The sequence below is a fragment of the Alnus glutinosa genome, chromosome 12 (genome assembly GCF_958979055.1).
Source record: "Alnus glutinosa chromosome 12, dhAlnGlut1.1, whole genome shotgun sequence".
Taxonomy (NCBI): Eukaryota; Viridiplantae; Streptophyta; class Magnoliopsida; order Fagales; family Betulaceae; genus Alnus; species Alnus glutinosa.
The window spans coordinates 25,654,482-25,782,510 of record NC_084897.1 but is presented as its reverse complement, the minus strand read 5'-3'; the positions used below and the strand labels follow the sequence as shown (position 1 = coordinate 25,782,510).

Genomic DNA, 128,029 nt, shown 5'->3' with positions numbered 1-128,029 from the left:
TGAGGGTGAGTATAGAGATGGATGTGGAAGAAGCGGAACATAAAGAAGTGCCAAAATGTGAATCTTAGGTTGTCCGTTTTATTTTATTTTTTCTTCCTTATTTGATGTTATAATTTATATACAAAAAATACAGTTATTTTATATTATAGAGGTATAAAATCACAACCATTTATAAAATTGTTCTCTGTACAAAATTCAAAACTATCTACTGTCCTTTGGAGTTCGTCTTCAAATTTGATCAATCAAAAGGTTCTCGATCTCTCTGTAGATTATATTATAGGAGTATTTTTCCAGTTTCTGTTTATTGTCCGGTTTCATATTTTGTCCTTATTTTCTGTTCTAATTTATATATTATTTTTATTTTTGTTCTAAAAGTAGTTTTTTTTTAATGTTATATATGCAAAGAATTGTCGAGAAACAGAATTTCTATTAGACATAACTTCTTTCTATACCTATGAGGCTTTGAAATTATTGTAATTGGAGAAAATATACAATAAAGGAAAAATAAAATTATTTTTATACTATATGTGTATTTTCATTTTTTTTCGTTTGTCATCTATTTTCATTTTTCGTCCTTATTTTATGTTCTAATTTATATATTATTGCTTATTTTGTGCTAAAAGTATTTTCTTTTATGATATATATGTGAAGGACGGTGGTCGGGAAAATAAAATAAAATAAAATAAAATCTCATTTTGTCGGGACTTCTTTCTATACCTCTTAGTTTCATTGAAACCGAGAAAAATATACAAAAAATACAAATCTTAAGTTCCAATTTTTTGTCCTTATTTTTTGTTATAAATGTAGTTTCTTTTACGTTATACATGCAATACATGTATATATACACTTTTAGAATGTTGTATGAGTTACACTTCATTCCATATTGCCCTCAATTTTAAAGGTAATAAGAAAACAATATTTATAAAAATGACTATATAATATTTGGCAAAAGGTTTCTTTTGTAAATATTGAATACAAGTTATTACAATGATGTGAGTACACTATTTTATTCTTTGTTTTTGTGAATTCCTATATTATGACAGAAGCACATTTAATTTTAAAAAAAGTAATAAATAATTGAAGAATAATAAAATGTGTAGAAAAATAGCATAAGCAAGAGAGAGAAAATAACACAATGAATTACGGGTGGTTAAGTGTTAATTTTATTCATTATTTTTTATTTTTGTTTTACACTATTTTGTGCATTACAATATTATGTAATTGTTCTCTTGAATTAAATTTAGTAAATGTAAATATTCAATACATGTGATTTCTTTTACTTAATTTGAAAATAATTTGCAATAAGAGTGCAATTTCTTAAATAATTTGAGTCGTGTATTTATACTTTTTTTTAGTTTACGTCATTCAATTTTCATACGAAAAATTAAGCATAATATATAATTTTATGGTCAATAATTATAATTTGTAGTTGATTATGTACGCTGATAATTATATAAGCCCTCCATTTTATGTTTTGTGAGTTACAGTTAACTTGATATTGCCCTCCATTTTGAAGGTACCATGTATATGATAATAAGAAAACAATATTTATAATATTTCACTTCATGTTTGGTGATTTATAAATTGTTAATTATTCATTATTTGATTATGGTGAGTGTGCAATTTTCTTTAGTTAAAATATGTTTATTGTTAACAATATTTTCTTTTGGGTTTTTATTTTGGACTGTAGCATGGCAGACAAACATTATAAGAAAGATAAACGAGATCCCAACGGACGCTTACTCAGCCTGATACGCTGGGCGTGTCGCGAGAGATATGAAGTCCTCCGTTTGCGTCATTTCATGGTGAGGACTCCTAGCATCAGTCGTGGGAGGGGACGACGTGTTCAGGTACATCGAGAGGGAATATCAGACAGGGAACTCGCTCATGCGTGCGACTCTAATCCTAAGAGGGCAACATCACTAAGTTACTACAAACACTTGCATCAAACGCCTGAAGTTATTAATTTTCACCACATGGTTGATTTGGAGTATCAGGAAGAGACAAATGCACCACCGCCTGAGTCCTCCGACAATGAGGACGATCACGCTTGACATATTTCAATTTCTCTATTATAAATTTTCAAATTTCATGTTTATAGACTTGATAAATTTTATGTAGCATTTTAATATTGATTATCCGGTTTGTAAATATTGAATACAAGTTATTCCAATTATGTGAGTGTACTATTTTGTTCTTTGCTTTTGTGAATTCTTATATATGTATAAAATGTCTATTGAATTAACATCTATAAAAATTGAATACATGTGATTTATTTTGCTTCCTTACGATAGTATTTTTATTCTTATTCATAAGTTTTTATTTTGTTTTTAAAATTAAATGTAGCATTCTAAAAACTTTTTTTTAAAACTATTTTGTATATTATTTATTACTTTTTAATTTGATTCTTATTCAGTTTTAATTAATAAAAACCCGCGCATGACGCGGGTTACGTGCTAGTTTAGACATAAAAAGGGAATCACGTGAATCACGTGACTAATCATTGACGGGACAACAGTGAAATGAAAAGAACATAAACTGACAGACTCGTACGTAAAGAGTTTTATTGTCAATTTTTTTTTTTCTTTTCTTCAAAATAATAATAAAAAATAATTAATGTGATATAAAAATAAAATAAAATTTAAATTTTTTAGAAAAAAATTTGAAGAAAGTTAGATTCAAAAGTCCTTTTTAATTTCTTGAACTTTTAGGAGAATGACATTTACTTAAATTGGGCCTTAGGCTTTGGCCATTAGCCTATATTTAATCTATATCAGTACGTATAGCCCCATTCCCTTGGCCGACCTGCCTAGCTCGTCGGGCGTAGGGAATCTTGTCTCTAGCCTTGAATGCCAAGGTCAGATGACTTTCTCAAGAATTAAAAGCCTAATGTAGAATGATTTCATAATCAGGCAAAAAATCCTAAATAATCAAAGTTTGTAGAATAATATCCACCTAGTTGAAATCCTACAATGTTAGAAATCAAAGCCTATCATATAGATGTTCTCCAAAGAAAGATACCTCAACGAAATTAGAATATTTTTGGTTTTGAAAGGGATTATATTTAGGTCCCACTTAACCAAATAGTCAAAGCTAAGTGCGTAGGTTAGGTTGTGTCTTTGGAGGCTAGCCTTGGGTTAGGCCGCATCTTTAGGGGTTAGCCTCGGGTTGGCTTGAGACTAGGTGTGCGGGTTAGGCTACGTCTTTAGGGCCTAGCCTTGATTTGGGCCGAGGCTAGGTGTGCAAGTTAGGCCGTGTCTTCAAGGGCTAACCTCAAGTTGAACCAAGGCTAGGTGCGCAGGTTCCGTTGCGGCGTTGCATCTTCAAGGGCTAGCATCGAGTTGAGCCAAGGCTAGGCATGCAAGTTAGGCTAGGTCGTGTCTGAGGGGCTAGCCTCAAGTTGGGTTGAGACTAACGAGTTAGGCTGCGTCTTTAGGGGCTAGCCTTGGGTTGGGTCAAGGATAGGAGCATGGATTGGGCCGCATCTTCAAAGGTTAGCCTCGGGTTTCGCTGAGGTTAGGCACGTAGGTTAGGTTGTGTCTTAGGGGTTAGTCTCGGGTTGGACCCAAACTAGTGTATGGGTTAGGTCGTGTCTTTAGGTTCTAGCACTACAAAAAAAAAAAAAAAAAAAAAAAAAAAAAAAAAAAAAAAAAACAAATTCTGGACGGTTTTAAACCGTCCAGAAATGCAGAAAAACCGTCTGGAATCAATTCCAGACAGTTTTTTCTAGACGGTTTAAAACCGTCTAGGATATAGGGTCGCTAAATAAATTTCTGGACGGTTTGGGCAAAATTGTTTGGAATTCCAGACGGTTTGGACAAAACCGTCCAGACTTCAGTTTTTTCTTCTTTTTTTTTCTTTCCATTGCCAGCATGCTCTGTTTCTACCCTTGCCGGAAACCGATTTATTTCCTTTTGTTTTATATATTAATATCATTAATCAATATCCAAGATTTATCTCGTTGCTTTTTTTTTTTTTTTTTTTTTTTTTTTCTTTCCATCGCCGGCATGCTCTGTTTCTGCCCTTGCCGGAAACTTTTATTTTTTTTCCTCCCTCATCAGAACCTTCTTCAAGGGCCGGCAAATCTTCCCCTTCCTCCCCAAATGAAATCCAACCCAGAATTAAAATCCAGACTCCCTGGCGAGACCTCAACCCTTCATCTCCGTCACCGAAAAAAAGGACCCAAAAATACCAACTCTGGCGACCAACAAAAAGGGCCAAAATGGAGCAAAAATCACCATAAAAAAGGACCAGAAATCACCAAAAAGGATGCCTCCTCCGTCGCCGGATCTCTTCCCTCTCTCGATCTCGATCTCTACTTCTTTGAGTCACCCAATCTCCTTGGGTGGTGGCGATGAGTCGTGCGGCTGGGCAGGTGGGGGTGAGTGGTCGATTGTCCTGTGGAAAAAAGAAAAGAAAAGAAGAAGAAGCACAACAAAAGAAGATCAAAAGATAGTGAGAAGGATCAAAGAGACGAGAGAGAGAAGATCAGTACGTTTTGGGTAGAAGAGAGCTTTGGGGGAAGAAGAAGAACGAGAGAGAGAGAGAGAGAGAGAGAGAGAGAGAGAGGGTTTTAATTATTACAGAGATTGATGGTTTTGATTTTGGCTGGGAAATAAATCGGACAGATGTGGTGAAACAAGGGGGTATCACGCGGATTGATGACATGGCGTAGAAAAAAAAAATTCCAGACGGTTTGGTAAAAACCGTCCACAAAATTCCAGACGGTTTTAACTAAATCTACTGGAAATAACATTTACCGACGGTTTTGAAAAAAACCGTCTATAAATTTATAGACGGTTTTTATAAAACCGTCTGGAAATGAAAATTTTCAGATGGTTTAGTTAAAACCGTCTGGAATTTTATGGACGGTTTAATCAAACCGTCCTTAATAAATTTTTTACAGACAGTTTCAAAAAAACCGTCTGTAAATTTTATTTTCTAGACGGTCTAGAAAAAAACCGTCCATAAATGCCTTTTTTTTAGTAGTGTAGCGTCGGGTTGGACCGAGGCTAGGTGCGCAAGTTAGTCTGTGTGTTAGGGGCTAGCTTGGGGTTGGGCTGAGGCTAAGTGCGAGGGTTAGGTCGCATCTTTAGGGGCTAGCCTCCGGTCCAAGACTAGGCGTATGAGTTAGACTGCGTCTTCAAAAGTTAGCCTCGAGTTGTGTGAATTTTTTTTATTTATTTGTTGACACATTTTATATCCATATAACAATAAGAGGATATCTAAAACTCTTGAATGAAAGGATATTAAATTGAACCTTCTATGAGAATAGAGGAGGGAGGAGATAATTTACAAATGACCAAGAAGTAAAAAGAGAGGGGGTGTTAATAGCTAACACTACCAAGAGAGTATCACTCTCGAGAATGAAACTACTATAACCAGGCAAGTAATGAGAAGAGCAGCAAAAACTTCACGAGTAAGAGCATATATCAGATGAGTGAAGTGTAGACCAAAAAAATAGAAAACATGTCTATTGTTTTTTTGGGTGTTGGGCCGCTGCGGCGGCAGTGGTGAATGGAAGGAAAATAGTTTGAAAAATGTTAGATACGCTTTCATTTTATTCCCATCTCCTATATATACTCCTTAATTTATGTGGCGCATTTTCATGTCATTTTCTTAGAAAGTTTATAAATGTGACACTACCATATTAGCTAAAAAAAAAAAAAATGTCCAACCTTTTTCATGCATCGCTGACCAATCAAATCTCTAAAAATGGTGCAACCACCTCCAACATGTGTGATCAGGCTAGGTGGTCGCGGCTACCAGATTAAATGTCCCATCATACTCTTATAGGTAAGAAAATAGAGAAAAGGTAGGAAATGAAATGGAAGTACCTGTAAATGTAATTACCCAGATAGTTTTATCAATGTGAGAAGGCATATGTGCACCGGACCACCTGAAGGAAAACTCCAGAGAGACCAGGACAAGAACACGGATCGATCAATCTCTTCAAAAAAAATTTGTCTGGCTGGATTTTCTTTCTAATTCTTTAATTTGGGACCATTTTTGGACATGTTTCTTTCACAATTACAGCATGCATCGATCGATATCTTCAAAAAAAAATTGTCTGGCTGGATTTTCTTTCTAATTCTTTAATTTGGGACCATTTTTGGACATGTTTCTTTCACAATTACAGCATGCATGGATATTAATATATATATATATATATATATAAACTGATGAAGAAGAGATCACTGTGGGTTCCATATATGTATAGGTTTTCGATAGCTTATCACCACGTACTCTGCATGGGTCCGCCTGACGCCTGTGTTCTTAGATGAAAGTGATCGAAAGTGAAAGTGACATAGGAAGGAATTAAGGGACAACTCCATGAACAAGTGTGAATCACTTTTAGGATTTTTGGCGTATATATATATATATATAAGCTGTGAAGCCTGTGATTCTTCTCCAATTGTCTTCTAGCTAGCTATCTCCATTTTCTTGGGGTAAAACTACAGTCTAGAGTAGTACTACGAACGACATATTGATTGCCTCCATGTGTCTTTGAAAAATTAATCAAACATCACGTTCTAATATTCGCGTACGTAGCACTGCCTTGAAGGTCTCGATCACGTTGAACCTAACCTGATTCCTGTTGCCTTTGTTGGAAGATTAGACGCACGTTTGGCACGCCCCGGCCAGGAATTAATGAAATAATGATCATACGATTCGCTTGTTCTTATCCACATGATCGAACAATGCATGCGTATGAAGAAATCTAAAAACTCCTTAATTGGGACACACACACTACTTATTTTATGCAATATTTAATTTATTCACTTTTCGATGGATTACAATTTACTTTTTTTTGTTGCGTGACACTTGCAATTAATGCCTTCGGGAGCTTTAGATCATCTAGACAAATAATGAGTTAGATATATATGAAATATTTAATTGAAATAGAAAGTACTATATGAATTATTATATATACGTACAAAGGCCTCTCTACCCTATCCAGGAGTAGACTACCTTAACATATAGGTGGGGGTTCATTTGCAACCCTCAAAAATTTTGGAGTCCTTATAAAAATATGATTTTTTATACCATGGTCCTAACATTGAAAACTTTTTCACATGCATGCACCCCTAAATGAACGTAGCTTTCTAAAGAAATGGCGAAAGATTGATAAATAAATTGCTAACGATTTCACTATGTATAGCGATGATAATGAATCAATTTAATTTATTCCATCAAAGACTATCATCAAGCATAATTCGAAAGAGATGCCATGCAAGTTATTTTTTGGATTTTTTTTTTTTTTTTTTACATGTCTATAAAATCACTTTTAAAAGGAACTTCCCTTTCAAATACCAAAGTTTTATAATTTACTATATAGACATATAACTTTTGTATATAGTTATGACTTAAGTTTAAGACTTGTCTACTTTTATCAACATAAATGTGCGCGCACACACATAAAGAAACTACATACGTATTTACATAGGTTCAAATCCCACGCAAAAAAAATCATAATTCCAACCGTTCTTTGAGCTTATCCTTTTAATCATTATGAACAAATATTTTTGAAAAGTTTAGTGGCCTAATTTAAAGTGATCTACTTTTTGCTGACAGCAATATTCACATGCCCTAAAAGGCTGAAACGAATGTCACATGCAGGAGTTGCTGGAGTCAGAGTCAGGACGTACCCTTTACAAAAAGATTTGGTCGTTTGTCATCCCACAAGGCATACAGGAGAACCAATATCTTAGCAAAAAGTTATTTATGAGTGTCTAGCTTACTGTAATATTGGGCCCTATAATGTTGAACGTTTATCCAAATTCAAGTAAGAAGATAAAGGCTAGCTAGTTGAAGAGAACTAGATATTAGAGGGGGGAAAAAAAAGGGTGAAGAGAACTATTTGTTTTCTTTTGTTATATCCACGTACATTGTGTCACACCATTTAAAATTAGGGCTCATATTTACCGTGAAACAGCATATACATCATTAAATTTGTGAGATCTAATATAGACCACAAAATAAATCATTTTTAGAGTGCGTTTAGGAGTACAATTTTAAATTAAATCACAAAAAATGTATCGTTTAAGAATACGTTTTTTCTTTTAAAATAAAAAATAAAAATCGATTTGAGAACGTATAAAAAAAAAAAAAAAAAAAAAAAAAAAAAAAACAACAATTTCTAATCGTAGGCAAGCTAGAGAGTGCGTTTTCAAAACGTACTGTTTTAAAAACTAAACTGCGATTTTACCAACTGTTTAACTGCATTTTTAAAAATTATGTTTTCGAATCGCTATTTTTTTAATTACATTTTTGAATCCGCAAGCCTAAATGAACTCTTATTTCACTTAAAACGGAGAAATTCATATACATCCTTGATTTATTGAGCACAACTAAGTGCATTCTTCAATTTATACTGCGCGCATGGATCCTTAATCAGTCATGGCAAATAGTGTCGATTTTGCGAACTTGGGCCCTTGTTTGTAAGATTATCAGATGCCGGGCCCATTTTGTAAAGCTTTTTAAGAAGTGAACAAAATACCAGCAACAAATAAATTGGGCCTTGGGTTCAGCATCTAGATTTGGGCCTAAACTTTGAAACCCTTACCCTATTAAAAGCAATTAAAAAAAAAAAAAAAGTGAACCTTTTTTTTTCTTTTCTTTTTTTCTTAAAAAAATAAAAATAAAAATAAAAATTCTTTGACACTAGTTGCTATATGATAATACTCTACTCCCTCCCTCCCCTTTGCTTAATATTAGTGAAGATTTGTATATTTTTTTAGTTCATAAAATAAGAGGAAAAAAGTAAAGGAAAACTACTTTATTGAAGATCAGAGAATGTGAAAAATATATTTTCAAAAATAAGGATGAAAAGAAAAAAGAAAAGAAGAAAATAGAGTGAAACAAATATTTTAGTATTCTCATTCATTTTCCTTATTTTCTAGTATCTTTTATAAAATGATGACAATTGGAAAGTGTACTCTTTATAATAAATTTCTATTCCTAAAAATGTTTAGGTTTAGACAAGACATGATAGAGGGACAAAAGGGCAGGATATTCTGGTCGACAAGGTTAGCAATTAAATTATAAAAAAAGTACATATAACCTCCTTAAATTATTATCTCATTATCAATGATTCGTGCCATCTAGCCATTTGACGAAAAGTGTTAGCTATCACATCACAACCCATCATTGATTGACAAGTAGCGTAATTGATGATTTATCAATACTTCTTGTCATTATAAAATTGTAGTCTTACCATCAAATTATAAATAAATTATTATTTAAAAAGGAAAAAAAAAAGAAGAAGGGTCGCCTTTCACAACTAGATGAGCAACGATGGGTTGTCTCTCTTCTGGTGAGGGCCAGTCCCTCTTTTTATATATATATTTCATTTTTTATTGTATATGAGAGTGTGGGAGAGGGACACCCCTATTTTTTATTTTATCTAAGAGTAAGACGGTAATTTTACAATTATGCTACATGTCAATCGACAATTAATTGTGATGTGACATTTAATGGTTATCGTCAATAAATATAATACATTGCCACTTAAAAACACAACTTTCGACAATCTTTGTTCACGCAGCAATTTTTACTTTTATTTTTTTTATTTTTTAAGAAAAAAAAAAAAAACCTTAAAGCTAGATAGGGGACCACCTTGCCATATGAGTAAAGTAGTCAAAAGTTGTGTCTTGAAGTGACAAAAGATTATATCTCTATCGTCAAATAATTAAAAGACATGAATTATTTTGGACAAATAACTTACTTCAAGAAAAATAATTTTCCTCATTCAAAATGTGGAGGCCCGCCCCACTAAGAACCAGATTCAAGTTGTCATGTACGCATGTAGTTGTCGTTGAAAGTCATTAAAATGGTACTGGCTACCTGCCAGGATTCATGATTTGTGGTGGCAAGAAAACAAAAAAAATGGAGATTAATTAAGATGTGAGAAAAGTAGTCAGAGTAATAGCATTTTCTTCATGTTCAACTTGCAGTGGGTTCTTCATGAATTGTACGAAATGTTTGTCTTCAATTGCTCCTAGTCAAGATTGGTTACACATTTAGTGTTTTTTTCTTCTTTAGCCCCTGTCGATCTCCTAGATGATGACAATTTCTTCACCCTTTAGCGAATTTTAAGGCCAAGAATAATATATGCTTCTAGAAATTTAGACCTTTTTTATAAGGAACATGGATCTCCTATTATTGGGATCCTTCTTCTTAACTTCTTTTTTTTTTCTCCCTTATTTTTGGATAACTTTTATTTAACTTTGCCTATATGGTATTTTTCTTTTCTTTTTTTTAAAAAAAATGATGAAACCACTCTGGAGAAAAATGCTAGGTCATTTTCTTGAAAAAAAAAATGTTACGTAGCTCAGATTGGACAAGAATTGTATCGATCGAGCAAAGTTGTAGAACAATTATTTCTTAATATTTTATTATTATCTTTGCTCCCTCCTATTAAGGATTTGTGTTAGTCATTTTAGTCTTATCATATTTCTTCTAGAAGACTGAAGAGATAAAGCATCTAGAAAGTCTTTTTTTCTAGAGTAAGAAGGAGTCGTCTATATGACGAGAAAAAATTTGCTCCTTGCATTTTTTTATTATTTGTTTTTCAAAAGTCATGCTACTTTATTTTATGCTCCATATAAATTTGAATGGTTCACATGAAGCATTTGGGCCGCCGGCTGACTGGCCCACACGCAATATTAAATATATTGCGGGTAATGATTTTTAATTTAGAGCTTTCATTTTCAATAAACGGCACAAAATAGAATAGCGAATATTCATCCTACGATAGCGGAAGCTTTAGCCGCATGAAAGATAGTGAAATTTAATAGAGATTTGAATTTTTAAAATGTCATAATTTTTTTTTTATATTCAAAAGATCCCTTTCAATATATATATATATATATATAAAAAAAAAAAAAAAAAAAAAAAAGACTAAACAGTCAAATGTATAGGGTTACAAAGATTCCCTAATAAATCAAGTCAGAAGCACTAAGGTGAGAGTTTTTTTCACCGGGTAAAGTCAGACTCAGACTATAAAAGACCACAACTGCTAAAAACAACTTAGACAACAAAATAATGCATCTACGTTATATGAACTATTACTAGATCTAGGAGAGGACACATATTCTGATCTAATAGGAAAAAGAACGATGTTAGAGTCGGTATAGACAATTGATTGATAACATAAAAATGGTGCTTAAAAGCATTCAATCATGGCAAATCAGGGTAAGGGCGTGTTTGAGATTGCGATTTCGTAGACAATAAGTGCGATATAATCTTTTGTCACTTCAAGATTATATGAGAGTGCTTAGCTGTGTTTTTAAAAATCATTTTTTTAAAAAAAAATCGTACATTTTAAAATCATGATTTTAAATTGCATTTTTTGAAATCGCAAACCCAAACAGCCTGTAAATCAAAAGGGAGGCAAACATGACACCTTGTTTTGCAAAGGCCGCTATTAATAATAGTTTGAATATTTACTTCAAAATATATATGTATATACACTAAAAATCGGTTGAGAGTAATCAAATTATTCCTATGGCCCAAAAAAGGGGTTTAACAACACTTGCTTATAGTCATTGTGGCTCGAGTCTTAGGCGACTTAGGTGGTCACCTAAAGCCCTTGATTAATAATTATACAATAAACTTTTATTTAAAATATATATATATATATATATATATATATATATATATATATATATATAAAGGCTAAAAATAAAGCATTTTAAGGCTTTAATATGGTGAAAAATTAATAAAATACTCTTTAATTAAGGTCTGCATTTAATAATTGTACAATAAATGTTATTTCCAAAGCAAAATTTAAGACTCTAATATGGTAAAAAATTAATATATAGTTTCTAACTAAGGTCCTCAATCATGGTAAAAATAATTACAAATTGAAAGTCTCATTATTCACATCCAGAAAAGGAAAAAAAAAAAATCCATAAATTCTTTAAAAATTCCAATTATTCACACTTTTCAAAAGCCATATTTTTACATTCATGAAATTAGTCTAACGTGAATAATTTTTTCTTCAACTTTTATTTGAATTGAATATTTAGAAAAATATGAAGTCTTCAAAGTGCATAGATTATCATTATTTGCGTTATGCATAATAGATAGAATTACACCCTAGGTAGTCTTCAATGTCCAACAATTTTTTTCTGCATTATGCATTACACATCAATCTTTATATAACTTATTTCCATTTTCTCTTTCTTTTTTTTAAAAAAAATAAAAATCTTATTATTTCATATTTTTGAATAAAGTGATAAGTCATTCTATATCTAATAAGTTATTAAAATAAAGTTTTAAAATACATTTTACAAATATAAAAAAGTTTTCTAATTGACATATTAAATAAAAAATATATATTATAAATATTAAATAAATTTAAATATAAAAAAAATTGCCTCACTTAAACTTGTTGCCTTAAACTTCAAAATTTTTCAAGCCAACCCTATCGACGGTGCGAGCCACTATTCTCTGTCAAATATTGGCGGTCCCAATCCACCACTCCTTTGTTTTCCATTGGAGAAGGCCGGGCCCGACCTCCGGGAAGCATGGAATTTTAGGAGTCAAATGAAGAGCACCAAACCTTACACTTTGTCCTCTTTCTGTAAAGGTCGAAGCACATGGCATGCTAAGGTTTTGCGTTGACTAAGTCATCATGTTAATTAGTTAATTAAATGTAATTATCCAAATATATGAAATTTAATATAAAATACAGCAATTCAATATTTAATGGCGACTACTTCTTTGTGAGCAGTACACAAAAATAATTCAAACCCATTGTGTACGTTGCAAGCAAGTAGGGACGGAAGAACATATTTCTCAACGGGCGTGCTCGGAAATATGTTTGGGATCTGTTCATATATTAAATAAATGGAACTTAAACAAATTTTTGGCTGGACTGTTATAGGGTCATATAAATTTATATAAATTTATTTTTTATTATTTTTAACTTTATAACGGGAACATCTTAAATATTTAAAAAGATAAAAATGAATCTTCTTCATAATGTAAATTATATAATTTAAATTATTGTAATTGTGAGTCTTAATATAAATATATATGTGTAATGTGTGTATATGAATGGGTTTGTGTCATTGTGTGTATGTATGTGTACGTGTGTGTAATAAATGTATACACATACTATAAGATAAACATATACACGTACGGAAGATTAAATTGTTTAATATTTGAGTTAATTTATTTAATTAACTCAAATTGTAAAATTCTAACAAAAATTAGTAAGGATTTACAAAAGGAAATAAACAATCACAACATTAAATTTATATATTTAATGAATATGTAAATATTTGAGTAGTGCGTGAACTCGAGTTCGTTTGCGACCCAAAAAAAATATATATGTATCAATACTCAAATTATTTAGCTCGGCTCGATTACAAGCATGTACAATTAGCATGTTATTTATATGCAAGTGTAACATATTATGACAAATTATGGGTTTGTTTGGTTCTGTTCTAATTAAACAATCTTCGGTTTTATTTTTTTTATTTTTTATTTTTAAAAAAAAGGTAATATATATATATATCGCAGTCGGGGGGGACATGCATGCATGTGTTTGAAAACTAGCTAACTTACAAAAATTATAAGTTGTTAATTTGCACAAAATATCAAGATGGTGTTTCCTATTTGTATATATATATATATATTAATTAATTATAATGAAAAAAAGAAACCATTGGTCCAGATTTTCTTATTGTTTTCTTGAAAAGATGTCTACTGGCTTACAGTTTTGCTGATCGTTAGAAGACAACGAACCAAGTCTTGTAAATTGAAATGTCTGAATTCAAAACAATTAATATATGGACGGCCGGTTTGGATTTCGGCATCAAATAATAATATATAAGATGAACAAACCGGTTTGATTTCCTCCAATCCAATTTATTAAATTGATAATAAATTAAAACCACGTGTTTTAAGCACAAATGTCACCTAATCTATTAATTCTATTAAAAGATGTACGTATGTGAAAATTATATTTCTTAAAAATAGATGTCAATTTAATAAATTAATTTAATTTTCTTTTTTCTAATTCAATTAGAAGGAAATTACAAGTCGGCACATGGACCATGGCGGAGGTGGAGTCGAACCTCGATCAACACTGAATAATCAAACTTCATTTTATGGGCTTGGCATGAAAGAGATGCTTGTGACAACGATAAGACGTGCCATGCAGACCACCTATCTTTTATTTCTAGATGATTTGCCTCAGTCCACCCGATTTATTTCTTTATTTTTGCTTTTATTTTAGCGTTGGAAGGTATACGTACGTAAGAAATTTATCAATTAATTTGACCAATATCATAGAATTAATAAACCGTTTACAAATCTTTGATCGATGCACCATTTTTCGGATAACTAGAAAGGACCGAGTAACAAATTCTATTGTTACAGAATAAAAGTTGAAAATGTCTGTCTTTTTCGGCCATGATAATTAGCTAGTCTTTCACGCAAGTTCTCAGTCCAGAAGCCAATCAAATGTATTGAAGCCTATACTTGCCATTCCAAGTCTCACACTTTTTTGTCTATCTTCTTATCCTTACCCTTCTCAACATACATATCTATGGAACTTAATTAAGAGAAACTACTCTATAATATTCAATCATAGAACATACACTAAAAAAAATAGATACCGGCTGGTTTTTACTAGCGTACTTTCTTGCTTTTGTCAGCATTAAAATAAGGGAAGAAAAAAAGAAGCACCGCTCTTTGTCAATTTGTCACCGACAATTGCCCAGAATGTCGCTAGCTATTGACTCTTTCCGAAACCCTCCCGCCCTCCTCCCTCCATTTCCGACCCAAAAAAAAATGAATTTTTTTTTTTTGTTAGACTAATGCTAAAACCCGCTTTCTTTTTTTATTTTGTAGTGATAATTATTTGAAGGCACAAGATTCATCCAAGTTGTCTTGCAAATGGAATATTTTTGTCTTCCCCCATTACTCGCAAGCATTTTTGTCCAATGTTACTCTCTTTCCCATTACTTGTAAATCAATGGGAGGCCAATCATATTGCAGGCACACACTTCACATCATACGTATAGGACATGGGGTAATGTGGGGATTAATATGCCAACCACACATAGTTTTCATTCTTATCTCATTGAATGTACGCGTCATGTAAATATCTCTTATTCCTCCACTATAAGAAGATAAGGTAAAGTTTAGGGTACTAAAGCCTTTACTATAACCTCCTTCGTGGTAATTTATTATTGGTGAAATGATTAAGAGTATATGGTTAATAAATCAATCATCAATTAATTAAATTGACAAATAAAATTTTTTGCTTAATCATTTTACAAATTATAAACCATACCATGTCCACGGATGGAACCATAAGCTCTTATGGGCAGGAGTTAGAGGTCAAAAAAATTTGTTAATACATAAAGGTCGGTCGGCTAATTTTTTTTTTTTTTTTTTTTACCTTAATATTATTTTTTTGAATTGAGAGGGTCCCTCCCCCATAAATCCATCACTGACCATGTCAGTTTGTAAGAGATACTTTGTAATAAAAACTGCTGGTAAGATATATACCTCATAGAGGTCACATATATTTCCTACCAAAAAAGAAATTAGGTCACCGTCCCCTTGTGTTTTACAATTTTTTTACATTAAGACCCCAATTTCTAATTTGATAAATTTGAGATCAATGCTACCAGTATTTGTAAATTAAGACTTTCGTTAACTTTTCCATCTACTAGATAACCGAATATTTAAAAAAAAAAAAAAAAAAAAAAAAAAAGGAAAAGAAAAGAAAAGAAAAGAAAAAGAAAAAAAAAGTCTAATAGATAACCCACTCATCATGATTCATGACCTATAGGGGCTTCCGTGATCTCCGCTCTTTTTTTTTTTCTTTTTTCTTTATTTTTGTCGGAGAGGGTATCAAAATATATAGGGATGGTCGAATTTCTTTCTATTGTAATTATAATCGTTTCGGGTATCTATTGGACGAAAAAGTTAGCAAAGATCTCAATTTACAAATGCGATAACACAAATCTCAAATTTATCAAAAACTACGGTCTCAATGTTAAAATAATAATAATAATAATAAAATATATATATATATATATATATATATATATATATATATATATATATATATATATATATATATATATATATATAAAGGGAAAAATTATGACATAATTTCGCAACAGAAATCATATTTTAATAAAATTTAATTTGTCATAGTAACTGTATTTATGATTTTCTATTTTAGCCTTTTTCGCTGTTTTACGGGGACATCATATATACTATCTAAGATTCTAAATTGTGCATTATATCAATTCAATTTTATCAAATTGAAACATTGCACTTAGCTGGAAAAAAAAAAAGAAAAAAGTACATCATACTTTAATTTAACAAATAAATTTTTTTTTTAGTAGGGAGATATTAAGTAATATTTTAGATCAAGACAAGCTCCTTGGCATATGAATTCTTCTAGAAAACTCCCCTTTTCCCCTTTGATTTTTGATTTTTGATTTTTTTTTTTTTTTTTTAAAGAAACACTAAAAAAAACCCAAAGGTAATTTTTTTTTTTTAAAGGAAAAATGTTTGATCTTCAATCTTTTGTCTATATTCGTGTAGAGTTTATCTTCGTACAAAAAATTTGCTATTAAATTTATTAAACTAAATGTAAACATCACATGTTCAACAATAAATTTACAAGCAAATAATAATAAAAAAAAAAAAGCAACAAAATGATACTAAACACGTCTCTTTTGTAAAACAAAAATGAAAAAGAACAAACTTTGAAGCTCCTTGGATAAACCTTGAAGAGAGCCTTATTTTTCAGAAAGAATAATATTACAAATCACATTAATCACATCACAATGTTGAATAATAATGAAAAAAAAAAAAAAAAAAATTCTAACATTATCCGTTAGAAAATACCGACAATTATCTTCTGGGTGCATTTAATTGGATTACACTTTTATGCCAACAGCGTCGATCATCCATTATTAAAAGAGAAATCAAAAATCGCAAAAATTCACATCGGCAAGGTGATCTACTATTATTACTCCTCAAAAAAATATGTACAATCAACTCAGCCCAATAAGATGTATATATATATATATTGATATTTATTGGTAGGTCTATGTATTTACATATGTATCGTCTGCTCTTCGACTAATCTATTCATTATCTTCACTCAAATCTGGATTAGTGTTCGACTCGGGGAAATCGGACGCGGTGAGTCAACTCGGTCACCAGCACTGGTCCGTCTCCCAATTCCGGCTCCTGTAGCCGGACGCGAACACCGTCGCCTTCAACGGCCGGTACCGGTGAAAGAGCTTGCGATCGTAGTCGGCGCGCTTCTTGGGGTCCGATAACGTGGAGTAGGCGGCGTGGATCCTCATGAACTCACCGGCCGACGAGTCCTTTTGGTTTGCGGCCAGCACGGTGTCGGGGTGGGACGTGCGCGCCAGTCTCCGATACGCGGCCTTGATCTCCTGACACGAGGCTCCCGTGGGGATGCCAAGGATCTCGTAAAACGACCCGCACGCGGCGGCGTTGGTGGCCGTGTGGTGAGGGTGGTACGGCGGCAGATACGACGTTGTAGTGTAGTTCTCGGTCGAAGCGGTGGCGAAGGCTTGCGGTGGTGCGAATTTGACGCGTGGCGAGGTGTTAGTGGCTGGCCTGGGAGAGCTGTTAGTGGCTGGCCTGGGCGAGCTGTTAGTGGCTGGCCTGGGCGAGAGAGTTGGAGCGGAGAGAGTTGGACGGGATGGTAGTACTACAGATAGCATCGTAAAGTATGGTGAGTTGTTATGCGGTTGAGGCGATGAGGGGAAAGAGGAAGGGGGCTTCGGGCTTTTAAATATAGTGCTAGATGAGTGGAGATGGGCCCGGGGTTTAACCATGGTTAACTAAGGGTTAAGTTTTATTGCGTGGGGTTAACTAGGGTAGGGACGAACCATGCTTATCCCTGAGGCTGAGGCTGATGCTAGGGTTGGGAGCTGACTCATCAGCAAAATAGAATATATATCCAATTCTATTGGGATGATGATTTTGGTGGGCAGCCGAGTAGGATAATGTTTTTTTGTTTTAGATTCTCTATAATTCTAAGTTTTTATTTGGTATGCAAAATGTGTATTTTATTAAAAAATGAATAGTTATTATTGAAAATAAAAAAATGGTAGAATGAAATAATTATTCAATTTTTTTAATTTAGTGACAACACATATACTATAATTGAAATTGAAACAAAATTACTAAAAAACTCACATAATTTCTTTTTTTAAAAAAAAAAACTCAAATCCTTTAAAAAAAAAAAAGAAAAAAAAAAAGAAAGAGAAGAAGTTAGATATGCGGCCACCACATATCTAACTTCTTTATTTATTTATTTAAAGTTTAGTTTGAAAAAATTTAAAAAAAAATATATGATTTTTTTTTAAAAAAAAATATGTTGTCTATTCCTATAAATAGGTTTCTAGATTTCTTACCAAATAAAAGAATATTTATTTCAATGAAATTCATTCTATTCCAATTACTTATTTTGCGAATTAAACGAGGCCTAAGGAAATTATATCTTTATGATTTTTTAAATGAAAATAATTAAAATTTTATAACATAAGCATTTATTCCTTTTAACGTGTGATATTTGTCAAAATATTCTTACAAGAAGGAAGACACATATTTATAAATAAAAAGTATTTGATGTTTTATTAATATATTTATTTGGGAAAAAAAAAAAAAAAAACAAGTGAAGTGAGTGTCAATTAATTTAATTGATAAATCTCGTATCGTTGTACAAGAAATCAGAGATCAAAATCTCACTAACATGAAAAGAGTGAGGGGGTTAAAGAAAGTGAGAAGGTTGCCTCCATATTTACTTAGCTTAATTATTAGTTTAATGGGGAGCTTCAGTGGACCTAAATAAATATGATAATCCACGAATTAAGTGGAATCCATACCACCAAGCTCATATTGCCAATACTTTGTCATTTGATAATCGAGCTTAACTTTGATTAAACAAGAGTTTCAACACTATCTTGAAATAAATAAATTCAGATATTTTTATTTCTTCTTCGATCAAGTGTCTGACTCCTTGAGTAACTAATTAAATAGTAGGGCATTAAAACTTTTCCTTAATCATAGGAATAAAAATCAATTCCAATTATGATTCCACGAATAATTCATTATTTAGAACAAAATACATAACACCTTAATATGTGTCTAATTAAACCGTATGTGACATGTGGGCCATACTTTAATAATTACGGAATTTCTAACATTATAATGCTCATCTCATATACAAGATAATTATTTTAATAATTCTTCGAAGATCCACCAAAAGAGTTGTATTCATATCTAGATATGGGAAATTAAACTCCACTCTCATACTTAAAATGTCCTACATATCCTACTTATATCATCATGTTAAAGGCCTAACAATTGATCCCAAAACCCTACGACTGTTTGATATTGATTTGATTAAAAACTTAATTCGTAGAATTGTAATATTTCACTACGCTTTTAAATCTGATAACTATGGCTACCTACTTTATCGATATTAGCTAGTTCGATGGTAGCCATTTATTTTTTTATGGCTCCACTCACCTATTAATATTTAATGACTTAATACTATATTCGTACATAATACTCATACATTTTAATTCAGCCTATAAGTCGTCCCCTCAGTGACTTAAACTCATGACGTGGTGCTTGTTCTGATACCGATTATTAAGGGCATAAAAATTGATTCAAAAACCGTAAGACTATTGAATATTGATTTGATTAAACCCTTAACCTTTAGTATCGTAACATACCGGTACCAACCTTGTATAAATTGTTCATTTTTACAATATTGCCTTGAAAATTGTTGGACCAAGGAATGGAACCGCTTCCATCTTTTATGAATTTCCAAGATTGCAAAATGTGCTTGGCTTTTGAAACAAGTCTTAAGTAGAATTTACTATTAAAAAACGACTTGCCAAGACGTGGTGTCCATAAGTTTAAATACGCATCGTTAAGATATATTTAACCAATATAAAGCACTTAGGATCGTAAAATTTCACCCTGTGTAATTTGCATCGTCCTGTTTGCCTTCATATTTTGGTTATCTTAATCTGATATGGCATCTTAATGGTCTGTTGATCCTTTAAAATAATAACTGGCAATTAGCCAATAAGCAGCAAAATGTAAACTCTTAATGCAATTCCCATTATGACTAGTAGACTTTTCCTCTCCACTTTGAAAGATACTTAGCTTAAAAGACGATATGGAGAAATCATATTGTTCGCATGGCAATTTGTTTACGCAACCAAAGCATTAGCAGACATTGTGGGTTACCACCACAACGCACAAAGATAATATCATAAATATGTCGAAGAAAAGGTTTATTTTAAGGGTTTGTTTAAGATTGCGTTAAGAAGCCTAAAAAATATTTTTAGTACATAAAAAATTATGCAAAGTAAAAAATAGATTTGTTTGATAAAAAATATAAATTAAAAAAAATGAAAATTGGATAGCCTCGTAAAGAAGAAGAGTTACAAGATCTATCTGTTTCTTTAGACAAATGAACCTCACATCAATCTTTAACTATCCAGTTACGGTAAATGGGATCTTATCACTAATTCGAACGGTTAATTGCATGTATGTTTTTCATGGAGAAGATCCTCTCTATTTCAAGTTAGTGTATTCAAGAGGGGTAAAATGGTTAAAAAAAATAAAATAACCATTTTACCCGTCCTAAATGAACTAATCGGCTCCTCTCCATTTCAAATTTGTTTCCGTTTTCATAGCCTTTTGCCTAAGCTCTTTCCAAACAAAATATATTCTCCTCCACTAGATTGCCAACAATTAGTTTAAGTTCATTCAATCAAAAACTATATTTTTTTTTAAACTCGATCAATTAAACTAGACCGGTTGGATCAAAGGTGCAAAAGGCTTCCATTAATTTATGGACCGCATCTTAATTTGATGCATTGCTTAAGCTTCCACATACTTTCATTCCTAATTTGGTCTATAAGTCGCCTCCTCAATGACTTAAACTCGTTACATGGTACCTGCTTTGATACTGATTATTAAGGGCATAACAATTGATTCAAGAACCATTAAAACTATTAGATATTGATTTGATTAAACTCTTAACCCATAGTATCGTAACATATCACCCTTATATAAATTGTTCATTTCTACAATATTGCCTTGAAAATTGTTTGGCCATGGAATGGAACCGCTTCCATCTTCTATGAATTTTTAAGATTGCAAAATGTGTTTGGCTTTTGAAACAAGTCTCAAGTAGAATTACTATTAAAAAACGACCTGTCAAGGCAGGGAGTCTAGGAGTTTAAATACACATCGTTAAGATTATACTTAACTAATGTGAAGCACTTAGAATCGTAACTGTTTCACCGTGTGTAGTTTGCATCGTCCTATTTGCCTTCATGTTTCGGTTATCTTAATCGGATATGGCTTCTTAGCGATATGTAGATCTTTTAAAATAATAATTGACAATTAGCCGATAAATAGCTAAATGTAAACTCCTAATGCAATTCCCATTATGACTAGTAGACTTTTCCTCTCCACTTTAAAAGATACTTTGCTTGAAAGACGATATGGACAAATCTATTTGTTCACATGGCAATTAGTTTAGGCAACTAAATTAAGCATTAGCAGACATTGTGGGTTACCTCCACGAACAAAGCACAAAGATAAGATCATAAATATGTCGATGAAAAAGTTTATTACGTGGGTTTGTTTGAAATTGCTGAACCCTAAAAAGTATTTTTAGTACATAAAAATTTGTGTAGGGTAAAAAATAAGTCTATTTGATTAAAAATAATAAATAAAAAAAAAATTGGATAGCCTCAAGAACGGAACCAAAACTTTTATCGCCCATAAAAAAGAAGGGTTACAAGACTTATTTGTTTCTTTAGACAAATGAACGCAACATATTGAGCTATCCGGTTAGGATAAATGGGATCTTAATGTTAATTCGAACAGTTAATTGCATTTATGTATTTCATAGCCTTTTTCCGAACAAAATATCTTCTCCTTGACTAGGTTGCCAACAATTAGTTTAAGTTCATTCAATCAAAAATTTATATATATTTTTTTAGCCTTGATCAATTAAACTAGCTAGACTGGTTGGATCAAAGGTGCAAAAGGCTTCCATTAATTTATGGACTGCACCTATGCATCAGTCACATCCAGCAAGATAGTTTATGCCCCCACAAAGAAATTCATCATTACTCATGATGCCCAAAGAATCTATGATCCATTAACGATTAAGAATGTCTTTTAATTGAAGTTAGATACATGTAAAAGAAAACCATCACAATCTCTTACTAAAATTATAACTAACAAATTTTCTTTTAAATTGGGTTCAAATATTAAATTGACACTTACTTTTAAAATATGTAATTTTCACATTCAATTTCAATCTTAATAAATTAATACGTGAACGTGAGGATCACATATTTTATTGATAATGACATATATCAATAAAAATAAAAACAAAAACACATTATTGCCTGAAAGTAAACCGCCTTCTCTGACTAAAAGATATTAATAAACAAATAAAAAAGAAAGAGAAAGGACAAGACAGCCGAAGAAATTGCTAAGGTTTGCCGCCTCACCGCTTAGAGCACTGAGGAGTAGTTATCATACTTGTTCTCCTTCCTATATTTAAGAAAAATTTCATGAAAATTATTAAAAAACAAAAAAACAAAATCTCTCATAGTAAATGTTTTATATTTAAATAAAAGGGTTGAAAATAAATAGTAATTTTTTATGTATACATAATACATGTCTATTATTCATTCCTTAAAAATAATTTTATTCTTTAAATATTAAAAAAAATATGATTAAAAATTTACTATTAGTGCTCTTAGTTCTTTGGAATCTTCCTTGTAAAAGGGACATAAAAAGTCGTGTGTAACTTGCTTTTAGGAGTGGCAATTTGGACGATGGATGCAACCTCACTTGGATCATATTTATGAGATTGTCAATCAATGTTAAGAGGATGAATAAATTAATTAAAAACACTCAAAAGAAAAAAAGATGAATAATTTAAAACTAAAAAACAAATCAAACGTGAGGCATGTTTTGACTTTTGAGCTTTGGAGGCAGCCAAGAGTCACTTGGCTGAGGGCAATACATTTTTATTTTTATTTTTATTTTTTTTAAAAAAAAAAAAAAAAAAAAAAAAGGAGAGAAGAGAAGGGGGCTACCCTTCTCTTTATTTTAATGTATTTTTGGGTAAGGAATAAAAAATTTGCAAGAATTTAGAGAAGCAATTTTTTTGAAGAAAGAGGATTATTATATTTTTATTATTATTTTCTGTATTTGAAAAAAAAAATGAATAAAGGTTTCAGCTTTAAAACGATTGCAAACTCAGGTCTTAATTTTGCAAAATTTAAAACTATGATCTAAAAGTAAAAAACGAATAAAGCATAAGAGAGTTCCATAATATTTTTCAAAGGTAAAAATAGAAACTCAAGGAGAAATTTTAGTAACTTTTTTCTTTTTCTTTTGTTTATTTATGTTTTAAAAATCTGCTTTCAATATTACATCCAAATGCTTTTCATTTTTTTTTTTTAACAAGCACTTTTAAAAAATAGTTATCAAAAACAAGTTTTCAGATGTGGTCCTTACAAAATAATTTTTCAAAACTTAAAAAAAATAAAAAAAATAAAAAAATTAAATAAATAAAGAAGTAAAAAAAAGAATAGACTATTCAAAAACTCATCCAAATGCACTCAGAAAATTTTAGAAGTAGTTGTTGTGAGGATCATTTATGTTGTATGGTGATAATGTCGCATTTTGAAATTGGTAACGCCCGAAAAAGATGTGCGTTAGGAAGACCCAAATTAATTAAAGGGGTCCGATGTTATAAATTAATTAAGGCGGCTCTATATCGACTTGACCTTTTAGTAACGTTATTGTAGTACTAATTACTAGTATTGAAAGGTCATTATTTTTTATTTTTTATTTTTTGAATCATTATTTTGTGTTTTATTATCCATTTAAGATGAATTTCAATCCCTGAATAAGGAAAAGGATAAGAAGAATATCCTTGCTTTGTTTGGTCAAGCCTAGCTTGTTTAATGGGGTTGCATAAATATATATATATATATATATATCGCTATCGGATAATCTTTGATAACGTGAAGCTCACAATAGAAGTTGATAATGGCTTCGATCATATACAGTCGGCAAATGGGACAAGGACAACTTGCTTCAATTATTTGGGCAACATATTTCAACTTGATCCCCTATGTCTTAGATTAGGTAATTCTCCATTACACAAGACCATACCATGCATGATGTTATGGTTTATCAATTAACGATATTATCCACTCCTCCCATCCCAACACCTTTCAACATCAGTTAATTTTTAGCTTATAAATTTTATCTTTTCTTTTAACTTATCATGATAACGACCCCTCCATAATTTATCAACTTAATCAATTCTTATCCCCCACATCACCGCCATGAAGACCCCTTCATCTATAGGATAAAATTTTCTTTGAAATTGGGTTATAAATATTTTTTCTGACTTGATCGATCGGTCAATCGGTTAAACGTGTTAATTTAATAGACAGAATTAAAACAAGTTTTTTTTGTCCTAATGAGGGATACGTTTTCGATAGCTAGGAAGCTTTTGTATTGGGGCTTTCAAGGGGATGCAATTTTTTTTATTATTATTTTTTTTTGTTTGCAGATTTAGGATTGAAAATATAGGTCATTTTTCATCCAAAAAAGAAGATAGAGGTCATTTATTTTTCCCTTATGGGTTTAGTGGCAGAATTTGGAAAAATGTCATGGGGCTATGTGGTGTACTTGTTGAATCCACCCACTTGTTGTCATGGGGCTATGTGTTGTACGTGTTGAATCCACCTACTTGTTGGGATGATGTAGTTTCTTTGGGTTTGTATGAGTGGAAGGGGAAAACTATGAAAGCCTATATTTGCAAGTTTGTGTTTGGTTCTTCTATTTACAATATTTGGAGAACTAAGAATGCTATGAGGCATGATAATAATTCCTGGACCGAAGAAAAGCTTTTACGACATATTAAATGAGAAGTGAAAATATGATTTACTACTAAAGGTACATTTATGAAGACAAATAAAAATGTTATACTTTGTAATGCTTTGAGTATAGATGAGATTTTAATTTAGTTTTGCAGAGGGATGTTTCGTTGGTTTTTAAGCTTATAATGTTTTACCATAACTTTTCTTTGTAAAGTGTTCAGTTGTTTGGTTAATGAAAGTTTATCATTCAGAAAAATAAAAAATAAAAAATAAAAAACCAGTTGTTTGAGTCTAATTGGCTTAAAGGTAGAAGTTTTTGGCAAATTCTAGTTCCTAAGAGTTGTTCTTGAAGCTGGAAAAAACCTCTGCATCTTAGAGAAGTTGCCAAGGAGTTGTTCAGTTTCAAAGTGGGAATGGGCCATAACATTTCTCTTTGGTTTGATGCATGGCACCCGGATGATAGACTGATTGACGCTTATGGTTTTCGGGCTGTTTATGATTCTTGCCTTAGTCTGAATGCTTGTGTCTCCATTGTTCTACATGAAGGTTCCTGGAATTGGCCCCCTGCTAGATCAAATGATCTAGTGGCTATTCAGGTTAGACTTTCGGATGTTAAAATTGGAGAAGTGGATGTTGCTGTTTGGAAGTTCAAGAGTGGTGTTTACTTTTGTGGAGAAACTTGGCATTTTCTTAGACCTAAGTTCCCTGTGGTCCCTTGGTGGAAGGTTGTATGGCATCCCATGGTTATTCCTCAGCATGCTTTCATATTGTGGCTGGTTTTCAGACAGGCCACTGCGACTAAGGAGAAAATGTGTGTCTGGGGATTTATGGGGCATACCTTATGTAGGTTCTGTTTTCATGTGCAAGAATCGATTGATCACCTTTTTTTCCAATGTGGTTTCAGCCGTCGTATTTGGTGAAACCTTATGGCGGATTGCTTAAGTCCTAGTCCTATTGTTAGCTGGGATGATATTGTGTTGTGGGCTTGTAGTCTTAAGGGTAAGGGGATGCACACCACTCTTTGTAAGCTTGGTTTGGCTACAGTTGTTTACCACATTTGGAGGTTGCGAAATGAGCTTTGTTTTGGAAATTCCCCCTTTATAGAGGAAGCCTTGGTTGCTCGGATCAAATGGGATGTTAGGACCAAGGTGTTGACCCGAAAATTCAAGAGATCTCCTCTTGATAGGCAACATTCGGCTTTATGGATGTTGTAGCTTTGCTGTAGTTTGACTCAATTGGTGCTTTTTTTTTTGACTGTTTTGATGTAAGGTGTTTTGTGGGACTTCTCCTTTTTCTGGAGGTGTAATTGTTTTGTTTTTGGTTATAGAAGCTTTGATTCATCCCAAAAAAAAAAAAAAAAAAAAAAAAAACCTTTTGACCCCAATTTAGAAGAAATTTTTTTCATGAAAATATATTTGATGGAGTTATCACCCTTAATCTATAATCTCCCGTAAGTAGGGCAAAGGGACAAAAAAGGATCCAAAAATAAAATAAAAAGAATCAATTGAGCAATGTACTATGTACATTATAGAATATTTTTCTTAATTTGATTGTGGGTCATCAGCGTGCCATAAACATTGGTTGCATGTTAATATTTAAGAGGATGTAGTGTCCTATTGGTTGAAAATGTGTTTTTAAAATATTACGATTTGAAAATGTAGAAAATTTGTATTTTCAAATTGCAAACAAAGGGGTGCATGATTTTAAAGGCTAAACTGCAACTCTTAAGATCGAACTACGGTTTTACCAAACACTTAACTGCATTTTTAAAAATTGCATTTTCAAATTACTATTTTTAAATCGTACGTTTTGAAACCGCAAACCCAAACATACTCTTAATATAAAAGAACGACTTAAAATTGTTGTGTTCAAACACACTCTAATTCTCATCAAGCAATATTCATTCCCAGAAAATAGAGCACAAAGAATTCAAAATCATATTATATAAAAAATAAAAAATAAAAACCCAGCTGCAATTATATTTATTCACACTCAAGCAAATGACAAAATCGACCCCGAGGGGTAGCTCAATTTTTTTTTTTTTTTTTTTTGATAACTCAAAGGGTAGCTCAATTAGCTGAAGGCCAAGCTTCATAAAAACATGCCCAAAATATTTTTACAATCGTTTAAAATAAGCCCTAATAGAGATTCTAAGAAGACTCAAAATACTAAAATAGGCCCATTAATACCTAATACGTGGATAACAATTAAAAATCACAACAATCGTGCAAATTACGAGTAGTAATCGCATGATACGAATGTAAATGCGATTATTTAAAAGTAATAATCGCATCCGCATGTACAACCCTAATTAAGATTATATATAGACATCGAAACCTCTTTTGATGTTACAAGTGTGTCCAACAACCAAAGGGAGCCTAAACTTACTGCAAGTGATTGGCAAAGTTAGGACCCAACAACATGGATGGATCACCAACGTCAACAACGGTGCAACGGGTCCTCGTGGGCTCCACGTCCTGCTCGATCGTACGGTCCCTACAGATGGGGCAGTGCAACGATCTGAGCAGCAACCACTGATCAATACAACCCCTGTGGTACATGTGCCTACACCTCGGCAAAAGCCTGACTTCCTCTCCATGAAAAAACTCCGCCAAGCATATCGCACAGTTCGTCTCTAACCCCAGTGATGATGTTGTCGAATCGGAAGAACAAGATGCCGACAACAACTTGCCGTAGATGAAGGTAGGAAGGGTGGCAAGCTCGTCTCTCGTTGACGACGTGATGGTGGCATTGCTGTCTTGAGGCTGTGGAGGAGACTGATTGTTGAACGCGCTGCCGCATAAGCATTTGAACATGGAAATGAGCAAGGTGCTGATGAGCATGGCCATGACGATAATTGTGACGTACACGTCTACGGTTCTCTCTGTGTTTTCAACTTGGGGTTTTGGTGATAAGCCACTCAAAAGGAGTCTCCGACTATGTTGTTCTGTTGGGTTCATGAATTTTAATTGACCGGCCGTTTTACTACAAATTTCTTACAAATCGACTGAAACTGAGAACGAAGATCTGTATAATAGCCTTCACATTAATTTTGTACGTGGAATCATTAGGAAGACAGGTGGTGCAATTTATTTTTCTTTCAAATTTAAGATTTTTTATAGACGTAAATGCCCCTAGCTAGTAGAAATTCTATCTCGAGTTCCACTAATCATGGTACTTGTTGAAGGGTGTGATTGTCTTTCGACTCTGGTAATTTTTAGGTGCTACCATATATAGGAGCTTCGTTGGCCTTAGCTAAAATTTCTCACATTCTTAACTGCAACACTAGGACGCGGCGATTTGATTCATTTTTAGAAGAAAACCCCCGCGTTTCTCTGTTTCTAGAAACTACTCGACCTTTCTTTTATTAGATCATTCTCCATTCAATTAGCTTGATCAAAATCCACATTCCCTTTCTTTTATTAGATCATGAGTGTATTAGCTTTACCTCCTCGGGGCAGTTTTTCTTTAATCTGAGTTTAAGAAATTCAGTCTATTGAATTGATATGTGTTCTAAAAACACGTGATTCTTATATGTAAAAATCACGTGCTCTAAGAATAGATGTCAATTTAATAAACTGAATTGAAAGAATTTCTTCCGGACTTAAATTCGTTTGTTGGGTAAATTTTGTTGTCTGATTTCAACGAAGAACAAAAGATACCCATTGGAGGGTATTATGCGGGAAAAACACGAACTAAGTATCGCACTAGGGCAAATAAGGCATGTGATTCTTGCATTATCTAAGGACAAATGCTAATTTCATAGATTAAAAGAATTGTTTCCAACCAATTTTGTTCAAATATTACATGTTTTGCATCACAGAAGCATATGCCCGGTTCCCGAGAAGAAGTGCAGAGTAAAACTGCATGATCCTTCAATACAGAAAGCTATTAATTACAAAATACATTGTCAGTGCAGGACCATCAGGAGACAAGGATAGGAAGGATATGGACCGCTTGATCCTTCAATCAAAACTTTTAAATCTTTGGCATCATCGTTTGTGCCGAGATTTTGAGCCAGCCCATTTGAAGTAACCGCAATTTGCTTCAGGATTAGATGCAGGTCCCTGTTAGAAGAATGATCTTTCTCACGGTTAAATAAACTTGTGAAAGCATATTATTTTCTTCTCATGTATTTGAATATGATTCAGTGCACATCTGAGAGTGTGATTATATATTTTTAATTCAAGAGCAACCATTTTATGTTTCCTTCAATTCTGCTCGTTTAAACCCCTCTAAACAGAGAGTCTATATAGACTAGGAAGAAATGCTCCAGAGAAGTTAATCGAGTAATAACATAAATGACCCATTTGCGTACCTCAGCTCGTGCACAGACATAAAATCTGCGACCAGAGTTAGGGCCTTGTTTCTTCACTACCCGTGCAACACATTGTTCACTATGGCCCTTGCAAAGAGGAATACTATTCTGCATGACTTGCTGTATCCTTTGCCACTCCAGTAAAGCAGCATTAGTTTTGTCTTTCTCCAAAGAACAGGAATTTGATTCATGTTGATCCTGAGTGTATGCACTTGAATTCAACGCATACTGCTGGGAACTGCTGAAATGAACATCCACCACAGGAGTTTCATTGGAGTGATTACCAGACTCTGGGACATCTGCCTGACTGATTAAAAAATCAGTGTTAGAGTCATCAGCACTACTGCTAATGTTTGGACTTCTCTGGAAAAATGATTTCAGTGAGAGTTGGGACCATTGACTTTTTCTTGCTTTTTTCTTGGTTTCATGGCTGGGCATTGATTTACTACACTCACTTCCTGACTTAATCAAGGTGTTACAAGCAGCACCAGCACCAGCAGCGAAACCTCTGGAATGCTCATCGGTATTAGAAATGAGACCTTCATATTCTTGCTTTGAAGAAGAACAACATTCAACGGGGGACATGCCAGATATACTGCAATTGTCGAATGATTTTTTCACTCCCTCATTGCAAATCTCTATTGTGATATTTTCATTTGAAAGTGAACTTGACATCTCACAGGATTTAATTTGTTCAGCAAGTTGCCTTTTTGTTAAGACTGACACTGCACAAGACAATGGGCTTGTAAGTTGGCAGCCATAATATGGAAAACCATCAGCAGCAAAGATAAACAAGTTGCACCCTTTTCTTTTCATTCGTTGACACTGCACAAGGCTTGGGAAATTTGCAGCAGAATACAGAAAACAACCTCCCGTAGGAAAAAATAATAATAATTCCATTAAAAGCCTAGGATAAGTTAGCAAGAAAGTATTTAACACTCTCAAGTGGTTATACAGAACTACAGCGGATTGGATGTTCCACTAACCCTTATGGCTGGACATCCATTGTATAAACCATGCACAATAAATTCTTTGATCCAGTAGATGAGTGACATTGTAATCTAAAACAGCAGCAAAATACAATGTAACTTAACCAAGAAAGTGACCAATTGCTCCTCAAATCTTAGTGTCCCAAACTAGTTCACAACTTGATGTCGATGAAGACATAGGCAATTGTATAAAATGGACATATCTGACTATAAAAAGAGACTGTAACCCACAAAATGAGAAAATTTCTCGTACCAAGAGTTTGCTGAACGCCATGAATCATGGGAATATATCTAGCAGATAAACTTGGAGTACTATGTTCAGAAATATCAGGAATTTCCAGAAATCTTGTAAAAACAGGAGCATGATCAGAACCTTCCAGTTTGATGCTTCGCCCTCCTTTCCACCTGTAGGTAGGGCGACATGCAGAGATACCCAGACATGAAGTCTATGTATATTAGCATGTATGATAATCTTGTACTATATGACGGAGAATGACAAGTGTTATTACTTGGAACAAAAATTGTAAGATCACTGATGCATATGCAAAATAACTTGTAAGATTTTTTTTTTTTAATTATTATTTTTTTATTTTTTAACAAGATGGGTAGAAAATTTGCAAATACGAGTTTATGAATTATGGCTTGCAGTATAATGAAAATTTCTATATAGTTAGACCGGCTGACAAATTTGGTTTAAACTTATTGAATAAGGAATAAAATGTCCTTAATGTCTTGGATCAAAGCATTTCCATTTGAGACTGTTGCATAACTACATAGTGCAGATGCAACCACAAAGAAAAAAAGTATTTCAAATTGTAGTAGTATCTGCAGCATCATGCAATCACTCTATACAGCTACACGGCCAGATCCTTTACCTAAGTGTATTTCCAGGTTTCCATCGTCTGTACTGTGTCAGTATGTCGCACTCATTAACATGGCAAGTCATAAAGTCATGGCCTTGCAGGTCATGCTGTTGATGTAAGCATGATCCCGCACATAGAATATGGTCAATTCTGGTCCCATAGTTAAATTGTTCAGCGCCTGTATTTTGTGGCCAGCATGTGTATGCTTCTCTTCTGTGTAAAAATTCAAGATGGACAAAGGACAAATCAAGAGAGGTCAAAAAGTTAAATACTAACAATAATGATAACAGCGGATGATGAACCACAAAATATGTCACGAGTGTGGCTAAAAGGGAAAGAAAGGGGGGGGGGGGGGGGGGGGGGGGGCGCGGGGGAGAAAGGGGAAGAAGAAAAAAAATTGAAAATGAGATAAAGACTAGAACTTCAAATGAATCGAAGCTTCTCATTTTACTGACAACACAAATAATTAATCATCAACTACAATGATTCCAAGGTCATGTTAAGTTCTATACCTATCCGGATGCTTTGTTCTAAAAACATCAGTAAAAGAGCCTCCAGATTCCACTAGCATAGATCTAAACCATCTTCTGAATCTACAAAGCAGTTCACATCAAACAATATCAATACCAGCTTTGACTGCTAAAACAGTAAATTATAAAATAGAAATTTAAATGAGCACAGCAGCTAAGACTGCTTGAAACATAGCCATGAGCAAAGCAGACCGCCGTGTATAAAAATAAGCAAGCAGCTTACTCATTCTTTTCGAAATCTGGTCCAGCATCACAACGATCCATTACTGTGGGTGCGATATTGAGATCACCAACAACAATTATCCTCCTTCCTTGAAGCAGGAGAGCCTCCCATCTTTTCTACAAAAAATATTACCAACATCACTTAAGGAGTAACGAATTTGCATATGTTAATTGACCAGAAATGGTTTTAGTTAGTATTCATCCTAATAGCTGAAACTACTGAACTTCGTAAACAGGCAATGTATTGTAGGTAACTTTACCTTGCCATCCAGAGTACCTACTTTATAATGGGCAAATTACAATAGACGAAAAAAGATGGCTTCCCACATCAGACACATTTTCAATTAATTATACTACCACAGTTCCGTATATGAGTTTCTAATGAATTGGACCATATACAAATTTGTGTTCTTCTTGTCTCTGCATAACAAAAAAGATTCCTTTTTTTTTTTTGCTTCTTTTTCCGCTCAGAATAATGAGATAGACGAACTGGTTTGGACTGTGATAAATGCTAAAAATTAATTTTTGGTTTGTACTGCCACCCTTGGTTGATTGGTTCCACATGAGTCAACTGATCAGCATTTTTCATAGTCAACAAATAAGTTCATACACTCTCCCAAAGAGGAAAATCATATAAACATCAGTATTCACCTCTTCAGTAATGGAGCCACAAGAAGTAAAAGTCTAACGCGTGTTTCTTCATGCATGAAAGTAAAAACAAAATCCAGAATCCATTAACCGTGAGTCCAGTACTAAGGGGCACAATTTGGGTTACCTGTAAGATCTTGAAAAATGTAAGCTTGAACCGGATCCTTTCTATATCATCACATTCAGCTCGAGGTCCATACAGGTTAAAAAGAACTGCCAAATTCCCAACATTCATCAAAAAGCAAAGGGATTTTGAACATCAATTCCATTACATACATGATCAATTGCAAATGAAAAAACCAAACCCATTTGAAAGCTAGAGAACATAAATAAATATCATGCTTGGAAACTTACCAAAATGGCCATGATCTGTGATAACACAACGCCCCTCGCTGTCAACCTTAAGCAGCTCATCTTTCTCAAACTCCCCCTCAAGGCCTTCCGCTGCTTCACACGCTTCGCCTTTTCCATTCTGAGAGTTTCCAACAAGTCCTGTGCAGCCCTCCTCCGCCGCAATCGGCAGGGCTACTTCGTTGCTCGAAAACGCCGACTTTACGCGACAGAACGTAGCAACACCTGAAGCAAATCACAGAAAGCAATAAAGCACTTAGTGTGTGAGATATCCCAACAGTCCGGGTTTGGTTGAGACATTTTAACAAACACCTTACCAGAATAGCCCATTCGACCTTTATCAGACGTGCGGGTGCACGAGAAGAAGGATTCGTATCCCTCCGCCACTGCCATGTCCGCCGTTAGCTCCTGCCTTCTCAACTTGGTCTCCTGGTTGGGTCGGAATCGGAAACATTAAATTCTAAACACGAATTTGTACAGAAGCAAAGAGGGAGACACACAGAGAGAGCAAGAGAGGCACCTGAAAGCAGATGATATCGGCGTCGAAGGAATTGAGCAATTTCTGGAGGGATCCGAACTGCGAAATGCGTGATCTCAGCCCGTTCACGTTGTACGTTACTATCTTCATTTTTTGTTGTTTTTCTCATTTCCTTGCTTCGCCGAAGAAGAGTGTTGTAGCGTCAGCCAGCGGGGGGGCCTCGAGTCTGAGCCTCTCAAAGTCCTGCTTTGGAACGCCGTCGTTCTGGAATTAGTTCCTTCTTCCCCCCCTTTTTTTTTTTTTTTAATAATCCTTCTTCTAAGATATCGTATAAATTGCGAAGACGACACGTTCAATTCTATATTGATCAAGTATATGAAAGTTTTTCGTCAAAATTTAATTGAATAATTTTAGTTTTAAATTGATACATGGTCTTAGAACACTATGACCCTTGCTCTTGAAAATCACATGCTCGAAGAATATATATCAATTTGAGAATAATGGAATATATTATACCCACGGACGAAGCCAGCATTTGAGATTTGGGGAGCAAAATTTAAAAAATAAAATAAAATAAAAATAAAAAATGGAGGGGCAAACTAAAAAAATAAGGGTAAATTTTTAAATTTTTTTTTTAGGAAAATAATGGGACTATTAAATTTCTTTTAAAGAAAACATTGGGGGGGGGGGGGGGGCCTTGGGCTCTCATAAGCTTCAAGGTGGTTCCGTCCTTGATTACACCTATGATGTAGCAGTATTCATCAACTTTCAGAAAAAAAATAAATAAATAAAATAAAAATTAAGAGCTAACGAGCGCCGCTACATTCCATAAAAGTAAGATAAAGATGTAGAATATAATATTACTCATTAGTTTAGTAAATTGAGTAGGAATAAATTCCTCCAACTCAATTTAAAGAAAAATTGTCCTCAAAGTATAAGTTATTGCAAAAATTTAGTTGTAATTAATGTTCTTTTAAGATATCGTCTAGATATAATTAATTATAATTTATATATATATTTGCATGGATTCGGCTTCTATGCGGTACTTTTTAGTACCGCATAGATGCTGTAGTTTAAAACTACAGCGTTTTGCCATTTAATCGTAGTGTAAACTTAAAACTACCGCATTACTTAAAAAAGGACGGCACCGTTTACTAACTCCAGAGCACCGTTTACTAACTCCACTAACAGCAGACCCAGAGAAGAAGAAGACCCCAATTTTTGTTGTTCTGGCTTGACAGAGAGAACCCAGAAGCAGAGGAAGATGTTACTATAGGTACTTGCATTTCAAAATTTTTGCTTGAATAAATGTGTTAATATTTTCGGGGGTTTTTCTTCAACTTCAGTTAAGAAAAAAGATCGTTACATTCAGTAGCTAGAAAGCCCAGATCTTCGTCTATGTTGGATCCAACTATCATAATGCCAAACGGTTGCTTTTATAGTTCTGGAATCCCTGATATTATCCCATGGATCTTGACAAAAATCCCTATTTTTGTGTGATTTCGTAGAACATGTTTTGGTTGGTTTTCTGGTTCTCAAATCCATGATATTATCCCAAAGATCTTGACAAAAATCCCTATTTTTGTGTGTGATTTCGTAGAACATGTATTGTGCAATTGATAATTTTTTGTTAACGGAGATAATTTATTTGTGTTGGAGAAATAGATTGTCATTTTCCAAAGCAAATTTTTGTGATGTGGCTAGTCATGAAAATTGATGAACCACAGGAGATCGATTAGTTCAATGGGCATTCAGAGGAGATATTAGTTGTGGGTTCTATTGCAATGGAGTGGAAAGCCGAGATCACTTCCGTACCAGAATTTGAACAGATGTCATGAGCTGGGAATGGATGTTTGGAGGAAAAAATCCTTGCTGGCCAACACTGCAGATTGTCTATGTTAAGCATGGAAGTCATCAAAAGACAGAAGATCAGATTAAAAGGAACGAGGAGTCTTTGTTTATTTGCCATAACTGAAGTATCAAAGAGTTGTTTTTTTGATTAGTGGGATTGAGTTTGTTTTGGATTTTTTTAGGTGGTGTTTGGTTTTTCTGCAGTGTCTTTGGTTTCCGAAGAATTACTGTATACTTGGTCTTTGTTAGTATGTGGTTGCTGGGTTACTGGTTGTTTTGGGATACTGAGTTTTTGCTTCCTTTTGTTCAGCTATTTTTAGCTGTTTGGGTGTATTTTGTTTTCAGTTGTCTATGGAAGCAAAAACCCAAAAGGAAGCAAAAATCAGTATTTGGAAGTAGAGAGTCTAATGCCATCTTGGCTTTGGGCGAGCCGGATGTCAGTGGAGTCGTGGCTTCAAAACTACTCTGGAGGTTCTTCATATTTTTCATTCCCGCTGCAATTGTGCAATTGAAAAGTCATATTTGCAGTGATGTTTACACCACTCAAGTCACAGACATTAGGCTGCTGCTGTTAGTCATGTTAGTAAAGGGTGCTGTTAGTGAAGTTAGTAAACGGTGCCGTCCTTTTTTAAGTCATGCAGTAGTTTTAAGTTTACACTATGAGTAAATCTGTAAATGGCAAAACGCTGTAGTTTTAAACTACAGCATCTATGCGGTACTTTTTAGTACCGCATAGAAGCCGAATCCTATTTGCATAATACAATTGGGCCAGAAATTTCCAACCCAGATGATGACGGGCTTTTACCGTTTTACGGGCTCATTTGACTGTTCTATCAAAAAAAATTGGACGAAGGAACCTCTTTTTTATCTTTTTCTTTTTTCAACAAGGAGTCGTCAGCCAATTTTTCAACCCCAAGAAGCTAATAAGTAATAACAAATGAATGAAACCCAGAAACCGATTTTTTTTTTTTTTTTTTTAATTTTTTTAAATGCGGACAACCTGAGAGCCTGAAATGGACCACAAGGCTCACGTCGGACTACGCATACTTTCTTTCTCGTTTCGGGATTTCCACTAGACAGTTTTTACCGGTAGAATTAAAAACAAGCTTTTTGGCTATGACAGGAGGGAAAAGTAAAGAAAAAATCCAAAACAAAACCCTGTCATCAAAAAGAGTTCCTGTGTGTTTGTTTCGAGACAGTTTTCCATGCTTCTTTACATGAAAATCCAGGTGGTACATAATTATATTATGTGAAAGGCCAAGGCCAGAAGGACTGATAACATAACTAAAAGTGCCAATTAGCCATTTACAAGTGAATTGTGCCAACAGATAGAAGTGTAAGGGACATCCTACATATAATTACAAACACATTCATCTATGCGACAAAGGTTCTCAAAACATGTTAAAAACATTTCTGAGTATGGAGTGGATTGAAATTCCTTGTTATTTGGCTGCTTGAGAGAGGGGGGATTGTGAGGTCCACCTGCCCATGGCAGATTTACCCCGCATCCTAGGTTACTCGGGGTAGGTGGGCCTTGCAGCCTCCCTCTCTTAGGCTGCCTGAATTTCTGTGAAATTTAGACAGCCTAATCACAGAGAATCCTTGACCACATAGAATAATAGAACCTTGTTTCAGATAGCTCAATTAAATGGCAGGGTCCAACCAGTGCCTGTGCCTCCAAGCCCTACTAGGGCCAGCTGTGAGGGAGAACAATGCAGCAAGCCCCCATTAACAAATGGCTCCTAACCAGCAAAAGAAAACCCTGTGCTTTCGAACCAGAGATTCAGTTAGAGGAGATGATCAGAACTTAAGCCATTTCTGAAAGCCCGGGAGGACATTAGTACAAGGTGTCACAGAAGACACACCTTGAAAGGTTAGCAGTTCGATGCTGTCAGCGGATACAGAACCAAAAAATTCTCAGTTTTTGGACTTAGGCATGTCACCCACACTGTTGGAGGGGCTATCTTGAAGACCTTGAGAGGAAGAATACCTGCTTGAAGAGCCATTTTCCGTAACACTTCTGCCCTTCCTCTGTGATTGCTTGCCCTTCCTTCCTACAGAAGATAAATCCTGCATGAACCAATTCGGGCACTCTTCAATCTTTAATTTCCTGATCATTTCTGCAAGAATTGCTTCTAAATCTTTGAAACTGACCTGTTGTGCAGATGATCCAGGCATCTTCAGTTCAAGTTTTGTTGCCACGTCGTTAGAATCGTCACATCTTTCAACATCGCTGGCCTTCTGATGATCTGATGACTTACTTTTGGGATCTTGTTTGCTTGAAATCTGGGAACTGGACGCATATTGGGTCGGTGGCTGCTCCATTGGAGGGTTAGGAGGAGTTGGATAAGGGATGAAAGTTGGACAGGGATTAGCAATGGCTCCAGGATTCTGATTTCCAAAGAAGGGAAAGGGCTGCAGAGATGGGTGCATAGGGATCGGACCTGCAGGGACAGGTACAGGAACTGGGTACGAATAAGGTGGACCCATAACAACAGAAGGATCAATGGCAGACCATGGGAACATAACCCTGAGTCTTTGCTGATACTGAACATTAAGATTTTCAATATCAGATTTTAATGATGACTTCTCTTCTCTGAGCTCGTTCTTCTCCTGCATTAGCTGCATGAAGTAAAACATGATAATTCATATAAGCACACACAATGGCCTTCACAACCTAGAGGTAACATAAAAAGAACATCACCTCATGTGATTCTTCAGTAAGTCCTGTACACTCGGCCTTTAGTCTGTTGACTTCAGCAGTTAAATCCTTCAGCACTTGGATCGTGTCTGCAAGGATTGTTGCCTTGTCATTCTTGGGCCTATCCGGATCTACATTTTGAATGTAACATGTAAACATCCAAATTTGAAGCAACTTATCATCACTAGGGGAAGAAGTTCAGTGAATAACTAAGTTCACAATCAACTAGTTAATTGAGCAAAAAAATAATGCTAGAGTTGGGAGACATTGACAGCCACGCTAACACAGTATCTCTCAAGTCAGAATTAATTCAAAGGCATCTAGTATGAATTGGGAAAACCAAATCACAGCACGTGAACATATGTACATGTATCCTGCCTACAGTGAAAGTTTATTGCGTAAAACCAAGAGAATATCTATTGCTCAAAATCAGTAATCACTTGTTAAAATTACATCTTTACCCAGGGCTAAAAAAAACAATGGAATGATTAGTAAATAGTCGACTGATTGTGATGTTTGTATCTCTGTATATCAATGATACAAAGGCTGCAACAGGCGAGGACATCAAAAAGAAACATCAAAATCCATATTCCAGTAAAAGAGGTTTTGAACTTGCCACATATTCTATTAACCTGTATAAGATTTCTAGAAAAAGGATATGAAATAGCTTCCATTAACTTTTAGTTATTAAACATATAGATCAAACTTATGACTTACTATGTTCTCCACAGTTTATTATTATTATTATTGTTTGCATTACTTTTTTGACTGAAGCCACAGTATACTGTCTGAAATGAGAAGATATAAATTAGATCCCTTTTGAGTTTGTACATGCAATCTACATCTATAAGGTTGTGGTAACACTAAGCTTGCCGGTTGGAATAGACAGTTGGCTCCTACACTATAGATCTCAACGGAAAGGTCTTCTCCTTTGCTTGCTAAAGTGACGCCAGCTTGCTATTCAACTCAACTTCTTTTCAACAATAACTAAATCAACCTTTTATAGGTAAAGTAAGAGAATTGTTTCTCTATCATGAGAAAGTAAACATGCCACTTCACAACCAAGTTCCCAAGTCTAAGCAATCAACTTCAAGAAAAAGGTCCCCTTGAATTTTAGCAGCACCTTAGCATAGATGTTCTGTCAGGAAAAGAATAAGTCAACAATGGTATAGCTTATAAACTGGCACAGCAGTCCAGGAAAAGCTCAAGCCTTGCAATAGCAACTTATTTTGGCATGGCACAACCAACCCACAAAAACATCTTCTTCTTTTGAGAAAAAAAAAAAAGCGCGAGGGGAGGGGTGGGGGGGGGGTGTGTGGGGCACAAAAATTCCATTCATCCAGAATTGCTGCCTTTACTAAACTGACTAAAGCAAACTGGGAACAAGCTTCATAAAGATCATACAATACGATCCTGATAACAGATATTTGGAACTCACCAGACTATGTCTAGCAAAGTTTCATTCACACACAAGCATGCATATCTGAGAATATACAAATAGACAACCTGCAGATACACTCACATGACAACTTATTTGTAATGGTCTAGAAAATAACTGGTGGAAACAATGTAAATCCCTCGGCCATGTACTTCATAAATTTACACAAGTTAATATATTTTGTAGTCTATAATTCATGTACCTGTTCATAGAGCTCAGACTTAATTTTTGAAAAAGTTTAACATTAATATCGTACATCTTGTGAATCCAACGTTTTCCTTACATTTCCAATCAAATTCTTCCAAATTTCTAGTTATTCATGATTTCCTCATCCACTGAATCCTAGTGGGTTTGGGGCGTGACAAATAAAAATGTACTTCTAAGGTGCTATAATAATTTACCTAACGTGTTCCCCAGCTCGAGAAATTGCTCATTCAATCGATCCCTCCTCAACTTCTCACGGTCAGCCTTCTGAACTTTCCTTGCCGCAACTGGGTCCTTTATTTCCGCATCAACCCCTTGTCTGTGATACAATCCGAAAAAATAACTCGTCAAACTCAGAACAAAAAACAAAACAAAACGACAAGTTCAAGCATTTCTTCAGCTCATCCAGGAGGAAAAAAAAAACCCAGCTATAGCACCATGTGTTATGTGTGTGTATATACACATATAGATACACACGCACACATATATACATAGACATATGTATAGATACACATATGCATCAAATCTAGCAATATCTATTATCTCAAAGACTTAACCTTTTGAGTTTCAAATTCCATGTTCTTACTGGGTTTTTCTTTCTCTTTTCCCTTCTGTAAACTGAGTGCTCTTTTTCCCATCAAAATCTTCAAAAGAAACTTACACTTCACTCATTATAACTAATAATTACCAATTATAAATAATTCAAACAGTAATCCTTATAAATTATTTAAAAAAAAAAAAAAAAAAGGAATGAAAGAAAAAGAAACCTGGCATCTGGGTGCGAGTTGTGGGAGCGATTGGGAGGCTGAGAGGTCGACGGCGCTGAGTCCGCTGCTAAATTATTGTCTGTCTTCCGTTGATCCATTTCTCCTTCTCTCTCTCTCTCTCGCATTAACCGCCGAAGCTCAATCTGGGTCCTAGGGTTTTTTCCGCTTCTTCTTCTTCTTCTTCTTTGTTGTTTTTGCTGAAGAATTGCAGCGAAAGAGAAGCGTGATCTGAATCCGAGTCAGGAAACTCGAGTCAGTGAAGGGATTTTGAGAAAAATGACACCCAACAAGGACAAGAATTGGACTTGTGCTCTACACGAGCCACCAGGATATACCTCACCCATCTGGAATTTCAAATTTTTTATTTAATCTAAAATTTGTTAAAGTTGCTTTCTGAAAATACAACTTTGAGTCATCAAATATTTATTATTTTAAATTAAATTACCACTATTTTGAATATTCTTAAACTTTTCTTATATTCTATAAATAGTAAATATTGAAGCGGTAAAATTTAAAAATAATTATTTTTAACAATCTCACTACTGAGTCACTTTAAGAAATTTAGAGAATTTGATTATAATGAAGTATCTATTTGATTCGGCGGTTTGAAAAAATAACAATTTCAAAACAGTCAATAAAAATACGGTTTTTAAAATAAAGTTAGGATTAATAATTATAGGCTTTTTTATATTTTTAAATTGCAAATTTTTTTAAACGCACTTTTGAATTAGATAGTTTTCTCAATTTTTTTTCATAAGCAATCTAAGGGATTTGGGTAAGAGAAATAAACGGCAATACGGCACTACTTTTTTTTTTTTTTTTTTAACTAATAGCATGTGCTATTATAAATTCTAAAAGCTCAAAGGCTTACATCGTGAGAAATGAAGGACAAACTCCCTACACTCTTAAGTCAAAAGTAAAAAACAGCTGCCTATACAGAATTCCAAATTTCACTAAAATTACAATACAGCACTAATGAAACCAACTAAAAGCGAATGAGTCATAAACAGGACCTTCGTCGGCCGAGGAGCAGAAGTATAATAATTTTATGAGCTCCACAAAATCCTCTTTCTGGCAGTAATTTTTTATTTTTATTTATAAATAGCCACATCACAACCTTTCTAACTAAGTGAGTTGATGAGGTCTTCGCTTTCAGATTTGTGGGAAATGATGCAAATGAAAGAGCTATTCATCCACCCCTTCGGTGGTAGCAAAAGGGCTCTTGAGTGCCCAATGATTGGTCTTCACAGCCAAAACAACTCACTAGTAGACCAAGACAAAGCAAAAATAGTATTTTTGGCCTTTTGGGTGTTTCCATCTTAATCTCACTTTCTCGTAAGAATTTGCAAAGCCAAAGTTAATGCAAGCCGCAAAGGGCAATTGGGATTCTTTATAATTGAAAATTTATATAATTTTTCATATTTTTTTGTAATGAGATAAAGAATGTGAGAGAAGAATATGAATCTTACTGTTCTTCTCACGAAAATTATACAATTTTTCCTCCACTTTTTGGAGGGAGATTGCAGAAAATTTCCTTATTTCCATCCCTTCGCTCCCACCACTAAGCAAGAGTGTCAACACGTGGAAGGCCTCTCTTTTCACATCCTCCTCATCGTGCATGCTCCACTTATTTGAAAAATATTGAAGTTTAAAATAGTTTTTCTTTTTTCTTTTTTTAATTGTAGGCACTACAACAAGCACGATTCTTTAAGAATCTTATCTAAATAACTACTTTTCGAAAACGTTTAACAACTTACATAATGAACATAAAAAAAATCCAAACCTTTTTATATTTGTTAAATTTTATATGATATATAACGGATTCTTAATTGAGTAATGTTATTTAGTAGACTACCATGCAAGTGCGAATCTAATGGTTGGATTTTCAGTACTACTTAATCAAATTGTATGACGGTCGTATAACAATCTATTAAATATCATTACTATTATTCATTTGTTGTTTTAATTCAACATCATATATACATATTTTTGTAATACACTATATGTAATTCAAAACTAGTTAAATAATTTGATTGAACCCATACGATGCTGTGATTTGCTAGAGACTGAAAGAAATGGATTAGGATTGGCTGTAGTTCACTTATTGAATTGCAACATGTCCTAGCCCCTAATGAGAGAGAGCCCTGATAAAGCTCATTTTTTTAAACAGCTCGAGGTGCGAGGTTCATTTGTTCAGGCAGATAGATTTCATCAAAGCCGTCTCACTCTCAATTGACTAACCAAATTTGCCGCAATTCGAATAGCTAATTACAAGAAATCCTCATCCTAAAATAAACAAATAATTAATTATTTAAAAAAATAATTTTAAAAAAAAAAAAAAAAAAAAAAAAAAGAAAGAAAAGAAAAGAAGAAGAAGAAAGCATAGGAAAGGGTTTGCCAGTGGAAAAACCTTGAGTAGCACAAATTTGTCCTTATCTGGGCCTCACTAAATTATGAGGCTAGGCTGAGACAGGTGTTTATGCAGATTAAGCCTAGACTTGGGTTCAAAAACCAGGCCCGATGGTCCGGTGAGCTTAGACTTATATTTGTTATTGTCTTAAAAGGTGGCTCAAGCCTGTACTGTTTGAAATTGGCCCCGCCGCTGATCAACTCCAATCTTACATTTTTTGTATCTCACTTTAGTATGTTCGTTAGAAACATTGAGCCCATTATAAGCATTGCAAAAGAGGGCACCTTTTCTTTTTTCTTTTTTCTTTTTTCTTTTTTCTTTTTTCTTTTTTCTTTTTTCTCCGGTTGGGTTAGGATGGTAACTCATTGAAGGCTTAGATTAGACTATTTACTTTCGGCTCAATAAATTTTCTTTCAATTTTAGCTTTTTTTTTAAAAAAAAAATATTATATTTTAGCTACTTTGGCTCGTTTAGTTTAGTGTGAATGCTTTTATATCCCATCCAAATTTGTATGAAATAAAGTTTTCTTCCAAAACTCTCTATTAAATTAATATTTGTCCAACTCACATGCATTTTATCTTACAGATATTAGTTCTGAAACTTTGTCCATTTGCATGACCCAATCCCAACTTGCCCATACCAATGCTACACAATGTCAGATTTGTCACCCATCAAAGGGGAATGGGCAGATGAGTTTTTTAGGTGAAGGATGGTTGACACTTGCAGACTTTGGATGCCAGACTTCACTTCTGCTTTTAAAATAGTATATACTATGTCCTGCCAGCAAGCCAGCTATTGCCATTGCATAACATTATGAATGCATGAAATGAAATTATTATAACTATTACTAGTTTCCCAACAATACACCTTTATGTGCTGAGTCCTTTTTGCTTAATCATAGTGCACAAACAAAAACCAAATTACAGCTAAAATTAAGAGTGGCAATTCGTGTTTGCGTGTCGGGTTCAAATCGTGTTGAGACAAGAAATTCATGAGTGTTGAGTTTTAAATATAATGTTACAACACAAGCAATTCAAGAGACAAAAGAAATTGGAAGAACATATTTTTTTCTTTCTTTTTTGTTGTGATGAATGGAGGAGAGGACTTTTTAAGAACATATTATAAACACAAATGAATTCTTTTTTTTTTTTTTGATAAGAACACAAATGAATTCTAATCCAGTATTTTCCATTCACATAGTCACACATTACAATTTGTAGGGCATGACCAGGATATCACGAATACTCCGAAAGGATGTAAACTAGTATGACCATCATACCTGGAACCATCCTTCATGCTGATCCAAACCAAATCTATATCAAAAACCTCTGGGTTTAACGTATTCACAATCCTATCCACAATCCTACCATTAAAACTCGAGTTTAAGGAGATCCACAGAATGGTGATTTGGAAGTAGACAAGGGCATTTCTTGGATTTGAAGTATAAACTTAAGTAAATGAAACCTGAGGAAAGAAACTCCACCTCTCTTGGCCTCTCTCTCACTTCTCTATATCTTCCGCGAACTCCGACGACAAGGCGGGCTAGTCACATTCCGTGAACTAATGCTTGCAGTTCTTAAAAGTCTACGGAATTCGGATAGACTTATTTTCCCATCTTTGTCAATGTCAGCCTCGTCAAGAAGTGGATCAATAACGGAGCCTCTCAAGCCCGTGTGCTACAATGCAATGAAGTAATTTCAGTACAGGAAAAATCTTTGTAATGCTGAGAAAAATTTAGTTAATGAGTATATAAAACTCAAATAGGGTGGGCTTGCAGTGCAAATATATAACACTGACCAGTCTCAGTTCATCTGGAGTAATAAACCCATCTTTATCTATGTCAAATTTCTCAAAAGCAGCTTGTGACCGCTTCTGCCACTTCTCAGAGTCATGCTCCTCCATTTGATGCACATGTAGAGTGGCTGCTACAAACTCAGTGAAATCAACAAGGCCATCTGTGTTGCTATCAATCTGCAACGACAAAAGATTCCGTTATAGTTTAAAAGTAACTGTATTCACAAGCCAAAGAAAAGTACAGCTATGTATAGATGTTGGATTGCTGAAGGTGGGTTTAGAGTAGCCTGATAGTTTCTTATTTCCCATCTATTGGGGGAAATGCTCACCGCTTCCAGAATCTCTGAGACACCTGATTCTTTCAATTGCCAAGGGAGATCTTTAGCAAGGGCCTGCATGAAAACCATCCTTGTCAGGAACAGAAAAATGATAATAATGGAGAGAGAGGTTGAATGTGAAAGAGAACTTTTACCTGTCTCATTTCTTCTAGACTAATAGAACCATTTTTATCCACGTCAATAGCATCAAATTGATCTTTAAGATCAGAAAGCTCTGCTTCGTCAAGAGTGCTAGCCAATGCCTGCAAGGCAATCAATTATTCAGAAAAGAAATGAATGAAGAAAAAAAACTACTTGCCTTCTGCTATAAAAGAATCTTTTTAAGGGAAATCTCACCCTCAGAGCGAACTGTTTCAAACGACCGTATCTCACAAATTGTCGCATGTTACTCAGAACAGATATATCGATAGGGATCTCTGATGCATTTCCCCCTTCTCTTACCCAGGGATGTGCTGAAAATTTTGAAACCAATCTGAAGAGTTAACCCTCCCTTCCCCCTCAAAAAAAAAAAAAAAAAAAACTGTTTTCTTAAAGTTTCTATGAGAAGAAAATTCTGGAAGAATATAACACAATTTGACTATTGGCCTCAGTGACTAAAACGTAGAAATAAGAATGAAACCAAAGGAAAACTATTCAGAGCCACAAGCTTAAAAATATGTAATTGCATTAGCCAATTTCCAATATACCAAAATATACAGCACTAAAAAATTACTAAAGAGAGAAGAACCGGATACATACACAGGGCCTGAGCAGCAGTTAGTCTTGCCCGAGGATCCTTCACAAGTAACTTCTTCACAAAATCTTTACCACTGTTGCTTATGGTTTGCCACGGTTTGCGGCGAAAATCAGGCTTGTTTTTTAAGACCTGTAAATGTTAGACAGTAGATAAGTACACTCAAGAATACAATGATAAAAACCCTTCTTAGACACTAGGCGATGGCCCTTTAATATATAGACCTTATGAAGTGACATCCCACAAAATGTAACTTTGTTTAGGAAAAAGAAAGGCTGTGAGGTTTTTTTTTTTTTTTTGTTGGTGGTGTCCACTTTTCCATCTGATGAACAAGCTGGAGATTGGAGCATAAAATAGTTGCCAAATACTCGGATAATAAGTACAATACTATGATGACTTGTCCAACTGGTAAAAATAAAAGAAAATAATAATATTTTCCTAACTCTAATGACTTGTCCCACTGGACAGTTTTTCTGTATTTTTTTTTTTTTGGTGGTGTCCAGTTTTCCATCTGATACACAAGCTGGAGATTGGAAAATAAATAGTTAGGAAACTACTCAAAGAAGAAGTAAAATACTATAAAGACTTGTCCCACTGATAAAAAGAAAAAGAACAAGAAAAAAAATAATAGTTTAAATGAAGCTTGTAGTCAACCTCCTTAAATATACCATCTTCAGTCTTATCCCAGAAAGGGCGCCTCCCACAGAGCAAAATGTAGGTAATCACACCAATACTCCAGACATCTGATTCAGGTCCTGACTTGCGTCTCAATACTTCAGGAGCAACATAGTAAGCACTGCCAACAATATCATGAAACTTCTTTCCTGCATTTTTTTGTAATTGTATGGGTTTAGAGGTATCAAATTATAAATGGCCAGGAATACATGTAGAACAACATCTTCAAATTAACAAAAAGGCCTAAGTAGGAAAAATATAACTAGACACTGAAAATGATCGAATCTCATAATTGAAGCTCCACTTGCCTGGATTAATGAAATCTGACAACCCAAAATCTGTGGCCTTCAGAGGTGAATCCTCTCTAGACGACTTAAAAAGAAAATTCTACATGCAGCAAATACAACGGAACCAGTGTCAAAAACCGTGACTAGTTTGATTAGGTGATTAACCTACAATTGTCATTGGATTTGAAAAATAAATGTCCAGCAGCATGAGTCCAGGTAGGAAGCTGAACAAGCCATGCCTGTTATGAAGCTTGTTATACCTCTGGTTTCATGTCTCGGTGTACCAACCCATGTAAATGACACTTAGCTGCAACTTTGAGCATCTGCCGTACAACTACTGCTGCATCCTTCTCAGTATAACGGCTGTCCTTCCTGAGTTCAGAAAACCAAGCAGAAGTGTAAGTGTCTTTAATAATTAATCTAAATACAAAAACATAACGAAATGGAAATATTTCGTCCATCCGTAAATACTGCAACCAATTTTTAACCAGATATACACATTACAGAGCAGCCACTGCTGGTATGACTAATGAATTATACCAATGACTTAAACAGTCTTACTTGGCCAATATCCGGTCCAGCAATTCACCGCCCTCACATAACCTGATAACAGACAAAAAAAAACACACAAACACACAAGTTCAAGATATGGACAGAATCGAGAATTAAATGAAAGAAACGAATATAATAGGAGGTTAAAAGAGCCAAGAAGAAGTGCAAAACTTTCTCTAGCAAACGAAGGTCAATCAAGCAAAAAAAAAAAAGGACATGTTGCAATTAAGTGAACAGAAAAAACACAAAAACAAAACGGAATAGTCTGAAAGGAAGCTCATAAAGCTAAACTTACTCCATTACTATATACACATAAGAATCATCCTCAAACGCATTGTAAAACTGAACCACATTCTCATGGCCTGTAAGGGCTTCCAAAATCTTGACCTCTCGCTTCACATCCTCAACGGCAATAGGAAGAACCATCTGCCACCAGATTCAAGGTTGTTTTTGGAAATTTTATTAAAAATATGTATCAAAAGAGAAGGGGGGAGGACAAAAGTTCTGCAGAATTAAAGATACCAAAAGCTATTTGATCTTATATGCGTTTTATTTTGTTTCCATGACCATCAGTAGTAGTTCTAGGACCACATTTCACAGAATCAAATTAGAATGTACAACAATTATCTCTCACCTAAAAGGCCTTGAGAAGAAAAGAACCAACCTGAGCAAGTTTGCAAAATAATCCCATGAATTTAGTACTTGCAAAACAGATACTGCAAACTGTTATTATCCTTATCATTCTGAGACTAAGCCCATCAAAGCTGTCAAACCGAGTAAAGTCCCTTGACCTATTATGACTAGAAACATTCCTTAGAATGGGTTATCACTCATCAGGCATATTTGAAATGAGTCGACATATCCTCCAGAGGTCCATGGTGATTGCCAAACCTTTATAGATGGGAAAATCGATCTTCTAGGCAACAGAAAACAGAGATGAATGCAAAACAACATGACTCCAAAGATTGATCTCCATGGAAAAGACAAGTCAACGTACAACCTAACTGGGTAAGCCAGGTATCCATAACAAAAGGAAAGGCTCTCCAGAAATATTGGGACCAAAATCATCTCTTCCAATCCGCGATCAAACTACGCAACCCCCAATCACAAAAAGCCTCCAACTTCCTATCGCAAATTTCTCACAAACCCATTGACCAAACACAACCTTAATTGAAATCGTAATACTATGTGCATTCAAAAACCAAAATTTACATAACAAAAAAAAAATCTCATCTACCCAGATTCAGATGTAGTCAAAACCCGAATTTACATAGAAAAAAATAAAGAAAAAGCATCCAATCAGATTCAGATACAGTCAAATGAGGCCACAAAGACCAGCAAATCCCACAAATTGACCCAAAATCAAAACACCCAATACGCTAAAAAAACACAAAAGAAGCAAATACCTTATTCTTCTCGATCCTCTTCACCGCGACTCGATCCCCACTCGCCTTTTCGGTGGCAACGTAGGTGTACCCGAACTGGCCGTGCCCCAACAGCTTCCCAATCGTGTAGCGACTGGTAAAATCCTTGGCGTACCCGAAGTCCGTGCGCTTCCCACAGGGGATCGCCCCGCACTGCCGCCGCGTAGCGGGCTTGTCCTTGGGCCTCAGCTGATGCGACTTCTTATCGTTCGCCTTGCTCTGCTGCTGATCGGTGGAAGCCTCTTGTTTCTTCGCTGCGATTATTTTCGTTTGTGGTTTGGTGGTCTCTTTACGGTTGTGATTGACCGTGTTGTTGTTGTTGTTGTTGTTGGTGCTGTTAGAGCCCCAGACTCTGTTGGTAGAAATGCAAGCACCCATGATTGGAAAACAGATATAGAGAAAGAGAAACAGAGGTTTTTAGAGGTTTTGACCGATCAAAACCATGGCCAAGGACTTGAATATATACTGGCAATCATTTATTAGCACAGAGAGATATAAAGAGTGAATGAGGGGATTACAGATAGGAAAGGTTGGAGCAGATAGGAGGAAGAAGGGAAGAAAGAGAGGGTGGTCAAAAAGAGGGACTTTCGAAGAATGTAAAGGCAGACAGACAGGTGGACAGACAGAGAGAGAGAGAGAGAGAATGTGAACAGAAGCTCTTCAACCAGGTCTAATTTTTTTTTTGGACGGAGAAGATTAAGAATTTGCCAAAAGAATTTGTTTTTTTTTTTATATATATATATATAACATATTTGCATATATTATTATTTAAGTTTTTATTTGCATCTTAATTACTTTCTTTGTCTTTAATAAATGTAATTACTAAAAACTATTGTAGAAAACTGTAAAAACGTTTCAACCATTAACAAAGTTTTTTGGACAGTAAAAATTGTAAACTAATTATTACTATGAAGTAATATAAGAGGAAAGGTACAAAGGAGAAGCAGGTGAATGGAGAGTCATCCTCCTATTTTTTGTGCACAATAATAACACAATACCAAGGTATATTGGATGGGACTCAATATGTAAGTCCTACCCCAATATACCTTGGTGTTATATTATTATTGTGCATTGTGAGTGTTTTAATCATTTTCTTAATAATAGAGCCAAAGAAGGACTAATTAAATGTTGCCCAAGCTCATTATTTACGCAAAGCGTAATTAAGAAATGTTGTTCATTTCATTGTCTCTTAGCTTTTATGATATTTGTTACTCCCATCAAATTTGTTTCTTAATTGCATTATAATCATATTGAGATATAATTATTTCTCAATCTCCTGATTTTAATTTTTTCGAAATTCTTTTTAATGTTTTCTTGGTACGTTTCACTGTCTTGGGACACCTCCACTCCCCCATCATAAAGAAATTGCATATTTATAGCGATTATGATACACTATATAATAGTCAAATTCTTTGTTGTAATTCTTTGAAAGTTCTATCTCTTCTCATCTTTATCTTTTTTATACCTCGAAATTGTGATCGAAACTACGTCGGTCACTAAAAAAATAAATATAATACTTTGCATTCACATGTTAACAAATTTTAAAAGGGTAAAAAAAAAAAAATTATTTTACGCCAAACTATCTTCAATGTTACACTTGCCTGAAATACATATATATATATATATATATATATATATATATATATATATATATATATATATATATATATATATATATATATAATGTTGTTCATCCATATCCATGGTGTGTAGTATTTTATTTCAAAATTGATAGAGAGCGAGTTTACCTGGAGTTGAATGCACTTATTTTTCTTTACATTTACGGCGAATTTTTTATATTTTTATTTAAAATAACTAGCTAAATTTTTTTACTTTTTATATTTTAATTAATATATTTTCAAATATATTATACATTCAATTATCTATTATTTTTTATATTATTTAAATATTTATTTTTTAAACATATACTTAATATTCAATGAAATATAGAGAAATAAGGATAAGTGGGGGAGAGAGAAAATACTTATGCATTTATGCGTCGTTTCTCAGCTCCGGTCTCGTTTTGGTTTTCTGTCTAGGGTGTTGTGTTGTTTTTTATTTTCTTTTCACAGTCAGCCTGTGTGATGCTTGAATGTTACGGGACTATTTGTTGGCTTAGGGGCTAGATCTGCCCTCTTTTATTGAAGTCCTTATAATATTTTTGTATTATTTAGGTTGCTGTTCAAGTCAAGTTTTCACTTAAGGTGTTGAGGTCCTATACCTCTGTATTGGTCCTTACCCTAAGACTTTCTTCAGGAGAAATATATAATGCACGTACTATTTGTTAAAAAAAAAAAAAAAAATTAGATGTACACATTTTTTTTATACTTTTTTATTAGCCATATATATATATATATATATATATATATATATATATATATATGATAATATAAGCAATTAGTTTACAAACATTCTCGACGTGAAGAAGGGAACACGCAATTTTCAAAAGCAAGGAAAAAAGAAAGAGTGTCTTGCGACCGACTCGATTGTAAGATAACTTAAATAATAAAAATCATTGCTAGGTCGGCAAATAATATTATAAGCTTGCAAGGGAAATTGCGTCGATTCTCGGAGCGAAATTGACAGCGGCAACATGCACCGATGTACGCAGCACGAAAGAGTTTAATAGAGACAGGTGCCTAGTGCCTACGACTCCGTCGGGCCAATTGCAAATCTTAAGATTTTTTTTAAAATAAAAAATAAAAAAATTAGTCTATTAAATTAATTAATTTATGCACTTTAAGCATAGAAAATACATTTTTTATAAGGATGGATGTAAATTCTTAATTTTATAGCAACTAATTATAAATTAACAAATCATTAAAAACTAAAAAATACAATAAACATGAATATAACTAATCATTTAAAACAAATTAAAAAAATGACGATTTCTAGACAGTAGACCCCTCATTTTAAGACTCTTCTGGATCTCAAAAGTATCTTAAGCCCTTCGCCTGAGCTGGAGCTCGACTCTTCTTTAGAGTTGCGGGTGCGGGAGTACCGGGAAAAACGCATGAGGCTGTTGGACGCCGAAGAAGTCCAACGGCAGGATGACGTTGCTTTAGAGAGATTGAGGGGTGAACCCTCAAGGAAATGACGCGGGAGTATGTCTCTGTATCAGTGAATTCGTCAACTAGAAGCCTCGTGTGGCTATCTAATTCCCCCACAAATGGAGGGGGGATACTTGCACTTTGCCCAAACTTATTAAATGAAGGCGCGTAGCAGGGCAAAAATCATTATGAAGCAGTCCTATAATTCGAGACTTTCGAGGTTGAGATTCTTGAGAAAATGCTGGAAGTCCAATAAATACCCTTTTACTTACTCATCAGCATGGAAGCCATGGATATTATTATTAATAAATCCCTATTTTAGAACATCATAGAGGGGGCATCATAATTCATTGAATACAAAATCAAGAATATCGAAGTGAATTATGGATCAATGGAATGACTTTGGGTGATGGTCTTTGGCAAATTCTGGCAACAGATTCTGGAGGTTGGATGGTTGTCTTTTCCTCTTGATTTTATATTTCCTCAATTTTCTTGGACAAATCCAGTGGGAGTGGTAGGGTATTTGCAAGGAAAAAAACTCAAAAAGTGATATGGTGTTTTCATGTCTAATGTCTAGTGTGTGTTTGAATGATGTGTCAATATCTTATTAGAGGCTGTAAAAGTTGAGTTTTACAGCCCATCCTTATCAAATAGGCTCTCTTAAGCATATGATTCTCATATATATTTTAAAAAAACTATATTAAAAATCACGTGCTTTAATATAAGTGTCAATTTAATATATTTCATTCAACGCAGTTTGGAGCAAAACTTTATCCATCCTTATGTAACTCGTTGGATTGGGCCTTTAACCATCCCATATGAAAGTCAAATGGTGATTTATAAAGGAAGTCAACTTTTTTATGGCATTTAAAATCACATTCTATGAGTCATTTACATGAGAGCGGCACTGTTATACAGCAACATAACCCTCCACGCTCCAACCCAATTTAAGCCCTATTTATTTTGGCGTAAAATATTTGTTGAAAAAAGTTTTTTCTATTTTTGCGAGTTTGACGTGACACAAAATTATTAGTCAACTTAAAAATATTTTTCAGTTGATCAAGAAAAATAATCTGTAAAATGATTTACGTTTATCGTTTCCGTACATCATTTTTTCGTTGCTCTCATACACCTCCAACTAGCCAATTGAACTATATCTTAATCCCACCCTCTAAGCATTCTATTCTCACACATTTTTCATCCATAAATTCTTTTTGTTGTCTCTCTTTTTCTCGTAGCTCCTTAAATTATACGAAAATATAAGAAATATTTCGTGATTTTCTATAAGAAGCCAAACACCGAAAAATATTTTCCGAATCATTTTCAAGGTTGCAAACAAACGGAAAATAGCTAATTTTTCTGATTTTTTTGGGTCATTAAAAAATAAAAAATAAAAAAATTGTCCCCTCTTCTGTATAAAAGGATCCTGACCATACTATTACTAAAAGAAAATATATAGATAAATGACAGTGATAGTATATAATGTACTAAATCAATTTAGAAGTTAATTAAAGTATTTCTTTGTTTAAGGAAGACAAAGTTCCCTATTACTTCGACATAATTTCACAAATATATACATTGGTATTATAGTATTTAATTATTATTATTATTATTTTTCTGTCTACTAATTAATTAGCAGCTGTGAGTGATGTGTGAATCAGTAATTTGGAAGTACAGTGTTGACTTGGTCGCCGGAGATATTCAAAAGTCTGATGTCAATGGGTTGTCATTGTGCATGTCATGTTTAAATCAAATACTAGCAATTTGGCAACCAGATTGCCCCGGGCCTCCTCTGGTGGACCAGCCAATGCCTAGTGACAAGTACAGTTAAAAATAGGCTTGATGAGAAAGAACCACTTGCAAAACATGACTTTGACTAATATTATACTTCACAATTTCACACCTTTATATTGCTAAAAGTATTAATTAAATATTGTTATTTTTTTATTAGCTTAAGTTTGTTTTTATAAAAGCTAGTTAAATATTATTTAATGTTGTATTAGCGCCGATGTTGTGAATTCGAGCCTTATTTTTCACAATTTACTCTTCATTTCAATTACATATTTTACGTATTAGACCTAAATTATTTATGAGGAACTTAAACCCGCACGTGAATAAAAATGAATGTTAAAATATTAATTAAATGATTAAATTTGTGTTAACCTTCTAGTATAAGTAGTAATTTAACAAATACACATTTCGAATTGTTAATGTTTAGTCTGTGAGTCGAAAGCTCCACCCTTTCGAGAGGCCTTTTGGTCTAGAGCTTTTTGCTAAGCATCTGAACAATCTCCTGTCATTCCGTTTTATGAAGCTCCCTTATTGATTTCCCTGATAGGTATCATTACGAAAGAAAATGGTTGTAACAGTTAATTTACATGTGTTGGGGAATTATCATTCTCAAAGTCTAAATGGGCCCATCACAAAGTTTAGGCTTTGGCAGTTTACCCGACTCGGATAAACCTGATTTTACAGTGCTCGGAATCTAGAATGTCCATAACAAATCATAAGTGGGCTTGAAAGTCCTACTAGAGCCCACCCGTAGTCAATAGAGCCTAATTCAAATAAGGCCTAGCCCATTTATGATCATATATCCGAAGCTATAAGAACTTGAGATACCCGGATGTATCTCGGGCATTCAGCCCACGTTTCGAAGCTGCTTCCAATCCAAACATGGATATGCATGTTCCGGATTATCGGAAGACACATGTTTGATAACGTGCAGTAACCCATGAACCATGATCATAGAGACGTTTCTCCTCATTTCAATAGATAAACTATCTCAATCCTACAGTATAAATACACAGCAACCTCCAAGTATTCTCGGGCTGAAATGATTGTTATTGAGGCATATATTTATATTGATTATCCAAAAAATTGACTTAAGCATCGACAAGGGTGGACCCATTAAGGGGCCAGGCCCCCCTAAGCCCCAATATTTTTTCTAAAAAAAAATTAAAATTAAAATGTTATCCCTAAATTTTTTTATTTTAGTTTTGCCCCCCTTAATTTTTTTCTTTTTAATTTGGCTCTTCCAAATTGTCAAGTCTAGGTCCACCCCTGAGCATCGAAGTGGGATGAGTTAGCACCCCCGGTAAACACCCTCAATGACTTTCTTATTTTGTAGGAGAATATTTCTTCTTGAATTGCCAACCAGTTCCAATTTGTAAATTTTCTCGAAATCCACTGTACAATTCAAGAAATTAGACAAAATTTGTGGGAAACTGTTTAACCATGCACAGCTAAAAAGTACAAACTTTTCAGTCGGATACTTTGAAATGTTGATTAATTAACAGTGGAAAAAGTACAAAAACAAAAGACAGTAACGAAAACAGAGGGTGAAACGTCGTAAAGTCTGTAAATTTTGCAAAGCTAGAAACCTTCACTTGGACACGTTTGATTTTAAAGAAAAATGTAAAATCAGTTCAGTTAAATTAATTTGTAATAAATTTCTCTTGGTATACAAAAATTTGCCAAGAATTTACTGTAGTAAATAATAAAAACAAATAGGTCGATACTTTTAAGTTTCAACTTTTGTCTCAAATCTTGACCGAGTCATTAATGTGTCATGTCAAAATCAATCCTACAATGATACATGTCACCAACAATTAAAAAAAAAATATAAATATATATAATAAAAAATAATTTTAGGGGGTGCCCGAGCTATCATTTTGGACAAATGAAGAGTAGCTGGACCATTCAAGGGCTATGGAAGTAGTTCGGCCACCCTCATTTAATTGACATGGGGTGGCAAAACTACTCTAAAAGTCATTGAGAGTGATTCGAACCAACTCCAAATCCTTGAAACCACCACCCTTTGTAATAAGAAGATGCATGCTCAACAACGATCGCTTACAGATAAGATCGAAGAATAACGGTTGTAATCAAACTTAGTTGTTAAAGTGATTTGTGTAACTTAATTATATTTCATTTGTTTCTGTGTAAAATAATTTTGAAAATGTTTTCAGTATTTTTTAGTGTTTAATGCAACCGAAAATAATAATCAAACCAAAAATGTTTTCGGAGGCTTATTTAGTTTCGGAAAATAGTTTTCGTTTTTAAATTTCGTAAACCATTTTTTGAATTTGAACTTTTCATCCTCAAAACACTATACCTTCGTTGGACCACTACCAGAGGTTGCAAGAAGTCTCCGACCATTTTCCCCGGCACTCATTTTCTATACGAGCCAAACTTCAAAAACTATTTTATGTCGAAACAAATAGAATATTAGTATATAATTATCCGTAAATGACAAGTAACCCAATTATTTTTTATTTTCTTGTTTCTCTTATACATCTAACATTTTGATGGGGGACACTTAGTAATATTTGATTTGTATGATTGCGTCCTTTTAAATTTTAAATAAAGTTGCAAAACTTAGTCAATGGTTATTGTTTAGAAAGAAAGAAAGAAAGAAAAAAAAGTGCATGGTTAGAAAGGATGGTGTTTGTTCTTGGATATTCCCATCTGTCGGAAAATATGCTCCTTGTAAGAACATTTCAAGGCAAAGAACAAAGAAGGTTAAGATGTAGACTTTGACTTTAAGAGAGTATTAATCGTTAAATAGGATCAACTTTCCAAATCTTTTCCGTTATGTTTATTAAAATTTGTTTCTTTTTTTTTTTAAAAAAAAAAATTAAAATTATTAACAAACAACCATAATACAAAGCATTTAAAAAAAATTGTGATTTTAAAAGCCACATTATTTATAGAGGGACACAAGGAAACTTATAGCATTACTTCTAAATACTACACCCCATCTCATTAGGTTGATGACCTTTGCTAATATAATAACAAAAAGGGTAAAGTCCACATACGACAATGTCCCCCCTCAAATTACAAAAAATTGTCCATGTTCCCCAATAACGAAAATACCATTAATAATTTTTGTTTTTTTATTTAAAAAAAATATAAAAATTTTAAAAAAAATGAAAAGAGAAATACATAAAAAAAAAAAGGAGTATGTTGACTTTTTACTAACAAAAACTAAATGGTAGATGGGTACTGTCACATTAGTCTAGTGAGATGAGATATAGTATATAGCATTACTCATCAATTTAAAATTATTTTCATACTTATGTCACATTAGATTACTCTTTAAATAAAATTAAAAAAAAAAAAAAAAAAAAAAAACCTCCAAAACGCATGCTAATAAAATTTCTAAACGGAGAATAAGAAAATCAAACGAAGACCTCGACTTGACTATAGTAATAAATTTAAAAGAAATGCGTGGCTTTGAAAGCCCCACTTTCCTGCCAAATACCATGGCATTTTATGGATGGTTAAGCTAAACCAATTTTTAATCACCAGTAATCAATCAATAATCTCATGCCCTAGCACATGCATGCCGGCTCCAAACGACTATTCAAACTTTTTGTGGGTCTATGATTTATCCCCTTCTAACCCAAAACAGTTTCATAGCACGCCAATGATTGATCAACGGTCCTTAGTTATGGACAAGGTTGTCCTCCAACTAATTTTTTAAATCAAATCAAATCTATTAAATTAATATTTATCCAATCTCATTATACTCATATATATTGAAAATACACGTAAAAATCACATTGTTTAATGACAAGTATCAGTTTAATATCAACTCTTTTTATTATTTTAAAACACAAAACGCTCTTCAAAATGTGAAAAAAGATTTTAACAATCACCTCACGACGGGTCAATTTTTAATGATCTAGACCGTCAATTTGAAATGGACGATCTAGATGAAGTCTATTATATGGTGCAATGCTGTAGGTATTGCACCGAATCTCAATCCTCCGTAACTTGCCTCCCTTTTGGGTTTTGGCGGTTTTCTTAAAAGGCATGTCATTGATTCTCAAAGTGCATGTCTTTATTTCACAAAGATCCACCATTTTGGACATTTTCAGTGACCATTTTAATAAATGATAAATAGCCAACGTTTTGGCATTTTGTTATGCATACGGCGGCCAACTACTTTGGATATTGGTAAATTGGTTTATCATATGTATATAATTCCATGCATAATGTTTATATTATCACTTGTCTTAAAGTTTATATTGACGGGACATAATTAATTTAATTAATATTTAATTATTACAATATTTAATCATTTAAGAATACAAAAGTTATGAAAATAAAGTAAATGATTTTCTCAATCTTTGTGGTTGACACGTTACCTCACAATGTGGTACCAGAAATGAGCATAGAATATAAAATGTTTACCAGTATGAACACATATTCTGTAAAGGGCTTCACCAAGACAAAAAGAAACTATTGTTAACACGTTTAAGTACAAGTGGTCCTCCCCAAAAAAGAGATAAGTACTGGTGGACTGGCAATATCATCCCGTCGGTGTTCTTAATTATATTCACCGCCACAATTACTCGGATAGAGATTTGCAATATTTTTTACATATTATACTGTAATAATAGTACGTGTGTATAGGAAAATGATTATTATATTCACATTACACAATTTTAGATCGCACACTAGACATAAAGAAGTGAAACCCACACATTGGATCAAAGAGTACGATGGTCGTGTAACCACCCCTAAGTGGAATTGGGGTGGCCGTGTGGCCGCTCTTGTGCTGGTCAAGGTGACAGTGTGACTAACCTTTTTTTTTGTTCTTAATTTTTTAATTTATAATGGGATTTATTTATTTTTAAAAAAAATATATCTCTACATTTATTTAGATTTCTCAAAATAAGCAATGTATATTATAAAAAAAAAAATTTCTCAAACGTGGATCCAATTAGAAAATATTTTTTTAAAACAGATTTTACTTTTATATCCCATCAAAAATACTTTTTTTTAATAAAAAAAGAAAAAGAAAAACCCACCTAAAACACATTAACTTTAATAACAAAAAGTTTTAGCATCGTAACTTTCAAGCAATCTCATCTGGATTTTGCTTCATATTTGTACATGGCGTGGCAAGAATCACGAGACTTTTTCTTCAATCTCCCAACAATTCACGTTAGAAACGTGTGCTATCTCTTTTTTAGCATGACGATAATTAATAGATTATATTGTGATTGCACGTGTAAATATTAAGTCATAATATATCAAGTAGAAATAAAGAAAGTTAATAATTTATAACATTAAATTATTAAATTTACCTTCAAATTTTATTTCCCTAATTTTCTTCCAAATTTAATTTAACATTTTACACATTAAGTCTTATTTATTAAGAGAGAATTGGGCCACACATAAATAAGTGTTTTAAAGTATTAATTATGTTAAGGAATATTCCTTCCTATCTTAGAAAACGACCACGTGGAGCCTTGCACTTGACAGGGACAAAACGGACATATAACACATAGAGGTATAAAAAGGGAGTATAAAAATTATTAAAGGGGGATCTATTCTCTCGAGCTCTCGCTTCCTCTTTTTTTTTTTCTCTCCTCTCCATACAAATACTTGACTGACTTGATCGTCGGAGGAGGCTTCGTCGGCCAATCCTTGGTGAGTCTTTCTTGTTTTGCAGGTCAGGGCACAGACGAAGGGACGTCTCTGATGTCGCCACGTCACCAGACCAAAATTGCATCAACAAATTAAATGGTAAAGTAGGAATCGACCAAATTATATAATCAAATCTAAACTAATATATTTAAATTTTTAGAATAAGTTTTTTTTTATATTGAATATTACAACAAAACCGCAATTATTATTATTATTTTTTTTGACAAGAAGCCACAATTAATTTTGTTTTGAAAAAAAGAACTTTTGACAAGGTCCACAAGACAAGACGTCTAGACTTATGTCTAAGTGTCTAACACTCTTAGTTTGGGGACTGGGGATAAATTAATTATTGGACAGAAAGATTGGAATAAATGAAATAAAAAGGAGAAAAATGAACACCTTTGACAAGGTCAACAAGACCAATGTCCAGCTTAAGGTGATGGATTTGACAAATTCAGCATGTGTGTGTATGGAGACCTCTGGGGGACCCAAAGAAAGTTCCACCCTATCACCTTTTGGAGACCTGTTCTGACAAGTGGTAACCATTTCATCAACTTCACTGACTTTCGGTAGCAGAAAAAGGAAAAGTTTTTAATTTTTTAATATATATATTTTTTTTAAAAAAATGCTAGTGTTCCTACATGCATCCTACCCCCATCCCATCATACCCTAAAAGTGAAAAAACTGAAAATAAAATTATTAAATAAAAAAATAAAATCACTTAGAGAGTGGTGAGATGGGGTAAAATGATGGTGGGAACACCAGCATTTCCCTTTCAAAAAAGAGTAGCCATTTTTGAAAGAAGGTTCTCAATGCTTGTCACATATCTGGTTGAAGTCGTATCATTAATATTCCAAGGCTAGTGCATTTATATTCCAAGTAATTGGTGGGTCTGCCTGTAATTTATATCTCCAACAATAAGTTCATTCAACTTGCGAAGTAAGAAATCATCTCCTATACCATAATTGCGTTACACAGATAGTAACTACCGTGCTCACCATATCGTGAGATACGCCCTTAATTTAAAAGATAAACGAAGCTTAATTAAATCAAAGCCAACGTGGGGTTGAGTATACATTGAAGAAGGATCATGGCATAGAAACGGTTGCATAAGAATTATTGTAAAAGGTAAATCACGATCGGGTAAGAGGGACATTTGTTCTTGCTCAAAACTCTGACTCTAAGCAATTTACAATTCTCCTTTTCTTCTTCTTCTTTTTATTTTTATTTTTTTTTGAAACATAATCTTATGTATTATTGCCAAAAATCAGTAGAAAATGACCTCAAGGAAAAGGTCTAGGGAATACAATTCTCCTTTTCTAAATATCTATTTACATTAAGCATCAGAATTATCCTTACCAATACTATAGTAGGCTCCGTTACTTACAATATACCTCCTTTTCAAATTAACGTGAGTTTAATAAACTGAATTCAAACGAAGGAAAAAGAGTGTCGGTTGATTTATAGATGACCGTTGTTTTAAAAATTACTTGGGTCTATTGAGGCAAGTCTTCATTGGATTAGGCTACTCTTTTTTCTCCCCTTCACATTAATTTGTGAGAATAGTCGCCTTGAAATATTGTAGTCCACTTGGGCACACTGGCACATGAATGCTATATTTTCTGATCTGAGTCAAAATTTCAAATTACGCATTCAACAAAGTACTGTTAACCTAACGTAAATACGGTTCAGATTTAATTTAATTTTTTTATGTAAAATTTAAAATTAAATTTGAATTATTTAAAAAAAAATAAAAAAAATCTCTTGTAATTTTTATTTTTTATTTTTTTATTTTTATTTTCAATATAGCATTTAAGCCAAATCCAACGAAATTTAAGAGCTGAGGGTGATTGGGACTTCGATTAGTTGCAGCCTATCCAAATCCGACAAGCCATGTCATGATCAAGCCATTAAAGTGGTCTATTTCTTCTAAACGATATATATATATATATATATATATATATATATATATATATATATATATATATATATATATATATATATATATATATATATATATATTTCTCTAAACTTCCAAACGAATCTAATTACAAGAGTTGCTGGGGTTGTTTGTTTCTTAACGAGTCAAGTTGTGCTGCTACATGCTTGTGATCAGAAAATTATTTGGTACTTAGAAAACAATTTTATTTTATTTATTTAAAAAAAAAAACGAGAGGAGATATCGCCAAACACACCAGATAATTTGAATGTTTATTTCGTGTATTAATTCGTGCCGAATAAATTTTGGATTCATGCAAAGTGTTTTCTCTACATGAATCAAATAACCTTGTCTTTACCGGTGGGTATGACTCTAAAAAATTGTTTGCTCGTAAAGAAATTTGAATCTTAGACTTGATAAATATCTACTTGTAACTTTACAAGCAGCCAGAATAGTTTTCTGTGAGCTTTATGGAAAGTACATATATACCTGCCATATTTTTCACGCTACTTGGGTTGAGTTCAGTTAAAATTACGGTTGTTAGAATTAGGACACGTGTTCCTTAATAAGACAAAAAAAAAATTATTGGAGTAAGTCCAATTCAAACTAGATCCGGTACGAACGCAACTGCGCAAGGGAAGACTACATGTGATAGAAAACCAACATGTAGTGAAGATAAGTTTTGGTCTTTGGTCATTCCAAAGCCTCAAGACAAGCAATAGCCTTTGCCACTCCAGTAGGAGGACTATGTTAACTATTTAAATGGAGTGCGTTGGAGATTGTGTTAGAAGGATAAATAATACTTTTAGTACTTACTTCTTCTTCTTCTTTTTTTTTTTAAAGAGAGTTAACCTTCGTTAAAAAAACTCAAAAGGACCAAATTACAGCCAATAGAAAGACTTCATAAAAAGACTCCCTACAACACTAAGCCAGAAAAATTGACTTGAATGCAGTTACCAAACAAATACAAAGGATTACAGAACAACAATAAAGAACCTCTATTTACAATAAAGCTTACTAAAAAATTAAAAAAGGAGAGATCTAAGCTAAAAAGTTATAAAAAATCAGCAATCCTTGACCATGCAACAGGTAATCTGCGAAATTTAACCTAAAAAAGCAAAAAACAAGACAATAATAAAACCCAACAATCAAAAGTCCGGTCAGGGGAAGGGAGGGGGGCGTCCAAATGAGCCCACTTGTCAGCGTATGGACAAGTGGGCTCATTTGGACGCGACTAGGGTTCCAAGGAGTCCCCGCTGGTGACATTTGGATGCAGTCCAATCGAGCCTCTGAATGAAACTTTTATTTTACTACAATCTTTTTCTCGTTAGGACGAGGTCCGATTGAGATTACCAACTGAGACGTTCTGCCAGTCTTCATTGATTCTTCATATATTCCATAACTCATTCGAACATGAGCTTAAGTTAATCTTCATTCTATTTCATGACTCACTCGAGATTAGACCAAACCTTCCAACTAAGTGCTACAGAAAGACTTCCTTTTGTGTCAAGTAGCTCATCCGAACCACAAATGAACGACCATTCCGACCGAGTGTCTTGGAAATTCAACAGTAGAATTCTCGTAAAAATGGCCGTTCGGGCGCCCAACAGCCGAGACTCTAGCCAAGTCATTATGCGCTTCAATCGAGACCAAGATTTTGACTTCCAGATTAAATTCCAACCTAGCCTAACAAAACATGGAATTAGCCAACATTAGACCCAACAAAATTGATGGAGAAAAGAAAAGAACTTACAGAATTAGTTCAGGGCAGCATCTTCGGGCAGGTTAAGCCCAACCAGACACGTTTTTTTTTTCCTTGGGGCTGACTATGAGAATACTGCCCAATACGTGGTCCTCAGGTTGGCAAGCAATTAAAGATCCGCTTCGGGCCCTCAACCGAGCCAGTCCAATCTGAAGCCCAACGCATTGGGTATTTTCTATTTTGTTTTCTTGACGAACCATTATTTTTTATTCCAATAAAAAAATATATGAGTAAAAAAGAAAAAATCTGACCAAATAAAAGGATGAAGCTTCTCTCAAGTTCTTAATTATCCGAAGAATTGTTAAGAGCCTAACTATTGATTAAAAAAAAAAAAAAAAAAAGGTTGTAGGAATGTTAATACGGATTTTGTTAAATCCTTAGCCCTTGAGATCATAATATTATATCACTATCAGTTTTAACTATCTCGTCAGATATGCTCCCTACCTACCAAGAGCCAAAAAGTAAAAGTTATATAACCTTTTATGCTTATTTTTTAATTCCCTGCTACACTTTCTGTCGTTACTGTATACAACAATTTTGAATATTATAAAATTGAAAAGAGAGCAAAATAAAATCGAAACGCAAATTTATGTGGTTCGACAATGTGCCTACGTTTATAAAAGTGTAGTTATATTTTATTATATAATTTAGAGTTACAACATAATATATTTATAAAAAAATTATTATTGTAATAATGTATTTTGAAAAACCTCAAAATACCCTATACCATACCCAAAAGTGTTGCCCCTACACCCCTACAACTTATTCGTCCACATGCTAACATACACTTACGGCCAATAGGTCAATTGTCGCGGCATAATTTATCTATCATTGTTTTGTTTTTGTTTTTTTATTTATGTTTTAATTAAGGATTGATGAAACATCCCACGTCAATGAAATATGCTGAAAGTATCTTGAGAAAATATAAAATATCATATATATGTATATATATATATATATATGACACTTGGGTCGCTTGTCATGCCACTTGGACACCTTCAATGACACCCATATGTTTTATGGTCAGGGTTCTTACACAAGTCCTGATTTAGAGGTCACTATATGGGAAAGGTAGCTTAGCAATTAATGGATGAAGGGGAGTGATCCATGCACTCTTAGTGCACTTGTTGTGCATTAAAAGTATTTTGATCATTTCTCATGGATGCAAAAGGAAACAGACAACCAAAGTATTCAAGAGCCAAGCCATACTTACCTTCCCCTGCAATCAAACAGAAAATTATGATAGATTTTGACATGGTCCATTTATTCGACCGGATGTTTCGGTTGAAGGTATTTACAATTACTTGCTCTACAATCAAGCAGGCAATTGTGAGAGATTTTCATGGAGTTTACTTGTTCTAGCAAATGCTTGGGCAAATAAGCCATATCGAAAGCCTCTCACAATTTTAGAGGATCCCTGTAATTCAGACGGGTTCTATCAAAAACCTTTTCACAATTGCAAAAGATCCATGCAATCCAGGAAAAATATTGTAGGGATCCCCAAGCCAAACGTCATTTAAGAGAGTTAGCAAATAATTGGAGCACAGATGAAGTCAGACGGGGCTCAACTTATTTTCATGTATGAGGTAATTTGGTATGGAGAGAAACATCATTGGTTGAGAACAGTCTGTCCAACGGACCACTGTCCCAGGATCCAGGACCCCATATTGATCATCAAATTTAACAAACTCTACAGTCCGAAAAGATGCACTGACATAAAGTGGTTGACAGGTAGACAAATATCAAAGGGAAAGAAACATAAAAATAGGAGGACAAGGGCTTGTCTAAGCAAATATGTCTTCAATAGGCTTGGCATCCTTTTTGTCTTTCTCCAAATCCTGCTCCTTGGCCAGCTTCTTCAGCCTGGCAAGCTCAAGGTCCTTACTCATCTTCCTCCTGTACATCTCTGCAAATGTAATGGGCGCTTCTAGCACTGCCTTCTCTCCCTCCCTGATCTTCAAAGGATACACTTTTGCCTCTGGCGCTGGGTTCTGGAATGTGGCTATGGACAATCGGCTGTAGTTCGAGTTCACTACTGCTTGGTGATCCGCGTTCTTGAACCTCCCGTTACTCAGAAACTGCTCACCCACAATACAAGTGAATTCAATCTATTATTAGAATTTGTCATTACTTGCTTTTGCAATAAGACACAACTGCCAAAAATTCATTGCATCATTCAGTTTTCCTAACTAAATATTTCAAGCATCCTAAACTAGTGGTATTGCATGGTTATAAGGATGCTCTCCTTCTTGATGTTTCAGGGGATTGAGATCACTAGAAATTTGGACAGCAATTATGAAAGCTTTCATATGGGATTCACAATTGGTGCCCAAATTACTGGAGATCTCAATCACATTTTAGGAAGGTGTTTTTTGTTTTTAGTTTGAAATAATTTCTGACGCCACGTAAATGTGAAAACAGTTTTTGTGATTTTAGCAACATCTAGTGTCTAGGTTGTTTGATATTGTTTTTACTTTGAGATCAAGTTAAAGTTTTAACAAACGAACCCGATGACCGAGAATATTTAATTAAAATGAAAGATAAACGATGAAGATAATGTTTAAACTCAAAACTTTTACCCTAACACGATGTTAATTAAACCATCATGTACTCGCAATATAAAAAATAGTGAACTTAATAATTTATATGAACTTACATGACCATGATCTCCGAGATTGACCACGAAAGCTCCTTCAACAGGTTGAACGGTGATCCAGGTCTTCCCACCATCCCTGGTGGCCTGGAGGCCACCCACCTGGTCCTGGAGCAAGAGAGTGATGGTGCCGGGGTCTGTGTGGCGCTTGAGTCCGAGCGTGAGGTCAGGCTGTGGACATTTCGGATAGTAATTAACCACAACCTTTTGGTCCATGTCCACACAAGCCTTGGTCAACGCCTCCTTCTCCAATCCCATGGCCTCCGATAGCACCTCCAAGAGCTTGCAGGCGAGTTCCATCAATCTGTCACTGTACTGCTCCGTCACTGCTCTCCACGCCTCCGGCTTGTCCGGCCACCTCGAATAATCTCGGGACCTAATTGGGTATGAAAAATATGTTACAATTTCACGCCAATCTTGCACTGCTTCTCCCTGCAAAAATGATTATCATTGATGAGCATCGATTAGTTTGAAAAGGGCAAAATTGGGAGGATAAAACATATGAATTTTGGAACATATTTAAGTTATAGGTGGACAATTCTCAATCAATCTCTACATGAAAGCTAGCTAGTCAAAGGAAAACAGAGTCTTCTCTCCATGGAAACTATACACCCACATGACTATTAATGCGATTAACATGATAAATTATACTCTACAAGTTCAGTTTCCACAAGAAAATTTTTACTGACTTAAAAGTATCGGAGTGTCTTCATCTTTCCTGCAAAAACTATTTTCTCTGTTTCCGAAGTAACCCGTGGCTAGTCCGGCCGTCTAAAAAGCTTAATTTATCAACACTTTCAATAGGCTTGGAACCAAAAAGTGGAAAAACTATGAAAAGGGTGTTCAAGTTTTGGTTGAACATGACGTTTAAAGGGCAACAGGAATTTCAAACGCTAGTTCCTGCCGGCAAACAAAGGGGTTAATTGGAGGCTTACTTGTAGATGGCTGGAGACAATGAAGCCGCCCTTCTTGCCACCGGACATGTCAAAGCGGAGCTTTTCGTCAGGAGGCAAAGCGAAGAACTCCCGGGCAAGCCGTGTCATGTCGGATATGAGGTTGGCATCGACACCATGGTCGAGGATCTGGAAAATACCCCAGTCCTCGCAGGCATCCACGATTTTCTTGCAAATCTCGGCTCTCCTCCCATCGACTTCATCGATGCCAGCAAGCGAGATGACAGGGATTTCACTGCTGAATTGGTTGTAGGCAACTTTTGGACGCTCATCTTCGTCGCGAACGAAGCTAGTCTGAAGGGTCTTCTCCCCCGCTAGAGCCGTGAGAGTTGTAGGTGCCATTATTGCAGCCGTGAAAGTGTTGACAAATTAAGCTTGTTGCGGTTTTTGGTTTGAATAGGCGTGTCTTGAATGTGTTGCTCTGAAAGTGAAGATTATTGGGAAGAATTGACTGTGATGCGGTATTGGCGGGTTGGTTTGTGGTACTGCAAAAGAGTATGGTATATAAAGGTGAGCCTGTGAGGAGGGTCTTGGCGTTGGCAGTTCCAACTACCTCCCCGATGCTCGTGAGGGGCCGACTTCCTCACAGTCTTAAGCTACCAATCCCATCTGTTTCTCTTCCTTCTAGAAACTTTACTAGTTGGTATGGGTAGCTGCACAAATAAATTTTGCTTTGGAAGAAAGGGAGAGAAAAATCCAACATGTCACATGATTTTAAAAGCCTTGCCTCCTACACGATTAATGCTAGAAATTTTTTTTTTGTCCTCTTTGTTTTTTTAAATGTCATTTGGCTTTTAAAATTATTATTAAATTTTTAAAATACTTATTATTGTGTTTTAATCAAATTATAATTTTAAAAGCAAAAATAAAAAATAAAAAATTAAGTCTTCCTTTTAGCTCTATTATAATTTTCGTTAATAATAAAGTCTCAAGTAGGTACATCTCTACATTTAAAAGGAGATTTGACATTTAACCTATGATTTGGATATGAAGACAGTCGTATCTGCATAGATAATTTTCGTTTTCTTTTTCTTTTTTTAAAAAATAAAAATCTTAATTATATCAATTTTTTTTTGAGGAATTAATTATATCATTTGGTTGGGCTGTTGGGTTGTTTGTTTTTTCTTTGGCTTTATGAGTATTTGCAATATGTTCAGTTTTAATATTCTGATTCGTCCATATTAAAATTCTTATGAGCCCTTCTTCTCTTTTCTTTCATTTTTTTTTTTTTTTTTAATAATTTTTTTTTTATTAAGACAGACACTTGTCACATTCTTATTGGTCTGACGTGGCGTTGACGTGACATTTAACAGAATCTGTCAAAAATTTTAACGAAATTTGACGTTAGGGATCGATTTGTAATTATTGCTTACCACAAGAACCTTCCATAAACTTTTTAAACCATAGAGAGTGAAAAATAATTATGGCATACCACATGAACCAATGGTACAATTATCCCATCTATTAAAGTAAACTCTGCCGGTCTATTCTAAGAGCACGTAATTCTCATATTTATTTTAAAAAATAAACGAGAAAATTACATATTTTTACCAACATTTCATATTAAAAATACATGTAAAAATCATATGCTTTAAAAATAAATTTCAATTCATTGGATTACTTATATTACAGGGAAACTGATTTATTTGCTTGAAAAAACTAGTAATAGACATTACTGCGGCGAAAATATAATTGAAGCTCACGTGGTTTTGTCACCTACCTTGTCTCACCTAGAGGCAGGCACGTGCGGCTTGCGCCGACCCACCTGTTTGTTAGTGTTGCCCATAAGCGCTATGAAGACGAGTCCATGTAGTCAAAAAGTTATTCCATAATTTAATACCATATTTTAGTACTTGTTTGGCTGCAAATAAATTCATAGTTAACAGGGACAAAGCTAGACTTTCTTTTCGTGGCAAATAAATAAATGAAAATTTAATATAGAAAATAAAATTAGTTTCTACTATTTATTCAGTCTATAGAAACAAATGAATTGTGGGTTAAATGGGTATAAGATGGGTTGGATTTTAGGGTTATTCACCAACTGTTTGTTATTTTAATTTTTTTTTTTTTTTTTGCAAGTGTTATTTTAATTTTGGGTTGCTTATATATATATATACACTCTATCTTCCATCATGTTTGTTTCGTTACAACACTAAACTAATTATAAAACTTACTTGAAAGGGGCAGAGTCATGCCAGCATTTAGAAGTTTAGGGTAGGGGTGTAAACCCAGAATCAGTTCCCGGTTATTGGCTAATAACCGGGAATCAACTTCGGGGTCTTCGGTTATAAAAAAATCCTAACCGGCTTCGGAACCAGAGACCCCGGTTAACCGCTCAGTTAGTATCCGGTTATTCAGATACTAAACAACGTGGTCCGCTGCCTCCGTCACCATCAACACCATTAGCTCGCTTGTTCTTAGGCTTACTTGCAGCGGCTGAATTCTTCTTCCATTCTGCCTTGGCTTTCTCCAGATGAGTAGCCCGCTTCCTCAAACTATCAAGTGAAAAAACTCTGATTCCAGCTTGTAGCTAGTCTTCTACACATTTGATGATGGCTCTAATGGAATTCAACTCCAGAGTGCTTGAGTCCTCCTGAAAGGTTGATTTACAATAAGGAATCATGCAAAGAGTAAATAAAAACTATTGGGAAACATAAGTGTGTAGATGTTAGTATGTTACACATACTGTTGAGGCCATGGTATTATTGCCAATATTCTTCAATATGGTGCTAGCATTCTTTTTGGAATTCTTGAGATACAACTTGATCAGAGAAACAGGAGAAAATCTTTCAGTCAAACCAGCCTCAGAAGCAAAATACTCTGCTTCTATCTCTTTACCACTCTTCACCAGTTCATCAATAATATCTGGAAAAATGAAAAATTCCTTTAATGAAGAAGATTCTACAAAATGGATTACAGAAAGTTCGACATCTACGAATCGAGGCATTTTCATTTTGCTCTTATCCTTAGTCAGATTATCTGAAGAGCCATTGAACTCAAGATAGATTCAACTGAAAAGAAACATATGAAAAAGGACGACACATATTTTTGAGAAATAGTTCACAGAACCTATCATAATTAAACAAGTGGAATGCAAGGTCCAATAAAATTTACTCTAATAATATTCTTGATTTTGCTCTTAATATTGACATAAAACAGTATGATTGAAGATTTCCTTTTGAATCTTATATTTGATCTTCTGTAACTGAATTCTTGCAGGCATTCATTGGTCTCTTAAATTTGATCGAGTTTGTAGGTAGTTCCATACAGTGGCGGGGCCACTAAGGGGGACCGGCTCCGCGGTTGGTTACATACCTGCCTTTCTTTACAACAACCATCACTGATATGAAGGAATAGGATAGGCTTTGTTATATTAATTGACTACGTACGAACTACAACTGCCTGAGTTAAGATTTTGGGATCTAGGGTCCACATTACAATTTTATCTCAAACAAACAAACAAAAAAATATAAGTAAGGCTTTTCCGTTTGAGTTATCAGAAATGATTTTTACACATTTATTGTACGTCTTTTGTATATTACTTTTCTAAATCTAACTATTAAATTTGTAAGACCCACAAAGATCCATATATGGATCCTACAAATTCAATAATTGATTTATAAAAGTAGTGTACAAAAGATGTGCATGTAACATGTCTCATGAATTATTAGTTTGGGCTGATATCTAGCCTGTTTGAAAATTTTTCGGGATAAGTCCATTTCAAATCTTTATCTTTTAAGGGTTTTTTTTTTTTTTTTTTTTAACTGATCTTTTAAGGGTTTTATAAATACCACCCTTGGTCCTTAAAGTTTTAATTCAGAGAAAACTATATTTTCCTCTCTCAAATTATTACAAATTTTGTCTTTTTCCTTTTTATTCACATCCGTACATTTTTTTTTAAAATCTCTTAAATTACCCAAAAGCCCCTCTTATTAACAAGATATTACATTTAATATCTCGAATCGATAATTTAATTAATATTTTAGATACAGTACCATCAAATATTTTACCAAAAACCAACCGGGGACAGATTTGAATTTCCTACAATTGAGAACTAGGAAGGCTGATTCTTCGGGCAAAAGGCCCCTTTCTCAACCTCCTATCCCTTACTTCTTGAAGTCAGGGTAATAACATGAATCTCCAAAGATAGGAAATTTTGATCCGCTTCGGACAGCTTCTTAATTAGTTTTTGCTTTTATTTGGTTTCTTTAAAAATTAAAAAATAAAAAAAATTGCCAATTCCTACCAAAACAACGGGCTGCTGATCAGTTGAATCTTTAACCTTTCATTTTTGAAAGGAAGAAAAAAATCATTAGATTAGTTATTGCTTGTTTAGCTTTTCATTTATGCAATACTAATCATCTCAACATAAATAAGATAAAATCAATAAAGGAAAAATTAAGAATCTTCTAAATGTGGTAAACGACTACAGGCTTGAAGAATTTCTCTGATCATGAATGGCATGGGTGGCAACAAGATCAGAAATAGTAGCTAGAAATTAGCAAGTGTGCATCACACGTGGCATGGCATTTTCTATCTAGTTTAACACCAAATGGCAAATGCTAATGGAATAAAGTCGGACAGAGGGAATAAGTGTCACTTTTTAAAATTGGGTAACTTAAATGTAAAGAGTAATGCTGTAAATTACACTATTATTTTATTATACTGATGTGGCATAGCCAATCAATTATTATTAAAAGAAAAAAAAAATCAATGTGGGGGAGGGGGTGGTTGTATAAGGGGAGTTAAGTATGCATTTTTTTTTTTTCCTATTTTATAAAATAATTAGTTAAAATTTTAAAAGCTCTATCTTAAATTGTCCTAAAAAAATCTAGAGGGTTGAACCAAAGCCACCGGGGCAGTCCGTCACCCCAAGTCAAGGCGAGCAGTGATACACAAGAAACGGAAAAGGTGGCAACTACTTTTTTAATATAAAGTGGATGCCGGGAATCGGTCCCACAAATCATTTTCCAGTCAAGGCCCATATATTGCCCTGACTAAAGAACCGTAAAACCCAAAACCGGAGGCAAGAAATAGTATTCAAATAAAACCCTAACGGCTAGTTTTTTTTTTTTTTTTTTTTCAAAATCGTGGGGATCGATGTTGCCGTAGCAGGCTCCAACGGTCATATTAAGTTTTTAACGTTTAAACCACGACGGAAACCTCTTTATAAGCACCCGTTCATTTGCCCTAAAAGTATCTACTTTGTATTTCTTTTTGAATTCAGTTCTCGCATCCTCTATTTCTTGTTCTCTCTCATCTCAATCTCTGATCTTTACAGTCAAATCTCGGCCAAAAAAGTCAGTTTTCGAGCGACCCTTCTTGATTCAAATCCTATGGAGACCCCATCATCAACCAGAAGAGTCACAAGGTCACAGGCTTCGGCTGCTTTAAACAGCGACAACAACAGCATTCCCCTCTCAAGTGAGTGATTTTCTCCTCCTTTTTCATTTAATCTAAACAATGATAGACCTAGAGGAAATGGGTTTATTCCATTTCTTGAATTGGTTGTTTTCCAAAAAAGAACCAAGAATTTGTTTATTTGTTTTCTAAACAATCATAGATTGGTATTTAGGAAAATGGGTTTGTAATCATTGCTTGGTTTGATGGTTTTCCAGGGAAAATTGAAGATTCTGGAAAGGTTCTCTCAAAATCAAGGCAAAGAAATGTGAAACAAGATCGGTCTGTGCTGATCGATATAACGAATGATTCTCCGATAGTTGGGCTTGCGATGGGGAGCTTGGAGACCCCATCATCAGCCATAGCCAAGCAAAGGAGCAATCGAGCCAAGAACAAGACGCCTGGGTCCGGAGAGGCCTTGCTTAGGGGTCAAGTCAAGACCCTCTTGCAGAGAGTGGAGGAAGAGGCCGAGCTTTCGAAGCTCTCGCTGGAAAGCCGTTCCTTTCTTCATCTCCAAGGGTTTGTCAACTCACCGACCGGACTTCTTGCCCCAACCCCCGCGAACACACCCCAGCTCTCGAATCTCTCCGGCAACATCAACAGTGGTTTGGCTTCGGCAGTGCCTTCTCCAGTTGTCGAAGAACAATTGATTTCTCAGGTAAATTTCCCAGGTCTCGATTGCATTTGTAGAGTTAAAATTTCGATTTGTTTCTGAGTACTAGATCTTTGTCTTATGTTTGCATTTGTGTAACAGAAAATTTCACTACTGGTTTTTGTTATATCTTGATGATCTTTTATCTTTACAAATAAATTTGTAGCGTTAAAATTTCGATTTGTTTCTGACTAGATCTTTATCTTATGTTTGTTTGCATTTGTGAAACAGAAAATTTTACCACTGGTTTTGGTTATATCTTGATGATCTTCTTCTTCTTCTTCTTTTTTTTTTTTTTTTTTTTCAAATCTTTATCGAGATGTAGTATAAAATCTCTCAATTCAATGATTTTATTTTGTAACCCTGAAACTTTCTGGACAGGTCAACGTCAATCTTGACGATTTTGAAAATCAAATCTAGAATTTCATTTGGTACTGGGTACATGTGATTACGGTTTTGTTTATGTGATTGTTCTTATAAAATTGCATGGCAGGTGGTGAGTAACATCTTCGATGGAAAGAAGCTGGATTTTTCTGAGAAATCCGAAAGCCCTGATTCATCAGACTCCTCTGTGCTGACTTACGAAGCAGAAGCAGGAGCAGGAGGGAGCTATTGCAAAGAGAAGTCGTCCGCAGAAGATGATGATGCTTCTGTTTGGTCTATCCAGGTTAATGCAAGCACCCGTGATGAAGACGAGGAAGAAGTACTTGAAGAAGAAGACTACTATGATGAAGAAGCCGATGAAATTGAAGAAGAGGAGGAGGAGGAGGAGGATGGAGGATTGGTTGATGAACTGTGCGAGGGCATTAGCAAGATTTTTGTGGATGAGAAGAGAGAGGCTCCCAAGTTTGCTGGAAAGCACACAAGGTTTGTTTACGACAGTGATGATGAGCTTATTATTGGAGAGGAAGAGGGGCGCGCAGAGATTGAAGGTTCTGGCGGCGTTTCACCAAGTGTCTTGCGGTTGAAGGGCTTGCCCACCCCAAAAGGGAAGCACCTGCGTTTTCCTGTCCAGGCCGAAGAGGAAGAATAAGACAACTGAATTTCCTCTAGTTTTCCTGTGTGATATGATGATGTTTGGTTGTCTCTCTTGACGACACCATTATCTTTGGGATATTTCTAGCTTTTTTTCTTCTTTTCGTTTTGGGATTTGGGTGGGTAAAAAAGTTCACTACGAAAGTGACTGACAGAGAAGCTGTTCATGACCACTTTATGGTCGAATTTTCAAATAATACATTGATTTGATGAATGACGAGAAATTTTTACTGCTTGCTGCTTAACTCGACGTTCATGTTTTATGTTATAATTACGCTTTCGCATTGCGCGGTGAACAAAAAGAAAAATGGATCATATCCGCCCAACAAAAACATATACAGTGAATGAATATTTTAAAGCCAGAAATTGATGCTGTTTTTGAGGAAGTTGGAGAGAACACGATGAAGTTTTTGTTTGTAGACCCCGCGATTAGAGCCTTTCTGAACTAGGGATTTTTTATTTTTTTTTGAGCCAATGAAGCAAAAGAGGAAGAGGGGGGAGAAGGGGGATGCGACTCCTCTAGCAACACGAGAGATCTCTCTTCTCCAGAACGGAAAAGGAGAGAGAAGATTTAAGGGATGGTAGACATGGGAACGAAATTGGGAATTTTTTCATACCCACGGGCGCAGAATTAGGATTTTTTTATTTTTTATTTTTTATTTTTTAATGTGGGGGGATGAAGTTAAAAATAAAATAAAGTTTGGAGGTAAAAAATTGATATTAAAGAATTAAAGGGGGGTCTTTAAAAAAAATTTGGGAAATATTTTGAAGCTTGGATGCGACGAATCATCTTCTATATAGGGCTACATCAAAGTTTATTTTAAGGAAGCCCTAAGGCGGAGGAACCCAAAGTTTATTCAAGTGCTCACCGCGTGGATGTTTCTTGGCACTTTGGCATGGAAGAAATATAGAAAACCGACACACGTTCCCAGATGTTTCCAAAAATACGCTTTTCTTGATTTCCTATGACATTTTTGTAGGGATTCCTCCTCAAATATCCTCTCCAATCCGCCAATGTCTATCGGGACCAAAATTCTGATGAATAAACGAAAAGAATGCGTTTCTTCAGTGAGTGCAAACGAATTTTCTTGGGTTTCATGCATGTAGCACGCTAGCTAGTCATAGAGATGATTATGGAATAAAATGCTGACCGTTTAGCATACACCCATTGAGGATCTTCTGGAATCAACTACCATGAATGATTCTTACACGATCGGTGCATTTTCTCTGGAACGGTTCTATGGCGCCCAATCCATACAGCGGGCGTATAAACCCATTGAACAGCACATTCAGGACAAAAGAAGAATTTTACATTTGCATGCACGTGAATTTACTTAAATTAATAATGATTTATACATATGACACCCAAAATACTCATTTTCCAAATCGAGTGCCAAAAAAGCATTATTTACATAATATTTACGATGGAGAATTGCGACCGACCTTCTAACAGAGACTACCATCTGGTCACTGGCCCATGGGTGCTCCAGTACTGAGGTCAAAACCACGGATGCCAAGTTGGATCCATCATGCACAAGTTCCTTGGGGTCAAGGCAGCTTCAACCAACTCAGTAACACCCCTTTGCACCGACTGTGGCGGGTCCATGGCATTCTCCTCCTGCGTGCAGGAAAAAAACAATACAACAATTGATCAGAGGCTCACAAAGAAGTCAGTTATACCGCAGAATGAGATATGAATAAAGCATCTGTTATATTCTAGCTCTATCATGCAGGGTTATGGGTACAATGAAGTGAAAAACATATATATATATATTTGCACCTCCACGAGAGCACGCACACAAACATTCAGCCATTAAAAATTGCTTAATCATTTTAGTATTCCACGAAACTAATGTAGCACACAATGTTCTATCATATGTTCAAACAAATTGACTGTACTATTTTATTGTTGGTAAACGTGATACATGGTAGCAAACTTCCAGTGTGTTTGAATGGGAAAAGGGAGGGAATGTAAAGAAAAAATGGGAAGGTAATCCCTTGTGTTCTGGTGTTTGGATGTATTTTGAAGGGAATGCGTGGACGGAAATCCCACACTCTATTAAAGCCCCACTTTTGTGTTGGGTGGAGCGCAGCATTCCCCTAATAATTAATTAAATCACAGGTTTCTTTGCTTTTCATCCCTTCTTTCAACTTGAACATCCAAACAAAGAAAGGGAAACATCCCCATTCTCCATTCCATTCCCTCGTTTCATCCTTTTTTACCAGAAATTCCCTAGCATAGTGAAATTGGAGGCAGGGGCTTACCTCTTCAGAGAAATACTGTGGGGCTATTCCAGTAATCCGGCCAATTACATGCTCGACATTGGTTGTGACCTTCTGTTTAAATTCAATGGGGTTCGTACTACCCCCTCCAGAAATGGGGGCCAGGGTCATGCCAAGTGGTCTTCTCCAAGACCAAGAAAGTAGCTCATCCCGGAAAAACATGGCTAATTGATGCCATAGGTGCTGATTTTGCTGCAATATGGCAAATGCGTGATCAAGTCAATAAACATGGTTATTAATCAGTTACTTTAACTATCATATTGACACATATTTCTCAGTAAAACTCACTTTAGGGGAAACCACAGCCTGTGCCGCAGCACACATAGCAGACACAATAAGGCCTTCTACTCCAAAATGGGAGAAGAATGCTTGCATATTCCTTGTCAGACGAAAAGGCACGGGTTCATTGAACTCGATCATTCCATTTGCATCGTATGCAGGATGAAAATCTGTTTGGAATATTTTCCCAGTGTTCTTAGCAAATAATATCTTGTTCGGGGACCTTCCTCCAATTTGTAGCATGAATGACATGAAACTTGAGAGGGCCAATTGGATGGCAAATTGCTTTTTAAAAGCCCACATATGGTTTCCACTCAGCAGAGTCTTGTACATGTATTGGGAGAAAATGCTGTCAGTTACAAGAGTTCTTGTTATTTCAGTATAAGCTTGGAGACGGAGATCTAGAACAGCTTCTGGTGATATTTGGCCAGATATGGCTTGGTTCAGTTGCTCCTTGAAATAAGTGATGGGCTGATCTGCCTCTCGGTCATTCCTTGCACAGTGGTTCTCGTACACCTCAAGAAAGGTGCTGTACATCAAATCATCTTCTACCATGCGGACCTATTCATGCAGTGAGCAATTATTAGAATACATTGGCTTTAGCAATCGTCAACTGAATCAAGAAAAGGGACATGATTCTTGGTGGGACCACCAGTTGGCATGTCCCACAGTTTTGAATACGTGAAGCTATTAATAATTCTTTTATCACCTTGTCAAAGTTCATATTAATGGATCAAAAAATTAAAGGCAGCAGCAAAGGAAATCAGACTTCCATACAAGGAAAAGCTTATAACCTGAGACCAAACAGGAATAATAATTGGCGTGTGAATGCATATATGACGGCGTCTTGATTCCTTGTGCTTATCAAACATTTGGTTCATCACCCGGAAAAGCTGCAATATGCGCTCATCACTTCTAGCATTAGGGGTCAAAGATGTCTGGACAATAAAATGACGTTGAGAGCCATCAGAGCCAATTAAAGTCAGACGCCGGAAACTACTTCCGTGTCTTCGCACAATCGGAATATCAGCTCCAATCCTGTCTAACTTCACAGTATGATCGGGTGCAATTTCCTGTATGGTGCAGTGTTTTTCATAAGAATAGCAAAGAAGACACTAAAGAAAAATATGAAACATGAGCCAATTTCAAGCATTAAAAACCTTGTCTTTTTAAGAAAATCAATTTATACTGCTCAAAATTCAAAAATCATATAGTATTCTCCCTCTCATCCACCCCCCCCCCCCCCCCCCTCCTCAACAATAAAAATTTAGAAAAAAAAAAAGGAAAAGAAACAAGAATTGATTACTTCAAACTCCATTGACCCCAATACTACATACAAATAATTAAATCACATAAATAAGACAGGAATCCTGCTTATAGAACCAAAATATGCAAATCATTGGTTTAACTTACCTGATCACTAAAATACTGTCCTGGAACCTCAACATCAACCACATGGAAGTCACGCAGCACCCTGCTTTCCTCTTCCAGCTTCAAGACAGCTGGAAACCTGTCCTCAACATTACTTTGGAGAACATTTTTCCAATGTTTCAATCGTTCAGTCAGATCAGACAGGGTGGCTGGGAAAGTAGCTGTGCTTTCTGGATCAAGATCACGTTCAAAATCCAGCTTGTACTCTCTCACAAAATCAACGTGCTTATTCACCGCATCTGCTGAGAAGCAAGCCCTACAAACACCAGATAGCTCCTTCTTGAGAGATTGGGGAACCTCTGCAGTAGTAGCAGTTGGGTACTTGTAACAGCGGTGGAGCAGTGCATTAACCACTGCCAGAAGTCTCTCCTCTGGCAGAGTTACAAACCTTGAACCAATTTCAGTGAGCAGAACCTGCAAAAAAAATGGAAAGTTTAGTTTATAACATTTAGTTACCATGGTAAAGCAGTATATAGTTCAGAATATAACTCACGGACACAACTGTACTCATAATTTCTTTTTCCAACATTAATCAATAAGCATGCGACGAACTGTGGTAACCAATCAAGATATTTCCTACCCCTTTTCTCAAAATCTATTTCTCTAGATGAGGGTACACTAATCTGTTTGTTTCATTGTAAAATGATTTCCGTCGTAAAATATTTTTGACGAGAAAAAATGATTTCCTCGAAAATATTTTCCGGCGTTTAGCTCATACGAACAAATCACCAACAGCAAAAATCGGAATCCGGCAAAAGTCGCCGGATTCTGGCCAAAATGACCGGAATCCGGCCAGTTTGGCCTGAATCTGGCGACGGCGGCCGAACGTTGCCAGATTCCAGCACCGACATGATTCCGGCGGCCGACATTATTGCTGGAATCCAGTGGCATTTGCCAGATTCCGGCAATCGGATACCATTAAAGAAGCTTTTACGGTCAAACTGAAAATGATTTCCGTTGACCATTATTTTTGTCCCCACCAAACGCCGAAACAAACGGAGCATAAATGAAATTCAATTTTCTAGAGAAACATATCTGAGCAGGTTGGCTTGAAAATTATGAGCCACAAGACACAAGTAAATAACTCCATCAACTTAAAAAAATCTATTGTGGAAATCATAACCTCAAGTTCACTGGCCAAATTAGTGTGCTTGCTTCTGAGAGCCTCCATTATATCCTTTGCCGCATCAAAAGCACTAGCTGCAGAAGCTACCAAACCTAAAGCACCACTACGCCTTAATGCATTCTGACCACCTTCATTGATTGTTGAAGTACTTTGGTGCAAAGCTTGGTCATTTCCTGCATGCACACTGCTCTCCGCACCAGACTGTTCGGGTTCTTGCCCATGAGAGCTTCCACCATCATGAGATCCAATTCCACCACTGGATTGAGCACCTTGGTGAAGTTGATTGGCTGAGGATACACCATGACCCTGTACTCTCGCATTGCCATCAGCCAAGCCAAGAGAACCAGGACCAGTGCCAGAGACACCTTGCTGCATTCTTTGCTGGGCCATTGCCAGTCTACTTAGTTCAGACTTATTTGCAACATCACGTCGTTCAAGCAAATATGTGCGCAGCCAGTAATACAGAGCCTGAGATTTTGTTACAAGAGAATCTCAAGATTACCATCATAATGAAGTATTGTACTGAATCAATTTGCAATACACAAATCAAATGAATTTACCTGTGGATATATAGTGGCAATTTTAAGCAGAACAAGTTTGCAATGAGGAGCCTCTGTCCTCTGCAGGGAAAGCAAGAGTTGTGGAATCCAAGAAAGCCAAACCCAGTGGGGTATTTGTTCCAAGTACTTATCAAATGCCCTGCCCACAGGCTCATTGGGAGTATCAAAGCTGAGAAGATACAGAACACGAGCAAGATGGCTTCTTGAGTTAGATACGCCGAACTTGATACCTTGAAGAAAGCAGCTGACGGCATATTCTAACCAAATCTCATCATTGGTTTCTTTATAAACCTACAAGTATCAGACAGCAGTTCAGTATTGAAAACAAGTCATCAATAACACTAATGGCATCAAAAGCAGAAGAAAATGTGTACCATATCACAATAATTTCCCCAGCTTATCCATCCTTTAGGCAAATTTTTGAAAAGGCTGATTGCATTAGAATATGCAAGATTAGCACTTTCAGTGTCGTTTAGCTTTAACAAAAAATCCCCCTTCAGGCGAAAAATTTCTGCTTTGCTTTTCACGGGAAAATATTCTAAATTAGTGCTATTAATCAGATTAAGACCACTGGTAAGCTCCCCCTTCATTTCCAGAAGAGCCTTTGCTTGTTCGCTTATCTTAACAAAGGCCTCCTGCAAACATGCAACAGTAAACTGATTAGTGACCTACATCTGCCATCCCTCCTCAAGACCAAAGAGATTTGATGTCCAGAAGAGGAGGTAATGTAGGGAAGAAAACTATTAACTGCTTTAGAGTTGACAAACAGAGATGTAAGCTCAGGAGGAAAGAAAACTCCATGCTCTATGCCCATCCAGGAGGTTCAAGATAACCACCAGACATGTCTAGACATAGTTAAAAGTTACCAGAAAATCCACCCAAATGAAGAAAGCAAACAACCGTCTAAAAAATTACATCTGGGTGGCAAAGTAAGATTTCATTATCCCTAGAATAAAATCAATTGGACAGTTTTAACTTAGATGGCCAAAAATTCCACAAAGCGGGACCAACAAATGACAATTACATGCACTCATGGAAAAGATCCGAAATACGGGGAAAAGAGGATACAGTTCTACCTTTCCTGATATTTCAAAAAAACTTGGTATAATTTCTATTACCTGCACCTCCATGGTTGAATGGCCATACATCTTTTCAAGTATTGTCACACAAACATCAAAAAGGCCTTGCTTACGAGCAATGTGAGCAAGCCTATTGACATTCCATGCTTTGTCACGATAACCAAGGTGATGAAGTTGTGTATTCGTGTTGCTAAAATCCTTGAATGCATCAATGACTGCATTATACATTTCATTTCTCCATTGGAGCAAATCACACCAAACAGACATATTATCCCATTCATTTGGAGTTCTCAGTCTCCAAGTCTCAAGGATGTCCTTGAGATCAGCATAAAGATTTCCATGCACACCAACAACAGAACTACCAGAATGTTTGTTACCATTTGCAATGTCCACAAGGACTCTTGCTGATTCTTGAACTTCAACTAGCTGCTGGAATTGCTGCAAAAGAGGAATCCTGGCATGAACAGACATTTCTGGCAACTGCCACCATTGTTCTAAAGCAAGATCAACACCTTTCCCCACTATGTTTTCAGCATCTCCCACACCATTTGTGTTTCTATCATGAAGAGCAAAAAATGCTTGAATCAAACGAAGTTTTGGAGTTTCTTCTACTTGAGCCTTCGGAATTACATGATCCTTCATATATGCCCAATCGGGCAACTTCCAAAGACTGTCAAGTAGTATTTCATAATTCTCAACACTCTTTCCAAAGTCCACCAATGCATCCCACTGACTAAGTTGACTAGCACAATACAGCCACTGCTCTTCCCAAAGACACATCTCAGCCTTTGGTACCGTGTTATTATATGTACCTTGAGTTGCCTTAACCATGGCTTGGTAAAAGAGACTTTGAGCACGCTGCCAGTAACCATGTTGAACTAGAGAAAGCCCAGCCCTGGTTTCTGCAGTGATTGATCTTTTCTTCCACAACCCACACCTCATATCTTCTTCGTTAAGCAAGCGATAAAGCTCAGCCAGAGACTCGGAGCACTTCGTATCATTCATGAACAGCATGACGTGACTTTCCAGCAAAGCCAATGCGATGTGCCATGCATTGTAAGTCTTTCCAATATATTTAATCAGTTCACTAGGCATCCGAGGTTGAGGGTGGCTCAACTGAAGCCCTTCTAGGAGTGCTTGCACAACATTTGGCCTGCTGGCTTGTTGCTTTTTATGATAATCTTTTGATAGGAGAGTAATCATTGGTTTAGCTAGTGTTACCTGCTCTTCCTTGTTTAAGGTCACCCAAACAATGGGAAATACTAACACCCACAAATGGTATGCAACATTAGCGTCTGTATGAGCCAGCTCTCTTAATGGAACAACAAGATCTGCCACCTAAAAGAAGGGAGCCAAACGTCAACTTCAGAGATGATGACAGATCTACGTTAAAAGTATGTTTGGGAACAAGAACAAAATAAGATTTTATCTCACTTTTTCTAATTTTATCTCAGAAAGTCAAAACTGTCCAAACATCTTTTTCTACTTTATTTGCCTTGGAATTCCCGCACTAAATTATAGTTGAATTCAGATTTCAAAAAATCGAACACCCAAACGTGCCATTATCTAAATTCTGACATGCTTGTCAAGACAGCTTAACAACAGCAACTACCACAACATAACAATGGACTTTGAAATACTTAAACCAAGAATCAAGCAAACTGAGTTACAAACATTTATCTGGTATCTTTAAAAAGGCCAAGAAAAAGAATGATTTTGCAATATATAAGAAACTTGAACCTAGAAACAAAGATGGTACCTTTACAGTCAAATGTTGCTATCTTACCTGAGACAGAAAGTGCACCATGCAGACAAAAAGGATGCGACATTCTTAGACTATATGAAACAACCATAGTTCACTTCTAATAACCGAAAAGGGATATCTAATCCTTAAAGCTTGACACAGGGTGTGGTCCTCAACTGTGACAAGGTAAATGGAGTTACCTTAAGTTTGCTCATCTCGTTTAGAAACTGCGCATGCTTATAAACAAGGGCATCAAATGTGAGAGGAGCATCCTCAGGGACTTCTGGAATATCAGGAACCTGATCCTGCATCACAGAACAATCTGGAAGAGGACCTGAAGCCACAAGTGGTGGCACCCTAGCTGAGTTTGGAGCTAGTGTAATAGGTTTATCCTCAACTAAGATTGCTAGAAGAAGGTCCAGGCCTTGTTTGAGCCAGAAGACATCACTCAAAGCTTCCCAGTCCTGAAATTGGATAATGTACTGCAGCCTTGTGAACAATGTTTTCCCAAGAGATTCATGATAAAGTGAGAAGAATTTCATCCTAATTTCGGGATTTCTTGCCCGTAAACCAAGCATGAATTGCCTTTCCACTTTCTGAAACACCTCTTGACGGTGGGGCAGGGGATATCTGGAAGCCAATCAAAATATTCTGTTAAAATCATGGTGAGTATAATACAAGTTGACTAAAAATATATTGCTTACTTGTTTGAATCAGCACAAATTCCATAAAGAAGCTGTAGATATTTCCTATCCCACTCTTCTAGAGCACTAGGGGAGAAGTTTTGCTTATCAACTTGTGAAAGCTTCTGAAGAAAAGAAACTATTTCCTTCGGAGCGAGAAAAGAATTTGACATGACTGATGTGCCTGGCTTGCTGAAGTCATCTTCAATCCACCCTTTTATCACATCAAGAATGCAGAGAAGCACACTAGAATCAGTACCTTTCTCTGAGAGCAAGGCATTCAAGATCTGAGTAATGGATCGTTTGCACTCTAGAACAAGCATGACCCTCTCACTTATAAGTTTCAAAACAGAATTTAGATTAGAGATGACTACTCCAACATCAGCACCTTGTCGAGAAGAAGTGACTGCAGAATCAGGATCGGTTCTCTGGCCCTGGATATGGATGGTAGCTTGCTTAATGTAATTCAACAAATGAGTAAAGTAAAACGTGTCAAGTAAAAATCACAATTGATGTGATAATATCCAATAAACATAAAGATCCTAGTGAATAAGAATTACAAGGCATTCAACTTTGAACTTGCAAATCAGAATTTGAAGACCCCAAGAGCAGAATGTACAACTATGACACAAACATCAAGTGGGATTAATAATATACCAAACTTAATAAAACATAATCACCATGACAAATTGCATCATACATGGATCTGACACATCAAAACTCACCTAGTCTGCACATTTGGCAGAACCTCAGACTGGCAAAATTTTGGCCATGGATCCAAAAATTGACATCTTCACAGTTTCCAAGATAAAACAAATATCTAATAATTAACAATGGTCAGAGTCTGATTTCATTTGAAGATTGAAAAACGAAATGAAGGCTCATAATTGACACCCAATTCCTAAGGAAATTTATCAGTGTAGAATCTGTTCTGAGAAAATATGATCTCTGAAACCCCTTCTATGTACTCCATCTTTTGACCCTCAAAAACAAATCTGAAATACCCTGCACTACCCAAAGTGATGTGCATAAATTAAAATTGACATGATTAAGATTACACTTAAAACAAACAGGCACAAAGAAAAAATGAACAGTAATGACCATATGAACACAATGGACTACACGCAATATGAAAAAAAAAAAATGCAGGAACAGAAGCATGGAGACACCAGGAGGAAAGAAATCCAACATTCTGGCACGATACCAAAATATTTAGGTATTATGCATTGGCAAGGTAGGGGATACATCAAAGAGAAAGCGAATATAAGAGGATATAATACATAATAAAAAAGATTCAACAACTTTCCAATTAGTGGTCATGTAAATGAGTAATCCTTGCAAAACAAGAAAACTCAAGTTATGTTCGACTAAAAACAAGTCAAAACACAAAAGGGAAAGGGTGGGGGGGTTATAAATTTGACCTCTCCATTGAAAACAAAGAAGAAAATAAGGGCATACTTGTCTTAGATGAGAGCCTGCTGATGATCCCATATCTCGTGCCAGGCGCTGAAGAATACGAACCAAGATGTTAGGGTCAATGATGTTCTTCTGTACCTCTGCCAAGGTTTTAATGACAAGCAGCACAAAGCTAATTGAACTAGCAGTGCTATCTTCATTAGATGCTTGAGGAGCTGTGATAGCGTTAATGTGCTTCTGTATCAGCTCGTCAACCTTCTGGTACAATAGTTTAACATCTTGTGGTGTAGTGGCTGCTTCTAGGGGAAAAGCAACAAAGACCATCTTCAACAGGGAGCACAATGACTTTCCAGCATCTAACATTTTGTGCTTGAAACAGGGTTCAAGAATCTACAAAAAGAAAAGAAAAGAAGAAAAGAACACAAATAGCACCAATGATGAATATGAAAATTTTAGTCATTAGACCTATCAGTCAAAATAAAGGGAGCAGGGACATACTTGAGAAATCTGATTGATGTTGTTTCTAATGAACAAATGTGGCTGCTTCTCCAAAACCTTGTTCATTACATCTAAGCCCTGAGCAAGAGCAGTGGAAGGGTCCTTTGACTGAGATGGTTGAATACTGCTCAGCAGCTTTTCTAAATAATTGAATTTAACATTGGTCGTAGGCCACACTTCTAAGGCTTGTGAAAGTAGCTCTAAAGCTTGTTTGTACATTATACTTGCTTCCTTGTCCTTAGGCTCAATCACCAATGCAACCTGTTCTCAAAAAGATAAGTAAATGCAGTAAACCAAACATCAGAATGATTAAAACATCACAACATTTTAACTCTTTCTAGTTAACTGCATTCTCAACTTAGGCATTTCAGGAAACTGCCTTTTAAAACATACATTGTATACAAGTCAGACATGTACTGCATTGTGGGATAGGAGGGGATTGGATGGATTGTTTATCTGTTAGTGGGAGACGAACTTTTTAACCTTTAACCCATCAATTGTAACAGAACACCACACAAAATTTAAATCAATTGGAGTTACATCTGAAGTAATAAATTGACAATATAACAAAGTCAAGAACCAAATGAAAATAGATTACAGTAAAAATTTACAAATTAGACAGCAGTGCAAAGAAAGTTGCAAACAAGCAGAACATCAACAGGTTAGACAGCCTTAAAATCTAAATCTATGAGGTTTTGACACCCAAAAGCAGGAACTTCAACGAAACTGTAAACTGGCATCATCAGTCGATCTAACTCATAGATGAAAACACAAGCTAAAGAAAGCCTCACCCTGATAAGAAAATTGATAACCATTTCTTCCATAGCAGCATTTGGCTTGAATTCTGCATCAGGTTGGCTAGCACATCCAGGGGTTTCAATGTTAGGGATTGATGATGCACCACCGGGTGACATTACACAGAGGGATTGAAGACCAGGCTCAACTTTTACTCGCTTGGTTGAATCTTCAGGGAAATTAGACCCATCCACTGAACGCTTAGGATCAGCACCAGCAGAACCAGGATTAAATGCATCACTGCTCTGGCCAGGTACATCGCTATCAGTTACTACTTTCATTTCATTTTGCCTTTGCCTTTCCCAAGCAACCACCAATCCAGCAAGTTCAATGGCAAGACGCCTGTTTTCTGCTGTGGTGTTATATGGCAATCCAAGGCGATTGACTGAATTCACCATCTGTGGTACAAATTGTGCTCTGCAGCTGTAGAAGAGATCTGAATGGCGAACAATGAGCTGGAAAATGTGAATCAAATTGGGAATTGAGTGACCCTCCTCAACCAGAATTTTTTTTGTGTACCGTATCCAAATCGGCATACGAGAATCCCCCAGAGGCAACCTTCGAGGTAGTGCTGGCATTAGTATATCAAGGGCCTGCTTGACTAGCATTTTGTTTTCAGGTTGGCAAGTTCTAAGAAGTGCTACAAAAACCTGCAGTTTCAAATCTGGGTGGGTCAGATTACCAAATAGAAACATTTGCTTTATATATTTTGTGCGCAAAAATGTCAGTGCATGTTTGAGCACAACTGCGTTTGATATGACCATAGGCAACAAAGTAGAAAACCCAACTATTCCAGACTTTGCAGAAAGCTAAAAAGATGACAAATCATACACTAAAACTCAGAGGTGGAACCCAACCAACACCCCCCCCCCCCCCCCCCCCCCCCAACCAAAAAAAAAATGAGGGGGCAGGATTCTACTGAAGGTAGGAACCAGGGGCACCAAAAAAATGTATAATCCGAGTACTCCAATTCTGACATTATTAACATACAGCATCAAAAAACATAGATTCAGACAGAAAAATAGTTCATTAAGGTTTTTGATTGATGCCAACCTGGGTAAATTAGAAAATCAGATAAATAACTTGCACCAACAAATTTCATCATATCATTATGATATAATAATTCACTAGAGACATATGAAGTCTATACAGCCATACCTGGAGAATAATTTTTTCCGGGGCCTGATAGGCCTCCAAGAAGTGGCAAACATTCACAAATGCCCACTGCTTACTGGCACTATCTTCACGTTTGAGATGATTCCAGCCAAACTTGATCAGCTCTTTCCTATGATGGACAAGGTCATTCTGGAGATACTTAAGAAGCAGTGTGGCGAGCTGCAAAAGTTCTATTCTCAAAGGCTCATCATACTCGGCAGAAACCTAGTAAAGAGGTCCAGAATAGTTGAGATATATTAATTAAAAAAAGGACTACCATTACATTATTGGTTTTAAATGATTAGATAATGCAAGTTTTGTTAGTTATAAACAGAATTGACAAGTAGATTCGCAAAACACACAAAAGTTGAGGACGAAGTCAAGAAAGCACCTCTTCTGGAGGATCAAGAAGTTTGTCAACAATTGTTTTTATGATATTAGGGTCAACGACCTCCCAACTTTGGTCATTTTGGAAGGCATGAGCGAGCATTGGGAGAATAAGCATCTGCATTACAACCACCAAATGATCATGACCAAGTTGTTTTGATTGGAAAAGGTTCAAAAAGTGCAAGAGAAGCTCCTTTTTCATGTTGGACGGATAACCTTCTGCAACCTGAAAGAATGCATGACGATTGGTCACCCTCGTAATGATCACATGAATAATTAAAATATGACAGAGAACTCTTATCAGATCCAAGAATTAAAGTACCTCAATGATATAGAACTCCTTCAGAAAGGTATAATCAATGCGGGTATGAAAGAGGAAGATGGAGAGTATATCAAAAAGAACATTGACTTCTGTTTTGTCATGTCTTAAATAATTCAGGAAGCATTTGACAAGCCATTTGCTTTCTTTCACCTGCATTTCAGCAATTGTGATGAAAGCAAGTCTCAGTCACCAGTTAACTGACAAGCAAAAAACTTTACTTGGAAAATCCACATAGAAAACTGAAAAAGGTACATACTCAATAATGAGAAGAGTAAAGGTTAATTGGATAATTATGTCACAGTGGAAAAAAAAAAACGGGGTTTCATTAGATACAATGAAACAGGCATCTAGTATAATCTTAAATCAGGGAGAAGGAAAGATTTTATATGAGAATCTCTCACTAACAAAACAACAAAAGAGCAGAAATTTCATGACTTGTGCAAAACGAAATAAACTCACTTGCACTAAATTCAGCTCCTGCTCATTATGCATACGAGATATTCTTGCAGGTGACTTCCAAACAAGTACCAAGGTATCAAAGACAGGACGGTTATTCTGTAACCAGCTAGGTATCAATTTGACCAATGTTTTGATAAGTGCAAGTCCCTGAAAATAAGCATCTGAAGTTGCACTAGAGGGGGCAGATGCTGGATTAGAAGTATCAGGTAGCGGAGTAACAAGGCCTTCATTGCCTAATATTGCAGCAGGTGTACCTGAAGTTCCTGGAGTCATAGCTACATCAGATTTTGGTGCAAATTCTGGGAAGGCATTTCGCAGTATCTCCTGTGGTGACTTTGCGAGTTCATCTCTCAACGGCTGGCCAGCATCTGATCGGATTATATACATAAACCTGAATTTTACAAACAGAGGAAAGAAGTTGATATCTGAGCTATAATGAAATCAGAAAATCAACTTATTCATCGCTGTACACCTTACCGCCTGAAGTATTTTGGTTCACTTAATCGATTGAGAAAATATTCAACAGCAGCTGTTGCATATCGATTTAAAAATTTAGTTAGTGGAAGACGATATGGACTGTTAATCTCACTGTACACTTGTCCTGGTGGTAGTGCTCCTTCCAATTCAATTGTCAAGGTTACAAGTTCATCAAGAAACTTCGATGCAGCCGTGGGAAGCAGGTGAAAAAGCTCAATAATAGCTGCACGGAACAGAGAGATCGACATGATATCATCAGTACAAGCAAGTGGGAGTTTGTGTAGGTGTATAACCAACTCTTTACCATAACAGATGAAATCTAGATGCATTACCCGCTGCAATTTTTGGTTCTTCACCTGCCTTCCATGACTTTTGACTCTGTGCAAGCTTTTCTGGCTCCAACCATTTCTTAAGGTGCTCTAACAACTTGCCACCCAAGGTAACATTAAACCAATTGGATAAAAGCTCAAGCAGGCGGGCCAGGCCTTGCAGAAGAGGCATGCTGAGGTTCTTGGTATGAGCTAAGTTGACTAAAATAGGCCTGAGGCTGCTCTGCAGAAGTTCTTTGGGCATCCTTTGCTGATTAATAACCTAAATGACAATGAAAAATAGCTTGAGAAAATTCTAAAACAATCCCAATGGAAGCATGCCAAGCATGCACCATGCACACATATTATTAAAACATATAATTCTAAAAAATTAAGATGACCTTTTGTCTGTCAACTTACAGTTAAACAACAAACATCATATTGCTTTACAGGAAATGGATGCAAAACAGCAGATGATCAAGACCAGAGGGTCAAGCACACAAATAAGTTTAAAAGGAATTTCTTAGCGGAACCAAAAGATAGAGACAATACTCCACTAGAAAATGCATTTTACGCTGATCATAATTTAAAGCCACACATATTCATCATCAAGATAATAAGAACAAATAAATCAACCAAATGATAGAAGCTCAACAAAACCTGTCGCAAGCCCTCCTTCGCAACAGCAACAATTTCTGGCGTCCGACATGTCAATGACTTGAAAAACATGGAAATAATCTTTGCACGCAATTCAGAATGAATTGGAGTTTTAAAATCTGCCCATGCCATTGTCGTACACAATAGCTCAATACAAGCTGTTCGGAGTTTATTTAATGATGTGGCCACTTTTGGATTCATGAACTTCACAACCCAGACAGTTTCATCAGCCTCAGCTATTGACAATGCTTCTTGCAGAAAATTAACTAATTCAGGAGTCAACTTGAGAAGAGGTGGCCTCAAGGCCAGGCAGAAATTCAAAGCTGTAACTGTCCCAACCTAAATGCCATCCAATCAAATAAGAGAAGCAAATTGATAAATTTCTAAAAATGACCATTAGAAACAAAGTTTACCTGTTGTTCAACAGTTCTTGATCGTAGAGGCCGCACTATAAGTGGCTGAAGCAAAGGTTGATATAAAGGCTCAAGTAATTCAGATACCTCACTACCAGTCCTATTAGCCAAAAGAGACAAACATGACTGCACATTCTTTCGCACAATAACAGATGCATTGGGGTTGAACAACTCTGAAGCAAGAAATTCAACCACTCCTTGAAAACTTTGCTTGCGCGGTTCACTGTTTGCTTCATCAACATTATTCACTACACGAAGAACCTGCGTAAGCACTTGACTTGTCTCTTCCTGCTCTTTGCTAGCATAAATAGGAAGCCTTTTAAGAACATATACCAGCCCACGCACAATTCTTACTTGGAAAAGGCATAAAATCTCAACAGTAACCTTTCCAACCAAAGCACCAAGTCCCATAACACCTCCCATTTGTGCTTGCCATGTACTTCCGTAGCAACAATGCAAAAGGCGAGGTAAAAGCTGCTCAAAGACAGGAATTCGAACACTTGGGGGTGGTGAATAAACAGGATTCATAGAGGGACTAGAGACAATCATTGGTGTCCCCGGGCCTCTTGACATCAGCAGATCAGCATGTTTTGAGCGAGCAAGGAACAGAAGTGTTTCAGCAAAGACATTCAAAGCATTAAGAGCAGCTTTGGCATGGAGCCTGTTTTCATCTGCTAGCACATCAACTAAAGCATCTAAAAATATCAGAGGGTCCAACTCTTTCAAGTTCAAACAAGTACCAGTCTTTGACCTGGAACTAACACTAACATTTGATGAAAGCACAGAACCCCCAAGTGCAGCAGTTGCAATCGAAGCATTTGATGAGGAATCAATGTGAAATATCATTGCAAAATGGCGGCAAACATTGGAAACAAAATCATCTTTAGGATCATGAAGATCCGGTTCTGCATCGGCAGCAATAATGGTCATTAATAGAATCTTGAAAACAGATTTCTCAGCCAAAAGTTGGGTCTTTGTCTTTACACCCAAGTCAGCCTGCATTAGTGCATCATTTAACATCACAATGCCAGTAGATTTTAAAATAAAATAATGATACCCAATCGTTTGAGTATAAGTTTAAAATAAATATATAAGAGAGAAGAAAGGACAATTGGAGAATATAAATCCAAAGATAGTAAATCTGAATAAACATAACAGTAACGCACCCAACGGGAGAGAGGGGGAATGAGAGAGAGAGAGAGAGAGAGAATGAAAAACATTCGTAACTTCCACCACAAAAGGAAAAAACTATAAGAATGCATCCAACAATAGAGCAAAACAAGAACACTATGGGTCAATTGCTTTTACCACAATGAGTAACCACCACCAAAAAGCAAACAAATCATGTAGGCATCATAATCAATTAAAACATTGCACAAGTGTTATTTAGCATGAAAATTTGAACTATGTAGACAACAGATTATTAACTATGTAGTATGTACAAACATAAGCAACTGAATGACATGACCCTCACTCAATTTGTTGCTCTTCACTATATTCAGAAACTCAAATGCCTAATGTTGATCAATTGCTTCTACCACTATGAGTAACCACCACCAAAAAAGCAAACAAATCATGTAGGCATCATAATCAATAAAATTATGCAGAAGTGCAATTAAGCATGAAAATTTGAACTATGCAGACAACAGATTATTAACAATATAGTATGTCCAAACATAAGGAACTAAATGACAAGACCCTCACAAATTTGTTGCTCTTTACTATTTATAACTCAAATGTGTAGTACACTGCTTTTTGAATAAGAATGTAAGACTCTTCAGAAAAGTAGCTATTCAGTTCCCAAATGTACCCAAATTTAATTTTTTTTTTTTTTTTTTTTTTTAAACCCAGATTAGCGACTTTTTTAGTTCAAACATAAATATATATATGTATGAAAAATAATTTATAAGAAGAGGCAAAGCCCTCGTGCACGAAAAGTATACAAGAGATGCAGCCACCCTAACTGTGTCGGAAATCTAAAAAGTCCACAATCAGATTATCACAATTAACCTCCTGAAATTTTAAGACCTAATTTTTTTTTTTTTAAGTAATGTCAATTCATTAATAATGCGCAGAGGGGTACAATTACAACCCTAATACACAGGAAGTATACAAAAGTGCCTCTAATAGGAGCGAACAAAGAATAAATTTAAAAAGTCTGCAGAAGTAAAAACATCCAAGCTATTGATGAGACACTATCCAAATATCTAACGAAACGCTTCCTTAGCTCCACCATCGATGTCTCTACATCTTCAAAGTACCTTATGCAGATGACAACCATAATGACACCCAATAAAAGGATGGTGACTATTAGAAATTTTTTTTTTTTATAAGTACTATTAGAAAAATTAATCGACCAATTGGATGTTTCACTCTAACACCAGTATTCACCAAAGAAAACTCCTACAAGTCCAAATACACTCAATGTTATATGAATAAATAAAATACAATGCCATATGAATAAATAAAACACATTTTTTTTTTATATAAGTAAATCCAGTCTTATTGAAAGCGTAAGGTGCCCCTAAGTACACCAGAAGTATACAAAAGGAAACACCTAACTAGGAAGAAAAAAACGAACAAGGAAATCGACAAAACTAAACAACAGAGTGGAAAATAAAACACAATTATTACAGAAGAATAAAAATTGGATACTAAAAGGTTGCAAAGAACTAAAAGACTAGATTTCAGCAATTTATGAAGCATCACAATAATATAAAATTAACCTTTATATCTGATGCTTCAGACCTCCGCCAAGATGAATCAACTGCAGAAACCAACAAAGTCGACAATTGCTTGGCTGTATATTCTTCAGAAGTAATGTTTCCTGGCAAATTAAGCTGAGATGATAAGCAAACACGAAGGAATTTTAGAGCCTGCTTTCGGTAGAAAGAATCCATGGCACCATTTTTATGCACTGCAGCTGCTACACCAAGATTTATGCATCGATCCAATGGCACCAAAAAAGGTGTTGAAGGCTCAAATGTAAGAATCAAGCGTAGCCCATGCTCTGGATTCTCCTTGCACTCAAGTGCAAGGGGCTCTTTGAGAAAGCGTCTGTTACGACCACCTAACTTGCCGAGGAGTTGCAACGCTTTTGCACCCCAAGGATAGGGTGCAGGCCTCAAGTGAGACCATAAGGCTAAAATCACCTCAGACATAACATTGGCCATACTAGGTTCTAGAAAGTCAGGATTTAAACTATCTACCCAAAATTCAAGTGTTCTTAAACCTAAACTTACAAGTTCATCACTTCCTCTAAGACACAAAACAAGAGGCTTCATAAGACGAGGAAGGTATGGTAACAACGAGCTTAAGCGTGCAGGCAAGGTTAAGCACAACTCCAACAAAAGGTCCCTCATATCTTCTCCAGTTGGGCCCTCAAGCATAGTTAATAGCATATTTAGGCAGGGTTGTAATGTAGGAATCAAGTCTCGCAATAGAAGTTCAAATTTGCATCCTGCAAGCGCCCGAAACATTATGCGAAGAAGTTGCATATAACCAAGAGGCCTTTCAACTTCAGTAGCATTTTTCATGCAAACTTCCATTATAACAGGCACATGAGGTTGCAAAATACGTTCGAAATCTGAAGGTGCTTTAGTAACAGAACCAAATATAAATCGAAATAGATGCAAAACCAATTTTGCTGCAGGCGAATCTGGATGCTTCAAAACATCGAGTTTGCAGCTTACAAGGAAATTAACCAAAACATCAGCAAATGGACGATATACTTTTGGGGCTTGTAGAAGGGTAGAAAATATATGGACGAGTTGAGTATTGCAAATCATGCACTCAAAAAGCTCTGGCATACACAACGAGAACATGTCCATAAGATCTCGAGGTTCCATGATAGCCAAAATCTGAGAGAAGAGATGAAGCATTTCCCTTTCCTCCTCCTTCTCTTTGAAGAGCGCTAAGCAATGCACACCACTCTTTAAAACACCGGAAGCTTTCCATACCTAACAAGAATAATTAAGTCAGAACAAGTTAATCACGCCAAGAGATCTACTATGGATTTTGGCATCTTATGAGTAGTACCTCATCTTCTCTCAACCCTTTAAATGCTTGAGGTACAGGTAAATTTGATGGTGGTGAAACAAGCACCTGTGGGTGATTTCAATGTTGGAAGGAGAAACTTTAACCATCAGAAACATTATATGAGATAACAAATGCTTTTTTTTGGGCAAGTATATGAGATAACAAATGTCAACCCTAAACATCAGGAACTATTAAATTTGATAATAAAAAAACCTGTGATCGGGGCAAATGTGCATGAGTGATGCTCCATATGATAGTCTTCATTCCTGATAATGTATACAGCCATTGATAATATTTTTAGGAAGATAATAATAATAATAAATGAAAAGAGAGAGAGAGAGAGAGAGAGAGAGAGAGAGAGAGAGAGAGAGAGAGAGAGAGAGAGAGAGAGAGAGAGAGAGAAATCGTCCAAGGGCATTTTTGCAGTAATGTAAGCAAATCAAAACCGGCAGACAGGAAGTTAAGAATCAACTGTGAGAAAATGAAGAATCAAGATTCCTGATTCTCTAACACTGTTCATTAATATGTATTACATAAAAGAAAGAAGGAAATTAATGAAAGAGGATCAATTACCCATGACCAACGTCTTTATCAGATTCTTACAATCATTGACTTCCTTGGAATGTTCCATTGGGGCCTGCACACTCAAAACTGCCTGAAAGCAAATTATATGTCAAAATTAAAGGGAGGAATGCACCAAGAGGAAAATGTGGTATAAGTAATCAACGAGAATCAACTGCAAATATTGAATCGATCAAAGAGATGCATGATGGCATAATAAAGAAAATGAAAATGATGGATATTTAATTGATTCATTTCCCAATCATTTCCAGTAAGGAAATAAATAAAACCTCATTTTCTGTCAAACCAAAAGAATAAATACACATGTAGGTCTGATAGTCCATGGTAGCTGATGCAACTTTAAGTGTTTCAATCATCTTAAACATAACCTTTTCAAGGAACTATAATACGTTTATTGAAAGTTTTAAATATAGCATGAGATTGAAGCTAAAATGAATGCCTTTCATTTCAATTATTATCTTCTTTTATTTTTTTATTATTATTATTTCTGTTAGAATATTAATTAAATTATTAAATTAACTTCTTCCTATCAAGTTAAGCTTTTGGGATACCATGGTATCATAGAACCTTGACTCTACAAGTCATTCTCATTTCAGTTAAATATTTCATGTGTTGGGGCCTCACTTGATGAGGAAGAGTTAGAATATTAATTAAATGATTAAATTTATCTCTTCTGATCAGATTAAGTTTTTTGGATAACTGATAATTTAACAATTTGAAAAGCAATAAGGAAATTCCGCATGAAATGAAATAATGTATGTTCTCTGCACCATCCTTGACAGCCAATAGACAAACACAAAAACACACATGAAATAATGCTTGTTCGCCTGCAAGAATGAGGGGCTTTCCTTAGTTGAGCTGCCGAAGCCTATAAAGTCTGTTGCTCACAAACCCAGTTCTACTTGTATCGCCCCGCACATCACATACAAGCCAATAGCCTTATGGGTTGGAGCCAGTCCACCTACTCCACTTTATTGAATATATTTTATTTTTTTATAAGTAATTTAATCTCATTAGAAAAGTGCAACCCTAGTACATAAAAAGTATATAAGAGAACCCTCTATTAAGAAGAAAAAGAAGAACTGTTCAAAAAATCAGCAAAACAAGTGTTGTTATCCATGTGTAAAGAGATTTAAGTATAATCTTTTTCAGCTCTACCACCGAAGTCTCCCTATCTTCAAAGTTCTATGCATTCTACTCTATCCAAATACACCGCATTAAACATAAAGGAGCCAACCTCCAAACTTCCAAAATCTTACGATACCCTTCCCAACCTCTTCAACTCACCAACAACTCTCTTACTCTTCTAGGCATAACCCAATCTACACCAAACAAATTAAAAAGCGAGTTCTATAAATTTCTTGCTACTTCACAATGAAGAAGAAGGTAATCAGTGGATTCCCCACTCTTCTTACACATATAACATTAATCCACCACAACGTCAACATCTTTCCTAATGCTCTGTCCACACAAAGAATACCTCTCTCTCGAAGCCTTTAACTCCCCAAATACTCTTCCAAGTAAAAGGGAAATCCAAAGGTATGGTTAACACATGATAATATGACTTCACTTCAAACTTGTGCCTTTTGGAAGGGTTTCAACGTATACTATTCACATCTCCTTGCCTTACTATGAGAGAATACAACATCCCAAAGAAAGAGGAGACCAACTCCACCTCCCAATCCTATATGAGTCAAGTAAAAATTATGTTCCACTAAATGCTTCCATTTCAGAGCTGCATATCATCCGCAACATGCCTCCTTACAACGTTCAATACTAAACAAGTCTCAATAAGACATCTTCAATGGTTGTTCCTCACACCAAGCATCATGCCAAAAACTGACCTTTGACCCATCACCCATCTCATATCTAACAAATGTTGAAAAAGTTTGCCACCCCACCCTTATATATTTATGCACTCCCACTCCAAATGGCCTTGTTACCTTCTTAGAACAACAACCTGCCCTTAAGCTATCATATTTAGTTTCTATCACCAATCTCTACAAAGCCTCCCTCTCCATAGGATAATGCCATAACCTTTCTTCCAATAGGGACCGATTAAACTGAATCAGGTTTCTAGCCCCCAGACCACCTGATTTTATCAAAGTACAAATTCGTGACCACTTCACTAGATGGAACTGATTTCATCAAAGTACAAAGTGTAGAGGATCTATCATGTATAATCTCTGTGTACATGGGTTGCGGGATTTATTTAATTATAAAAAAATAGAAAAAACTTGTCAAATTGATAATTTTAGAACTTCAGAGTTACAGAGGAACAACACATTTTTTAAAGACCCAAATGTATTCACTAGAACACTAACTTTGCAAATTTTTGGTGAACTATAGTTATCACAGTAGGACAGATGAAGAGGGGAAGGACCGAAGGGGGAAGAACGAGGGAATTGCATCTCCTCTTGGTGTTGTTTGGTAGGAGCGAAGGAAACAAGGAAGGAGCAAATGAAGGCATAACTTTACCATTACATTTCCATTTAAATGGTTCAAAGTAAGGAACAAGCTGACATTTCACTAATCAGCTCTTCCTCCTCCAATCACTCTCGTTTGAGCAGATTGAGTTTGGTGGCCCGGGTAGGGTTTTGCCTCCCCCTACCCCATCTCTCCCTCCATTTCTCCCTCCTACCAAACATAGGTATTTTAGCTCCTCATCCTCCAATTACCCCTACCCTCTCCATCCGCCCTTCAATCTCAAATAAACATAAGTTGCCTCTACCTAGGCCTGACAATTTTTGACATGACCTGCGAACCCTATACGAAATTAATAGGTTAGAGTTGAGGGTCTGACCTATTAAATAGATCGGATTATAGTTGACCTATATAGTCTTATACCCATACATCGACACAACTCTAACACGACACGCAAACACAAATTGTCACCCCTACTTCCAGCTTGACTTACTTCATCAACACAAACACCACTATGAATCACAACAAGAATAATCTTAAGAACAAAGATCTGAGAAAACTATTACCCAGTGTTGATCCCACCATAGGAAGGTAAGGTAAACACTGAGCATCTAGCTACTTGTATGGTAACTTGGAAGCCCATACGTGCAAACTATAAAACACATCAAAGATCTACTCCAATATGGAAGATGAAGCTAAAGCAAGAAAATTAGACGGTTGTCCCAATCAACTCCAAATGATAAAACAATTACGAAGCGTTAAGACAGCTAAATTCTCAAAGAAAAGTCATCAAAACAACCTGCACAGGGAGTTCAAGTTTTGATCTCAAGGTCGCACGATCTTTTCCCTCCTCACCTTCCTCCAACAGCTATCAAGAAACACAAAAGCATGTAAATATTAACAAGCAAGCAACAAAATCTAATAATAAACCAATAGAATTAACATTTGAACGGGAAAGTATCCTAGAAGTCAAAAAGAAATTGGAATGCTCATGGAGTACAAAATTAAAGGAGCCTACCAACACCAAAAAAAATAATAGTGATCGAGGAACATGACGGAAAGTAGCTCAACTATGACAGACTCACAAACAAGCCCACAAGGGATTAAAAAAAAAAATCTAATTATAAATATGCATGCTTTCTTTAGCATTGCTTTAAGACTACAAATCTACAAGGGGAATGAAAAAGAATGAAACAGGAGAATAAGTCAAATTCCAACCTCTAAAAAATAAGGGAAAAGTACACATAACCCCCTCAAATTACCACCTCATTGTCAATGTCACCCCCCAAACTACCAATTGTATCAATGTCCCCCCCTAAACTACCAAAACATGTCAATGTCCCCTAATGACAAAAATACCCTTCATAAAATTATTGAAAATAACCTAAAATAACAAAAGGTTATCAAAAAACAAAAAATATAAAGTAGAAAATATAAACTGGTTTTTTTTTTAAAAAAAAAATGTTTTTATCATTTTCAGTTATTTTTGAGTTTTTTATTTCTTTTTTTTTAAATTTTTTTCCCTTTTTTCTTTATTTTTTTATTTTTTTTTATTTTTTTTTATTTTTTTTTTCGAATTTATGAGGACATTTTGTCTTGTTGAAAAATTTTATAGTCATTTTTGTCTTTTTGTTGGTCTGGTGGACATTGACATTTTTTGGTAGTTTGAGGAAAGACATTAACACAATTGGTAGTTTGGGAGGGACATTGACAATTGAGTGGTAGTTTTGGGAGGATATGTGTACTTTTCCCAAAAAAGAATTTTAATCTGAAAGTACAAAGAGTTTTGACCTAACACTAGAAGGGAATCCATCAAAGCTTTTTCCAGTAGAACATTGCCACAAGTGTTTCACTCCCAACAAAAATATTTCCAAAAAAAGTACCCTCAACTCTGTACTCACCCTAATGAATCCGAAGTAACAAAGCAATAAATCAAGGTATTTTTTATATATCAAATGGAAAATGGTACAGCAAACCGAGATTACCTGTGGAATGGTACGCTTAAAAGTACTAAATTTTCCAACAAAAGCATCTAAAATACGCCCCTACAGAAAAAAGCATGGTAAGGCATTGCTCAAAAGAAAGATATACATCCACAAAATACACTAGTTCAAGGCAATTTAGCATAAAAGGTCAGATTGTAACTCATACCAACAGAATCCGTGCTTCATCCATAGATGGTTGGTCAACACCTTTCTCAAATATTGGCTCCACCTAAAATTTGCACAAAAAGCATTAAAAAAAATGAGTCACTCATATCATACCACATATTAAGATCTGTATATATACAAGCTAGATCAAAAAGAAGATAGAATACAAAACTGTTAAAACTCTCTACAAAGAACAGAGTTAGCATATGCACCAGATTCAACATCAACCTAGCACAAGTAGTATGAATGCTGAGCGACAATGACGCATCATGCATGTTACTTGAGAACAAATAAATGATCCGTGATAGCTGCAGAATCATAAAAATTTGTCAGCAAATAGAATGAATTTGGAATGACAGTATACGATAGCAATTATGTCGATAAAACATTACAGAAACATATACAGTCAAACTAAGGGCAATAGGTCACCATATGTTTGCAAAATATAAAGCAATGTGGATTGGCAAAAAGCAAGCAACAAAGCTGCAAACTCTCTTCTTTCTTGAACTTAAGGTGCTTGGAACAGAATGAATCAATTTCTATGACTAAAAAACATCTCTTCTTCCTTCTTTTCTTTCTGTAATTTAGAGTAGGGCTGAGCACGACCCCCTACGGACAGATGTCAGCCCTACACACCACTGTATTCGCCCCCTCCCCCCCAGCAGGGGCTGTTTCAATATCCGCCAATCTGTCCACTGGGGGCAGAATCTAGTCGAATGCACCCCCCAGCGGACATGTAATTTTCCATTTTCATCTGTTTTATCCGTGGGAGAGTGGGAGACAGCGGAGTGGGCAAAAACCATAGATCAAGATGGTGAGAGAGAGAGAGGCACGGCCCACCTCTTCCTACCATTCCAAAAATAACCAAAATTGCAGAAGTTGATGAGGCCAACCAAATGTCTGACACCCTCAGCCCAAATGCACAGAAACCCCTCAGGAAAATGTAGACCGGACTCCCCTTTCTAATCGAGTCCAACCTAAGCCGAGTACACATCCTTTGCAAATAACGTGATTTGTGAACTTGTGAAATTTAGCTTAACATATAACCGATCTCTCTAACCTTCACCGAATCACCGCCACTGCCATCACCATCAGCAACAACAGTGTAAAGAGCTTAGTTAGGATAAAAAGGAAAAAGAAAATAACAAGGATTTGGTTAATTTGACAGAACCAGCCTAATTTTAGTTGGATAACAACTCTTCTAGCTTTCATTTAACTAAGAAAGACATTAAATACAAAAGGTTGAACCAGTAACCACACAGGACACGATACTCAAAACAAGGGCAAAATGTCAACATATGGAACACGTTAACTTTGCAGAATATGGACACGTAATACAATAACTATCCATCAAACCTTAACTACTGACTGCCTTGTGTAATTCACACAATGCCTACTGATTTGACTACACGCTGGCTACTGACTTTACTTACACAGCATGCTGACCCACACACACTTCTTAGATAACTTCTCTTTTCAGTCTCTTCAGTTAATTTACCGAGCTTTCTTCTTCTTTCAAACCTGTTGCGCAAGTTGCAAGCACCACCTCCGTCAAGATGCATCTCAAGCTCTCCATCGAGACCAACAGGGAATGCATCCTCCTTGTCCAGGCATGCTGATACGCTCAGCCAAAGCCATGGCAGAGCGGCGGCATGAGAGATCAAAAAAGGGTGAGGGGGAAAAAAACCTCTTTTTTTTCACTTATCAAGTTATTTTATTATATATAATATTAATTTAGTGGGTGGGCGGGTATCATCCACCCCGCATACCCACCCCCACTATCCACCCGTTTTGGGCGGATTTTAAAATATTCATCCACCCGCCCAGGTAATAGGGGGAAAAATCCGCCCGTTACCCTAACGGGCTGGTGAGCCAGTTAAAATGTATAACTGATTGAGGTCCAAAGATACTAAAAAACTTGTGGCTACTGCATGCATGGACTGACGAGATATTAGTTGCAAGGCGTGGCCAACCCCAGTCCTAACCCCAACTACTATTTATCATTTGAGAAATTCTCAAAGGCATAATTTATATATAGGAGAGTGTAAGTGGAAGCATATAAGATAACATGTAAGGGAAAATGGATAATATATAAGGGTGAGACTAGAAATAAGTTTCAAAAGGAAATAGTAATATACTAATATCTACGCAAATAGGTTCTTTTCAATGAAATGAATTATTTATTAAAACAAAAAAGTAATATCTGGGCTAATAGGGGTAAATCAGGAATTTTTTTTAAGGACAGGAACCCCTCCAATGCAGGGTCACTTCATGTATCTACTCCTGTCAGGCAAACCCGAACTTGTACAAAGCGCCCCCTCCACAAGGATCGGGTAAAACTCCGACTTCGCCGCCCTAATAAATTGTTTGCACTTAAGGGGATTCGAACTTTAGACCTGATGAGGATGCCACCAAGACCAAGGCCCTTACCATTTGAGCCAACCCATTGGTATTAAAACTGGAAATTTAATCTTATATATTATTATTATTTTATTTTTTTTATAAGTAAGAAGACTATATAAATGAAAGCGTAAGGCGCCCTTAGGTACACAAAAAATATATATAGGAAAAATCAAAGCTAACCCGCAAAAACCCAACAGAACCAACAAAACCGAAACCCCCGAAATCGAAGAAAAACCCCAAATCAGACTACAATAGAACCCAACTAAGATACAAAACAACCCACCACCCAACAAAGCACACAAACCTACATCATGTGTGCCTTAACTTTCCTACTCCTAGAGGGATCTTTCGCATCGCCATAATTGATGGAGCTATGCAGATTCAGAAGCTCTCTTTTTCCTTTAGACTTTTGGGGCGCAATCATCTTCTCCCACTAAAAATCTTCTTCCATGGCATCCCTAATTGCCAAGGCCTCCTCCCCAAAAGCCCCTTCCAACGCCCAATCCAAGGGCAAATCCATCCCAATAATCATCTTCCTCGTCCCAAACTATGATCTCCCCGTTATGATCAAAACCGACAAGCCAATTCCGAGATTGGGAGAATCCATTTCCCTCAACAGAACAAGGAATGATGCAACCACTCGGAGGAGAGGAAGGTCCTACCACCCCGACATACATGACCTCCCGCGGCAAAACAGAAGGGACTGAAACTATCAGGGAAAGATTAAGAAATTCCTTCCTAAAAAGACCCTGTTTTGCTGGACTCTCTGTCTTCTTTTTCACATGAAACTCTCCACCCGTATCCTTATACAGAGCAGGTCCTATGGACAGCTTCGAGGCTTCCAAAGAGTCTGATAAAAACCCATCATTCCATAACACAGAACGCCCTACCCTGAGCTCCCTAGCCCTCCTGTAATAATGCTGAAAAGGGCGACTTTGCAGCAAGGGGGAGGGGGAAGAACGAATCTTCTTCCCCAACTCAGAGGCCCCTGAGAGAGAAGGAATAGTTGAGACGGAGAGCTCTGCACCACACAATAGCCCAGTCAACGCCGGAGTAGCAGCCAAAGTCGCCGGAGACGATATCTCTGCAGCCGACAAAGGTGGGAAGATGAACGGCGGAGCCGACTTTACCAGAGACGACCCACCCCCAGGTCTGTCTTCGCACAAAGGATCCCCATAGGGAAACTCCATCATCGACTCCGACAGATTGTCTTCGCACAGCCCAAAAGAAGTCACCAGCATCGTCTCCGGCAAGAAACTCGACGACCGGGAGGATCTGGGTTTTGGCATGAAGCGACCCAAACGCAAGCCCTTTCGTCTCAGTCCATTCCCTGCAAGCCGGCCCAGAAGCTTTTTAGCAGCCCGACCCAAAACCATGTTGAACCCTATGGCCCGCTTGCTCCACGTGCGCAAGTTTGAAATTTCAAATTTCAAACTCTCATGTGGAAGATAAGTCTTACCCAGCGGACAGTGAGGCTGGTCCTTACCCAACAGATCAAATGAAGAAGACTCCAAGGTAGAACAGTCCAACGCCGACCTCAGATCTGCATCTAAGACCCTCACCGCCGATAGAAGGTCAAGATCACACTGTTCCACCGGCATAACCTTTCTCCCTGAAAAACGACCCCCCACGATAGGCACCTTCTTCATGACAACGGCCGAGCCTGCCTTCAACACCTCCACAAAGGAGGGCCCCTTCGTGAAAGGAACCAAACCCAGCCAAGCCTCTACTTCCTTCCCCTTATTCTCCACCGACTCATACAAGGACCCAAACCCCCTGCCCACTGAAGCAGAGAAGGAATCTGCGGCCTTTCTAAGCTCGTCGGAGAATTTCATCCAACCCACCCTCCACGTCACTCAGGGATTAGTATAAACACTTTCCGGCCACCCATCCCGAATGATGTTGCCTCTAAGAAACGGCCGGCTAGTTACACCATCTTCGAGCAATCAAGACTCTCGACCCTTCCCTGAAAGATTTGATGAAGTCTTGATCTTCCGAATAACCCACGAGAATCTCCAACGTCAAAGCCAACCGCTCAAAGCACGGAGAACTAATGAAAATTTCACCCGAGAAAACTCTTCTCCCCCACCCTCAACATCGACGCCCCATCCAGAACAGAGAAGACAAAAGTTTTCGACTCCACGATAAAACTTATCTCCATCTCAAAAAACACCCAGAGCCCAAGCAGCTGACCCAGAGGAAGTTCACATTTTCTAAGGAAAGGAGCCACACTTATATATTATTTAAATGGATACAAGTATAATATATATCTTTTTGATAAGTAGAGTATAATATATATCTAAAAACACAAAAATTGAACATATACTTTTTTGAGACGGTAATGATGATGATTTGAAAATAAGGAATAGTATGTGAAAAACAGAAAAATAAAAAATACACCACTAAAAGAAGATGATAACACATAGGTACCTTTAACCAAAAAACACTTCAATTATTAGACAGCAAATATAGGAGTAGATGGGAATTATAAAGATATGAAAATGTTAAAAGTAAAAAATAATGGCATGAACTAGGAAATAAGTCACCACTTATAGCAAGGGGACAAATGGGAAACGTATTAATTTTTGACAAAATATCTATGGGGACTACCAAGGAAACATGTATAAAGGTAAAATGGAGGTTAGGAAAACAAAATTGGAAACTACCTAAAATAGTTAAAACAAAAAACGTGCCCAAACACTGCCACCATGCAAATTTCAACATTACATTAACCATTACAGAGTACTAATTGAAAAAAACCTCACCTAATTGGAGATGAGGATAGAAGCAGTACAATTTGCATCAAACATCTCAAAAAAGCAGTACCTGAGCCAGGGAAAGGTCCCCCCGAACATGATGAACAATCTCTGCCAGTAGACTATAAGCCAATGGTCGCAACGTCTCAAAGCATGCCCGACCAGTTCCAACTAGAACCCTAAAAGGCCCCAATAAAAGGGTCAATGAAACAAACTGTTCAACTTCAACAAAGGAGCATAAAAAAATAATAATAATAATAATAATAAAAAATAATAATAATAATTGATAAGTTACAGTGTAAAAAAATAAAACTACTATGTCTGTCTCCGATTGTTGGTCCCACTTAAGAGAACCAACTTTTTTTAGGGGATATCAGTTAATGCACTATCATTCAAATTAAAATGGACTATTTTTTTTTCTTGATAGGTAAGAAATCAATTTTAAAATTAAAATGGACTATTTTTTATAGGTAAAATTAAAATGGACTATTGAATTATCAAACAAAGTAAACAATAAGTTAGAAAAGCTACTAAACTTTTCTTCATTCACTTTTCAAAGTAGACAATATTTTTAGACATCCAAAAATGGAATAGAGGACCAATGATATGGAAGAAATGAATAATACTTGTCTAGAGTAGTACATAAAAATCATGGTCAGTCAAAAGAAATGTATTGATCAGCAACTTAGGTGTTTACAGGTATCAAAATATCAGATGAGTGAGATAGAATAAGAAGTTAAAATTTGACAGAATCACAGAAACTTTAACCATTAATGGAAGATTATAAAAGCAAATTTTAGTTGTATCAAAAATAGCCACAAACATTCACACGCTAGTGGGCGTCGTTGTGCGCAAAGAAATGGGCCAAGAAAACAAACAATCCATGCGCAGACACAAAATCAGTAGTCCCAAGCCAAAGCCTATTCGATGTAACCAATGAAGCAAAGGCATCAAAGCATACTAAAAGAGTACATATTTTAAAGTTTCTGCTTGTAAGATTTAAGACTAGAATAATGAGTGGGAGTTTGTGATCCTAACCAACATATGTGCAATCCCTAAGGAATTACAAATAAAAAAACAGCATCTTTATTTAAGGTTTCCACTAGTGTAATTTTAGGTTGGTGGTCGTGACTAACATATGTGGAGTCCCTACAGCAAACCAAAAGGGTGTCAGTATTTAAGGTTTCTGCTTGAACACCCTTAGCTTGCTAAAGAAAAAAAAGAACCATACTTTTCTCAAATGCCTTTTATTATTGGTCATTTGCTGGTTTGGTTTCTTGTAAAATGAAGTAAAAATAACCTGCAAGTCATTAGGTTATTACGACTTTAAGAAGTTATATACTAATCTTTATAACATAAGACTTTGTCCATGTCGAGATTATTGTTGTGTCTCTCCAAGATCTGCCCCAATCAACAAGACAATACAACTTTCTATATCAAGATTTATGACAGTTTGGAGTCAATGGGGGAGAGAGAGCAGAAAAAGGGGGGGGGGGGGGGGGGGGGCACCATATTACCTCTCTTCCAATAGCGTGTCAATCAAAGGAAACAGGCCCCTCTTGAAATCTGTTCCAAGAACATGTTTTAAGGCTACCAACAACTCCTGCACCCAACATTTATAAGTTTTTATGATTAATGAAATAGAAAGATCCAAGAAAAGAAGACAACTAGAATGGAATGAATGTTCACCTTTCTAATAGTCACAGAATCTGAACAAGTAACAAGTAAATTGACAATGCTTTTGCATATGCTTTCTTCATGTGGCCTGATATAATCAGCGAAGCTCTTCAACAGGTAAGTTAAAAAAGAAACTGTCTGCAGCAGCAGAGATTTAAGATTAGCAAACAGTTAATGTAGGACTTGGGGAAAAAATGAATAAAAATACAGCTATAGTCATGCTTTTTGTGATTTTATCTGATGAAATTGTAGACCATATCTCCACTTATTTCTCGCTATCTAGATTTGGTCATGAATTTTCCAAAAGAAAGCACTCTTAAATTTCTCGAAGAGATAACACATTTCTTCTGTGCATCTCTCTCACCAACTTTGGAGGACAAAAAGGTAAGATTCATTGGAGATTGGCTTCAATAGCAACATTGGGAACATTTGAGAGCAGAAGCTAAAGAGAATGCTTGAGAATGTTTTTGGATCTTTTTATACTGTTATGGTATGGTAACCTCAACTTAAGACCCTATCAAGGTTTGGTTCTCTTGCAGATTGGCAGAGACTAGCAAGCCACGCCTTCTTCAACTCTAACTAAGATCAAATTTGCAGAAAGACAAGGCTGGATTGTTGTGCCCATGGACGACCTTCCAAGTTCAATTTTGACAGTTCCTAACCAGCAAATTAATGAAATTTTGACTTGATGTCATTTGCAAGAAGTGCGATGATATCATTGTCTTTGTTGTCTCCACTTGATGTTAAATTCATCAAAAAAGAGAGCTCCTTTCCATACTTTACGAGGCAAGAGAATGTTCATTTGAAAATATCCTCATATTCACAAGGAAAGCATTGCACAAACAACCACTTCTAAATCATTCAGCCTCCTTCACAAAAGGGCATAAAAGAGATCCTAACTCTCAAGTCAAAAACAGTATATGTCTACCATGTCTGAATCCATGTCAAATTCAGACGCAGAGAATCACATCCTAAAAGTAATACAAATCTTATGGCAGGAAAAGTCGCATATCGAGACCACAATCAGTATAGATGTTTAAAAAACTAAAGCTAAAATTTCACTCAGTGAACCGCTTTAACGTATAAATACCATTAACAACAACCGCATACCTTAACCTGCGCTCCCTTCAGCTCAATGAAATGTGTCTTCAGATGAGGAGGAACCTTTTCTGGGCCCGGGACCGATATAGCAGCAACCATCAATGGCAACAACTGAGGAATATTCGTCTGAACAAGCCGACTATACAACTGAAACAGAAACATCACCACCAACGGACTCTCTGTAACTATCTTGAACGAGCGTGTACTCGGGTTGAGGTGCCCCGTCCCGGCCGACCCCAAATTCGTCAAACCTTGATCCGAAGCTGAAGACGTATCCATAGGCTTCACATCTTCCCCACCTGCCGCCCCGTTTTCGAAGAAATGGCTAACAGTGAGCTTAAAGTTCTGGTAAATCTTGCAAACGAAGTCCAAAAAGGGTTGAACCTCGGTCTCTACAGTTGGCCTGAAGTTCCTGAGGAGGTCAAAGATTATGCGGATACAAATCAAGCCGTTCTCTTCGTTGTCGGTGGTAAGCACCTGCATAGCGACCTTCAGGAGATCCTGTACGAAGGGGCGGAGGACCTCGCTGTGAGGCAGGCGGTTGAGGATCTCCACCACGATGTTGCGGAGCTTGTGCTCGGGCGTATCCGCGTACTGAGGCTTCGTAATCTGCAAGAGAATCACCGAGAACGCCCGGAAGTAGCATTTCAAAAAGTTCAAGTACTCGGGCGTGTGCGCGATTTCGAGGCTGTCACGAATCTCCATCGCCATCTGAAGCCTCTGCTGAATCGCTGTTTCAGAAAAAATAAATAAATAAACAAATATATATATATATATATATATATATATATATATATATATATATAAACAAACACTGAGGACACGCAACAGCGAGAGCGAGGGAGAGAGTGAGTACAGATATCGGGCTCGATGAGATTCCGAGAGTGCAGCTCGAAATTCTGAATAGGACTCATGTTGACGGAGTAGAAAAACCCTAGCTCCCTTCAAAAGCAACGACTCTGACTGAATTTCGAATTCCCGGAGCTTCTAGGGTTTCAGTGCAAGTGCTTCTGCACGCTAAGCTCTCGGAAACCGGTGCTTCGTTGAGTCTGAGATTGGTGGGAGGGGATTATAGAGACTGTAACAGTGAGAGTGAATTTGGTCGGGGCTGAAAAAACTTAGGGGTTAAGAGATGATCGTCAGGAAATTCTCTATCGAGCTAACTATACAATTCCAATCGCATCTCCTTTCCTTTTCCCTCGCTTTTTTCCTTTCCCCTAGTGCGTCTCAGGCCCTCGAGGAGGAGCAGAAAATTGGGGAGGGGGAATTGTTTCCCAATGGAACGGAAAGTGTTCTTTATTTTCAGTGTTTCACGGTTTTGCCTCCTCACCTGGTCCAGGATTTCGGCCTATGGGCCGGAATATACTGGGCCGATTCGACGCTAACACTATAATGGGCAAAGAAGTGGACATATATAAGGATAGCTTTTTTTTATATGGGTTTAGGTTTGATCTATACATCCATGGATTCCCAAGTATAAAATAGGCAAACAAGTGGACATCTAATGGGCCTTCTAGAAAGGCATTGGTTCAGTTCCTAAATGCTTTTTGAATTGTGTTTTTTTTATTGAATAATGCTTTTTTTTTTATATCTATTTATCACATTCATTTCACATTAACTGACATGGTTCATTTCACATTAACTGACGTGGTGTGCTTTAAGTGGCTTATCATATCAACCACTTAAAAAAAAATAGAGAAAACTTCACTTATAACTATAATCTTTCATTACTTTTACAATTAAGTACTCAAATTTTAAAAAGTTGTCAATTTATGGTATTCATCTTTCAATTTTTTTCAATTTCAACCTTAAATTATAATTTTCCATTAAATCTTATTAAAATTATCAAAATACCTCTCTGTTTATTTTTTTAAAAAATATATAAAAAATTTCAAAACTTCAAGTATGGGTATTTTTATAAATTCCGTTAAATTCTTACCAACATCTAAATCCTTGCAATTTTTTCTTTTTTTCATTAAAAAAAAAAAGGTATTTTGAAATATGGATACTCTAAATTGATATTTTTTAAAGTTTGAGTACTTAATTGCAAAAGTAATGACAGATCAAGGGTTATAAGTGAAATTTAAGTATTTTATATTTTAAATTGTTTGTTAATGTTTTTATTTTAAAAACAATTATAAGAAAAAAATAATTTAATAAACAAAGTCCATTATTTTAATAAATTCTATCACCCAGCTTAAAAAAGCGATCATTGTTTTGTTAACAATCCTATATTACTAATCATTATACCAACCTCAACAAACGAGACTGATCAACATGTATACTATTTATGCTCCGTTTGGTTCGATGTAAAATGGTTTTTATCGTAAAATAGTTTAAGGGAAGTCATTTTTTTAGAAAATATTTTTCGCCGAAAGTATTTTTCTATGTTTGGTGCGTATGGAAAATCACAAATATTTTTTATATTTTTATTCAATCATGTTAACCTATAAAAATCAATTTTTATTCAAAACATATAAATATTAATGTAAAATAATATAAAAATCACCGATGATGAGATTTCGTAACTGACCGACAAGATTTCAGCCACTTTTTTCGGATTCCGGCTACTATAGCCAAAATCCGAAATAAAGGCCGGAATCCGAACAGTTTCGTCTGAATCTGGGGTGGCCTGATTCCGGCAAAAGTGACCGGAATCCGGCACAGAACGACCGGACTCCAGCCTACTGGCCAGAATCCTACCAAAACTGCTGGAATCCGGCCAGTAAGCCAGATCCCCGCCTTTCTGGCTGAGATATTCTGGCTAGATCTGTCTGGCCAGCCGATCGTTCTAACTTGGATGTTCTGGCCAAATTCGGCCGAATAGCCGGAATACGAATAGTTTGGTTGCCGGAATCTGGGCTGGCCGGATTCAGACGACATTGACCGGATGTTGGTGAATTTTAGCACAGGCAAGATTTTGGTGATGGTCGATTGCTTGAACGTGAAAGTCGACTGTGTCGTTTAAAAGTAGTTGAATGCGTCTGGCGTCTTCGAAAAATGATTTATGCTTTTTAAAAACGTAAATAATTTTTCGAAATTTACTAAGCATTTTTTGTCAAACATAAATCATTTTTCAGTTGACTATTATTTTTGTCCCTACCAAACACCGGAAAATACCGAAATTATATTTCAGAAATCATTTTACGCCGAAACAAACGGAGCATTAATTGAAATGAGAATAAATTATGGAGTTAAAGTTTGAACCTATCACTTTTGCTTCGATATCATAGTAAATCACTATTTATTCAAAAAAATAAAAATAAAAATAAAAAAACAAACAAACGTAAGCCGATGAATAAGAGTGAATCGTTTGAGATCATAATTTAAAGTTCCATATATATTCATATATGTGTATGTATGTGTATGTGGAGCCCGTCCACGAGGGAGTACATATCCACGCTAGAAATGAAGAAGGGAGGTCCTAATCAAGGCAAATAAAGGGTGCTTTCACATAGAACTAACGGACTCGCGATGGTCCAACCACCCTTGTCAACTTCAATCAACAAAATTCCAGTGAAGTGGACGCGAAGAAAACAAAAGCCCCATGATTTGATTAAGTTTCTTTAAGTAAACCAAAATCACCACCGGCCACCACCACCACCCCATTAGCAACGACCTCTCCTTGTACGTACCTCCTAACTCAATCTGCTAGCAACTTGTATTAAAAGGAGATCATTGTCGCCGCCACTTCATCCAATATTCCCATCTTAGTTTCTCTTTCTGTTCTATAAACATGGACACAGAAGAGGGTGGAGTTACAGTAGCGGCTGTCATGCAACGAGCAGAGATCGACACCCGAGCGCCGTTCAGGTCAGTTAAAGAAGCAGTTATGTTGTTCGGGGAAAGAGTTCTAGCCGGGGAAATCTATGGCAACAAGCTCAAAGAGGTCCTCTCTCTCACCTAAAGCATCCTATATATATATATACTTACTGCATTTTCAAACTTTTGGCACGGCCTTGTTTACACGGGCAAATTACATGCATGTTTTAATATAGCTAGCTTGAACTACTGCGTTTGAAACTGGAAAATTAAGGAAATTAATTATTAAAACAGTGATGATTTTGATAAATTGGCTCTTAATTAATTTCCATGCGTTAATGATTTCTTGTTTCTCCTTGCAATCACTTTATGCAGCATATATGTGTGGGAAGTTACATTTTGGAAACATGTTTTAAATTGTTAATACGACATGTATGTTTGTAATTGACGTGTTTCGGGTTTTTTTTTTTTTTTTTACTAATGGTACATAAATTTAATATATGTTCTTCGTGTATTTAAGGAATATTTTGTGATTTAAGTTGTTTATTGATGTAATTATTCTCGATAAAAGAAAACAATAGACCAAAAATAAAAATTTTAAATATAAACTTTACTTAACCTCTTGAATTGTCGCCCTTTTTGTAATTACTCCTTAAATTTTAAAAACTCTCAATTTAGTATGCCAATCTCTTCAATTTTTTTTCAATTTCGAACATCCGTTAGAATTTTCCGTTAAATCCTATCAAAATACCCAAATTACCCGTGTATATATATATACATATAAAAGATTCGAGCATGAGTATTTTTGTAAATTCCGTTAAATTATGACCAACGCCTAAATCCTTACAATTTTTTTTTTCCTTAGAAAAATAAATGATATTTTGAAAATTTTGACACCTTTCTGTTATAATTTTCCGCTATATCCTAATGGAATGGTAAAATTGAAAAAACTTGAAAGATGGATATATTAAATTGATAATTTGTTAAGTTTATAGAGTAATTACAAATATGATGAAAGTTTAGGAAGTTAAGTGAAGTTTTCCAAATTTTAACAAACATGATATATTTCAGTACTCACAAAGTGGAAAGCAACTCTAGACGAGAGGAAGCACATGTAATAATTTAATGACCCACATGTCATGACACATGAAAAACTATATATTAGACTCCTAATGCTATAAAGTTATCTAATCCCAATGCTAATCCTATTAAACTATTGGTCAAACAAAGCAAAATTTTGTTGCTCTGGATTCTAGTATATACCCTTTTATTAATTTATTGTGAAAATCATTATATATAGTTAAGATATGGGATTTATTGAATATTATATATGTAGATTTATTTTACTGCACCCTTAGATGGGTCATGGATGTATTTGAACCGACCTTTCCGGTCTCTCTTATTTTTCGTAGTAATTTGTGATATTCGAAGATGAGAAATTTGTTTGAAGGAAACAAGTCAAATCTAAGGTGACATTCACCTATCAAAAGAAAAGAAAAAGAAAACTGAAATTTGAAGTAACATTCTTGTTTAATTAATATATGTTTATTTCTCTGTTAGATTCGAGCTGGAGCAAGTGAAACTACTGGGCATGCTCAATCCAGAATCGGAGCCCTAACAGCTGAGCTCGAAGAAACAAAGCAAAGCCTTGAGAAAGCTAGAGAAGAAGGTAACTTTATGGCATATTGCATGAGATCCCTTAGAGAAGAGCTTGAACAAGCAAAGAAAGAAGTACGAGAGTTGAAGGCAAGAGAGTTACAAAAACAGCCGTTTGATCCCGAGATCGAAGACCTCAAGTTCATGGAAAATGCGACAAAGGTGGAGATCATGAAGACAAAAACTGAAGAAGCAAAGGAGTTTGAAAAGAAAAGATATGTGAAGTTTGCCAGCCCTCCTTCACTGGCTCAAGTTATTATCAGCAAAGATCGTGAGTTACTAGAAAGACCCCCTTCTTTTAAGAAGACAAAGAAGAAGCCATTGATGCCAATTATAGGATGGCTCTTTTCAAGGAAGAAGGGAGGCCACGAAGATGACTCTCCAAGAGCCTGAGGCCCTTGCAGGCCAGGCTTCATATGCAAATTTCCTTCACAAATGCATGTTATTCATAATTAAGTTGGAAGTACGTCTTGAGGAGCATTAATTTTTGCGACGTCATTAAAGCAATTTTAAGTTTGTCATGTCATATATATTAAAAAAAAAAAAAAAAAGAGAGAGAGAAATACTTTAAGTTCATAGAGAAATATTTTTTTTTTTTTTTTTTTTGGCCTAGTCATTTCGATTGTAAAAGAAATTATCAGCCCTCTATATATCTCAGTTTGTTTGTCCTTTTCCCTCCCCAGTGTTTGCTCATTTTTCCTAATTTATTCCCTCATTTTTGTAAAAAATAAAAATGCCCCAATTTTGAAAGGACGAGAGGACATTTTCGTTTTCTTTTTTGATAAGAAGTTGTATGAAAAGGAACAGAAGATCAGTCTACGGGGCTGCGCAATTTGGAAGTCCAAAGCAAAATACATAAAATGGTGACTTTTACCTGCAACTATATATTAATTATACGAGTGTTGTTACGAGTATTACGGTTTTTATTATATATTTAATATAATTTATCATGAAAATTTGCTTGATACCTACCATGTTAGTTACTAATCACTAAAATTTGAACAGCCACATGGCACTTCACAAAATGAGGTGTGATGGTTTATATGACGTTTATTATATTAGTCACTAAAATATAATCTGTTAATAAAGTTTTGGGGTTAGTGAAACATTAGCTCTTGATTGGGCCCACTTTACAATCCGATTGCCTGCAAAACAGCAAAGACACATCGGGAGTTTTCCGGCGGAGTCTTCTGCCTTGCTACTGTCCTTTCACTCTTTGTGGGCGCCGATATTTCCTCTAACAAGAGGCCATCACATCATCCTCTTTTAAGTGTCCCTATGCTCGTGCACTCTCTAGAGAGTCTGGATGGCCCTTCAATCATATTATGAGTTTGGGCCTTTTGTTTTTTTATCCAGATTTGGGCTTTCTAATTCAAGGCCCATGAGCTTGTAATTACCTATGATAGGCCGGGCCCAATGCTTTCTTGAAATGGGCTGGAGCTCTTGCGAATATTCCCAACATAAACTATGATCATATTATCACGTAAATTTTTATATATATAAGAACTAAAAACTAATATCCCAAACATTTCCTTTATTTATATATATCTTCTACTCTCATCTAAACAACATAAGAAAGTTGAAACGGAAGGACAGTCAAAAAAAAAAAAAAAAAAATGGAAGGAATTTCACACAGCATGGGCCGATAGTCACCTTAACATGTGCGACAACAATTGGTACGTCTAGATGGTCAATGCATGCGACAACGGTCACAAATTTAGAAAGCAAACAATTGCCGATCATTTCCTGTCCACTCATTTATGAACGTACACTCGTTCCATGTCTATTAATTAAACAATATTGTATTTGGACAGTGGATTTGAATTGAAGATTTGGAAGGAAGAAATTTGGAATAAGAGTTAGACATTTATAATTTTTATTATGAGTTATTTATAAATTGATGCGGTAATTGACATGACAGTTATAAAATGTGGTAAGGAGATCGAAGAATTAAAAATTTTGGACTTTGTAATCAATGGTGAAATATTCCGTCTCTATCCAAGTGAAACCTAGGAGAACCGTGGGGGAAGCACGTTTTTTGTTTTTAACATTCAGAGATAAACAAGAGTTAGTTTCTTACGATGTCAAAAAAAGAAAAAAAAAAAAGTTAAAAGTTTCTTATGGTCGGTAAGTCGGCGGAATTGATAATTAGGTTGAGGCACGAAGGAGTGCATAAAAAATAAATAACCCTACCTGCACATGAAACCATGTGAGCCATACAGCCAAGAGTCCAAGACATAGCTCATCTGCTGCAGCCATGAACCATTGGCTATTTGGCTTTCACCCTTCTGCCGTGCACCCATGTCCCACGATCGGAAATTAAAGAAATATACAGTACTGATCGAACCCAAAGAGGCCACGGAGCCGTACACATTTTTAGGATTTGAGTTAGCAAACAACTAGTGTGCGTGCCTAAGAGCCTGATCAGACCCCAGAACTGAGATAACGAGATTAATTAGCATTAATTGCACCAGTTTTTACTGAGATAATTAAGCCCGAGTTGGCCATATATATATATAGGTTAAATTAATTAGAAGGATTCTTTTTCTTATTAGGATTTCCATTTTTTTACATGAACATATATAATCAATATTTTTTTAATAGGAGGTCAAAGCATAAAATGACAAACTCAAAGTTTTCTCTTAAAATGAAGGAGCTAGCTAGGCCCAATTATATAAAAATATTTGAAGAAAATTTTTCAAAACCGGAGGCCATGGCCCTCTGGCCTCCCTGTGTTACACGTACTAGTACTCCATTCGATCATTTCTCTGCCTTTCAAGTAAGAATCTTTAATGTAATAGTTTATAAATCTTTGAGTTGTTTTAATTGCATAATATTGAGTCTCAATTATTACGGTTGTATATAAGTCTATTTAAATCAAAGCCTCAAGTTTGAAAGAGGTTCAGATTCTTTTTAAGATCCAACTTAATTACCTTAATTTACTGATCAATATATATAATTCATGAACTTAATATTCAGGTTCGTAATTAACTCTAACTCCCCGCGCGTTAACTCGATCGATCTGCATGTCCCTATTTCTTATGTAGTCTGGCCTGGATTAATTTATGGACATTAAGCGCCGTAATTAATGGTCAATGCAATGAGATCAGTTGGTAATTATAACACCGGATACAAAGGAAGGAAACTAGGAAGACGCGAAGCAATTTGCGCATATATATATATAGGATTGGGATAAGACAAATTCGTCCCCTGAATATATAATTAGTACGTATCTTTTAAAGTTGGAGCCACATGTGCAATGGTATAAATTAATATCTTAATTGATAAAAGTGCATTTTCCTTGTATTTATTTACACGTTTTTGACGCAGTTGAGTTGTCAGGTAGACATTATAAGACAAAGGACTCCAAAACCCTTCTTCATTTCTTAATTGCCTTAATCGTGATTAGTTTTGACTAACCACTGATTCCCAGCCTTTCCAGCGAAATTTCTGACACGTTATGATTATTTTTGCAGGTTCTAGGTTCTGTCACAGTTTTAATTAGAACCACATAATTTGATATTTGCCTTCGGTCTTTTATATACATATGCATATATGGTACGTACGTAATTTATATGTACGTTGGAGTACTGATCTTTAATATAAATCTCTTACAAATTCGCGTAATAATTTACATCGAGTTTATTACATTAATTGTTAAATAATTAAATTTAATTATGATTGACCGACATTACAATATCACATGAATTGTCATGCTAATTTGTAAAGTACTATAATGTATGAGTTCTCTTAAAGTAATACAATTTTTAATTAGTGTAAACTTTTTACTGGTGGTTAATTTACAAGAAATTTATTAAGTTATTAAATAATTAAATTTAATTATAATTGATATGACGATGCTTAGATAATAGCCATGTTTAGTTTATAAATTCACGTGCTACTTAAAGTGAAACACTAATTTGTAGTACAGAAATTAATTGCTGTAAAAACGTAGTTCCTTACTATTTTCCTTAAAAAAATTCCGAAGAAGTGCATATATAGTTCTTGAATGCCTACTGTAATGATCGAGCTCGGCTACCAGCTTACCATGCACATGTTATAGCCATAACAAGCCGATCGAGAACTTGAAAGTTGCCACGTTCAACGTACAACCCATATATATATAAATACGAAAGATTTGTCTTATATATTAGATTCGCCTATAAGACTACCGGCGGTGACCAACGACCAGAAATGAAGATGGAGAAACCCAAAACAAGCACCAGAAAATTGAAAACCAGCCTATGCATGCCCAGGTTCAGAGGCAACGCGTGCAATATCAGTAAGAACAAAGGCCTGTCGCCGATGACGCTGCTGGAGCGTTTCCGGGAGGCTGTATTCCGCCTGATCATGCTGTCGGCACTGTCCAAGGCCACGAACAACCACAGTACTGGATCCGCCGATATACAACCATGTTACTACCCAAACGACCCTCACCACAGCGAAGCCGTCGCGGATTGTATCGAGTTTATCAAGAAGAAAGCATCGGCAGACGACGATGATCAGAACCGCGACTCTTCTGCAAGTAATACTTCTATTCATGCCACGCCCGAGGCGGTCATGCCAGTGCCTGTCATGTAATATTTCTCCTAGCCTACGTGATTTAGTTGTGAACGTATTTGCCATTTTGTTCTTTGTTTGAAATTGAGGGTGATTCATTACGTACTGATAATATTGTCAGGTGTGAGATCGATACAGATACAGATTTGTAAATTGATGTGCATGAATTATTTAATTCACAGAAAGTATGAATGATAAGAGTTTAATTTGTTTACTAATCTTTGATTTCCTTTTTTCATAAGCTAGCTTGATGTGTTTCTAATTCGATGGCCGGGTGATCATATAATATTTATATCACGCAGGCGGTAATCAAAATGATATCCCCAAAGTACCAAATTATATATATGCAGAATTCGTGATCTAGATCTGTGCAGTCTGCAGCTAGACAAGTTGAAAATTTGACATAAATAGTAAAATTAAAGTAAAAAACATACCACAAAATGCATGTGGGTTGCAGGGGTATGTTCCTATATATATTATCGATCCCATCTATATATAGTCTTTTTACAATTGTGATCGGAGGTTTTTTTGGGTTAAGTACTTTTTTAGTTTCTGAGTTTTGAAGACTTTATTATTTAGTCCTTGAGTTTCAATTTGCATCACAGGTGATACATCAGTTTTGAAAAATGACCAAATTAGCACTTCGGTTAACTTCTTCGTCCAAAAACTAACGGTTTGCCACATGTCAACCTCAAAAATTGACACGTGGCACTATATAAAAAAATTAAAATAAAAAATCTTTAAAAATTAATTAAAAAAATTGAAAAAAAAAAGAGGGGTGGCCAGCCGGTCTGGGGTGGCCGAATGGGGGTGGTTCGGCCACCCCTTGGACAGAAAAAAAAAAAAAAAAAAAAAAAAAAATTTGGGAAGATCGGTTTTGCCCTTGGGGGTGGCCGAACCACCCCCAAGGGCCACGGGAGTGATTCGGCCACCCCCAGATCGGCCGATCTAGGGGTTGGGGGTGGTTCGGCCATCCCCAAAGGCCAAACCCTCCAAATTTTAGGGTTTATTTTTCCCGTTTTGCCCTTGGGGTAGCCGAACCACCCCCGTGGCCCTTGGGCGTGGTTCAACCACCCCCAAGGGCAAAACCGAACTTCCCGGATTTTTTTTTATTTATTTATTTTTTTTTTCTGTCCAGGGGGTGGTTCGGCCACCCCAGACCGGCCGGTCACCTCCCTGGCCAAATTGGGGGTGGCCGGCCACCCCCATGGTGGCCAAGGGGGTGGCTGAGCCACCCCATTTTTTAATTAATTTTGAAAGATTTTTTATTTTTAATTTTTTTATATAGTGCCACGTGTCAACTTCTGAGGTTGACACGTGGCGGACCGTTAGTTTTTAGACGGAGAAGTTAACCGAGGTACTAATTTGATCATTTCTCAAAACTGATGTATAATCTGTGATACAAATTGAAACTCAAGGACTAAAATAAAGTCTTTAAAACTCAGGGACTAGAAGAGTATTTAACCTTTTTTTTAAAAAAAAAAAAAAAATTAGTGACTTAGGTAACTCCCATCACATACTGACATGTGTCTGCAAATTATAAAAGAATTGTAAACGGGTTGTTTAAATTTAGCATTACTCGTAACGAAAAGAACAATTAATATTATATAGCTTATCACATAGAATAAAGCAATCTATTGCACATGCAGTTAACATTTCTGCTACTGAATCATCTTATCATAAGATTTTTAAAAATCATTTATGTGAATGTTATGGATTTAATTATCCATACATTATATCATCATTATCATGTCCAATTTCATTTAACCTTCCTTTCATCCTCTTGCAACAATTATCTCCTTTGCATTTATCCCTTTTGTAACAATTATCTTTTATTATTTAATATATTGTAATATGCAATTATCATTACCAGTATTGCACCTTCAATTATCACAATTAATCATCAAGTAAGTTTTCTTGATTTTCAATCCTATATTTTATTCAAATTTTAAAATTTTGAATTTATTTCAATTGCTTCTTCAATCTTATAAGTTTTTTCCATTTTACTGTACTTCGTTCTATTGTACGTGCATGTTATTCCTGGGTCAGAGTGGTATCAAAGCCATTCTTGCAAAATGATAATTATGGGTCTGTAAATTAAATGACTATGAGAATATTCCTTGATAACTGTTAAGAAAGTAAATTCTAAAAAAAGAATAATAAAAAAAAGAAAAAAAAGAAAAGGAGATTGTCTATGTATTTCTCTATTAAAAATATGAGAAATGTTTGGCTATACACTCCCATTTTACTATTATTCCACTCTTGTTTACATGGGCCAATAATATTGTTAAAAAAATCAGGGCCCCATTACATTCTCTCTCTATCTCTCACATTATTGGTTTATGTAGATAAGGGTGGGATAGGAGTGGAATGAGAGTGGATAGCCAAGTATTTCTCTAAAAATATACATGATAATTACATGCTCTAAATACAAAAAAGAAAAAATAATTTAATCAACCAAATTAAACGTGAGTTTAGACTTTAGACTTTGGAGGAAATTTTTTTGAGACATGCTATATATTCTCTTTTGATCATTCTCTTAGGCCATCTCCAGCAGAAGCTCTATTTTAACCAAAAAGTCATATTTGACTTTTTTTGCTTTTTTTTCTTCTCCAACAGAATGGTTACTTTAACCATTTTTCTAAACACATAAACAGTAAATAGCCAACATTGACTATTCACTGTTCATGTGTTTAGACTTTTTTTTATTAATTTTTTCTCTCTCCTTCTCTCTTTCTCCGATCCCTCTTCTGTTGCAACCTACCCTCCTTCACCGATCGTTTCCCCCAAATCACAGTCTTGGAACCGGTCTCCCTCTCCATCCTCTTCACCGACCCTTTCCTCCAAATCACAATCCTGGAACCAGTCTCCCTCTCCATCCTCTTTTGGGTATTCCCTCTCGGCCCAATAATCAAACCGATGAAATTATAACCTGGGTACTCGTTCATCGGTATGTAAAGCTTCTTCTGAAACTTCGGCGGCCGATAATCTGCCGGTGGCTTGAAAGCCGAGGGACCGAGCCCCTTCTGCTCTATCGTCTAGAGGTAACCTGGACGATAACATCCGACTAATCTCTAAAAGCCTACTATTCAGAGCTTGGATTTCGGGATCGAATTCAATACCTCCGGTGAGTTCCTTCATGAAATCGGGGAGCTGAAGTAGCAGAGACGTTGGCAGCTTCGGCTCGTCATCGGCCCACCGCGACTTCCTCTTCAGCGCTCAGCTGCCCGAATCGTCACTGTTTTGAGTATTGTTGGCGTTGTCTGTGTTGGAGTCCAGTTGGGGGTCCCATCGGCTGCGGCGGCGGGTTGGGGTTGGGGTTGGGGAGATGGGTCGGGGTTGGGGGAGACCGGAGAGTGAGAGGGAGAAGTGGAAAAAAAAAAAAAGAAAAATAAAGAAAAAGATTAAAAAACAATATTTTAAGAAAATGAAGAGTGGAATAAAGATTATTGTTGGAGTGTTTTTAAGATAGTCAGTGGTTAAAGTAGAGATTTGTACTTTTTGAATAGCTATTTTAACTCCAATTGCTGGAGATGGCCTTATCCTCTTATCAGTAAAGGTAGTCAATAATTAGGTGGGTGGCCAAATATCATTTTTCATTTTGAAAAAGTAGAATAATGAGAGAAATGAGAAATGTTATTGCTCCTTTTAGTATCCTTATGGGATCCTTCTATGGTGATATGGTTGATGGCGCCCTGATTTTTTTTTTTTTTTTTTTTTAAAAAAAATCAAGCTGTATTTTTTTTTTTTAATTTATTAAAAGTAAGGTATCATGTCAAAATAAAAGAATCACGTAAAGACATTAAAAAGTGCTGTATTATTTATCAAGAAAAAGATTATACGAGAAGGCGAGAAAATGAAAGATTTCGGCCTTGTTTGTCCATGAACAATACATTACAGTACTGTACATGTACTTTTTTTTCTCATTTTTTTTTTTTATATTTTTCACTACTAATCAACATCAAAACATTTTTACTTTTTTCACTTTTTTATATCACATCAATAATTTTTTATTACTATTCAAATAAAAAAATTCACTACAATATAAAATTTTTTCACTTTTTATATCACATCATCACTTTTTACTAATTTCAAAAATTAACAACCCACTATCCTGTTCTGTTTTGTAATATCACTTGCCAAACAACTGAAACAAGCCCTTCAATTTTCATTTTAGGACAATCCAACAAAAACTGGAACAAGGATTTCGGGCTAAGAGCTTGGGCCAGGCGAGCCCAACTCTATCGCCCTACGGCACGACGATAAAACAAAAGGGAGGGTCCAACATATTTCCTGCTCCTGGTTGCTCAATGTTTATATTTCCGGCGGTTGAAGACGTTGGTGGTTAGGGCTTCCGAGCTCTCTTCCAATTTCCAAATTAAATTTAATTTCACAAACCGAAACAAAATCACTAAGAAATGGGTGGTACGTAAAACTGCTCTCTCTCTCTCTCTCTCTCTCTCATTTTTGTGTGAGCAATTTGATGTTGATGTTGATTTCGCTCTACATATGAGGAACCCAATTAGAGAGAGAAGACAAGGTTTCGTTGGAGCTCAGCGAGGAAATTCTTCAGAGCATGGAAGTCGGCATGTCCTTCAGAGACTATGTATTTCTTTTTTCACACAATTATCTGATCGTTTACCCCTTCAAACAAATCTGACTAGTTTTGTTAAACGCTGTGGCTTTAGCATGGTTTTCGATGTGCTGCGTGTTTAATTCTCTATGACTCTTATGAACACACGCAATGGACGGTGTCTGATTTTTTTATTTTATTTTTTATTTTAATTTTTTTATTTATTTATTGGGACCCTAATCCTCTGTCTGGTTGCTGAGAAAATTATGGAAGAATGAGCTAAATAGCTGTCCTAGGTCTAGCTGAGTATAATTTCCATGTTGTGTACATTATCAACGTGTTGTTGGAGACTGCTTACTTCAATACTTTATGTATACGGTATCTGCTTAATGATTTCATTTTCCTTTTCATGTTCTCAAAGTTTTGGATGAAGAATTACTGAATTTTTATGTATATTTTTGTTATTATTCACAGAATGGTCGAATTAGCTCGATGGATTTTCATAAGACATCAAGTTATCTAGTAACTGCTAGTGATGATGAATCCATTCGCCTTTATGATGTCGCCAGTGCAACGTGAGTTTTATTTGCCCTCTCTATCTAGATCTATAAGTTTTTTTTTGCTTTGTTTAAGCACCATTTTTGGTTGTTTCTCATTGTTTCTTGTATTTCGTTCTGATTGTTTACGACACTGAAAATTTTCCGGTTATGTATTAGCTATACCATGCTACTCTAGATCATATTAGTGATAGGGGAATATTTAGTTTTACCAAGACTCTTGAAGCATAATGAAGTCTAGATAATCCTCAATTTTAGTATTACATTGCTTTTTTTGGAAAAAAGAATTGAGGATAATATAAAGTCATCATGCTTGGTTATCTGCGCAGATGCAAATACTCAGTAACTTTTGTGAAGCCTTGGCCCGGTAGTTTATGAGATGTGTAAGTGGAAAGTTTTCTTAATGTGAACAACCATATGCTCAAGACAATTTTTTCAGTTTCTAGGATTCAAGATAATCCTGATATTGAGTTTGAAAACCCATGGGCTTAGCTTATAAACTTATTTATTTGCGGGTGACTTCTTCAATAGCTTCTATCAAGAGGAAATAGAGGGAACTGTAATAAGACATCCTTGGTCTGTGTTTTAGATGCCATTCTTGGTGCTCAAGTCAATTCTGATTATAGCAACTTAATCAATTGTGCCTATGAAATTCTCCCGCTACCTCGCAAAATCTTGTATTTCTGTTGTGCTTTTATTTAATAGGCCCTTCTTTTGGTAGTGGCACAAATTGTTGAGATCCCTTTTTTTGCCAGCTGTTTGAAGACAATTAACAGCAAAAAGTATGGGGTTGATCTGGTTTGCTTTACTTCTCAACCTACAACAGTCATATACTCTTCAAAAAATGGTTGGGATGGTATGTTAATCCAAAAGCCCTTGTGTGTGTATGGTTTATTTAGAATCAATTTATTTATGTGATTAACATATTCAGAATCTCTGAGGCTACTATCATTGCACGACAACAAGTATTTGCGGTATTTTAAAGGTCACCATGACAGGTTTAGTTTCTCACACTACCGATGTAGGCAATTTTTTTTTTTTCATTCTCGAATTACTGCTTGCACTGAACATGTGTGTAACAAGAGGACAACTTCTATTCTTGTTTCTAGGGTTGTGTCACTCAGCTTGTGCTCTCGCAAGGAATGCTTTATCTCTGGTTCTCTTGATCGAACTGTATTGCTTTGGGATCAACGAGCTGAGAAGTGTCAGGTGGAGGAATTTGCATATAAGTGCTCCTTTTCAGAATACCTTTGCTCTTTAACTGAGTTATATATTATCTGTGAGTTAGGGTCTTTTACGTGTACAAGGAAGGCCTGCTACATCATACGATGAACAAGGGCTCGTCTTTGCTATTGCTTCTGGAGGATACATCAGAATGTTTGATGCTCGCAAATATGAAAGGGTTAGTGTTGATATGCAAGAGCATGGGATTGTTAGGTTTGTCTAGATTTTTAAATTTGTAAATGACCATTATTTGGTGAAATTTGAATTCTTTTAGGGTCCTTTTGACATCTTTTCTGTTGGGGGAGAAACATCTGATGCAAATGTTGTAAAGTTCAGTAATGATGGGAGACTTATGCTTTTGACAACTATGGATGGCCATATTCATGTACTTGATTCATTCCGTGGCACACTTGTGAGTTTCCCCCCTCCAATACTCCATAGTTTTGCCATGACGTTTTCCATCAATTGATGAAAAAATCAAAGGGTCACTACCCAGTGCTACTCCTGTTAAGTGGGGGTCATGTCAAAACTTAACTGATATTTTTACTGCTAGCCTTTGTAGACATGATTTAATCCTCGGATGTGCTTTTATGATCTCTGTTGATTCAGTTATCCACATATAACATCAAGGCTGTTTCAAGCAAATCCACATTAGAGGCATCCTTCAGCCCAGAGGGAATGTTTGTTATATCAGGTACTGCTTGTATACTGCCAGTTTTTTTTTTTAAAAGGAGCAGTAATTTGGATAGATTTATTCAGAATAATTTCCTTTTTTGGTTGATTAATTCCTGATGATATGTCGATTTCCTTTTTGGTCTATTGAGTCCTTGACTAATTTCCTTACATCAACCACTGATCTTAAGTTTTGGAAGGAAGCTGTGGGGATCCCATCTTGCTGGTCCTGTGAATAACATGGGGCTTCAAATACAGATTTTCTAATACAGAGCCCCTCGAAGGCTCTGTTTTCATGGACTAGTTTCGTTGGACAAAATTTATGTTCACTGGGCATATGTTCCTGATTACCTTCGCTTAACCTGCCAAAAAGAAGGGAGATATCTGGTCACTGGACTTGCTGTCTTCCCCAAACCATTCTCCCCAAAATCACAATTACTTCTAACTAATCCTTTTTGCCGCCTTTTTTATGTTAATTTGAATTCTGATTTCTGATTTCTTGCAGGTTCGGGTGATGGTAGTGTTTATGCTTGGAGTGTACGGAGTGGGAAAGAAGTATGTTCCATTATTCTCATGCATCTATGAAGTTACTTTGTCATTCTTTCTTAATTTTAACTTATGTTCTCATTGTTCTTTAGTGGGTATATTAGTAGGTTTCTACATTTTCCAGAGGTATATGTAAATGCACCATGCAGACACACAAATGCACTTAAGATTAAGAATAAAGAATAGATATGGTGTTGACACTTCTGGGCCATCATTTTAGTTTTTGTATGTGTTCTTCTGACTAATAATATATTTAGGCAGAATTCGTAACTGAGTTTGTGGAAATGGCAATGACTGGCCCTTGGATATTTGCTCAGATGGTAAATAGTGGTGATGTTGTATGATGATAGTAGTTTGTTGTTCTGATATTATGAGTGGCGAATGTATTCCCCTAATCATACCTTGTTATGTTGCTGACTTGGTAGTGCTTTTTGCCATTGAACTGTCTAGGTCGCTAGCTGGATGAGTACCGACACCGAGCCTCCTGTCATAAAATGGGCTCCTGGAAGTCTTATGTTTGTAACTGGCTCTTCTGAACTGTCATTCTGGATACCGGACTTGTCTAAGTTGGGAGCTTATGTTGGAAGGAAGTAGAAATTCAGTCATCAACACACTTGCAATTTGAAGTGTGAAGCAGTTGAATGGTGAATGGTTTCCCATTTCTACTTGTCTACTTATTGATAAGGCTTGAAATTACAGGCAAGTTTCCTGTCCCTCTGTAGAGTTGCTTGCTTTGCAGGGACAATTATTGAACAGATGAAGGCAAATTTGTTCTGTATCACAAATCATTTTCTAAATCTGAGGAGTTGGATTGGGTCGGCTGCGGATCGGGATAAACTGCCGTTCCTAGTCTGATTAGTTTAGGCATCAAAAAGTCATTTTTGGAAGTCATTGTACAGTTAGACTTGTTGTGAATCTAATTAGACAAGCCATCAAGAGCACTTCACAATAGTTTCAAGTTGACATATAGAGGTATGCTTACATGTGTTACTAAACCACTCTTCTAAATCAGTGGCCAATTCTGTAAGATCATAAATTTGAGGAAGTCATAAGATGGGGACACTTTGATATAAAAAAAGAAATTGTCTATCTTATATGGAGACATTTTCCAAGGAAAAAAATGCCTGCAAATGAAAATAGACAGGAATACCGGAGCTTTTTTTTTTTTTTTGAACAAATAGCATGTGCTATTTAAGATCTAAATGCCAGAAGGTTACATGGTGAGCAATGAGGGACATACCCCCCACACACTCTTAAGTCAGAAGGATCTGACTTAAAAAACAATTACATATGTAGAATTTCAAATTTCACTAAAATTACAATCAGCCCTTAATAAAGAAAATTCTAGTAAAACATGAGCCACACATAGGCAATTGTACCTAGTAACAAGAGAATACACAAACACAACTAGCAAAAATTCAACCCAACACGTCTGAGGATAAAAACTGTCTTCGCCGGAGACCGGCGCGTGCACAACACGCGCCTCCTCCGAATCCGCCAACCATCAGATCAGTCCACCGGTGCCCGGCCACCGCCTTTGCCCGGCGAAAAAACGCCGGAATGAGACCTCCACGCGCCCGACGAAGAGAAAACTTTACTGGCGCGTGACGATCACGCGCCGATCACCAATGATCCCGATGACCGGAACAAACAGCAGCGGAACAAGACGACGCCGGTAAACACATCTGAGCGGCGCGTGTCTCTAGAAAATCGATGGCTAAGCATAGATCTAGCATCCAAAGAATAGACATATTAGGCCCTAACGCCCTCCACCGGTGAGACAAAAACAAAAACAGAGAGCACCCGCCGGACGCCTCGAGAAGAACCTCCTGCCAAAGAAGATGAGAAGAAAGAAAAAACCAAACACAAATAAGCACAAAACTCCAGAGCCCGGAGGACTCGGAGAACCCAAACTCCACAGCCTAAACGGCTGGGAGAACAACACCCATCAACATGGAAAACACCATGGGGGAAACAAAAAGCACCACCGGGCAAGCCTCCCTTCCCGGCGAACAACAGACTTCAAGCTTGGTTCAGACCACTAAAGTTTTCTCCAGAGAAGACGAGAAGAAAATACGACAATAAAGGGTGTGTTTCGAATACCAGTGCTTAAACGTCGGGTATGTAGAATATATTTCTCTGTTTACTGCTGTATTTTTTTTTGTTTTTTCTTTAGTCAGTTTACGGCTGTTTGACTACAGCTAAAGGTGCTCATGCTACAGGTGGGAATGTAGGGCCGTAGGGGATAGAAAGTCTCTGATTGTTTAATTTTTTTTGTCGTCTTTTGTTTTTCTCAAAACAAAAATATTAATAAACAGCTCAAATGCAAAACACATATTAACATACAAAAACTGTTTTCAACTTTGTGTTTCATCATAATATTTTTTCAAATAATAATAATAAATTAAAAAACCTTTAAAAAAATTAACAAATAGAACTTTTGGTTTTTTTTTTGGAAGAACTGAGTTTGCTGTCTGCAACATCTCTCCAAAGCTCTGCCTAGTACGCTAGTGGAATTGCGGTGCATGTGCTCATCAACAAAATTGCTTGTCAAATATATATGAAAGAAAAGATTCGGGTTGTGTCCTCTTTCAGTTGGAACTGTACCGGTTAGAATTGAGATGCTTGTCTTCTTCGTCATGTGTGAAACACGTGCTCCAATTTCAACTATAACCGACCCAATCCAAATCCAAATCCAAATCCAAATCCAAAAGAAACATGTTTGTGTTCAAAATTTCCACTACTTGCCTAATCGTAATGAGGATGAAGAAAAATGGTAGCCCCCATCCTGTGGCTGTGAGGTATTCTCCGCTCAACAGAAGAAAAAAAAAAACAGATCGAGGAGATAAATGTAGAATGTTCGTGCTGACAATTCAATACCTACGTAGACGCACATAGAATTTTCGTATAAGACACGTGCTACTCCTAGCCCTTGAGTAAAACTTTCAATGCAGTTTGGCTAGTTCCGGCCAGAATGGTAACAAAACCTTTCATTCGACGATACGGGGCTTTAGCCTTTGTGGGGGTCAGGACTCAAAAGTAGAGGAATTGAAGGGCATTGCGTATATGAACACTTTTCCTTGTGGGCCATGCAATCCCTCATCTTACTGGTAAAGGGCATTGCGTACTTGAAGTCTCAAAAAGCTTTAAAGATCCTCTTGGATCCACAACTAAATCTCTGTATATCTGTCAACCAGGAATAGAAGCATTTGTCTATATCTTCCTCAACTCCTCTTAGGAGATTAGAGCCAACTCCAGCCATAAAGTATGGAAACTTGTCTAACGAATTAAAGGAATGCATCCTTCCAAAATCTTGCTGATGGGGACCTTTTGAAATTTCTAAGCTTGCTCATAAAAGGGGGCCCTAAAAGACATGAAACAATGAACGGAAAGTAAATTGTTTTCAGTTGTTGAGTGTCCATGGCCGCATGTCATCACAAACAGTTAATCTGTACCGACCAAATGTACATATATTTCTTTCTTTAGTCCGAGTCCATATGTACTTAAAACAAGGCTTTGTACATAGCTATAAAAATACATGATATATATATATATATATATATATATATATATATATATATATATATATATATTGGTTAGTAGTACTGCATGGCTATATCATAGATGAGGGTAAACCCAGCCATTGCCCAATCCAGTTAAAACACAAAAGAATTCACAATTACTGCAAAATATAATTATTGTAGTGAAAAGATCACCAATATTGAGTACTTCTTGATTTGTTCTTACCTTCATTTCTGTAATGGCTCTATTCATCGATCCTTTAAACAAATCGAGTAGGATCCTCGATCTTCATCAGTGTGCGTGGCAACATATTCACATTT

At 35.8% G+C, this 128,029-nt stretch overlaps 11 protein-coding genes across 13 annotated transcripts; 4 read left to right on the top strand and 7 right to left on the bottom strand.

The window, feature by feature from the left end:
- Window positions 1-16,986: 16,986 nt before the first annotated feature.
- LOC133852235 (chaperone protein dnaJ 11, chloroplastic) lies at window positions 16,987-17,873 on the bottom strand. The gene has a single exon (XM_062288944.1). The coding sequence runs from the start codon at window positions 17,856-17,858 to the stop codon at window positions 17,205-17,207; it is 654 nt and encodes a 217-aa protein (XP_062144928.1). The 5' UTR covers window positions 17,859-17,873; the 3' UTR covers window positions 16,987-17,204.
- A 7,517-nt stretch (window positions 17,874-25,390) lies between these two features.
- On the top strand, window positions 25,391-26,191 carry LOC133852710 (uncharacterized). The gene is made up of 2 exons (XM_062289466.1): window positions 25,391-25,788; window positions 25,969-26,191. The coding sequence occupies exons 1-2, from the start codon at window positions 25,391-25,393 to the stop codon at window positions 26,189-26,191; spliced, it is 621 nt and encodes a 206-aa protein (XP_062145450.1).
- Window positions 26,192-27,320: 1,129 nt separating this feature from the next.
- Window positions 27,321-28,064, bottom strand: LOC133852359 (E3 ubiquitin-protein ligase ATL6-like). Its single transcript, XM_062289101.1, has one exon. It carries the CDS (start codon window positions 27,935-27,937, stop codon window positions 27,362-27,364), a length of 576 nt encoding a protein of 191 aa, XP_062145085.1. The 5' UTR covers window positions 27,938-28,064; the 3' UTR covers window positions 27,321-27,361.
- Window positions 28,065-28,677: 613 nt separating this feature from the next.
- LOC133852358 (DNA-(apurinic or apyrimidinic site) endonuclease 2) lies at window positions 28,678-33,650 on the bottom strand. Of its 2 annotated transcripts, XM_062289099.1 has the most exons (10): window positions 33,419-33,650; window positions 33,216-33,327; window positions 32,902-33,123; window positions 32,675-32,760; window positions 31,901-32,016; window positions 31,660-31,740; window positions 31,160-31,360; window positions 30,538-30,689; window positions 29,296-30,020; window positions 28,678-29,044 (listed from the first exon to the last, which is right to left on the bottom strand). In XM_062289099.1, exons 1-10 carry the CDS (start codon window positions 33,524-33,526, stop codon window positions 28,970-28,972), a joined length of 1,878 nt encoding a protein of 625 aa, XP_062145083.1. In that variant the 5' UTR covers window positions 33,527-33,650; the 3' UTR covers window positions 28,678-28,969. The 2 variants fall into 2 exon arrangements, with proteins under 2 accessions (XP_062145083.1, XP_062145084.1); XM_062289100.1 differs by lacking the exons at window positions 32,902-33,123; window positions 33,216-33,327; window positions 33,419-33,650 and having other exon boundaries at window positions 31,901-32,011.
- Window positions 33,651-36,386: 2,736 nt separating this feature from the next.
- On the bottom strand, window positions 36,387-40,668 carry LOC133852476 (transcription factor bHLH121-like). The gene is made up of 5 exons (XM_062289242.1): window positions 40,338-40,668; window positions 39,768-39,889; window positions 37,932-38,059; window positions 37,382-37,849; window positions 36,387-37,297 (listed from the first exon to the last, which is right to left on the bottom strand). Exons 1-5 carry the CDS (start codon window positions 40,460-40,462, stop codon window positions 37,145-37,147), a joined length of 996 nt encoding a protein of 331 aa, XP_062145226.1. The 5' UTR covers window positions 40,463-40,668; the 3' UTR covers window positions 36,387-37,144.
- Window positions 40,669-43,914: 3,246 nt separating this feature from the next.
- On the bottom strand, window positions 43,915-49,203 carry LOC133851204 (calcium-dependent protein kinase 28-like). The gene is made up of 12 exons (XM_062287534.1): window positions 48,533-49,203; window positions 47,422-47,552; window positions 47,136-47,177; window positions 46,835-46,946; window positions 46,596-46,674; window positions 46,267-46,436; window positions 45,618-45,744; window positions 45,216-45,331; window positions 45,014-45,121; window positions 44,871-44,933; window positions 44,545-44,718; window positions 43,915-44,423 (listed from the first exon to the last, which is right to left on the bottom strand). Exons 1-12 carry the CDS (start codon window positions 48,926-48,928, stop codon window positions 44,256-44,258), a joined length of 1,686 nt encoding a protein of 561 aa, XP_062143518.1. The 5' UTR covers window positions 48,929-49,203; the 3' UTR covers window positions 43,915-44,255.
- A 15,086-nt stretch (window positions 49,204-64,289) lies between these two features.
- LOC133851389 (naringenin,2-oxoglutarate 3-dioxygenase) lies at window positions 64,290-66,837 on the bottom strand. The gene is made up of 3 exons (XM_062287792.1): window positions 66,330-66,837; window positions 65,398-65,826; window positions 64,290-64,819 (listed from the first exon to the last, which is right to left on the bottom strand). Exons 1-3 carry the CDS (start codon window positions 66,687-66,689, stop codon window positions 64,526-64,528), a joined length of 1,083 nt encoding a protein of 360 aa, XP_062143776.1. The 5' UTR covers window positions 66,690-66,837; the 3' UTR covers window positions 64,290-64,525.
- A 4,705-nt stretch (window positions 66,838-71,542) lies between these two features.
- On the top strand, window positions 71,543-73,648 carry LOC133851631 (uncharacterized). The gene is made up of 3 exons (XM_062288141.1): window positions 71,543-71,771; window positions 71,966-72,405; window positions 72,893-73,648. The coding sequence occupies exons 1-3, from the start codon at window positions 71,684-71,686 to the stop codon at window positions 73,430-73,432; spliced, it is 1,068 nt and encodes a 355-aa protein (XP_062144125.1). The 5' UTR covers window positions 71,543-71,683; the 3' UTR covers window positions 73,433-73,648.
- A 1,074-nt stretch (window positions 73,649-74,722) lies between these two features.
- Window positions 74,723-107,909, bottom strand: LOC133852483 (uncharacterized). Its single transcript, XM_062289247.1, has 35 exons — window positions 107,494-107,909; window positions 106,647-107,368; window positions 105,549-105,674; window positions 105,377-105,462; window positions 103,930-104,038; window positions 98,913-99,008; window positions 98,702-98,764; window positions 98,536-98,595; window positions 97,350-97,418; window positions 94,118-94,199; window positions 93,758-93,810; window positions 93,545-93,610; window positions 92,233-93,465; window positions 89,507-90,502; window positions 89,097-89,432; window positions 88,461-88,719; window positions 88,129-88,351; window positions 87,652-88,042; window positions 87,193-87,342; window positions 86,875-87,096; window positions 86,487-86,708; window positions 85,325-85,978; window positions 84,534-84,794; window positions 84,078-84,425; window positions 82,641-83,053; window positions 82,137-82,566; window positions 80,232-81,530; window positions 79,488-79,748; window positions 79,114-79,404; window positions 78,551-79,021; window positions 77,410-77,841; window positions 76,791-77,069; window positions 76,006-76,557; window positions 75,700-75,909; window positions 74,723-75,052 (listed from the first exon to the last, which is right to left on the bottom strand). Exons 1-35 carry the CDS (start codon window positions 107,549-107,551, stop codon window positions 74,933-74,935), a joined length of 11,643 nt encoding a protein of 3,880 aa, XP_062145231.1. The 5' UTR covers window positions 107,552-107,909; the 3' UTR covers window positions 74,723-74,932.
- Window positions 107,910-110,237: 2,328 nt separating this feature from the next.
- Window positions 110,238-112,724, top strand: LOC133852320 (WEB family protein At2g17940). The gene is made up of 2 exons (XM_062289059.1): window positions 110,238-110,526; window positions 111,960-112,724. The coding sequence occupies exons 1-2, from the start codon at window positions 110,374-110,376 to the stop codon at window positions 112,446-112,448; spliced, it is 642 nt and encodes a 213-aa protein (XP_062145043.1). The 5' UTR covers window positions 110,238-110,373; the 3' UTR covers window positions 112,449-112,724.
- Window positions 112,725-120,882: 8,158 nt separating this feature from the next.
- LOC133852161 (protein ANTHESIS POMOTING FACTOR 1) lies at window positions 120,883-125,289 on the top strand. 2 transcript variants are annotated; one of them, XM_062288849.1, is made up of 11 exons: window positions 120,883-121,040; window positions 121,142-121,221; window positions 121,663-121,763; window positions 122,501-122,601; window positions 122,677-122,743; window positions 122,855-122,954; window positions 123,034-123,147; window positions 123,244-123,381; window positions 123,579-123,663; window positions 124,147-124,196; window positions 124,638-125,289. In XM_062288849.1, exons 1-11 carry the CDS (start codon window positions 121,034-121,036, stop codon window positions 124,779-124,781), a joined length of 987 nt encoding a protein of 328 aa, XP_062144833.1. In that variant the 5' UTR covers window positions 120,883-121,033; the 3' UTR covers window positions 124,782-125,289. The 2 variants fall into 2 exon arrangements, with proteins under 2 accessions (XP_062144833.1, XP_062144834.1); XM_062288850.1 differs by having other exon boundaries at window positions 120,913-121,040; window positions 121,125-121,221.
- The last annotated feature ends 2,740 nt before the right edge of the window (window positions 125,290-128,029 follow it).

What these genes read in the sequence shown, in the direction of transcription:
- LOC133852235 (XM_062288944.1), bottom strand. Translation starts at nt 17,858, where the DNA reads ATGGTTAAACCCCGGGCCCATCTCCACTCATCTAGCACTATATTTAAA.
- LOC133852710 (XM_062289466.1), top strand. Translation starts at nt 25,391, where the DNA reads ATGGGCCATAACATTTCTCTTTGGTTTGATGCATGGCACCCGGATGAT. An exon ending in ACTGCGACTAAGGAGAAAAT is followed by an intron (nt 25,789 to 25,968) that starts GTGTGTCTGGGG and finishes GTGGGCTTGTAG; the next exon opens with TCTTAAGGGTAAGGGGATGC.
- LOC133852359 (XM_062289101.1), bottom strand. Translation starts at nt 27,937, where the DNA reads ATGAACCCAACAGAACAACATAGTCGGAGACTCCTTTTGAGTGGCTTA.
- LOC133852358 (XM_062289099.1), bottom strand. Translation starts at nt 33,526, where the DNA reads ATGAAGATAGTAACGTACAACGTGAACGGGCTGAGATCACGCATTTCG. An exon ending in AGGTCGAATGGGCTATTCTG is followed by an intron (nt 33,124 to 33,215) that starts GTAAGGTGTTTG and finishes GATTTGCTTCAG; the next exon opens with GTGTTGCTACGTTCTGTCGC. An exon ending in AGAACAAAGCATCCGGATAG is followed by an intron (nt 31,361 to 31,659) that starts GTATAGAACTTA and finishes ATTTTTACACAG; the next exon opens with AAGAGAAGCATACACATGCT.
- LOC133852476 (XM_062289242.1), bottom strand. Translation starts at nt 40,462, where the DNA reads ATGCGAGAGAGAGAGAGAGAAGGAGAAATGGATCAACGGAAGACAGAC. An exon ending in CGAGCTGGGGAACACGTTAG is followed by an intron (nt 38,060 to 39,767) that starts GTAAATTATTAT and finishes TTCAAAATGTAG; the next exon opens with ATCCGGATAGGCCCAAGAAT. An exon ending in CTGGATCATCTGCACAACAG is followed by an intron (nt 37,298 to 37,381) that starts GTCAGTTTCAAA and finishes TGGTTCATGCAG; the next exon opens with GATTTATCTTCTGTAGGAAG.
- LOC133851204 (XM_062287534.1), bottom strand. Translation starts at nt 48,928, where the DNA reads ATGGGTGCTTGCATTTCTACCAACAGAGTCTGGGGCTCTAACAGCACC. An exon ending in AACTGCTGCTCAGGCCCTGT is followed by an intron (nt 45,332 to 45,617) that starts GTATGTATCCGG and finishes CAAAATTTTCAG; the next exon opens with CACATCCCTGGGTAAGAGAA. An exon ending in GTCTAGAAGAAATGAGACAG is followed by an intron (nt 44,934 to 45,013) that starts GTAAAAGTTCTC and finishes GTTTTCATGCAG; the next exon opens with GCCCTTGCTAAAGATCTCCC.
- LOC133851389 (XM_062287792.1), bottom strand. Translation starts at nt 66,689, where the DNA reads ATGGCACCTACAACTCTCACGGCTCTAGCGGGGGAGAAGACCCTTCAG. An exon ending in TTGTCTCCAGCCATCTACAA is followed by an intron (nt 65,827 to 66,329) that starts GTAAGCCTCCAA and finishes TCATTTTTGCAG; the next exon opens with GGAGAAGCAGTGCAAGATTG. An exon ending in ATCTCGGAGATCATGGTCAT is followed by an intron (nt 64,820 to 65,397) that starts GTAAGTTCATAT and finishes GTGGGTGAGCAG; the next exon opens with TTTCTGAGTAACGGGAGGTT.
- LOC133851631 (XM_062288141.1), top strand. Translation starts at nt 71,684, where the DNA reads ATGGAGACCCCATCATCAACCAGAAGAGTCACAAGGTCACAGGCTTCG. An exon ending in CAACAGCATTCCCCTCTCAA is followed by an intron (nt 71,772 to 71,965) that starts GTGAGTGATTTT and finishes ATGGTTTTCCAG; the next exon opens with GGAAAATTGAAGATTCTGGA. An exon ending in AAGAACAATTGATTTCTCAG is followed by an intron (nt 72,406 to 72,892) that starts GTAAATTTCCCA and finishes ATTGCATGGCAG; the next exon opens with GTGGTGAGTAACATCTTCGA.
- LOC133852483 (XM_062289247.1), bottom strand. Translation starts at nt 107,551, where the DNA reads ATGAGTCCTATTCAGAATTTCGAGCTGCACTCTCGGAATCTCATCGAG. An exon ending in TCTCATCGAGCCCGATATCT is followed by an intron (nt 107,369 to 107,493) that starts GTACTCACTCTC and finishes TTTCTGAAACAG; the next exon opens with CGATTCAGCAGAGGCTTCAG. An exon ending in ATGAAGCACGGATTCTGTTG is followed by an intron (nt 98,596 to 98,701) that starts GTATGAGTTACA and finishes TTTTTTCTGTAG; the next exon opens with GGGCGTATTTTAGATGCTTT.
- LOC133852320 (XM_062289059.1), top strand. Translation starts at nt 110,374, where the DNA reads ATGGACACAGAAGAGGGTGGAGTTACAGTAGCGGCTGTCATGCAACGA. An exon ending in ATGGCAACAAGCTCAAAGAG is followed by an intron (nt 110,527 to 111,959) that starts GTCCTCTCTCTC and finishes TTTCTCTGTTAG; the next exon opens with ATTCGAGCTGGAGCAAGTGA.
- LOC133852161 (XM_062288849.1), top strand. An exon ending in GCATGTCCTTCAGAGACTAT is followed by an intron (nt 121,222 to 121,662) that starts GTATTTCTTTTT and finishes TATTATTCACAG; the next exon opens with AATGGTCGAATTAGCTCGAT. An exon ending in GGGAATGTTTGTTATATCAG is followed by an intron (nt 123,664 to 124,146) that starts GTACTGCTTGTA and finishes GATTTCTTGCAG; the next exon opens with GTTCGGGTGATGGTAGTGTT.